Source organism: Arvicanthis niloticus, chromosome 1, assembly GCF_011762505.2.
Source record: "Arvicanthis niloticus isolate mArvNil1 chromosome 1, mArvNil1.pat.X, whole genome shotgun sequence".
NCBI lineage: Eukaryota > Metazoa > Chordata > Mammalia > Rodentia > Muridae > Arvicanthis > Arvicanthis niloticus.
Genome location: NC_047658.1, coordinates 7016915 through 7157628, shown reverse-complemented (window position 1 = coordinate 7157628; position 140714 = coordinate 7016915). Strand labels below are relative to the sequence as shown.

At 49.7% G+C, this 140714-nt stretch overlaps 5 protein-coding genes and 1 pseudogene across 8 annotated transcripts; 3 read left to right on the top strand and 3 right to left on the bottom strand.

Annotated features, from left to right (window-relative positions):
• Positions 1-30114: 30114 nt before the first annotated feature.
• On the top strand, positions 30115-58338 carry Acp7 (acid phosphatase 7, tartrate resistant (putative)). 2 transcript variants are annotated; one of them, XM_034512383.2, is made up of 13 exons: positions 30115-30154; positions 30883-31162; positions 43912-44112; positions 44517-44699; positions 45863-45986; positions 46216-46278; positions 46374-46488; positions 46562-46669; positions 46756-46813; positions 46888-46955; positions 47064-47135; positions 50762-50899; positions 54678-58338. In XM_034512383.2, the coding sequence occupies exons 2-13, from the start codon at positions 31042-31044 to the stop codon at positions 54741-54743; spliced, it is 1317 nt and encodes a 438-aa protein (XP_034368274.1). In that variant the 5' UTR covers positions 30115-30154; positions 30883-31041; the 3' UTR covers positions 54744-58338. The 2 variants fall into 2 exon arrangements, with proteins under 2 accessions (XP_034368274.1, XP_076786859.1); XM_076930744.1 differs by lacking the exon at positions 54678-58338 and having other exon boundaries at positions 47064-47143; positions 50762-50879.
• LOC117715530 (eukaryotic initiation factor 4A-I pseudogene) lies at positions 36314-37387 on the bottom strand (annotated as a pseudogene).
• Positions 58339-64664: 6326 nt separating the features above from the next.
• Positions 64665-103214, top strand: Pak4 (p21 (RAC1) activated kinase 4). 3 transcript variants are annotated; one of them, XM_076930729.1, is made up of 11 exons: positions 64693-64827; positions 77556-77723; positions 92622-92695; positions 94182-94444; positions 97078-97536; positions 97700-98131; positions 99224-99357; positions 99636-99762; positions 101254-101379; positions 101832-101966; positions 102301-103214. In XM_076930729.1, exons 4-11 carry the CDS (start codon positions 94241-94243, stop codon positions 102454-102456), a joined length of 1773 nt encoding a protein of 590 aa, XP_076786844.1. In that variant the 5' UTR covers positions 64693-64827; positions 77556-77723; positions 92622-92695; positions 94182-94240; the 3' UTR covers positions 102457-103214. The 3 variants fall into 3 exon arrangements, with proteins under 3 accessions (XP_034375765.1, XP_076786844.1, XP_076786848.1); XM_034519874.2 differs by lacking the exon at positions 77556-77723 and having other exon boundaries at positions 64665-64827; XM_076930733.1 differs by lacking the exons at positions 64693-64827; positions 77556-77723 and adding an exon at positions 85444-85551.
• Positions 103215-114418: 11204 nt separating this feature from the next.
• Nccrp1 (NCCRP1, F-box associated domain containing) lies at positions 114419-117565 on the top strand. Its single transcript, XM_034515325.2, has 6 exons — positions 114419-114777; positions 115148-115210; positions 115297-115348; positions 116204-116299; positions 116988-117126; positions 117256-117565. The coding sequence occupies exons 1-6, from the start codon at positions 114468-114470 to the stop codon at positions 117394-117396; spliced, it is 801 nt and encodes a 266-aa protein (XP_034371216.1). The 5' UTR covers positions 114419-114467; the 3' UTR covers positions 117397-117565.
• A 2130-nt stretch (positions 117566-119695) lies between these two features.
• Positions 119696-120984, bottom strand: Sycn (syncollin). The gene is made up of 2 exons (XM_034490545.2): positions 120559-120984; positions 119696-119854 (listed from the first exon to the last, which is right to left on the bottom strand). Exons 1-2 carry the CDS (start codon positions 120951-120953, stop codon positions 119845-119847), a joined length of 405 nt encoding a protein of 134 aa, XP_034346436.1. The 5' UTR covers positions 120954-120984; the 3' UTR covers positions 119696-119844.
• A 16026-nt stretch (positions 120985-137010) lies between these two features.
• Positions 137011-138688, bottom strand: Ifnl3 (interferon lambda 3). Its single transcript, XM_034486448.1, has 5 exons — positions 138521-138688; positions 137955-138032; positions 137549-137692; positions 137197-137280; positions 137011-137109 (listed from the first exon to the last, which is right to left on the bottom strand). The coding sequence occupies exons 1-5, from the start codon at positions 138686-138688 to the stop codon at positions 137011-137013; spliced, it is 573 nt and encodes a 190-aa protein (XP_034342339.1).
• Between the last annotated feature and the right edge of the window lie 2026 nt (positions 138689-140714).

The following is a 140714-nucleotide window of genomic DNA, read 5'->3' as shown; positions in this document are numbered from 1 at the left end:
TGGGAGTTATTTTTCTCTCCTGTGTGGATTCAGAGGATGTAATTCAGGTCTCAGACTTTTGAGGCAAGCTCTTTATTGGCTGTCTTGACAATCCTAAAAATAAATTTTGCAAGAAAAGATCTATGTGAAATTAGATCAACATCGATCAATATGTTATTTATTAGAACTCTTTGGAGATATTTACAGTTGCAGGATATTTGATCCCACTGTGAACCCCAAGATCGTGTTATTTACTGAACATACCTGTTTATAGTTGTGGTGCGGCTCAGCCTTGAGTACACAGTTTTAATCCTCTGGTTGGAATACAGACACACCCTCAGTACACATCTTTAATCCCAAACAATGAAGTAAGGTTAGTTGGTAGAAGGAAGCGCCCATGTTTGAAAGTGATGTCTGATTCAGTGGCAAAGTGACGAATCAGAGAAAGATTTGACAGAACAGGATCTGCCCAGCTCTCACAAGCAGAGAGGGGAAAGGGAAGCTACTCAAGAGAGCAGTGCAGAGATGGAGAGAGAGAGAGGAAGGAGGCAGTCTGACTGGGACAGTTGTGCAGGGGCAGGCTGCAGGGAGAGAACAAGCATGAGCCAGACAATGAAAAGAAGCAAGTCAGTAAGAAGCTGAGAAAAGTCAGATTGAATCAATCAGCTGAGAGAGGAGTTTGAGCAGAATGGCTGAGTTGAGCCAGCCAGCCAGAGATCGGAAAGAACTAGAAAGGGTGAGCTTATTCAACATTTAAGTCTCAGGGGCTGAAACCATTCTAGGCCTAGATAAGATTGTACAGAGGCTGGAAGCTTCCGGGACTAGGCCTGCGTTAGCAGACAGAGCCAGTAAACCTGGGAGATGAGAAGTACTTTTACAATTTACATTTTTTACATTTATTTACTATGTGAGTGTTTGAGAGTGCCCCCACACCTGAAGATATACAAAATTACATTTTTCCAGATCATCAATACCCCTATGGCCTCTTCTATTTTGTTTGTTCTGAGAAAGCCTCTTACGTAGAACTCAGAGATCTGTGGACCCTTGCCCCCTGTTTGCTGGGATTAAAGTTGTGTGCCTGCCACCATGTCCGATTTGCTTTCTTGTTTGAGACAAGGTTCATGTATCCCGTGCTGGCACAGGACATCCTGTGTAGTTAAGGACGACCTGAACTCTGGTCCTCTTACCTTCACCTCCCAAGTGTGGGAATTTACAGATGGGCTCCACCATACCCTGCATATTCTGATATGACTGGGAAATGGTTGTGACTAGGAGAGAGGGAAATGGGGTGGGGTGTAGAACAATTGGGGGGTTGGGGGTGGATGTGGTTAGGGTGATAGGGAATAGGGAGTGGGGGATGGGAGGAGTGGGGGAATGGGGGTAGGAGGAAGAGGGGTTGGAGTGTAGGGCGTTAGGGGTTAGGGGGAGTGGGGGTTAGGGGAGTGGGAGATGGCGTGGGGGTGGGTGGGTGTCTTCTCCCATGATCTCAGTGTTACAGCTCTTTAATGTTTCAGCTCTTTCAGACAACATTCAGTGAAGCCGCTTTCTCACACAGTACTCAAGGAAACAGCTGTGTATATACACTTTGTTCAAGGTGAACAAGGACTACATAAACCTTGGGAAGTGGGAAGGGGTTCTTCTTAGGGTGAAGTTTCATTAGCTGAGGTTTAAGGTTCTGGCAATACCTCATTTGCATAGATAGAGAGGCATATGAGGAAGTTGAACTTGCTGTGCTATTTCTCAGGTAGACTGTGGGAGTTGGGCTCCCCAGAGAAGGTAGAGAAGAGGAAGCCCTTCTGGGAAAGGGCATCCTCCACTTTGGCTGAGCTCAGGGGAGCTACCAGACACTGACTTCTACCTTACTTAGCAGGGTTTCACAACAGGGCTGTGGTGAGATGGGCCTGCCTCAGGCTCCTGCACCATGGTGGGACAGTATTCTCCTTGTCAGGACACTTCATTACAGAGACAGAGGGAACGCAGATGCAGCCTGCGGAGGACTCTGCTTTCAGGAAGGCCGTCATGGCCTGGTGCTCAGTGGTTAAGAGTGGTTGCTGTTCTTCCAAGAGATGTGCTTTGGTTCCCAGCACCCACACCAGGCAGCTCACACCTGCCTGTAACTCTGCTGCAAGAGATCTAACACCCTCTTCTGTTTACACATGATGCACACACAGAGACATACACAAACACACAGAGACACAAACACACACAGACGCACACAAATGAACACGCACACAATTTTTTTTTAAAAGGTCATCAGCAGATATAGGCTAACATTTCTAGAATTTTGAGCCAAAATAAAGTTGTTTTGCCTGCATGCTTTTTGGTCTTATTTTTCTCTTTGAGACAGAGTCTCACATATCCCAGGATGGCCTTCAACTTGCTGTGTACTCAAAGATGATCTCGATCCTACCTTGAGATTACAAGTGTGTGTTACCACACCTGGCTTATGCTGTGTTGGGATGGGACCCAGAGCCTCGGGCACTCTAGGTAAATTGTCAACTGACTAGATCCTTAAACCTAATGTGTGTGTGCATGCCTGTATACATCACGTGTCTGTGTGTTGACATATGAGTGTGTGCACATGTGTACCATGACACATGGGGAGGTCAGAAGATAACCATGGGTGTTGGTCCTCACCTGCCACCTTGTTTGACACATGATCTCTCTGTTGTTACCACTTCTGTGTACCCTGGACTAGCTGACTAGCTTTCTGGGGATTTCCTGTCTCTGCCTTCCATCTCATCACAAGAACACTGGGGTTACAGAGTTGCAACCCTACATTTATCTTTACCTGAGTCCTGGAGCTTTGAACTGAGGTCCTCATACTTGGGATTTACTTGCTGAGCCTCAGACCCATTTTCTCTATATGACGAGTATTTTCAGGTATTCCTTATAACAACACAAAACAGGCTAATACAGGAAAGGAGCCAAAAATTCTGTCCCCATGATGAAGCCCTGTGTTTTCTTCACTGTGGGCCAGTGCTGTTATCCAAGACCCTGCGATCAAAGGTCATAGTGAGCCTGCCTGTGATCCAAGCCCTTGGGAGACTGAGGTGGAAGAGTGAGTTCAAGACCTGCATAGGTGACTTTGAAGAGAGCCTTAGCTACATAGTTATGAGGAAAAACAAAACAAGTTGGAGACAATGACACACACCTGAAATCCCAGCATGTGGGAAGCAGAGGCGGGCGGATCACTAAAGTTTGAGGCCAGCCTGGGTGTAGATTGATACTTTGTCTCAAAAGATTAAAAAAAAAAAATTGGTGGGAGGGGTGGCACATGTCTTTAATCCCAGCACTGGAGAGGACAAAGGCAGGTGGATCTCTGTGAGTTCAAGGCCAGCTTGATCTAGGGATTTCCAGGTAACCAGCTACAGTGAGATCCCATCTCCAAAAACCAAAACAAAAGATAAACAAATAGGGGCTGGAGAAGTTAAGCTGGGACCAAGACTGGGACCAAGAGGACCCGAATTCACGTGTGGCACAGACCACACACACACACATATGAAACTATATATATATAAATAAATGAAAATTAAAAATTCAGGCCATGCGATTAAAACCCTCAGATAGTGCTGCAGAGGGCAGCCAGGCTTAGCAGGCTGGTGGCCTGCAGCCCTGGGTATTTCCCAATAAGAGATGCTATCACGGCCAGCTGCCCATTGTCTTATTGTCTCTTCCATCAGTTAAGGCCATCAATCAATCCACAGATCCCAAGGAATGAGGGTGTGGCAGGTGTCTCGACAGCAGGTGTCCCGTCTTGCCCTTTCCTTCTGTGTGCTGCTAACTAGACGCACTCCAAGCCATACACCTTCTTCTGCTCCACGCACTGCCCAGATCCTGCAGAATGGGTCCTGATGGATCCCTTTGGCTAGAATGGGGCCGGTTGCCTGTTCCTGAGCCGTTCATGCTCAAGTGAGAAAATAGCTGAAGGGATGTGGGACATCCTCCAGTCTCTGCTCCAAACTGGGGACTGGGAGTCATCGGAGGTCATTTCTATGGCTTTCTCACAAGGCTTTCTGTAACACTGGATCCCTATTGAAATTGACTCCTCAATACTCAATTTACTGATAGCATGTATAGACCCTGGGAGTGTTTGCTCCCTGCTTGGAGAACCTCTTGCATTGACAGAGAGCCTCAGGACCACATGTGTTAGCCTATGCCTGTAATTTCCAACATTTGGCAAGCTGAGGCAAGTGGATTGCGACAAGTTCAAGGATAGCCTGAGCTATGCAGCAACCTCCCTCCAAAAGAGACGAGAGAGAGAGAGAGAGAGAGAGAGAGAGAGAGAGAGAGAGAGAGCACTAGTAACAATAACACTAGTAACAATGAAACTATGGGATAAGGCACATACCTAGAATCCCCCCCTGGGGGCGTGGCTCAGTGGTAGGTGGATCCACTGCCTAGAATCCCCCAGTGAGGGGCTGGGGGCGTGGCTCAGTGGTAGAGCCCCTGCTTAGCATGCAGGAGGCCCCAGCCTCCAATTCCAGCAGGACACACTCACGCACACACAAAACAACGCTTACAGAATGTAACTGACAGGTAAGCACGATGTCAACTGTACTGTGCAGGCTGTGGCCGCTTAGTGCCTCATGTGCCATGGTGTACATGTGCCGATGTAGAGGACAACTTGCAAGAGCCGGTTCTCTCCTTTCACCTTGTGGGCCCTGGGGTTCAGACTTGGGTTGCCAGGCTGAACCCACTCACAAACACCTGTCTGGGATGATTTTAGATCTAGATTTTATTCTGTAGTCCAGGCTGACTTTAAACTTGTGGTCCTCCCTGTATCGTATTAGGATTCTCTAGAGGAGGAGAACTGGTAGGATGTGTCTGTCTCCTGTCTGTGTCTGTCTGATCTGTCTGTCCATGTATGTATGTATGTATGTATGTATGTATGTATGTATCTTATCTATCTATCTATCTATCTATCTATCTATCTATCTTACTTGTCAGAGGAGGCCATTGGGGGCAAAAGATCTCAAGTTCCAAGCCAGCCTGGGATACATAATGAGATCCTGTCTAAAAAGACAAAAGAGCTGGGCAGTGGTGGCGCACACCTTTAATCACAGCACTTGGGAGGCAGAGGCAGATGGATTTCTGAGTTCGAGGCCAGCCTGGTCTACAGAAAGTTCCAGGACAGCCAGGGCTACACAGAGAAACCCTGTCTTGAAAAAAAAAAAAGAAGAAAGAAAGAAAGAAAGAAAGAAAGAAAGAAAGAAAAAGAAAAAGAGATTAATCCCAGCATTTGGGAGGCATAGGCAGTCCAATCTCTGAGTTCACCACCAACCTGCTCTACAGAGTGAGTTCCAGGTCAGCCAAGGCTACATAGTGAGATTTTTGTTACAAAACAACAAATAAATAAAATTTAAATCAGAGAGCAATTAAGAGCACTGGTTACTCTTGCAATGGACCTAGGTTTGGTTCCCAGCACCCACACGGTGGCTTACAACCACTGGTTACTCCAGCTCCAGGGGATCTGATGCCTCTTCTGGATTTCTCCCACACCTGTATGCATGTGGTACACTTACATACAAGCAGACAAAACATCCATATGCTTAAAATAAAAGTCAATGATTTTTTTTGTTTTGAGACAGAATTTCTCTGTGTAACCCTGGCCATCCTGGAATGCACTCCATAGACCAGGCTGGCCTTGAATCCACAGAGCTCTACCTGCCTGTTTCCCACCGAGTGCTGGGATTAAAGGTGTGCTTCACTACGGCCAGGCATGGATGAATCTTAAAAAACTAACCAAACAAAACCAACCAAACAAAAAACCAACCAAGCAACCAAGCAACCAACCAAAAAACCAAAAAAGTAAATCTTTTTTAAAAAATAGTTATTTAGTATTTATTTTATGTATATGAGTACATTGTTGCTGTCTTCAGACACACCAGAAGAGGGCATGGGATCCCATTACAGATGGTTGTAAGCCACCATGTGGTTGCTGGGAATTGAACTCAGGATCTCTGGAAGAGCAGACAGTGTTCTTAACTGCTGAGCCGTCTCTCCAGCCCTGAAATGAATCTTTAAAAGAGAAAAAGCAGATAGATGGTAATACTGAAAGCAGTGGTTTGGGAAAGTCTGATGAAGAGGTGGTTTTTTTGTTTTTTGTTTTTTTAAAAAAAAAAAAAACAGATCTGTGCTGGTTTATTTTTTGGTTTTTGTCAACTTGACACAAACTGGAGTCATTGGAGAATTGTTTTTATCAGGCTAGCCGGTAGGTAGGTAGGTCTGTGGGAGCATTTTCTTGATTGGTGATCGTGCCCAGCCCTCTGTGGGTGGTTCCAGCCCTGGACAGGTGGTCCTAGGTTATGAAGAAGGTAGGCTGAGGACACCTGTGAGAGCCAGCCAGTAAGCAGTGCTGCTCCATCAGCTCCCGCCTTCAAGTGCCTGCACAGAGCTCCTGCCTTGGCTTTCTTCAATGATGGACTATGATCAGGACATATAAGTGAAATAAATACCATCCTCCACAAGTTGCTTTTGGTCCTGGTGTCTATCTCAGCAATAGGAAGCCAATACGGACAGCATGTCACAGCATGTCAGGTGTGCAGGCAGTCTGAACTCACGGAGGAGCTGAGGACGGCCTTGTGCTCCTGAAGCCCTGTCCTGACCTCACTTCTGTTCTGGGATCCCAGGAGTGTACCACCACTCCTGACTTATGAGGTTTATGGGGAACAAACCCAGAGCATGCTAGGCAAACAGTCTATCAAATGAGTTACATCCCCAGGCCAGAAGGTGACATTTGAGCAATGACTTGGGGGGGGGGGGTGCGGGGAAGGCAGAGTACTGAGATCTAAGGTGAGTGTTTCCTCACATGAGGAGGGCTAGAGCAAAGGTCTTGTGGTGCCAATGCAATATACCTTAGGCCAGTGTTTCTCAACATGTGGATGGTGACCTCCGAAGGGGTCGCATACCAGATATCCGGCATATCAGATATTTACATTATGATTCATAACAGTAGCAAAATTACAGTTATGAAGTAACAACAAAAACAGTCTTATGGTTGGGGTCACCACAGCATGAAGAACTGTATTGAAGAGTCACAGCACTAGGAAGGGTGAGAACCACTCATTGCCTGAGGCTGTCACAAGATTGGTGACTAATGAGGTAGGCCACTGGGTCAGAGAGGTGACAGGGTAGATCATGAGGGATCTTGTGGACCACAGCTAGAGCGTCACGTTTTGCTCAGAGCCAGATGTTCAGACCATGGGGGCTCTAGCTAGTTGCCCCATGCAGATGTTCCCAAGTTCTTGATGGATGGGTGGGGTAGAACTCCCTGGTCCAGGCTGGGATGAGGGTGAGCAGGCTCAGGGGCATCACAATGGAAGGAGAAGCAGCAGGTGCCAAGTAGGTCGGCTCTGGGCTGGAAGTGAGTGTGACAAAGACTTGACCTGACAACCTGGCCGGACCAGGTGGGGTCCAGTCCATAATGGGGTTTCCCAAACCAACCGTGCAGAGGACTATGCAGCTCCCAGGTCTCTGAATCATAGGGTTGCCATGGGGTGGCAGGCACCTGAAGGTGACTGGTTCTAGGTGTGCCCCCAAACCAAGGCGGCAGTTTCTTTTGGCCTTTGCATAGGTCTGTGGAGGATGACGGCACCTAGGCTAGGCGTGGGTATAGAGAGCTAATTGAAGCAAGGCAAACAGACAGGATGAAGCCCCCAGGTCTCAGTGCCCTCAAAGCAGAAGGTTCTGTGAGCACACTGGTGGCTGATGACCAGTGTTGCCTGAAACAATAAAGTAGGATCCCCACCCAGAACTTGCAGGTGGTATGGAGGTGGGGATGCTGCACTGGGGACCACAGGCTTCCTTAGCTTCTTCCGCTTGTGCCCCTTTCCACTGCACCTCCTATCCCCACCGCATCCCTCCATGCTCCCACCCCATACTCAAGTCCAGCGGTCCATCATTTAAGGGTGGGACACTCCCCTAACCTTCAATAGCACGGAGAACAGACTGTTCTGTAAAGCAACATTTTGGGGATATCTTATAGACCCATCCCTGGAGCGGGCACTGCCTCCTGCCTTCTCTCTCCATCTGGTCTGTTAAAGGGTTCCTTCTGTGGTTGGCTGTGACTTGCCCATTAAGAGTTTGAAGGCTGCAGGCTTACACCAATGTGATAATGTTGTGGGAGGTGTTTGTGAATCCCATCCCATCTTCTGGCTTTCTGTATTTAAATGCACTTCTCTCTTGCACAAGTAGCTGCTATCATGATACAGTCTTCTGCAGGCTGTCTCACCAGAGGACTACGCTGTTTGGATTGTTCATGCCTCTCTTCTTTGAACAGCCTTGGGGATTTCATTATAGTAACTGAGAGTGTCCACATTCTGTCCCACTCAACCCCTGTGCAGAGAAAGTACTCGTTGGTAATAACCTGAGCCCATTCTGACCCATCTTACTCAAACACATTTAAAAATTTACAGTGAGGTGGGAGGGTGAGATGGCTCGTCAGGTGGGGATACTTGTCACAGAGCTTGATGGCCTGAGCTGGCCTAAGTTCAGTCCCTTAGCCCCACTGTGGAAGGAGAGAACCAACTCCCACAAGTTATCCTCTGACCTCCATGTGTACATTGAGTATACACACACACACACACACACACACACACACACACACACACCATGGTAAAACACATACACACACATACTCTATTGTATACATAAATAATTGTACATACAAACACACATATGTACACACACATCCCATTGTGTACATACATAAGTGTACATATACACACACCATCATAAATACACACACAAACACACACCATTGTATACACATACATAACCATGTCCCATCGTGTACATACATAATTGTACACATACATACACACATACTCATTCATGCTCCATTGTGTACATACATAATTATACGCATACGTATACAGATACCATTATACACACATATGCTCCATCATGTATAGACATAATTGTACACACACACACACACACATCATACACACATACAAACACTCCATTGTATACATACATGACCTATTGTGTATTGAACATAATTGTTCACACACACACAAACATACAACCCCCGTCGTGTTTATACATAATTGTGCACATACACACACACCATCACACACACAGATGTTACATAAATGTAATAGTAGTCTTTTTCCAGTGAAGCAACTCATTTACTGGACTCAAGGACTGGAGAGATGGTTCAGTGGTTAAGAGCACTGACTGCTCTTCCAGAGATCATGAGTTCAAATCCCAGCAACCACATGGTGGCTCACAACCATCTGTAATGAGATCTGATGCCCTCTTATGGGATGTCTGAAGACAGCTACAGTGTACTTACATATAATAAATAAATAAAAACCTTTGGGCCAGAGCGAGCGGGACATGAGCAAGAGAGAGAAGGGAAAAAACAAAAACAAAAAACCAAAGGCAATCTGTTCACTGCTCGCCTGAGTCACAAAGAAATCATGCTGTTTCTGTATCTTTGTTTTTGACTGCCTTCACAGTGTTCAGGAAAAGTTGCCCTAGCAGATTCTGAAGCCCTTAGAATCTTATAGCTTAATTAACATTTTCATTAAAAACCCTTCCAGTTGATTCTAAGAGCTGGGGAAGAAATAATTTTTAAACCTTTTTTTCTAAAGATTTATTACTTTTATTTTACATGTATGAATGAGTCTTGCTTGCATGTATGTGAATCTCATGCATGTAGTACTCAAGGAGGACAGAAGAGGGCAGCCTAGAAACCGGAGTTACAGATGGTTGTCACCATACAGGTGCTAGGAATAGAACCTAGGTCCTCGGGAAAAGCAGCAAGTGTTCTTAACTACTGAACCACCTCTTCAGCTGTATTTATGTTTATTTATGTGTGTGTGTGTGTGTGTGTGTGTGTGTGTGTGCTTGTTAGTTAGGACGTGTGCTATGTGAATGCAGGTCTCCAAAGAGGCTAGAAAAGACATCAACTCTCCTGGAACTGGGGGGTCCACTTCTTGGTGGTTTTTGAGCCCTAAGATGTGGGTGCTGGGAGCTGAATCTGGGTCCTTTGCAACGACAGTAAGCACTCTAAAGCACTGAGTCAGCTCTCCATTCCTCACTACATAAAACTTTAAATTTTATTTATCAGTGTAACTGTGTGTGTGTGTGTGTGCTGCACACACACACCTGCACACACACTTTCATGGGTATGGAATTCAGAAAACAATTTTGTCTTCATTTCTCCTCTTCCATTGTATTCTTCTTGTGCTGGAGGCGTGACTCGGTGGCACGGTGCTTGCCCAGCCTGTGTGAGGCCCCACAACCCCGGCTCCCCCCAAACCCCTCACCTTTTCTCATTTCTTCTTCATTACAGAAGGACATTATTTTGATCTAAAAGCAATTCACATGTGGGTATATTATATTATCCATAAATCTCACTTCAATATAATGAAAGAATATAAAAAACATTTATTATGACATAAATCCATGATGATAAAAATCAAAACAGCAGTTACCCCAGGAGTTAAGAAGTGGGTGGTGAGAAGACTGTCTATAAAGGGCTCAAAGGAACTTTCTGGAATGCTGGAAACATTCTCTCCCTGAAATGGGGTGGTGTTCAGTTGTCAAAGCCCATCAATTGGCACAGTTAAGGTAGGCGGGTTTTATTGCAATTCAACAGTAAATTATACCTTACACAGGTGGAATCAAACACACGTTTAAAAATATCTGTACTAAAACTTAAAACCGTATTTGTCCATTTAATCTCTAATCTTGGCGCTTGGGAGGTGGAGGCAGGAAGATCAGAGGTTAAATGTCAAGGTCATTATCAGTGAATTTGAGGCTAGCCTGAGCTACATGAGACCCTATCTCAAACAAAACCAAATTACAGGTTTAAGTTTGGATCTGTTAAGGCCTTGAAATGGACACAGTAGAATCAGACTGGCATTTAAACAAAGCTGAGGTCCAGTAAGATGGCTCAGAGGGAGAGGTGCTTCCTACCATGACTAATGTCCTGAGCTTGATCCCCAGGACCCAAAGGAGGAAGGACAGAACAGTCTTCCATAAGTCTTCGACAGAAGGTGGGGTAGGGAGGGAAGGCTGGGCACGGTGGCACACTTCTTTAATTGCAGCACTTGGGAGGTAGAGGAAGGAGTATTTCTGTGCATTCAAAGTCAGCCTGGTCTATTTAGAATAACCCTGTCTCAAAAAGAGAAGAAGATGAAGATGAAGAAGGAGGAGGAGGAAAAGGAAGAGGAGGAAGAGGGGAGGGGAGGGGAGGGGGCGAGGAGGATGAGAGAGAGAGAGGGAGAGAGAGAAGGGAGAGGAGGGCGTTGGATGGAAGGGAGGGATGGAGGGAAGGAGAAGAGAGATGAAGGGAAGGGAAAAGAGTATCACCATGAACTTGTATAAATTACACAAAAATCTAATTCTGTGATGGATGCACACATGTACAGGCATGACATGTGTGTATGTGCATGTGCTGGCTTTTGATGTAAATTTGAAATGTGGGTGACCATATCCAAATGCTGTGAACAGATTTTCAGACATGCTCTGCCTCCAGCATGGTATCCAGAAGCAAAGGGTTGGCACTAGTAGTAGAGAAAGGCTTTCGTAATTGTTTTATCGTGTATACATGTGTGTTTGTATGTGTGTGCATGTGCACATGGATGTGTGAATATGAGGAGGCCTGAGGTTGATGTTGGGTACCTTCTGAATCATGCTTCACCTTATATCTTGAGGCAATGTCTCTTACTTAAACCCACAATCAGCAATTGGGCTAGCCCAGTCAGCTTGCTCCAGTGATCCTCCACCTCTGCACCAGCTTAGTAGGACTGCAGCTGCCACGCCAACCCAGCTTCCTCTGTGGTTGCTAAGGATCGAAACTCTGGTCCTCATGCTGTGTGACAAGAACTTTCCCATCAAAACATTTTCCCAGGAACAAGTTTGTGAGTGTGCACACACACATCCAAGTGCACGCGCGCACGTGTGAGCACGCGTGTGGAAGCCAGAAGCCAATGTTTACTATTTTAGACCATTCTCCACCTTATTCTTGTTTGAGACCTAGTCTCTCACTGAAACTTACTGATGTGGCTAGACTGGCTGGCCACTGAGCTCCAGGGGTCCAACTCTCTCTGTACCCATGGTTTAATTGCACACGTGTGTGCCAGGCCCAGCCTTTTTGTGGGTGCTGGAAACGGAGAAACGGTCCCCAAGCTTGCATAGCAAGCACGTCACTGACTGAGCCATTCATTCATTCATTCATTCATCCTTTTTTTTTTCTTTTAAAGATTTATTTATTTTATGCGAGTGCACTGTTGCTGTCTTCAGACACACCAGAAGAGGGCATCAGATCTCATTACAGATGGTTGTGAGCCGTCATGTGGTTGCTGGGAATTGAACTCAGGACCTCTTGGAAGAGCAAGCAGTCAGTGCTCTTAACCGCTGAGCCATCTCTCCAGCCCTGTCCTCCCCCCCCCCCCTTTTTTTTTTAAATAGCAGTAGCAGATGGGATTGGATTGTCATGGTTTACACCTGAAAAGCTTGCCCATCAGGAGCTCGTGTGTGCAAGAGGATTAAGTGTGTGGTGCAGGGATTTCTAGTGACAGCAGTGACAGGTGGGGTGAAGGGAATTAAGTCTTCACCATTCATACTGAGGAGGTCAGAGGTATTTTTAAAATCTGATTCATCCCGGAATTAACTCTAACAAACATAAGTTAAAATACAAACTACATCAGGCGTGCTGTGCGGTGCTGTGCATATAATCCTACTGTGGAGAGGCCAAAGTAGGAGGATTGCAGGTAATTCAAAGCTAGCCTGAGCTATAAGGTGAGACGTGCCACATAGAGCATGAAATACAAATCACATTATATACATGGACTATATAGAGTATATATGTGTCTACATAGAATACAAACACATGTGTTTCCCACGACCCTCCAAGAGGAATGATCCCATAAGGAACAGAAGGCACCTAGAATATGAACAGGTAGGTCATGAGAAAGGAAATGCTAACGTTTCTTGGGGCTGGAGAGATGGTTTCTTCTCTCCATGGTTTCATGGTTAAGAACACTGACTGCTCTACCAGAGGACCTGGGTTCAGTTTCCGGCACTCATATGGCAGCTCCCAAGCTCCTGAACTCAAGTTTCAGGGGATCTGACTCCTCTGGCTTCTCAGGGCTTCCATACCTACCTGATGTACCAAGCCATGCGGGCACACACATATCCATATTAAAACACAAAACAAAACCAAAACAGAAAGCCCAGCATGGTGGTGTACACCTTGAATACCAGCACTCAGGAGGCAGAGGCAGGTGTATCTCTGTGAGTTTGAGGCCAGCCTGGTCTACAGAGTTAGTTCTAGGCTATTTAGGACTACACATTGAGACTTTGTTTCAAATAGATAAGTAAATAACTCTTTTGTTTTGTTTTAATGGATCTAGGCAGCTGGGCAATAGTGGTCGAAGTCTTTAATCCCAGGTCTGTCTGTGAGTTCGAGGTCAGTCTAGTCTAACAAAGCAAGTTTCAGGACAGCCAAGGCTACACAGAGAAACTCTGCCTCAAAAAAAAAAAAAAAAAAAAAAAAAAAAAAAAAAAAATCTTGGAATGTGGAGCTGTTAAAACTTGGGGGCCTGAATTCAAATCCCCAGCACCCAGTAAAAATCTGGGCTGATGATATGTGTTTAATCCCCACCGCAGTGGGGACGGGAAGTGTGCGTGACAGACATACTTAATGGACAGTCAGCCTAGTGGACATGGTGAGAGACCCTATCTTAGAGGATTAGAGCGCACCGATGCCCTCTCCTGACCCCTGAATGTGCACACACATGTGCACACACACACACAAAGATCCCAGAGTGCATGGGAAGATAATGGGGGCACGACAGACAGTAAAGCAAACACGGGTTAGAGTCACAGAAGCAGACGCGGTGCTCACACTGGAGGCGGAGGCGACAGAAGCAGACATGGTGTTCACACCGGAGGCGACAGAAGCAGACATGGTGTTCACACCGGAGGCAACAGAAGCAGACGCGGTGCTCACACCGGAGGCGACAGAAGCAGACATGATGCTCACACCGGAGGCGACAGGGTGCGAGGCTTACGGCTGCCTGTGCAATTTGCCAAGACCCTGCTGCAGAATATTTGATCACATTGTGAACCCCAAGCGTGTGAACTGGACAAACCCTGTTGTGGTAGACTCAGCCTTAGCACACACCTTTAATCGAAAGCGCTTTCTGTAAACAGGATTAAATAAACTCAACCCTAGGTCAAGAGGCTCAACAAGCAGCCAACTGACAAAGTGAACCTAAGAAAACAGAAGGGAGGGGCTTGATTTGGAAAGTATTTAAGACAGCGGAGAAAGGGCTTTTTCCTGTAGGAACAGCGGTGGAGAAGGAAGATCAGCTGGATGCTTTCTTCGACTCTGAACTCGCAGGTTTCACCCCAGTGTCTGACTCCTGAGTCTTCATTGGTAAAATCAAATGACTGGGATTTTTTAGTTTTTTTTTTTTTTTAAAAAAAAACAACAAGATCCTCTCTCAAAATAAAATTAGCTTAGTGGTTGAGCATGTACTGAGTTTGCAAGACCCTAGGTCCTGTCTCTGGCAGCATCCATGAGTGTACACACCACACACACACACACACACACACACACACACACACATTTTACAGTAAACCTAGTTGGTAAAAAAAAAAAAACAAAAAGATTGGCGATGATTTCATGCCGGCTCAGACCTCAGGGCATGCATTGTGGTGATACAAATGGGGGTGATCTCTATGGGGGACAGTTTGCAACACCCGCCAGCTGTAGTATCTGTGTCAGAAAAGCATCCAATTGACTGGCCCAGGACTTCACACCTAGGACAGGGACGCCTGTGTGCAGTAACCTGTGTGCAGTTACAAAAGATTGTGTCACAAGGCTCTTCAGAGCCACATGGTGTGTGTGACACAGCAAATGACAGTGAGCAAACAAGGACCATCAGTAGGGGGGCTTGTTACATAAGGTGAGGACAGAGGACAGACAAGATGGTTCAGCTAGTAAAGGTGCTTGCGGCCAAGCCTAATGACCGAGGTCAATCCCCGGGACCCAGATAGTAGAAGGAGAGAGCTAACTCACTCCCAAAAGTTTTCCTCTGGTCTCCACATGTGTGCCACAGTACACACCTGGCCCCCAATGCATGCACATAAAATACATTTTAAAAATTATAGTAGCCGGGCAGTGGTGGCGCCCGCCTTTAATCCCAGCACTTGGGAGGCAGAGGCAGGCGGATTTCTGAGTTCGAGGCCAGCCTGGTCTACAGAGTGAGTTCTAGGACAACCAGGGCTACACAGAGAAACCCTGTCTCAAAAAAAACCAAAAAAAAAAAACAAAAAAAAAAAACAAAAAACAACAAAACAAAACAAAACAAAAAACAAAACAAAACAAAACAAAAACAAACAAACAAAAAAACCCCAAAAAACAAAACAAAACAAAAAACAAAACAAAACAAAAAAATGTAGTAGACATAAAAGAGAGGGATGGCTGGGGTATAAGGTGACTCAGTGGCATATATTTGCCTAGACTCCACCACTGTGAGGCTGGGGGTGTGACTCAGCAGTAGAATGTTTGCCCAGAATTCCGAAGTAAAGGCTTGCGGTAGGGAATGAGGTAGCAAGTACAAGATCCTGGATTTAATCCCCAGTACAATGAAATAAAATAAATAACCTCCCAACATCAACACAAAACCCACATGGTATTTCTAATACAGTTTATTGTACGGTCTGAAAACAAACCCTTCAACAGCCTCAGGCATTTAACCACAGCAACCAGAAGTGACTAACACAAGCCTTTTGGTCCTACAAACCAATAACCTGCCAGGCTCAAACCAGGTGTGGTGGCACACACCTTTAATCCCGGCACTTGGGAGGGAGAGGCAGATATGGATCCCTGTGAGTTTGAGGCCAGCCTGGTCTACGAAGCAAGTTCCAGGACAGCCAGAGCTACACAGAGTATGCAAACACTGTACCACACTGGCTACTTCCCAGCTCCATGGAAGAGCCTTTAATCGGTATGACTTACTGTTAGGGAATTTGTCTGTCCTCAACAGGGATTACTGAGGTCCTCATGGGAGCCCGGTTCGTTCCAAGAATAAATCATTATAACTTGTTCTATAATAGTGAGCTTTACCTCTGAACCCCTCCTGGATTTCTCTTTCACCCTGTACAAACTACCCCACCATACCATTTCTTTTCTTCTTTGCAGTTTGAAACAGGTTTTACCAAATAGGCCAGGCTAATCTTGAACACACAACTCTCCTTCCTGCCCCAGGTTCTGAGTGCTTAGATTATGGCATAAGTCGATTTATGCACACACACTCCCACTGTGTGCACACACACTATCACCATGGAAAATAGTGCAAAGAAGACATGGTGGCACATGTCTGTCACCACAGCATTTGTAGACTCACGCTGAAGCAGGAAGGTGTGCTAACCGAGCTGCCCAGTAAGCCCCTGTCTCAAGAACACAAACAACAAAGACTGAAGCATGGTGGGCACACACCTGCGATGGTGGCACACACCCACCATCTTCTTTGAGATGTGGAAGCTGAGGGTCATCCTGAACTTAAATAGCAGGTTGAATGCCAGCCTGGGCTCTATCGGACCTGCCCGGAAAACTAACCACACACAGAATGGACACGTCCAGATCAGAATTTCTCGGGCGGGAGAGATGGCTGAGTAGTTTAAAGGCATCTCCATCTCTTGGGGAGCACTGTCGTTTCTGTCCCAGCACACACACGGGCATACCTCCAGCTCCTGGGGACCCCACACCTCTGATCTCCGAGGGCACGCACACTCATGCACATACCCTCAAAGAGCACATGTAATTAGAAATAATAAAGCGGGGGGCCAGAGAGACGGCTCTGTGGGTAAAGTGCTCGCTCGCTCCTGCAGAGGCCCTGACTCTGTTCCCAGCACCCACAGCGGCTCATCTCAGTCCTTAACTACAGGATTCACACGTGCACAGACCTACATCCCAGCAAAACACTTAGACACACGAAATAAATGAGTCTGAAAAATAAGCATAAATCCTTTAAAAGGATGTGTATGTCTATTTAAAAACTAACCACACCGTCACTCAGTTGATTGACTTAACTAGTGCATGTGTATTGGCACACACATGTTATGGTGCCCATGTAGAAGTCACAGGAGTCAGTCAGTTCTCTCTGCCCACCTTGTGAATCCTGGCCATCAAACTCAGGTTGTCAGCCATGACAGTTAGTGAGTCACTGCACTAGTGCCCCCACCCCTGCCCCCACAAAAGAAACATATATATATGTTTTTTTTGAGACAGGGTTTCTCTGTGTAGCCTTGGCTGTCCTGGAACTCACTCTGTAGACCAGGCTGGCCTCGAACTAAGAAATCCACCTGCCTCTGCCTCCCAAAGGTATGCGCCACCACTGCCTGGCCAAAACAGGTTTTTTTGTTTTTGTTTTTTTTTTTTCGAAACAAGGTTTCTCTGTATAGCCTTGGCTGTCCTGGAACTCACTCTGTAGACCAGGCTGGCCTCGACATAATTTTAAATTAAAAGAAAGAATTCAAACTATGGCTGAGAAGACGGCTCAATGGTTAAGAGCACAGGCTGCTCTTCCAGAGGACCAGCTTCCATCCCCAGAGCCCACGTAGTGTCTCAAAAGCATCTCTAACTCCAGTTTGAGACACCTGACACCCTCTTCTGGCCTCCTCAGACATGTCACACACATGGTACACAGACATACATGCAGGAAAAACACAAATAAATAATAATAATATTTTGTTTGTTTTTTAAACAGGATTTCTCTGTGTAGCCTGGCTGTTCTGGAACTTGCTCCGTAGGCCAGGGTTGCCTTGAACTCAGAGAACTGCCTGCCTGCCTCTGCCTCCCAAGTACTAGGACCTAGGACTAAAAGTATGTACCACCACTGCCCAGCTTCAATCAATCAATCAAATCAAATCAAATCAATCAATCAATCAGTCGGTTAGTCATTCAATCAATCAATCAATCAATCAATCAATAAAATAGAATCCCAATTGTCCTACCCCAACACAAAGCATCTCTTTCTTACAGTGGCTCAGCTTGTCCTGTTTTCTAACATCTGGGACCCATCTGACATCAGATTCCCTCAGCCATCTGTCTGCCTTCACCGTTAATCTGACATATGTGAATCTCTCCTCACCTCCCATCAGGTCGACTCTCTCACTCTCCCTTGGATTCCAGAGACCCATCTGATTGGTAGAAGGAGAGAACTAATTCCTGCACGTTGTCCTCTGACTTCCACATGTGTTGTATGTCAGTGCTCTGCCTCCCCACACTAAACAAATCAATAAATGTATTTTTTAAAGAGAAAACAAGTTTAGAGATTTTAGAACAGAAGAGCATTAACTTTTAGGGGATGTATTAGCTACTTGTTGTTGCTGTGCTAAAACACTATAACCAAGGCAACTTATAAAAGAGCATTGAATTAATTGAGCTTATGGTTTCAGAAGGTTAAAGTCCCTGATGGCAGAAAAAAGACATGGTGACAAGAAACAGCTCATAACTCACATCCTGCTCTGCAATCAAGAGGCAGAAAGACCACACTGAGGATGCAGGAGACTTTTGAAACCTCCAAAGCCCACCCACACACCCCCAATAAGGCCCCGCCCCCTGATCCTTCCCAAACTGTTCCACCAACTGGGGACCTAGCATTCGTGTGTGTGTGTGTGTGTGTGTGTGTGTGTGTGTGTGTGTGTCTGTGTGTCTGTGTGTCTGTGTGTGTGTGTATAAGCCATGGAGGCCAGTCTCACTCAGACCACTGTGGGCGAAGAGACAAACGAAAACAACAACAACAACAACAACAACAACAACAATAATAATAATAAGCAAAGGACCCAGAAGCAAAATGGTCATCTAGGTGTAGTGCTGTACCTGCAATCTTACCTTGAAAGACCAGAGGTGGGAGAACTGCATTTCAGGCCACCTGGCTCTACACAGCAAGACACCATAAAAAACAACAGAAGCAGAATGTTTTGCATTTCTCAAGAACAATATTGCAAATGAGAAAGGCAGGTGCTGTATCATGGCCCAGCCCCTCACTGGGGGATTCTAGGCAGGGGCTCTACCACTGAGCCACGCCCCCAGGACCTCACTGGGGGATTCTAGGCAAGGGCTCTACCACTGAGCCACGCCCTCAGCCCCTCACTGGGGATTCTAGGCATCTGTCAAAATTCTCTAACAAAACTGATTTCTGTCAACAAAAAGGATAGTATGGAAGCCTTTTCAAGTGTGCAAGAACTCCCCTGAAGAAACAGGATCCAAGCAACAGGATGAGCCGGGCTCAGACCACAGGAGCATAGGAGGAGATGTGAGAGGAATTTCCAGGATGAGGTAAAGGCAGATTCCTGCATGGTAGCTGGGCATCAAGGTCATGGGGCAAGAGATCTAAATAAGATCACATGACACATGAGATAACTGTGAGTTATATGGACTATAGTCACCGATATGCTAACTTTCAAATTCAGGGCCGTAGGCTAGCCCAGCAAGTGTGTCTTACCTGTTGAGCCATCTCCCTGGCCCTAAAGAGATTTATTTAATTTTTAAAATTAATGCTGAGCATAGTAACACACACCCTTAGTCCCTGTACTCATAAGATCTCTGTGACTTCGAGGCCAGCCTGGGCTACATAGTGACAGCCAGAGTTCCATAGTAAAAACTTATCTCAGAAATATTTTTATGTGTCTCATCAGTGTTTCATTGGCATGTATGTCATGCACCACACGCATGCCTGCCTGTTGGCCGCAGAAGCCGGAAGACCATATCAGATGCCCCTTCAGGTGGAGTTGCAAGTGGTGCTAGAAGTTGAATCTAAAGTGGAGTTACTATGTAGGTGCTAGGAATTGAACCCCAGGTTGGTGCTCCCAACTGCTGAGTCATCTCTTCAGCCCCTAAAAGCTTTTGTTCCAAAGATCATTTTTGCTGTTCACCTTTGCCTCTCCATCCATTGACTTTAAAACCCTCTCCCACCCTCTGGCCTCACTCCAGTGGGAAATGTGGCCAGTGTTAGTTACAACAAGCATCTGGACTCGGAAGACAACGCTGGACTTGAGGCCTGAATTCCAGTGTGCAGCAGCAGCAGATGCGTGGACAGCATTTAATATTGGTTTAAAATTTATTCGTGTGTTAGCGAGTTTTGTGCAGCATGTACACATCAGGGAACAGGGTACTAGAAACGCTCACTTATCCTGTGTCTCAGTTTCCTCTTCTGAAAAATAGAGGTATTAGGACAGACAAGGCCCATGCACCATCACGCATAGTGAGCCCTTAGTGTGAAGAGGCCGGTGACCTCCTCAGTGGGGCTATTCGGAGTTGGGGGCTGCACTGGGTCCACTCCAGGAGCTCCCGCAGTTAAGTGAGTGACTCAGGCTTCCTTTCAGCTGTAATTGAGGCAGGTGACGTGCTTCTGGAGGTGAGCTGTGTCCTGGGCACGCCCCTCACTTCCGCTGGCTCACCGGGTCCCTTGATGCGTGATAACACGCACAGCCGTGATGAAATCAAACCCTGTTTAGGAAGAGGGGAAGTGGGTCTCCATCTTCTTCCTGCTCCCGGTCTTTGATTCTTGTCCCTGGGGCCCTTCTGAAGATGAGCTGGCACTTGGGTGTGGGCGTTGGCTGTGCTGACCAGTGTCGAGGAGGGTGACATCAAGAGAGAGCAGGTAGAGAGTAGGCTCATTGTGGCAGGAGAGATTAGGTGACATGCACCTGTGTAGTCATTTCGCAAATTCCTGATGTGTGCACCCTGTGTGCCAGACAGACAAAAATCCCAGCCTTCCTTCACGTGACAGTCAGTGGGGGAGCCCATCAATAGATGAACAAGCAAGAATGACCATCCCACAGAAGTGATGGAGGCCATAAGAAATGTCAGACACAGCAAGCCTATGGCAGAAGTCAGTGAGCGGTGGCCCGTGGGCCAAACCCACGTCTTTCTACATGGTCCGTCATGGACTATGACATTACATTTTGGCTGTTGCTGAGACAGTGTCTCAGGAAGCCCAGGGTGGCCTCAACCTTGCTCTGGAGCCGGCGATGACCTTGAGCTTCCGATTCTCCTGCCTCTACCTTCTATGTGCTGAGATCACAGGCATGTGCCAACATTCCCGGTTGTTAAAGTGGAAATTTCTAAACTTAAATTTGTGTAAGTGTCTACAGTGTGGTGGAATGTCCAGTTGGGATTAACTCAAGATTCCTTATAGTCTCTCCCAGCTGGAGGGCCAGGTCCGTGGCTGACTCTGGGTATTGTAATCGGAAAGAATGCTGCCATCTTCCAGCTGCTTTCAGGCAAAGACACCTTTGCTGAATCAAGAGCTCACATCCTCTCGGGTATTACCCGGTCTCATAAGTGTTTACACTTTGATCTGCTCCTGGATGTGATGAAGCCACAAACCTCCAATCACATTTTGCTACACGAGCACCACGGGAAATCTGATCAGATAAAAGCTGGAGGATCAGGAATCCCTAGCCAAACTCCACAGCGCTGCAAGTTTGTGGCTGGCCTAGGCTACCTGAGATTACATCTCAGAACAAACAGGGGTTGGAGAGAGGGCTCAGCACTAAGAGCACTTGCTGCTCAATTATAGGATGAAAGAGTTTAAGGCCTGGTGTTCACATCAGGCAGCTTGCAAACTCCCATAACCGCATCGCCAAGGGAGCTGACACGTGCTTCTAGTCTACGTGAGCACCCACACACACATGTGGAGCATACACATATACACATGTGCATAAATAAAAGTTGAACACTGCGTTCAGTGCAACTATTTTGTACAGAGAACGGCCAGCATGGAGAAATCTTTTTCTATGCTGGATTTGCTGTGACTGTCACCACACAGTCACAGAGATACCAAGTGTTTTCCTCAATAGTCTGTAAAGAACATTTCAAACAAGAGAAAAAACACAAAGGGCTTTTTGCAAGAAACACACACTCCACTTGGATTCTACAGTCTGTGGCTTATTCCCACTTTGTCTCATACCAACTGATACTCTGAGCATCCAACAGTCCATCTTATTTGCTTATGATGAATTATAAAACCCTGGGAAACTTCTGACAGGATCTTCAAGGAGTTGGGCATAGTAGCTCATACCTATAACCCCAGAACTAGAAGGCCAAGGCAGGAAGACGGTCAGCTCAAGGCCAGCTTGGGCTACATAGAGAGATCCTATTTCAAACAAAGCAAAATAAACTAGCTGAGCGGTGGTAGCTCATGCCTTTAATGCCAGCACTTGGGAAGCAAAGGTGGTGGATTTCCCGGTTGGAGACCAGCCTAGTCTACAGAGCGAGTTCCAGAACAGCCAGGGCTACACAGAGAAACCCTGTCTCAAAAAAAAAAAAAAAAAAAAAAAGAATAACAATAACAAAAAGCCAAACAAAAAATAAATTAACCAACAAAATCCAATACTAGATCTGGCAGCCCTGTCATCCTAGCTACAGGGGGTAAGCTGGGCAATTTAGTGACACTTCTCAAAACTAAAACATAAAAATGAGGATAGAGTGATATGTCTCCATGGTAAAGCCCCTGCCTAGAATCCCCCAGTGAAGGGCTGGGGGCTTGGCTCAGTAGTAGAGCAGTTGCCTAATATGTTCAAGGGCCTGGTCTCCATGCCCAGAACCCCAACAAAGAATTTTGAAGCCTCATTTTCATGCCAAGCACAAATTTTAGCTGGTTTTTCTTGATTCATTCACTCATCCATCCTCCCTTCAATTCTCTAAAATACGTCAAGTCCAAAGTATGGCTGAGCAAGTATCCCTAATTTTACAGGTCAGGAAACTGAGGCACAGACAGGCAAAGGAACTGCTAAATGTTTGGAGTTGGACTTGAACCTGGACTGTTCACCTCCGAAGCCCCGACTTTCCGACTGTGTGTGCTACCTTCTCTGAGTAGGAAGAGCGAGCCGTGCAGTGGGCTTTGGAGCCAGACTAGAAGGCTTAGAAGAGTCCAACATAAACAAACAACAACAACAATGCCACCGCACCATCACATACATGATCAAGGACTAACCCAAAGTTTGTCTGTGTTACTGATGAATGCAGAGGGATTAAATGAAATTTGGGGATAATTACAGCTATTATTTACCAAGCTCGTTCTTCGTGCCCCACCCATGTTAGCTACACGGGAAGTATGTTCTGAGTCCTATGCAGGGAGGCCCTGCTCTCCCCAGGCGGGATACCAGAGCACGGAGCCTTAGAGAAGGCAGGTTACCCAGCCAGGGGACAGCAAAGCAAGGTCTAGACTCAGAGCTGCCAGTTTGCCTGAGCCATCAACCTTCCCGGCTTCTTTCTATTTCTTCTAGGTTGAAACAATACTATGTTCATAATGGAAAAATGTTTGTTTTAAAAAAGGAAGTCTTAGGAGATGGTTCGTTCAGTGGGGAAAGGGTTTGCACAGGAAACCCTATGACCTGAGTTATCTGTCCCTGGAATCTTGTCAAAAGCCTGATGTGATGTTCTGGAATCTGTAATGCCAGCACTCCCAGGGAGAGGTGGAAGGTGGAGCCAGGAAAACTACCCAGAAGCTCCAGGGACAGCTGGCTGGAGTTTACAGTGTAAACAGGGTGTCAGGCAGGACAGGTCTCAGAAACCTCAGACTGTGAGAGGTGGCAGGACCCTAGATGCAATACATGCAAATGAATACAATTTAAAAGGAAGCTGATTTAAAAAGTGTTTCGTGTATTATCACTTTATTAGTTACACGAATCTCACTCTGTCACTCTTGATAAAACTAAAATCTATCTCACATGCCACCCACAGATCAACTCTGGACAGATGGCCTGAACAAGACCCAAGACGCTAACGCTGTCAGTAAACAACTTAAAAGAGCATGCTTCAGAAACACAGGCCTCCCCCCCATACCCCCCCCACCTCTCTCCTCCTTCCTACTGATCAAACCTAGGACCTTGTGTATGCTAAGGAATCCATCTATCATTGAACTATAATCCACAGCCTTTTAATTTAAATGTAATTCACTTAATTTTTATTTAATTTCTATAATCCCCACCTTTTCATTGATTCTGAGGTTTTGCTAAGATGCCCAGACTGGCTGTAGACACTCTGTAGTCCACTTAGGCATGGAATTTTTGACCTTGTCACAGCCTGCCAAGTAACTGGGACCTGAACCACCAGATCTAACTCAGCAAAAAGAGTCTGAAAGTTTTATGACAGGGTTTCACTATGTATACCAGGCTGGCCCAGAACTCACTGGGTAGACCAGGTTGGCTTTGAACTCACAGAGATCCACCTGTTTCTGCCTCTGGAGTGCTGAAATCAAAGGCATGTACTATACCCATTCAGAAATAATCTATCTCTCTCTCTCTCTCTCTCTCTCTCTCTCTCTCTCTCTCTCTCTCTCAATAAGGTTTTACTATGTAGCCCTGGCTGGGCTGGAATTCATTATGTAGACTGGATTGACCTCACAGAGATCCATCTGCCTTCTGAGTGCTGAGATTAAAGGTGTGCACCACCATGCCTGGGCAGAAATAGTTCTGAAATAATATTGTTGGCCAGGCATGGTGGTACACACCTGTAATACCAACACTTGGGAGGTGGAGGCCATTTGAGGGTGTGGAGGTGTCACACACCTTTAGTCCTTCTTAGCCCTTGGGAAGCATAGACAGACAGATCTCTGAGTTCGAGGCCAGCCTGGTCTATAGAGTTCCGGGACAGCCAGGGATACACAGAGGAACCCTGTCTCAAATAAATAAATAAATAAATAAATAAATAAATAAATAAATAAAGCTACATATAAAGTTTGAGGCTAGCCTAAACTATGAGGATTCTTTCCTCCAAAAAAAAATGATTGTTGTTTTTAAAAGAAAACATTCATTATTCATAATGGAAAAAAATGACTGCATTAAACTAAAGACTTTTTGTCACTAATAAAGATTTCATTAAGGATGAATGAGATGGCTCAGTGGGTATGGATGCTTGTCACCCAGTTTGATGATCCAAGTTCGATCCCCAGAAATCATATAGTAAAGGAGAGAACTGGCTTCTACAAACTGTACTGTAATTTCTATATACACTCCATGTCACTTGAGTACACTCACAAATGTACACACACACACACACACACACACACAAATACAAGTATCAAGAGTGTGCAAAACAAACCATAGATCAGGAGGAGTTTTCCGTTTGTTTGTTTGTTTGTTTGTTTGGTGGGTTTTTGTTTTTTGTGGCTGTCCTGGAACTCACTCTGTAGATCAGGCTGGCCATGAACTCACGGAGATCCACCTGCCTCTGTCTCTGGAGTGCTGGGATTAAAGGTGTAAGCCACCAATACCCAGCTGAGCAGGTTTATAGTACATAAAACTAACAAATGGCTCTGTTCAGGTTGTCAGAAAAGCAAATCAATTTTAAAATGAATAACCTGATAGAAAACAGGATAAGATACTTGAACAGGTACATTGCAAAAAGGACAACCGAAGGGCCAGGTACAGCGAAAAGGTCTCTAATTGGATTGCTCATGGGGAAATGCAAATTAAAGCTACAATGAGCTACTACTACACACCCAACAGAATGACTAAAAACAAGTTGCCTGACAATGCCAAGTGTCGGCAAGGATCTGGAGCAATGGAAATGTTCCGGCATGAATGGTCGGAAGTGAAGAGGTGACTACAACTGCTTTGGGAAAACTTCTGTTAGTACTGATGTAACGTAAAGACACACACATGTACATATACACACACACATACATCTGCATCATATACATCATACATATACACACATATGTACACACATACATATATATCATATATAGTATACATATATACATATGCATACACACATATCACATGCATTATACATATACACATACACATGCACACACATACATATATATCATATACATTATATATACATATATGCATACATACACATACACACATACATATACATATGCATCACATACATTATACATATACACACGCACATGCACACATGTACATATATATCATACATTAAATACATACATATATACATACACATACATACATCTATATCATATGCATTATACATATACACATACACATGCACATATATCATATACATTATACACATGCATATATACATACACATATACACAACACATACATATACATCACATACATTATACATATACAAATTCACATGCATATATACATATATATCATATATGTCATATATTATACATACATATACATCATATACATCATACATTTACATACACATAGACATTTACACATCATATGCATATATCATATACATTATACACATACATATAGACATATATAGTATACATATACATACATGCCATATGATCCAACCATTCTACTCTTTGCACTACACCTAAAAGAAATTTGTATATATGTTCACCTACAAAATGTAAACAAGAATGTTCAAAGCAGTCCTACTTGTAAGAGCCAAAGTCCTGAGTGTATAAACTCCCATTGTCATTGTCAGCAGGCAGCTGAATCGTGGTGTGCTCTTACAATGGGATACTCCTTGGCAATGGGAAGGAATGGATTGCATCTATCTGCCCAGCCCAGATAAATTTCACAACAATCACACCAAGAGAGAGATCAGGCATAGGAGTTCATACAACATTCCTCTACTAGTGTCACATGCACGGAGAAGCAAAATGAAACCATTGTGTCCAAGGAGGTAGCCTCAGGTAGTAATGTCAAGGACAGGTCAAAGTCAGTACAGTGACTTTCTTTATGCACAGAAAGATAGTGGTGCCGGGGAGGGCAGGTGGAGGAGGAAGGTGATAAGACCGTACTCCCACCCCGCCCCCCACAATGGGTAGAGTGCACAGGTATGACCCACGGTTGTTAAGTCAAGCCTTCTGTGTTTTTCATGTGCTTTTCTATTTGTGTGAAACAGTACATCAGGATTTTAAAACGATTTAGGAGAGTAGATTCATCATTACCTCTTCCAAACTGTGCTGACTACATATCTTGGGTATCACGATAATTGGACAGGACTTTATGTAGGACACATGCTCTCCGCTAGGCAGGGTTCTAAGTAGTTCCCATCTGATCAAATTTGATCCTCTGCAACAACCCCAGGTACTTATTATTGTCATCCCCTTTAACAAATGGGGAAACTGAGGCACCGTGAGGCCAAATGACTTGCCTATGGTTGACACACTAAGTAGATTTCCACACGGGTCAGCTGGGCCCACAGCAGATGCTCTGTGCTCAACCTAAAGATTTCAGCTGCACAAGAGCTCTGAGTCCTCGCTCACCACAGCAGTCCTCCTCCTCCTCCCCTTTCCCTCTCTTCTTTCTTCTTTTCTTTTCTTTCTTTCTTTCTTTCTTTCTTTCTTTCTTTCTTTCTTTCTTTCTTTCTTTCTTTTTCTTTCCAGGGCCTCATGGAGCCCAGTCTTTTCTCAAGCCCAGTGTACAGCTGAGATTATTTTGAACTAATCTTCCTCTTTCCACTTCCCAAGTGCTGGGATTACAAGGGTGTACCACCACACCCAGCTTCCTTCCTTCTTCCTTCCTTCCTTCTTCCTTCCTTCCTTCCTTCCTTCCTTCCTTCCTTCCTTCCTTCCTTCCAGACTCTAGCTTAGATTGACCTGGACCTCACTATGTTGCCAAACCTGACCTTGAGCTATTAATAGCAGCAGTCCTCCTGCCTCAGACTTCTAAATGCTGGGATTATACCAGGCCTATCTCCACATATGTGGTTTCTCTTTATGTTTTTTTTTTTTTTAAGCCACGGTTATTTGTTTGTTTATGTATTTACTTATTTGGTGGGGCTGGGGTGTGACTGTGGGTGTGTGAGTGCCACAGTGTGTACCCATGAGGCCAGGGGAGTCAGCTCTCTCCTTCCACTGCGAGGTCTTGGGATGGAGCTCAGTTCGGCAGCAAGTGAGTTCTGGGCAGGGCTTGAGTGGAGCTTTGGAGGATGGACACAGCACTTGGAATTCAGCACATCCTTCTACCCCAAGGAGGGTAGCAAGAGGTCATTGCCTGACCTGGGCCTGGTCCCAGGAGACCACGCAGCATGCTTCTGAATCTCATTACAGTCCTGTTGGGAACCCAAAGCACTCAACACTTCTAGACCAGGAGAAGCCTAGGACCCTGTTACCTGTCAGCCATCTCTCCTAATGAAGCTGCTGCTTAGAACTGAAAGGTCTGCTTCCCCCTTCAAGGCCACCGCCCCTGCCTGTGCCTCTGAGGTGCCAGAACTTTCCTAATAAGGCTTTCCTCTGAGGGAAAAAACAACAAACCACATAATAGACAAAGCTTCTAGGTTACCTGTTCCTTTGGATCCCCTGCTAGACTGGATGTTTAATAAACTAAGGAGTTAGCACTGCCTGATGTGACGGTGCATGCAACGCCAGCACACAGGAGTAGACTGCAGAAAAGGCTGGGGCTAGCCTGGGAGACACAGTAAATTTCAGTCCAGCCTGGACTACATTTCAAGATTCCCTCAACTTGAAAAAAAAATAACCCCACACATGTGGACCCGCCAAAATACAAACAAATCCACATGTATACCAATAAATAGATGTAATAAAGAATTTAAAGCAAACAAACCAACAAGCCAGGCATTGTGGCTTGTGCCTGTAATCCTGGCATTTGATAGGCTGAGTCAGGAAGTTCAGGAGTTCCAGGCTATCCTCAGCTACTGAACGGGTTCCAGGGTAGTCCGGATTACATAAAACCCTGTTTCCAAATAAACAACTGAAAAAGCACACGTGTTCTCGTAATGACACACTTGGTTTAAAAATATCTGGCTGTCTGCAACTTGTCAATCTCTGTATTTATCATATACATGTAAAAACAGGGTCAGCCAGGAACTTCTGTGGCTTGCAGTAGGCACCCTTTGCATAAACCGGGCTGAGAAGCTTCCATTCTGGAAGGCCACCAGGAAAAATAACAAGGAGAGGTTTTGACTGTGGCTGCCGGAGTAGCGCTGAGCCAGAGGTTGAAATTGATAAAGAGAGTTGTTTGTGGTGTTTTGCTTTAAGATAGAGTCTTGTTAGGGAGCCTACCTGGCCTCAGACTTCTGGCCTGCTGGTGCAGCCTCCTACAGATTGGGATCAAGGGGGTGTACCACTACGACCAAGTGATTTATTCACTTTATTTTTGAGACAGGCTCTCACCCATCACTATGTAGCCCTGGAACTCACCGCAGAACAGGCTAGCTGGCTTTGAACTCACAAGAACCCTCTGCCTCCGGTGTGCAGGAGATAAAGGGTGTGCAACACTAGTCCCAGACCCCAGTGATTTGTTATTTGTTATTATTGCATTTTAAGCTGTAATGAAGATTCTGGAAGGGGTAGGGAGTTCAAAAGTACTAAAGACTGGGAACTACCCACCCCCACACCCCCAGTCCGGCTCCACACCCTCCACCTCCAAAGACCCAGGCACTATTTACAAAGCTAAGCCATAGCACAGAAAATGGGTGAAAGACAGACCTCCCCCACCCCCTTCCACCAAGAACGTGTCTGCGGTGGATCTGGGGAACCCTAAGCATACTTCGCTGAAGGGCTCCTCAGCGCCCAGACAGCTCAAATTCCACTTGTTCCCACCTAGACTCCGGGGGGCGGGTTCTGGACTTGAACTTGGTTCTTAGGGCAGCACACGGGGTATGCGCAAGCCATCTCCTCCTTTTTACAGGTGAGAAAACAGGCTGTAGCGAGATTGAGCAACCCCGCCTAGGGCGCCGGGCTCACAAACGCCATTGTCACCAGGGCCTTTGGAGTTTGTGTTTTCCAGGATGCCCAGCGGGGGTCTGAGGGGGAGTCCGGGCTTTGGGAAGCAGGAGGGAGATGAAAGATGCTGAGGGCTCGACGGAGATGGAAGGGAACCCCGAGGTCGCGGCCTCCCGTGGGACCGAGGGTGGGTTTCTGTCACCAGGGGGGCTCCGCAGCTGGGGCGGTGGGACGCCTAGGGACAAGGCAGCCTTACCTGTCCCGGCGCTAACCTGCTGTCTGGTTCGGAGGTGGCGGCGTCCCATGCTTTTCTGGGTCCCCTCTTTCTGCGCCCCACCCTGAGGGGGACGTGAGGGTGGGCGTGGGGCGCCAGGGACCGGCCGGACCTGTGTGACCCGGGGCTCGGGCTGTCTGGGGAGCCCGTCACCTGAAGCAGCCGGCTCTTCCGGGGCTGGGACACCTGTGGGCGGCAGGAGCCTGTGTCCCTGCAAGCTCATAAATACTGCAGCGCATCGGTGGCCGAAAGGACCGTGAGGGCGGCTGGCGCGCCCCTGAGGGTGAGCCTGGGTCCCCTTCCCTATTGCGCCCCCCACCCCATGCCCCAGCTCTCAGCCTTCGGTGGACGGTTCCTTCAGATCCGAGGCACCTGTCCAGGTCCCGGGGGCAGGTGGACCGATCTTCAGAACCTCAGTCGGCCAGAGAGCTGAGGAGAAACCGGGGTTCAGGCACATGCAGGTTCAGGGCTGCGGAGGCAGCTGGGATGAGGATGGAGCCCGGGGAAGAGAGAGACCTGTAGGCAAGGTGGGATGCTGGGGACAGGAATGAGAAGATGCTGGTCCAGGCAGGTGGAGCTCATGAGGAATCTGGGAGTAGAGTTGGGGTTATCGGGTCCTGAGGAATATGTGGAAATTTGAGGATGAACTAGAGACTGGGCTCAGGGGACAGTGGGATGCTAAGAATTTGGGGAATAGATCGATAAGAGAAGGCAGAGATGTAGAGATGTAGTTGTCAAAGGCATCGCCGGCCTCAGCCACCCAGCCCCCTCCCAAAACAGGAGCCTGGGCCGGAAGGGTTCAAACTCAGCTGCATCTCATCCTAGCCGTGCCATTGAGTCACCGGTTGCTCAGTTTCCTATATGTGACTGGGTTGGTGATGTCTGTCGCCACCACCTCACAGGAATGCTGTGAGGCCTCCTGGCATTAATCTATGCAAAGTGCTGAGCAGCGAGGCTCGAGAACCTCATTAATTATTCTCTCACCAGCATCTCCTTCACCACTCCCCTTAGAGACCTTTCAGCCATTCAGTCTTCCTCCCCCACGGACACCCTGACAGACGGACAGACGGCCCTGCCTGGCATCGGTCCACTCTCCATCCTCTGTGGGACCCACCAACGGAATTTGAGCACATCCCTGCATTCCACTCTGCTTCCCACCATCCCCCTACCATGAGCCCCTTTCTTGGAGGCTGGCTCTTCTTCTGTCTGCTCCTGCTTTTCTCCCTGGGAGTCCAGGGGGCCACAGAGTATCCTCGTGCCACACCAGAGCAAGTCCATCTGTCCTACCCAGGTAAGTATCTTGACCCTTCACCTCATTCTGCTACTCCTTCTTCAGCCCTGAGGTCTTCTGTTGAGTGAAGGGCTCAGGAGAAGGCCAGGCTGGTGACTTAGCCTTCCAGCCTCAGTGGTGTGCCTCTGTGAAATGGGATTTCAGCAGGCTTGTGTCCCATTGTGTGTGGAAGGATATCAGCTCATCACAAGCTGCTGTGCTCCTGCTCTGAAGGACCATTCTCGATAGCCTTGCTATCTTATCTCAGGGCCTGGCACGTTATCACACTGACTTCTGAAACCAATTGTGGAAGAAACCAGTAAAAGATGGTGGGGATTGAGAGAAAGGGGCCACCTCTTTCTCCATCTCTCTTTTCTTCTTTCTGGCAGAAGGGCCCCTTCCATCTCCTCTGGGTTTTGGAAATAGGTTCATGTAGCCTAGGCTAGCCTCAAATTTGCTTTGTAACCCAGGCTGACCTGAATCTCCTGCTTCTACCTCCCAAGTGTTTTTATTCTTTTGGGAGTTTCTCATACTTGTAGCCCAGGATATCCTGAAAGTCTCCTGTACCTTCTGTCTTAGCCTTTCAGGTGCTGGGGTTGCAGAAGTGAACTACTATCATCATCTTCTTCCTCTTCCTCCTCCTCCTCCTCCTCCTCCTCCTCCTCCTCCTCCTCCTCCTCCTCCTCCTCCTCTTCTTCTTCTTCTTCTTCTTCTTCTTCTTCTTCTTCTTTTCCTCTTCCTCCTCTTCTTCCTCTCTCTCTCCTCTCTCTCCACCAAACTGAACTACCCTCAGGCCATTTTTTTTTTAAACATCTCGTCTTTTCCATCTCTAGCCCAGGTTAGCCGTGAATTCTCACTCCTCCTGCCTCAGCCTTCCAAATTTTGGGATTTCAGGCATGAACCACTGCTTCAGGCTGGGAAGATATTTTATTTATTAAGAGGGGATGGGAACAGGGTGAGGCGACTCTAATCCCAGGACTCAGAATATGAAGGCAATCGAATCAGGAGTTCAAGACCAGCTTTGACCAATGAGAACATCTGAAGCCAGCCTGGGCTACAGGAGACCCTGCCTCAAAATGAATGGACGAAGGTGGATTGATTCAAAGCCACCCTCGACTACCTAGTGAGTTTCAGGCTAGCCTGGACTATATGAGACTCTGTCAAAAAAGAAAAGGAGGTCATAGGGCATATGGGCTCTCTGTGTCCAGACTGCCTGGGTTCAGATCCCAGGTTTGTTACTTCATCTGGCAAGGTACACGGGCACTGAGGGCCAGTGGGGTAATAGGACCTTGTGCTGAGCATTATGGGTTGCCGGTTGCTTTCTGTGGAGTCACAGGACTGAGCTCCAGGTGTAGAAGGGACACTCTCACCCACGTTTGTGTTAGAAGTGAGTTATGCCACTGGATATAACTGCCAGCCTTAGGGAACTTCCACTTATGTGTGGGGCTTTGTTTATGTGTGTGTTGATTTGTTTTGACTCAAAAAAATTCAAGGTAGTGAGTTTCACAATATTTTCTTTAGAGGTTTTTTTTTTATTACATGCATTCATTTGTGTGTGTGTGTGTGTGTGTGTGTGCTATGTGAGTGAGCGTGTGTGTCTGTGTGTGAGTGTAGGTCAGAGGGCAGCTCTCAGGGGTCAGGTCTGTCCTTCCACAGGGGGAGTCCCAGGGTTGAACTCAGGTCACCAGGCTTGGGTAGCAAGCACCTCTACCCACTGAGCCATCTGGCCAGTACCACAACATTTGCATATGTTTATATCCTGTCACCCTTGCCCTGTCCTTCCTCTCCCATCCCTCCTCCCTCTCTCTCACTGGTCCTCTTCCTCCTCAGACCATCTCCCTCTGCCCGCATATGGGCATGCATATGTGTGTGTGTGATTGGCCAGATCTAGGTTCCCCATGTGAGAAAGGACATTGTCTATTTGCTGTTCTTCATTTCAAGCATCCTTTCTCTCCCCCTTCCTTTTACACTGCTTCCTCTTCTTCATAGTCTCTCTTCTACTTATGTGTTTTAAGATTTTATATATACGATATATGATGATATATATGATATAATTATTATATAGAATATAAGATATAGAACATTCATATATAGAATATTTTATATACAATAATATATAAATGTATATTACACAATATGTATAGTCTCTCTTCTACTTATGTGTTTTAAGATTTTATATACATGATATATGTATATGATATAACAGCTATTATATCATATATAAGATATTTATATATAGAATATATAAACAGTAATATATAATAATAACATTATATATGATTAACATATATTTAACTCTGGATCCTACATATGAGAGAAAGTGTGATATCCACCCCCATCTTTCTCTCTATCCCTCCCTGTCTCTCTCTCTCTCTGGTTTTACCATGTAGCTCAGGCTTGCTCTATCTGGTTTTACCATGTAGCTCAGGCTTGCTCTATCTGGTTTTACCATGTAGCTCAGGCTTGCTCTATCTGGTTTCACCATGTAGCTCAGGCTTGCTTTGAACTCACAATCTTCTTCCCTCAGCATCCTAAGAGCTGCACTCAAGGTGTGCTCAAGCATGTCTGGCTATGTGATGTGTGTGTCCATGTGCGTGTGTGATGTGTATATATAATCTCACATCTCCATACTTATCATGATAAAAATGAAAACCTAGGCTAAGTATAGTGGCATATACTTTTAATCCCAACACTCAAGAGGCAGAGGAACCCAGATCTCTGAGTTTGAGGCCAGCCTGGTCTACATAGGAGGTTCCAAGCCATCCAGGGCTACATAGTGAGACTCTGTCTTAAAAAAAGAAAGAGAAGCTGAAGAGAAGGCTCAATGGTTAAGAGCACTGACTGCTCTTCCAGAGGTCCTGAGTTCAATTCCCTGCAACCACATGGTGGCTCACAACCATCTGTAATGGGATCTGATGCCCTCTTCTTGTGTGTCTGAAGACAGCTACAGTGTACTCATAAATAAAATAAAACTTAACAAAAAGGAAGAGGAGGAGGAGGAAAAGAGAAGAGAAAAAAGAAAAGAAAAGGAAAGGAGAGGAGAGGAGAGGAGAGGAGAGGAGAGGAGAGAAGAGAAGAGAAGAGAAGAGAAGAGAAGAGAAGAGAAGAGAAGAGAAAAGAAAAGCAGCTAGATATAGCTCTGTAATCCCAGGACTCGGGAAGAGGAGGAGGCAGGATCAGGAGCACCTGTGTTACCCACTGAGCTGAAGGCTGGGCTGGGCAACATGAGATCCTGTCCAGGAAGAGAAAGGGATGGTGGTGGGGGCGGGGCCGGGGCCCGGGAGGAAGCAGTACACTGACAGCTTGGGTTGAAGTTGAGCAGTGGAGGCCCTGATTGGCAAATGTGACTGCCTGGGGTTCATCTCAGCACTGGCAAAAACCAACTCCACAAAGAAGAAAACAGAAGCAAAACTCCCATAAATGTCATTTTTATTGAGTGAGAAATATTTCTACCAAAGAAGAAAGTTAATGAAGAATGCCATTGTTTAATGTTTTTATTATTATTATTATTATTATTATTATTATTATTATTATTATTATTATTGGAGGACAGAGGACAACTTGAATCAGTTCTCAGTTCTCTCCTTTCACCATGTGGATCCTGGAGACTAGACTCTGGTCGTCAGGCTTGGTGGCAGGTACCTTTATCCACTGAGCCATCTCACCAGACCGTATTTTTAAATCTCCCTAAGTTTTTAAAGAATTTATTGCTGAGTGTGTAGTGCGTGTGTGTGTGTGTGTGTGTGTGCGTGCACATACAATGATGTATGTGTGGCGGTCTGTGAAGAGAATCTTAATGACTTGCATGCTTTCAAATCTCCTTGAACATTTTGTACTTACTGCTGTGAGTGCAGGTGGAGGTCTGAGCACAGCTTTTAGGAGCTGGCTCCCTCCTTCCACCACGTGGGTTCTGCAGCTTCACCTTGGTAGTCAGCTTGGTTGGTGGCAGGTGACTTTAGTCACTGGGCTAGCTCTTTAATGTCAGCCAGGGTTTCTGCCGGGTTTGCCCCCTGTTCGGTCTGTCTGGATCCACTGCTGTGGGTGTGTCGGAGAAGGACATACTGTAGTCTGTGATTGCTGTGGCTCCTTCTTCTCGAAACTACACCAAAATGTAAACATATGCTTGTTTCTCATCGTGGAAAAAGGCAAAGCTTTTAACTTTGAAATAATTTGAGACTTCTGGAGGAATTCCTGTGGTGGTAAAGCCACCTGGACCTGCTTGCACACGCTTACAATCACAGTACTCTGAAGGCTGAGGCAGGAGGACACTGAGTTCAAGATCAGCCTAGACCTTGTCTCAAAAATAATAAAAGTATTTAATCCCAGCACGTGGGAGGCGGAGGTAGGTGGATCTATGAGTCTGAGGTCAGCCTGGTCTATGTAGTATGTTCCAGGCTACCCATGGCTATATAGTGAGACCCTGTGTCAATATATATAATTTATAACAACAATAATATAAAATACATATAATTAATAATAATAATATATGGAGACTCACTCTATTGAGGTAGAGTCGAGCCATAGGTCATATAAACTGGAATGATGTTAATATTAACAGAGTACACTATCTTTATTTAAAGTTAGTTAGTTAGTTAGTTAGTTAGTTAGTTTTTGTTTTATTTTTCGAGACAGGGTCTCTTTGTGTAGCCCTGGCTGTCCTGGAACTCACTCTGTAGACCAGGCTGGCCTCAAACTCAAAAATCTGCCTGCCTCTGCCTCCCAAGTGCTGGAATTAAAGGTGTGCGCCACCACTGCCCAGCAATTAATTTATTTTTTATATTAGTTTTTTTCTTTCAAAAATTTGGGCTTGCTATATTTTGGATTCCCTATTTATTTATTGTTTTGAAACAGTCTCACTATGCAGCCCCAGCTGATCTGCAAGTCACTGTGTAGACCAGTTTGTCCTCAAACTCATAGAGATCTGCCTGCTTCTGTGCTGGGATCAAAGGTGTGTGCATCAAACCTGGTTGAATTTCTTATTTTTTTAATTAATTAATTAATTAATTAATTTTACTGTTATCTATATGAATTTATTTCTTTGGCCACAAAAAGTGACATTTATTCAGAGAGAGAGAGAGAGAGAGAGAGACTGAAACAAAACAAAAACAAGATGTCCATCCCTTGGCTCCCTTCCCTCCCCCTCCAGCTGTTCCTCAGTCCACCCCTCAGGACTGAACCCTGGGCTAGGGCCAGGTAGCAGCACAGCCCCTCAAATGAGGTCAGCAACGTTGAGGGGCATCTCTTCAATGGAGGTGTTGTAGAAAGCCTCAATGTCTCGAAGAGTCCTCTCGTCTTCTTCAGTCACCATGTTAATAGCCACACCCTTCCGGCCAAACCGACCACCTCGACCGATTCCGTGGATGTAGTTTTCCTGTTGGTGGGAAGGTCGTAACTGATGACTAAGGAGACCTGCTGCACGTCAGTGCCTCTGGCCAACAGGTCAGTGGTAATTAATACTCTGCTAGAGCCAGATGGGAACTCCCTCATGATTACATCTCGTTCCTTTCGGCTCACATCGCCATGCGTGGCGGAAACAGTGAAATCCCGGGCATGCATCTTCTCAGTGAGCCAGTCCACCTTCCTTCTGGTATTGATAAAGATGACTGCCTGGGTGATGGTCAGTGTTTCATACAAGTCACACCATGTGTCAAGCTTCCTCTCCTCTCGTTCCACATTGGTGTAGAATTGGCGGTTACCCTCCAGGGTCAACTCTTCCTTCTTGACAAGAATCCGAATAGGGCCTCTCATGAACTTCTTGGTCACCTCAAGGACATCAGAAGACATCGTAGCAGACGACAAAACTACCTGTGTGTGACTGTTGAGCTTTTGGAATATACATAGATCTGATCCTTAAACCCACGGCTTAACGTCTCATCCGCTTCCTCCAGTACGAACATCTTGATGCATTTGGGGGACGGTATCTCCAGTTAAGCATATCAAACACCCGGCCAGGGGTGCCCACGATGATATGGGGAGCTTCCATTTGCAGCTTCTGCACCTCAGCACGCTCGTTGGTGCCCTCAATACAGGCATGACAAGAGGCACCCATGTAGTCTCCTAATGCCATAACCACCTTTTGTATCTGCTGAGCCAGTTCACGAGTGGGTGCCAGAACCAAAGCCTGAGTGACCTTTAGATCTAATTCAGTCTGCTGCAGAACTGACATGGCAAATGTAGCTGTTTTCCCAGTCCCAGACTGGGCTTGAGCAATCACATCATAACCCTTGATACAAGGAAGAATAGCTCGCTGCTGGGTGGAAGAGGGCTTCTTAAATACCATGGAGGACAGATTCTGAGAGATTCATGTCATCCAAGCTATCCACAATCTCATTCCAGTTACTCTCGATGACGCCTTCCGGCTCCATCCCATCGGGGCCGTTCTCTCTGGATCAAGAATCCTGACTCACAGAAATGATCCTTAGAATCTTATATGGATTTCTTACTTGTGTGTCTGTACGCCATGTATATACCCGTGGAAGCCAGAAGAGGACATCTGACCCCCCTTGAATCGACATGTGGGTGCTGCAAACTGAACCCAGGTCCTCTGGAAGAACAGCCGGTTCTCTTAACCATTGAGCCAGTGCTCCAGGCCTCTGACATCTTTTTACTGTTGTTGGTTTGGAGACAGCATCTCATGCAGTTCAGATTGGCCTTTTAACTCCCTATGCAGCCAAGAAAGGTAACATTTAAGCAACAGTGGTAGGATTATTTAAAACTTGAGCTGGGTGGAGAGATGGTTTAGCAGCTAAGAGCACTGGCTGTTCTTTCAGAGGACCTGGGTTCAGTTCTCAAGACCCACATGCTGGCTCACAACCATCTGTAACTCCAGGTCCAGGGGCTCCAGTGCCCTCTTCTGACCTTTGCAGGGTATCAGGCATGCATGTATAACACAGACATACATACACTGATACATATACACAAGGTAAACTTTAAAAAAATTGTTAATTGAAAATTAACAGCTAAGCTATAGCCCATTGGTGGAATATTTGCTTGGTCTATGCAGAGCCTAGGGCCAAACAAAGAAAAGAAAAAAAATGAAGCCAGGCACAGTCATGCGCACCCAAGTAATCCCAGCTACTCCGAGGCTGAGGCAGGAGACTTGTTAAATTCAGGAGCATGAAATCAGATTAGCTTCAAAGAAACCCATGTAAAAACAAAAGGGAAACCGGGTATGGTAATAACACTGTGAGTTCCAGACCATCCAAGGCTACTGAGTAAGACCCTAACCCTAACAAAACAAGGCACACTTGGGACAATTCTGGTTAAACCTCAGGCCTCACTCAAATGTCCCCACGGTCCCCATGAATTTTTGTCACAGCCCAGGATCTCATCTTGTGTTTAGGGATGGTACCTTCTTCATTTCCTGCTGCTGCTTTGATGAGATCCATAGGCGAGGCTAACCTCAAACTAGAAATCCTCCTGCCTCAGTGTCCTGAGTTCTGGGGCTGCAAGGCCATGCACCATCACACTCTGCACTTGAGATTTTTTTTTTTCTTTTGTGACCTCTGTATTTTCTGAGTACTGTCAGTTATTTCGTAAAATATCATTATTTTAGGTCTTTCTGCTATTGTTTCAAGGTTAGTACTAAGGTTGTATTTGGGGCAAGAAGATTGTGGTTGTGACTTTGTGTCCCTCCCTCCCTCTCTGCATGTGGTATCAGAGGGTCTGTGGTGTAGACCCTGATTGGTTGGCTGCTGGATCGATCCACTGTAAAGCCTTTATTCCTTCCTTTGTAGCTAATGAATAGCTTGGGGAAAGATGACTCAAGAAGATGCAAGTCCTGTTTCTCCACAGATTTTTCACTCACTAGTTTTAGCATCCATCGGCAGCTTCTGCCTGAAGTAATTCTTAGTGTTGTGCCTAATTGGGACTTTTTAATTTTTTATTTCCTCTTTCCATATACACGTATGATTTTATTCCTTCTTTTGATTAAAGAAGAAACTCCACCTCTTACATGTTAGCCAAAGGCTGTGCTGTTGAAGCCACACCCCACCCCCCACCCGCTCTTGGGGGGGGATTCTAGGCAGGGGCTCTACCACTGAGCCATTACCCCCAGCCCCTCACTGGGGGATCCTAGGCAGAGGAGCTCTACCACTGAGCCACGCCCCCAGCCCCTCACTGGGGGATTCTAGGCAGGGGCTCTACCACTGAGCCACGCCCCCAGCCCCTCACTGGGGATTCTAGGCAGGGGCTCTACCACTGAGCCACGCCCCCTTCTGTTCCTTTCCATCTCATTGAAATTTTAGTGTTAGGAAGAGCCTTCCCTCCCTCCTGCCTACTTCATTCATTCCTTTAGCCAATGATGTCTTTCTACCACAGATTTGTGAATATTTCTTTTATTCTCCTGGTGAAAATTCAGTGCTATCATTGCTGATTGCTGTTCACAATGTCCCAGATTTGGGCTCTTGTAATTTGTTTGCATTGGCTTGGTGTGTGTGTGTGTGTGTGCTGCAGATATCAGTGGTAGAACATTTGCTTAGTATGTCAGATGCCGTGAGTTCCCCTGTGCCTGAAAAGAAAACCCCTTCTTCCTGTATTACTTTGAGGAGTAGGATTGCCTAGTTTTGTCCTCAGCCTCACGAATCCACTAGGACACTGTTTTCCATGCAATTTTCTTCCCCACTCTCTTCAATGTGTTGATGCTATTTGTTTTGCAATATAGCCATATGCTTATGTTCTCTTAAGTTTTATTGTATTTAGGAGTGTGCATGCGTGTGTGTGTGTGTGTGTGTGTGTGTGTGTGTGTGAAAGAGAGGGAGAGAAAGAGAGAGAGAGAGAGAGAGAGAGAGAGAGAGAGAGAGAGAGAGAGAGAGAATAATATACCTGGAAATTCAACCTGGAGATGGAGATGTGTCAACTCTCACTGTTGTGCTGAATCCCATTCCCCATCCTCATCCACCCACTCACCTTCCTGTAATCCATCTTTTTAGCTCCTGAGGTGTCCTTTCTGTATTCCCTTTGTACGTGTGAGCAGTGCCTTCATAGTTCTGCATCCTCATAGTTCTGCATCCTCATAGTTCTGCATCCTCATATGACTATGTTTATGTCTGACACTCGCCTCGGAGTCCAGGCTCATCTCAGCCTCCTGTGGATGGGCTTACACGTGTGCACCACCATGCCCCACTCATATATCTCTCTCTTCCTTCCCTCCACCTCTCTCCCTTCTCTCCATCCCTTTCTTCTTTCCTCCTTCCCCTTCCCTCTCCTTCCCCCTCTCTCCTTCCCTCATTTCCTCCCTCTCTCCTCTCCCCCTTCCCTCTCCCCTCCCCCCTTCCCTTCCTCCCTCCCCACTGCCACCTCCTTCCTCTTTCTTTTTTATCAGGTTCTCCCTCCTTTGCTTGGGCTGTCCTCGAACCTGCCATCCTCCCTGGCTTACAAGATGTGCTCCACCTCATTTGGTCCTGGTAAAGGAATCCATGTCCTTGTTTTGTTTGCTTGTTTGTTTGTTTTTCAAGACAGGGTTTCTCTGTGTAGCCCTGGCTGTCCTGGAACTCACTCTGTAGACCAGGCTGGCCTCAAACTCAGAAATCCGCCTGCCTCTGCCTCCCAAGTGCTGGGATTAAAGGCATGCACAACCACCGTCGTCCATAATGTTGTATCACTTGGTGTTTTTGCTTCTTGTTGTTCTATTTGGTGTTTGGAGATCGTTGACCTGGAGCTCACCGTGTGGCCTGGCCTGCCTGGCTTTGAACTTTGGAATTACTAGGCCTCCTCCTGCCCCTACCTCTTGCGTGGTATTTTGTTTATTACTTGTGTGGGCCCAGGGGGATATGCGCATGTGCAGAGATCAGAGGACCGCTTGCAGGAGTTGATCTCTCTCCCTCCACCGCGGTTCCAGGATTGAACTCAAGTGCTCAGGATTCGCAGCAACTGTTTGACCAACTGAGCTTTACGGGGTTTCTCTGTGAAGCCCTGGCTGTCCTGGAACTGACGCTGTAGACCAGACTGGCCTCGAACTCACAGATATCCTTCCACCCCTGCCTCGGGAGTGCTGGGATTAAAGGCATGCACCACCATGGCCCAGCCCTCGTGGGCTTTTTAAAGCCTTGATTGTGTTCCTTGACTCTTGATTTGAGAATCTGAATTGCATATTCTTCTTCTGAAGCCCCTCTTAGTCTTGGGAGTTCTTTTACTTTTTAATAAAATCTATGTTTGTCTTGCAAAAGGAAGGAAGGAGAGAGGAGAGAGAGAGAGAGAGAGAGAGAGAGAGAGAGAGAGAGAGAGAGAGAGAGAGAGAACCTGGTCTGGCCTGTGCTATAAAAAGCCACTGTGGAAAAAATTACTCTAGAGTCAGGCATGGTAACTGACTGCTGTTATCTCAGTGGAAGCAGCCTGAATGGAAGTTCAAGGCCATTCTGGACAACACAACAATTCCCAAGCTAACCTGGGGTACAGTAGGAGACCCTGTCCTTCCTTGCAGACAGAGTGAGTTCACAGTTTCCTCCTGCCCTACAGCTGGCCTTTGCCCTCCAGTGTTTACCTGGATGACCTCCAGATAGTCTGGGGCTCTCAGATGATATCATGAGTGTGCGATGTTGGCTGCAGGCTAGCACACAGAGAAGATATGGGGACATTGACTCAGCCCATAAACCTCATTGTGTCAGACATTGTTGCAAGTTCTTTGCCTAAGGTTGTCCCTCCGAGTCACCAAAGATGACTGCCAGGGCATTCTCAAGATGCCAAACCTAGGAAGCTCCAGCCACTCCATACAAAGGCACAAGACCGTAATGGTGTTTGCATAGAACCTCGGGCACACTGTAAGTCACCTCTTGATGACTCAATGTACAACATAGTAGACTGGAAAGTAGCTATTACATCACGATGCTTCCTTGTTTTGTCTTAATTTTTATTAGTTTATATTTATCATACGTCACGAGCTTCATAATGACACTTTATTTTTTCTTTCCCTTTCTTTTTATTTATTTATCTATTTTGGTGTGTGAGTGTTTAAGACTTATTTCTTTATTTTATGTATATAAATGCACTGTAGCTACTTCAGACAGACCAGAATAGGGCATCAGATCCCATTACAGACGGTTGTGAGCCACCATGTGGTTGCTAGGAATTGAACTCGGGTCCTCTGGAAGAGCAGTCAATGCTCTTAACCACTGAGCCGTTTCTCCAGCTCCCTACTTTGGTTTTTTGAAACCTGGTTTCCCTGTATAACCCTGGCTGTTCTGGAACTCAATCATAGACCAGATTAGCCTTAAACTCTGAGATCCATCCACCTATGCCTCCTGAGTGCTGGAACTAAAGGTGTGTGTGCACCACCACCACCTGGCTCACACTGCCATTCCATGCATGTATGTAATGTATTTCTTCACATTCACTCACCACTCACCCTCTCCTCTTCTGTTTCCACCTCCACTGGTCCCCTTCTTCTTCTAACTAGTCTTTCTCCTATCTTTATGTCTTTTGGGCATTTGTGTGTGTGTGTACCTATGTGTGTATGTGTGCATGCATATGTGTATATGCACGAGCATGTGCATATATGTATGTGAGCATATTATGCACATGTGTGTACATGCGTGTCTTTTCATGTACACACGTGTGCACATGCAAGTGTGTGCATATGTGTGTGTGTGCACACATGTGTGTACATGTGTGCTATTGTGTGTGTCTGTGTGTCTGACCCCATGAGTTTCTTTAGGGTTGTTCACAGAAGCATGGGTGAAGAGTGATTTGCAGGAGCATGTGAAGAATATAGATCCTTGGGGATGGGCTCTGCCTGAGTGTGCCTCCCTCTCCTCCATGTTTGATTTTTTAAATTTTAAACAGAGTCTTGCTATGAATTTAGCTCAGAATTTCTTATAAAGTCAAGGCTGGCCTAGAAATTCCAGTTCTCCTGCCTCAGGGTCCTGAGTACTGTTATATGATGCTGGGTTTGGACCAAGAGCTTTATGCACGCCGGGCAGGCACTCGACACACGGAGACACAGTCCCAGGCCCTCTCCTGAAATTTTATTTTTATTATTTTCTGCATGTGTATGAGTGTTTTGCCTGCATATATGTCTATGAACTATGTACATGTCAGGTGCCCTCAGAGACCAGAAAAGGGCAGGAGATCCCCAGGAACTGGAATTACAGACAGTTGTGAGCTGCCATGTTGGTTCTGGGAATTGAACTCAGGTCCTCTGGAAGAACAGTCAGTGCTCTTAACCACCAAGCTGTCTCTCCAGCTCTGCAAATATTTTTATAAATTCATTTATTATTTTGTTCGTGTGGGAGGGAGGCATACCCATGCCACAGTACACAAATGGAGGTCAAAGGCCTTTGTTTTTAGACAAGGTCTCACTTTGTAGCCCTGGAGGGTCTGCAGTTCCCTTTGTAGATCAGGCTGGCATCAAGCCACAGAAATCTGCCTTCTTCTTTCAGGATTAAAAATCGCCCAGCTGAAAGGACGATTTTGGAAGCCGTGTAGATCTTGGGGATGGAACTCAGGTCATAAGGGTTGAGCCATTTTGATACCTGTTTCTCTCCTGAGGATTTTCAACTCATAGTTGGTTGAATTCCAAGACCTGGAACCCAGGATCCAACCTGCCAATTGTATTTGTATGCACCCATGCTTCTGCACAACCTTGCAGGATAAATAACCTTATTCCATTTCACAAACGGGGAAACTGAGGCTGGGGGGGGGAGGGGCGCAAAGCCACCCCCAAGGGCCTCAGCTTGGAAATAGCTGAGGGGCTAGTCTGAACAGCAGTTTCTAAGTGTCATCCCATTCCTGCTTGGTAACCTGTTTAGGCTCTTCTCTGATTCCTCTTTCCTCAGGTGAGCCAGGCACCATGACTGTGACCTGGACCACGTGGGCTCCAGCTCCGTCTGAGGTGCAGTTCGGCACGCAGCTGTCTGGTCCTCTCCCATTGCGTGCCCATGGCACCGCCAGCGCTTTCGTGGATGGAGGAATTCTGCGGCGCAAGCTCTACATCCACCGTGTGACACTGCGGAAGCTGCTGCCAGGGGCCCAGTATGGTGAGAGGACTAGGGGTGGGCAGGAGGGAGGAATGTTCTAGAAGCTATTGAGACCTGTGGTGGAGGCTGGGCTGGTGGCTCGTCTGTGTGGGACAAGGGATATGAGTCCCTTGACTAGGTGTAATGACACAGGCCTGTGATCCCAGCACTTGGGAGGAGGCAGGAAGATTCGAAATTCCTGGTTATCCTGTGCTACATAGAAAGTCAGGGATAAGCCTGGGCTACCCGAAATGTTTCTAATAATAATAGTGATGATGGTGACGATGATGATGATGACGACCACGATGATGCCCCTTATGTTTCCTCCCCCTCCAGCGGCCTGAGTGTAGGGCCTTGTGGGAAGGTCCTGGTCCCTGCCTCCCCACCTGACAGAGGTCTGTTTTTTTCTTCTCTTCTTCCCTCAGTTTACCGTTGTGGCAGCTCTCAGGGCTGGAGCCGGCGGTTTCGCTTCACGGCCTTGAAGAATGGGGTTCACTGGAGCCCCCGCCTGGCTGTGTTTGGGGACATGGGGGCTGACAACCCGAAGGCCCTGCCCAGGCTACGGAGGGACACCCAGCAGGGCATGTTTGATGCAGTGCTCCATGTGGGTGAGGCACCGGCGAGGGTGCGCCTGGAGGCTGGCGGACTGGGTGCCCATCAGTCCTGTGCTAGAATGGGCTGGGCTAGTTCTGAAGGGACAGGGCTAGGGGCTGAGCGTGGGATCCGAGGCTAGTCCCAGATGTGAGGTCCCTATACGTTCCAGCATTGACTTTCTATTTTTTGTTATTGTTTTTAGAGGCGAGGCTCATTCAGAGTACACAGAAATGTTATAATAAATTAAGATGAGTGGGCATGCTAACATGTGTCTGTGATCCCGGCAGTGGATAGGCTGAGGCAGGAGAGTTGTCCAGAATTCGATACCAGCCTGAACAGCTTAGTGGGAGCTTTAAAATAAAACAAAACAAAACAAAACAATGACAACAACAAGGGCTATGAGTGTGGCTCAGTGGTACAGCCCCTGCCTAGAATCCCCCAGTGAGGGGCTGGGGGCGTGGCTCAGTGGTAGAGCCCCTGCCTAGAATCCCCCAGTGAGGGGCTGGGGGCGTGGCTCAGTGGTAGAGCCCCTGCCTAGAATCCCCCAGTGAGGGGCTGGGGGTGTGGCTCAGTGGTAGAGCCCCTGCCTAGAATCCCCCAGTGAGAGGCTGGGGGCGTGGCTCAGTGGTAGAGCACCTGCCTAGAATCCCCCAGTGAGGGGCTGGGGGCGTGGCTCAGTGGTAGAGCCCCTGCCTAGAATCCCCCAGTGAGAGGCTGGGGGCGTGGCTCAGTGGTAGAGCACCTGCCTAGAATCCCCCAGTGAGGGGCTGGGGGCGTGGCTCAGTGGTAGAGCCCCTGTCTAGAATCCCCCAGTGAGGGGCTGGGGGTGTGGCTCAGTGGTAGAGCCTCTGCCTAGAATCCCCAGTGAGGGAGGGGCTGGGGCGTGGCTCAGTGGTAGAGCCTCTGCCTAGAATCCCCCAGTGAGGGGCTGGGGGTGTGGCTCAGAAGTCTAACATTCAGAATATCCTGGGTTCAATATCTAGCTACAACAACAACAACAACAAAAAGCCTAACAAAATCATCATCAAACTAGACCTAGCTGTGTTGTTCTGGAAGCAAAGAAGATGTAGAGACAGGCTCCTAGAAGGTCTGAGGTAGGGATCAGGACCCACTAGGTCTTGATCCTAGATGAAGCAGGGCCTGGCCCTCACTCTCTCCCATCCCTACTACCCTCCAGGAGACTTTGCCTACAACATGGACCAGGACAATGCTCGAGTTGGGGACAGATTCATGAGGCTCATTGAACCCCTTGCTGCCAACCTGCCATACATGACGTGCCCTGGGAATCATGAACAGCGCTAGTGAGTATGGAGGGCTGCAGGGGTGGGCGAGGACCAGATTAGTGAAAAAATCGGGTCCTTGTTGGAGTCTCACTTAAGTCTCTCATGCTGCAGTGCCTCGTCTGTGGTAGAAAACGGAGAGATAGTGTGTGGGCTGGGAGCCAGGCTGTGGCCTGAAAATTGAGAGATAGGAAAAGGCGGCTGCATCCAGCTCCTTTACTCCTTGCTGTTTATATTTCACCCTTTCCAGCAATTTCTCTAACTACAAGGCTCGCTTCAGCATGCCAGGGGACAATGAAGGCTTGTGGTACAGGTAATGTGGAAGGTGCTGGGAGGCTGGACGGACTCCCCTGATGGACAGATGATGCAGTCTTCTGATCTCTGACATTTGCCCTTTGACCCCTGTAGCTGGGACCTGGGTCCTGCCCATATCATCTCGTTCTCCACTGAGGTATATTTCTTTCTCCACTATGGCCGTCACCTGGTTGAGAAGCAGTTCCGTTGGCTGGAGAATGACCTCCAGGTAGGCCCAGGTGTGAGCCCCGCTCCGGTCTCTCAGCCCCCGTTACCCCCCTCACTCTGGTCTTTTTCTCTAGAAAGCCAATAAGAATCGGGTGGCCCGACCATGGATCATCACGATGGGCCATCGGCCTATGTACTGTTCCAATGCGGATCTGGATGACTGCACCAGGCACGAAAGCAGGGTGAGGCCCCTTTCCTGGGCGGCAGTGAGACTTGGTGGGAGGATGGGTTCAGGTTTCTCCTCACCTCCCCCTCCTCATCCCACCAGGTCCGCAAAGGCCTCCAGGGCAAGTTGTTTGGGCTAGAAGACCTTTTCCATAAATACGGTGAGTGATCCTGAGGGGTCCCCTGCCCCACCTCTCTCCACCCAGGAGCCTGCTCATCTCTCTCTCTGCCTTAGGTGTGGATCTGGAGTTCTGGGCTCACGAACATTCCTACGAACGACTATGGCCAATTTACAACTACCAGGTGAGGGCCAAGGAAGACTCAGGACCAAGAATGGTGGATGTTCATGCTGTCAGACCCTCCCCAGGGCTGACCCGCTGTGACCCACCACCACTCGGCCTTTTTCTCTAGGTACTTAACGGCAGCCAGGAGAGGCCCTACACCAACCCTCGAGGCCCAGTTCACATCATCACAGGATCTGCGGTGAGCAGGTGGGAAGGGACTAGGTATGCAAGGCATGATGGTGACAACCACCATTGCATGCTGAGCTGGGAGACTGGGTGTTGCTGATGGGCACCAAGGCTAGGTTAGGAAACATGATGGGAAGACAACAGTGGTTGGAAGCCTTGTGTGGTGGTACATGCTTGTAACGCCAGTATTCAGGAAGACAGGAAGACAGAAGACTGCCCTGAGTTCAAGGCCACAGGGTGAATTCTGGGCCAGCCTGGGCTACCCAGGTGTAATAAGCTGTGAGACCTTCCTTATCTCAAAAAACTAAACTGTACCAGAAAGATGTCTCAGTGAGTAATTGTACTCGGTGCCATGCCTGGTGACCTGAGTTCAATTCCCAGGACTCAAATGTGGAAAGACACACACACACACACACACACACACACACACACACACAATCATAATCATTACTCTTGGCACTTGGGAAGTGGAAGCAGGAGGGTCAGGAATTCAAGGTCATCCTTGGCTACATAGCAGATTTGAGACCCTGGGACTTACATGAGACTCAGGATGAACAATGAGCTGGAGAGAGGCTGGGGGTTAAGAGTGCCTGTGCTCTGCAGAGGACCAGGCTTCAGTTCCCAGCACCTACTTCAGGTAGTTGTGAGCTGACTAGGATATACACATATGAGGGAGAGAGAGAGAGAGACAGACAGACAGACAGACAGACAGACAGACAGACAGACACAAACAGATAGGCAGGGTACAAGCAAGCAAACAATTATGTTTTGGGGTTCATTCACTGTAAAGTTTTCTTTTTTTTCTCATAATACATGGTCTCTCCATGTAGCCCAAGATAGCCTCAACCTCTGTCTCATCCTCCCAAGTTCTAGCATTACAGATGTGTACCCAGCTTGCCTGGTTGGGAACTACTTTTGTAAATTGACTTTTTGTTCATTTTTTGAGACAGATAGGGTCTCACTATGCAGCCCTGGCTGGCCTGGAACTCACTATGTAGACCAGGCTGGCCTCAAACAAAGAGATCTACTTGCCTCAGCTTCCACAGTGCTGGGATTAAAGGCGTATACCACTAGGCTCGGCTTTAAGCTGATTTTTACAAATAATTAAAACTACAGTTAAAATCATACAGATCAAAAACAAAGCAGCACAGAGGGCAGTAGAAGCGCAGCTGTGCCCACGCCCCTCCTCTGTCTTGCTTTCAGTCTTATGCCCCCCTTTTTTGCCCCCTTTAAGGAAATGTTTTGTATCAATGTGTTTATTGTCATATATATATACTATATATATAATATATATTATATATATATGACATATGATTGATACCCCTGTGTCAGGGACCACTCTGCCAAATGTTGGAACCCGCACTGCCAAAAGCTTGGGGGCCAAAATTGTTAGAGCCCACACTGCCCCAAGCTTTGGGGGCTAAATTGTCCCAGCTCGTACTGCTGCTTCAGCCCGGGGATCAGGGTTCAGCAAGAGAGAGAGTGAGGGCAGACTCGAAGAATGGAGACCAGACAGAGTGCGATTCAGTCCCGTTTATACTCAAGTCTCTCTTCTTCTCTCTTTCCAAGTCCCTCGTTCCTAGTCCAAGTCCCAAGTCTGGAGTTCCTAGTCCCTACTGCCTCCAAGTTCCAAGTTTCCAGTCCCAAGTTTCCTATCTCCCCTTCTGTCTGCCTCTTGCCTTTTATAAGTCTCACTTATTAAGTCACACCTTTAAGTCACGACTTTAAGTCACACACACCCAAGGGAAAATCCTGGGTATATAAAACAAGATGTTATCAGACTGTGCTCAGCTGCTGTAGGCTGTTGTAAACAAGTCTCTTGTCAGGGTATATGGCTCAAGATGGCTGCAAGGATGATAGCCGCCTTCTGTCGGCTCCGCACACACCCACACACATGTAACAGCATGTGTGTAGCAGTTGGAGGACAGTTTGCAGGAATCAGTTCTCTCCTTCTACCATGCAGTCTGGACTCGGGATCCTTAGGCTTGGTGACAAATATCTTTATCCACAAAGCCACCTCACCAGCCCATCCTTCTTAAATCCTTTGTATGCCCTTTAAGATTGTTCCCTACACACACAAGAGTAATTGTCTAGACAGAGACATTATTGAATCACCCACTTAATAAAAATGGCTTAAGTCGCCCTTCACAGCCCACCGGGTTTTAACATCGGCCTGCATCAGCATTACTTTGAAAACTTTCATTTTATTTGATCAGTTTTGCTATTATTTTTGCTTTGGGTTGTCCTGAGGCTCACTGAGCAACACTGAGGCAAAGTGTTGCTATGTAGCCAAGGCTGGCCTCAGGTTCACCAGGAAGTGGGTAATCCCACTCGTGTCAGTAAATTACTCCTCCTAATGCAGGCTGGAAATTGGGAATTTTTTTTAGGTGCCTCATTTTCTCTGGCATTTCTTGCCTTGTTACCCTAACTACCCTAGGCACTGGTTTTTATTTAATTCACTAACTAATCCTGAGACCTACTTATGTGCTCTACGCTGGTCTCAAACTTGATGTCTAGTTACTATATAGTTCAAATTGACACTTTTGACTTGAGATTCTTAATTAAAGTTTTATTTATCATTTTATTTTATATGTGTGGGTGTTTTGCCTATGTGTGTGTATGCATGCCCTGAGCATTCAACACTTGAGGAGTTCAGAATAGGGTATTGGAACCTCTAAAACTGGAGTTATAGACTGCTGTGAGCTGCCGTGTGTGTGTGTGTGTGTGTGTGTGTGTGTGTGTGTGTGTGTGTGTGTGTGTGTTGGAAACAAAGCCCAGGTCCTCTTAACCACAAGCCCCTGACTTTGAACTTCTGATCCTTCTGCCTCCACCTCTGAGGGGTTGCTATTGAAAGACATGTGTTACCGTGCAGGGTTTTGTGTTGTGCTGGGGTTGAACTTAGGGTGCTGTGCTTGCTGGATGAGCATTTTATCAACTGAGCTACAATCCCTGCCCAGGGATTTTTTTTTTTTGTCTCTGTTTTCTTTCTTTCTTTCCTTCTTCCTTCCTTCCTTTCTTTTTCTTTTTTTCTTTTTTCTTTGTTTTATTGTGTTTGTTTCTTTGTTTGTTTGGTTGGGTTTTTTGTTTGTTTGTGGCTGGAGAGACAACTGTGGGTGCTGGGAACCAAACTCTTATATTTTTGGTTGTGAGCCTAGCCTTTAATGGCTGAGCCATCTCTCCAGCCCAGGTCTCTGTTTTTTCACTTATTTGTTTATTTTTGTGTGTGGGTGCACATGTGCCAGGGTTGGTACGTGGACACACATGCCGGGGTTGGTACGTGGACATCAGAGGACACCATGCTAGAATGGTTCTGTACTTTCACCATTTGGCTTCTGGGGAGCAAACTTGTGTTGTTAGGCTTGGAAGTAAGTACCTTTATCTGCTGGGCCCTCTTATCAGTTCCCAGTTTATTTTCAAGACAGGGTCTCACTCTGTAACTCAGGTTGGTCAGGACCTGACTGTGTAGACCAAGCTGGCCTTGAACTTGGTGATCCTCTTGTAACAACCTCCCAACTTCTGGGATTGAAGGTTTGCAGCCGTGTTGTAACCGGCATTTTCTTAGAGGTCACAGGGGCCTGGCCTGAAATGTGTTCTTTTTGCTGTGTGTCCCGCATTTGTCTGACTATCTGTCTTCCACAGGGCTGTGAAGAGCTGCTGACTCCCTTTGTCAGGAAGCCCAGACCGTGGAGCGCCGTGCGTGTGAAGGAGTATGGCTACACTCGGTTGCACATCCTCAATGGTACCCACTTGCACATCCAGCAGGTGTCTGATGACCAGGTCTGTTGAGGGCTTACGGGGTTACAAACTGCACAGCTTAGTTCAGGGTATGTGGGAACTGAGTGGTCAAAATCTTGGACTCGAAAGTACATCATGCTGGTCATGAGAGCATGACCTTTAATCCCAGAACTTGAGAGGCAAAGGCACGCAGATCTGTGAGTCAGCCTGGTCTACAAAGCAAGGTCCATGAGAGCCAGGATTAAGCAGAGAAACAAAACAAACAAAAAATGGTGTGGTGGTGCATAGCTAAATCCCCATCACTTGAGAAACTGAGGTGGAGGAACTAGGGTCATAGCTCAGGGGTAGAGCCCCTGCCTAGAATCCCCCAGTGAGGGACTGGGGGCGTGGCTCAGTGGTAGAGCCCCTGCCTAGAATCCCCCAGTGAGGAGCTGGGGGCGTGGCTCAGGGGTAGAGTCCCTGCCTAGAATCCCCCAGTGAGGGGCTGGGGGCGTGGCTCAGGGGTAGAGCCCCTGCCTAGAATCCCCCAGTGAGGGACTGGGGGCGTGGCTCAGTGGTAGAGCCCCTGCCTAGAATCCCCCAGTGAGGAGCTGGGGGCGTGGCTCAGGGGTAGAGTCCCTGCCTAGAATCCCCCAGTGAGGGTCTGGGGGCATGGCTCAGTGGTAGAGCCCCTGTCTAGAATCCCCCAGTGAGGGGCTGGGGGTGTGGCTCAGTGGTAGAGCCCCTGCCTAGAATCCCCCAGTGAGGAGCTGGGGGCGTGGCTCAGTGGTAGAGCCCCTGGGTAGAATCCCCCAGTCAGGGACTGGGGGCGTGGCTCAGTGGTAGAGCCCCTGCCTAGAATCCCCCAGTGAGGGGCTGGAGGTGTGGCTCAGTGGTAGAGCCCCTGCCTAGAATCCCCCAGTGAGGGGCTGGGGGCGTGGCTCAGTGGTAGAGCCCCTGCCTAGAATCCCCCAGTGAGGGGCTGGGGGCGTGGCTCAGTGGTAGAGCCCCTGCCTAGAATCCCCCAGTGAGGGACTGGGGGCGTGGCTCAGTGGTAGAGCCCCTGCCTAGAATCCCCCAGTGAGGAGCTGGGGGCGTGGCTCAGGGGTAGAGTCCCTGCCTAGAATCCCCCAGTGAGGGGCTGGGGGCGTGGCTCAGGGGTAGAGCCCCTGCCTAGAATCCCCCAGTGAGGGACTGGGGGCGTGGCTCAGTGGTAGAGCCCCTGCCTAGAATCCCCCAGTGAGGAGCTGGGGGCGTGGCTCAGGGGTAGAGTCCCTGCCTAGAATCCCCCAGTGAGGGGCTGGGGGCATGGCTCAGTGGTAGAGCCCCTGCCTAGAATCCCCCAGTGAGGGGCTGGGGGTGTGGCTCAGTGGTAGAGCCCCTGCCTAGAATCCCCCAGTGAGGAGCTGGGGGCGTGGCTCAGTGGTAGAGCCCCTGGGTAGAATCCCCCAGTAAGGGACTGGGGGCGTGGCTCAGTGGTAGAGCCCCTGCCTAGAATCCCCCAGTGAGGGGCTGGAGGTGTGGCTCAGTGGTAGAGCCCCTGCCTAGAATCCCCCAGTGAGGGGCTGGGGGCGTGGCTCAGTGGTAGAGCCCTGCCTAGAATCCCCCAGTGAGGGCTGAGAGCATGCCTAACATGTGTGAGGCCCTAGGTCTGAAAAAGAACAACACAACAAACAAAATAAAGAGTCAGGAGGTTGAGGCCATAGGGCCTAGACTTCAAGGCCAGCTTGGCTACATAGGGTGACCATGAGTTCAAAAGAAAAAAAAATTCACTTTAAAATTGGAAGCCTGGGTTCAAATCCTGCCTGTGCTTGTTCTTCAGTGTTCATATCTGTGAAACGGGGTCAACCATGGCTTCTAATACACAGGGTGACATGGTCATGTAACAACAGCCATAAAGGACAGAGAACAGAACCTGGCAGTAGAAAGCCAGATAAGCAGAGGCAGGCGGATTTCTGAGTTCGAGGCCAGCCTGGTCTACAGAGTGAGTTCCAGGACAGCCAAGGCTATACAGAGAAACCCTGTCTCGAAAAACGGGGGGAAAAAAAAGGAAGCCAGATAAGTGTTTGTCACTTTGAAGCAAGAGAAAGATCAGCTGGCTCATGGGAGTGAGGCAGATGCATGTACCGTGGACCCGAAGAATAACAGTCCAGTTTGTGTGTATGTCTCTGTGCATATGGAGACCAAAAGAGGGTACTTGATTGATTCTCTCTGTCACTCTTGCCGAACATGAGGCTAAGCTGCCAGTCAGCAAACCCCAGTGTCCCCAGTGTCCTCCTGTCTCTCTTGGAGACCACATTACAGACACTCACAGGAAAACAGGCTTTTCACTTGGGTGCTGAGACCCCAAATCTAAACTTCATGATGACGGAGCAAATGCTCCTAACCCTTGAGCCACCTCTCTAGTCCCAAGCCTGGCTTTTGTGTGGCGCTGGGGATCTGAACTCAGGCCCTTGTGCTTGACCAGAAAGATCTTTATGTACAGAACCTTTCTCCAGCTCCTCACTGTGCTTATTGTTGTTGTTATTATTATTATCATTATTATTATTATTATAGCAAGCTAGGACCAAGCTAGGTGTGGTAGTGTACTTACTTACAAGGCAGGAGGATCAGAATATAAATTCAAGATCAGCCTGGACTTCACAGCTAGACATTGTCTCAAAAACAACAAAATAAAATAAAAGTTAGAGTTTAGTAACACTACTGTGTGTGCTCCAGGCACGGGTTGGGTTGCCTTGTACTGTGTAAGCCGTTTACCCTCAGTGTGATCCCCACAGGGACGGGTTTCTTTCTGTTTCATAGATGAAACAGAGAGGGGAGTGATTTTTCCCAGGGTCACACAGGTTCCAGACAGCAGAGCTGTAATCTGACCCACAGACCACACTCTCGACACATGCAATCATCATTTCTGAGCAGCGTGTGTGCACATACGTGCTTGCAGGTTTCCGTTACCCTTGTCTCTGTGGTCACAGTGGCCCCAAAGCTAGCTCACTGTTCCTCTAATCTACATAACAAGGCAGCTGAGCAGAAGGTCATGAGCATAAGGCAGGACAGATGCTGAGTGCGCTGGAGTGCAGGCTCTTGAGGGCACATTCCGGATGAGGCAGTGTGCCTCTCCATGTGTCGGGCGATTGCCCATCAAACATGGTGTTCCCGACTCGCTCCTCAGCAACACATAAATGGGGGCTCGCACCCGTAAGCCCAACGCCTAAGCAAGTAGAGGGGGTATCCCAAGTCATCTGGGGTACATACTGAATTCAAGGGCAGCCATAGTACGTGAAACTCTGTCTTAAAACTAAAACCAAAACCAACCAATCAAACAAAAAAAACCCATCCCTTAGAAATAGCAGGTTATTACTGTCTCGGGCGGGAAGTTAAGATTCATATTCTTACAAAGCCCAGGCTGAGCCCTAAGTGCTGGCAGGCATTACAGGTATGTGCTTGTACTATATATACCACGGACACCACGACTCCTGGCTTTGTCTTGGCTTTTCTTTTCTCTTTTGTTGGAGGCGGGGGTGGGGGGGAAGTGGTAGGTCTGAGACAGGGTCTCTCTATGTAGCCCTGGCTATCCTGGAACTTTCTCTGTAGCACAGACTAGCTTCAAACTCACAAGAGAGCCACCTGCCCCTGCCTCCTGAGTACTAGAATGAAAGGTGTGACCCTCCACACAGGGTCCTCATCTGCACTTTTCAAATAAGGAAAACTGAGGCCCAGAGAGATGTGAGAACTCATCCAAGGTCATCCACCCTCAGAGGCAGCAATGGGATTTGAATTGGGCCTGCTGGCCCCACAGGCCAGGCTTTCCTTTCTCACTGCTTCCCACTTCTGACCTTCACAGGATGGGAAGATTGTGGATGACGTCTGGGTGGTTAGACCTCTGCTTGGCCGGATGATGTACCACTAAGACCGGGGTGTCCCTCATGAAGACACTTTGCTGCTGTGACCAGGCAGTACCTTGGCCTGGGGAGAGAGTCAGGGCAGGATCCCACTCCCTCACCATCCAGAAGCCTGAGGGTACAGCCTTGAGAGAGGCCAGACGGTTCTTGCCTCCTGGAGAGGTGGGAGCCCGGGCTGGCTGGAGAGGGAGGGCAGGTATGTGGGCACCAGCAGGGCTGACTGCCAGCATAGCCACGCCCTCCGGCATCACTCTGACAGGGCCAAGGACTCAAAAGCCTCAGAATAAAGAGGCTTACAGCTGTGGCTCCCTTGACACAAACTTCCACTCAGGCCATCTGTCCCTTTGTCCCCTCCTGAAGGGTGTCCTGCTGAGATCAGCAAGGTGGGTACAGCCTTCACGACCGACCGACCAACCAGGCTTGCCAGCAAGTTACTCCTCGTTCTCTCTGCCTTTGCATCTAGTCCCTTGCCTGGCGTCTGTGCTGATAGCCCACAGTGTGCTGTTCAGTGTCCCTTTATGCCTCTACTTCCCAGCCTGCACCATCTTCTCCAGGAGGAGAGGGTAGAGCAAAGCTGACACAGATATGCTACGCTCTCCCCTCAAGGTACCTCTCTTCTTCTTCCTTTTACATATCCTACCATGATTTGTTGAGCAACTATTATGGGCTGGGCTAGACCAAGACCTCTCTCCTTGTAGTGTGGATGTGGAATCGAGAACTTGAATGGCAACATGCTTACAGGGAGAAGGGCTCAGGGATAAAGAAGGAAGAACAGTGACAGTTTTGCCAGGAGACAGCTGACACTTGACACAGGTGACACAGGAAAGGCGTCCCAGAGCTCAACCAGAGCAAAGGCCCTGAGGCAGAGCTGCACTTTCCCCATTGGCTAAGGCAGCTGCTGTGGCTGTCACAGAAAAACAATGAAGGGGAAAGGGAAGAGGACAGAGCAGCTTACTGGAGCCTTCTAGGCTACCAGGAAGACTTCAGATGGAGCCATGCGATGCCTGACCCCAGCAGACTCTTGGCCCCTTGGGTCACCTCACAGCTGTTCTCCCATTGTGCCGATTACTGCGTTTTTCAGCCTCCTCAGGTCTAAGTCTCACTTGCCTGTCACTAAATCCAAGGCTCATGGACTTTGTGGAAGTTTCTGGAACTCATCACGTACTTTACCTGTGCAAAACCATTGCCCATGCTGACCTTTCTGATTCACTCTCTGCAGCGCCTCCAGGTTGGAAGCTCCCTGCCTCCTCTACTGTAGACAGGTCTTCATGTAGTCCAGCCCGGCCTTCGACTCCCTGTGTGTCTGAGGATGTCTTCCCTTCACCTCCCAGTTGCTAGGATTCCAGGCGTTCACTCCCGTGCCTGACTTGGGGCTGACACCTTTTATACCTATGTTTCCTTCCCATTGTTCCCTCCTCATAGCCTTCCCCGATAAGTCCTGTTGTGATCCAGGTCTCTGGGGCTTCATCTACTACAGCCCCCAAAGCCATCACTGTCTACCTTATTCACCAGTCATTGTGTCCTTCCTGGGCTCAGGATTCTGTGATGGTGACCAGTGGCATTTTGTTTCCACTTGAGTCTATCACTCCATCTAATCCTCCTGGGGTCCTTGGTGTTTCCTCTCCCCAGCTCCACACATTCTAGGTCATTGTTACTCTGGGATGGGTGTCTCTCAGTCTCCTATCAGTGCTAAGGAGGACAGGGCCTAAAGTAACCCAGAACAGCAGAGGCCCTAGGAAGGTTATCACATGCCAAGCTCTGACTTGGCCATGTCAGGGACAGCGATGAATCAGAAAGAGAAACCAGGTCACCCAACCCAAATGATGCATAAGAATAGAATGCTGACTGGCGAAGTCATGTTGAGGAGGGCCAACTCAAGCCTGTGGACCCACAGAACTGATGAGGTACCACAGGGTGAGGGACCACAGGATGAGGGAACCACAGGATGAGGGACCACAGGGTGAGGGACCACAGGGTGAGGGACCACAGGATGAGGGACCACAGGGTGAGGGACCACAGAATAAGGTATCACGGGATGAGGGACCACAGGATGAGGGACCACAGGGTGAGAGAACCACAGGAAGAGGAACCACAGGATGAGGGACCACAGGGTGAGGGACCACAGGGTGAGAGACCACAGGATGAGGTACCACAGAATAAGGTATCACAGAATAAGGTATCACAGGATGAGGGAGACCACAGGATGAGGGACCCCACAGGGTGAGGGACCACAGGATGCCACTGTGCAGGCTGTGGACCTGCCTGGCAGGGAGAGTCCACAGAGGGCAAGCAGGCAGCACCACTTCCTGTGTGACAACGACTGCAAGTCATGGTCCTCCGTGAACCTGTTTCTTCATCTGTATGTAGAGGAGGAGCCTGTGGGAGGCAGCCTCGAACAGAATTAAAAGCTCATCCCCAAACTGAATTTTTCTCCTCTCTTCTCCCTTCTCCCCTCCCCTCTCCTTGTTTTACTTCCTTCTTTTCAATGCCAAATCCTGTTTCTTCTCCTAGACCAAATCACTGACAAACCTCCAATTTCCATTTTTTTTTTCTTTTGTCACGACAAGTGACATATTTGCTACCTTCCCCACAGGCTGGCCTTGATCTAGTGACCTTCTTGTCCCAGCCTCTCCCGTGATAGAATTACAAGCATATGCCATTATTCCTGGCTGCCCTTTTTTGTTGTTAAGTTTTTATTTATTTTTATTTTATGTGTACGAGTGTTTTTCTTACATGTCTATCTACGCATTTTCTTACATATATATCTTACATGTGCAGTATGAACCTGCCTGGTGCTCATGGAGGCCAGGAAAGGGTGTCAGATTCCCCTGGGACTGGAGGTACAGATTGTTGTGAACCACCCCGTCCGTGGGTGCTGGGAACTGAACCTGGGTCCTCTCTCCAGCCCACTATCTGCCTTTTTTATTTATTTTTGTTTTGTATTATTTCAGTTTGCGGATACAGGGTCTCACTGTGTATCCCAAGGTAACCACAATCAAGCACTGGTGTGACAGGCCACGCACCACACCACCATACCTGTCTCAGGACACATACATGCTTACCATGTACACATATTCTTATCTGTTCTATGTCAGCTTTAGAGTGGGAACTCCAGGAACCACAAGGATTTCTTGGATTCTGTTGCTTCCCCATCCCTGGTCACTGTTGCGTAGTTAGGAGCCCAGTGCATACTGCTGGGTATCTGAATAAGGAAACCAGAAGGGACGCTTCCATGTTTAGCCCAGCCTGTCACTCCAGAGTCTCATACAGAACAGGCTTGTGCTCCAGGTGACTCACAGAAAAGCCAGCTATGGGACCACAGCCTGGTGAGAGGGAGACCCACACCCAGGAGGTCACGCTGCCATATCTGGTCTATGTGTCCTGCACGGGAGACCCTGAGGTTTTGGAAGGAATCGCTGAGCATGGAAATGTTATCGAGAGCCTCAGGAGAGTGTGTGACCTGTTTTTCCTGCTCGCCGAAGTGAACATGGCTGCGTTACCATCTCTATTGTGCTTTCCTTTCATTTTTAAAAATAAGCTTTAACTTGGGGAATGGTTCTCACAGAAAACTGGAAAGATAAAAGAGTTCCCACAGGAATCTCATGCCCGGCTTTCTTTTATGATTAAAATCTCATATGATAGTACATTTGTTTGTGGTTTCATTGTTTGGTGGTTTGGGAGCCTCTTTAAAAAGATTTGTTTTTTATCTTCTGTGTATGAGGGTTTGGCCTGCATGTATGTCTGTGTACCACATACAAGCAGATCCCCTGGAACTTGACTCATAGACAGTTTGAAAGTGCCAAGTGGGTGCTGGGACTCGAACCTAGGGCCTCTGGAGGAGCAGCAATTCTCTTAACCACTGAGCCAACTCTTCAGTGCAGGATTGTTATTTCTTTCTTTATCTCCATGAAGAATATCACGGGAATTTTTATGGGGATTGCACTGAGTCTGTAGATTACCTTCTGTAATATGTGCATTTTCTGCATTTCCGCAATGGGCCAATCCGTGCACTCGGACGTCCCTCCGCCTCCTCACCCCATTGTTTTCCTCCTTCAGTGTCTTCAAAGGTTTCTTTGTAAATAATTTTCACACATTTATTCCTGGTTATTATTTTTTTTCTTGAGGCCATTGTGAATAGGATTGTTTGCCTGATTTCTTTGTCAAAAATGTTCAATATTAGGGCCAGAGATGGAACAGATGACCTGAGTTCAGTTCCCAGAACTCACATGATGGCTCACAACCTCCTGTAACTCAAACTTTAGGGCATCCAGTGCCCTCTTTTGGCCACTAGGGACTCCTGCACTTGCACGCATGCATACACTTATTAGACTGTCTAGTTACATCTCCATAGTAACATTAAGAAGGATTTGTAATTGAAAAAAGATACACCTATGAATGTGTCTATGTGTGTAAGTGCTCTTAACCACTGAGCCAGCTCTCCAGCACCTGCCCCTCTCCCTGCTCCCTGCCCACGCTTATTTGCTTTATTTTTATGTTTGTCTGTGTGAGTGAGTGCCAACTGTGTGAGCAGGTGCCAGAGGTCAGAACAGGGAGTCAAATTCCCCCTGAGCAGGAGTTACAGGAGTCGCAAGATGCTGGAAAGACAACTGGAATCCTCTACGAGAACAGTGCATGCTCACAACTGCCAGGCCACTCTTATCCAGAAACAGCATTTGTATCTCCTCCCCTCAAAAGCAAGAAGCTGCAGCTGACAAAACACCATCCGTTACATTTCAGGGTCTAACAGTATAGATTTCACACTCCCCTTCCTCTCTTGGACCGCCTTCCCTGCAAGGCTGTGACATAAAGAGGTGAGGGGCATTGGCCCACTTGCACTCCACACTCCAACAGTTGACCTGATCACTAACACGGCACCTAAATGACCAACTTGAGCAACTGCCGTGGATAGAAGCACTGGATGGAGGGATGAGTCCCATACTATTGATTAGTGTATATAAATAGAAAAAAATGAAGCAGGGTGTGGTGACTTATGACTGCAATCCCAGCACTCCTGAGATGGAGGCAGGGGGATCATTATGTTCTAGGCTGAGACTATAGGGAGATTCACCGTTTTGTTTCTCATGTAGCTCAGGCTGGCCACGAGTTCACAATATAGCTGAGGATGAACTTGAACTTATGATCCCCATGCCTCCACTTCTTGGATGCTGGGATAACACTCAGGTGGCCCCATGCCCTTGCTTGTGAGAGAATATTTCTATCGCCCAGATTTCCCTGCAGCAACCCCCAGCCCCCATCAGCCTCTAGCATCAAGTAATCTAATTTTGTCAGTATAGGTTAGATTTGCCTTTTCTTACAAAACTGTGAATGGAGCTATGCGGTACTGACCTTTACAAAATGACTTCTTTCAACCAGCCCAGTCCATTTGCTCCACAGGTTAGCCAGAGTACCAGCCCCTCCCTCACTGGGGGACTCTAGGCAGGGGCTCTACCACTGAGCCACGCCCCCAGCCTTCACTGGGGGAGTCTAGGCAGGGGCTCTACCATTGAGCCACGCCCCCAGCCCCTCACTGGGGGATTCTAGGCAGGAGCTCTACCACTGAGCCACACCCCCAGCCTCTCACTGGGAGATTCTAGGCAGGGGCTCTACCACTGAGCCCCAGCCCCAGGCCTCTTACTTGGAGGCTCCAGGCAAACGCCCTCCAGATAAGTTGTATCTTCATCTCTACATGTTCTTTTTATGGCCTTGTAGGATTATTTGACAGCGCAGAACTTTCTAGTGCTCATCATTTTATTTTATGTTTTAAATTTTTATTCATGTTATTTCTCCTGGGGCAGGGGCAGAAGTGGTTTGGAGTCAGACTGCCTGTGTGGTTTTGGGATTACTCACCTTCTCTGTGCCTTTATTTGCATGCCTTTTGAATGGGAATGTCAATAGTGCATGTGGATTTTTGTGAGGACTTCACTGATAACAGCCCTCAAAATCTTAGCTGGAATAACCTTGTCTTGCAAGCCACCACGTAGCAGTTCTCCATGACAGAACTGCAGCAAGACAAGCCAAACTTTCTAGGCTCAAACAGCTTTGGCTGACACCAACAGGACCCTTTCTTTTTTGTTTGTTTTGTTTTTTTGAGACAGGGTTTCTCTGTGTATCTCTGGCTGTCCTGGAACTCACTCTGTAGACTAGGCTGGCCTCGAATTCAGAAATCTGCCTGCCTCTGGCTTCCAAGTGCTAGTGGTATCAAATGCGTGCTCCACCACCGCCTACAGGACCCTTTCTTAAGGACCAAGAAGTAAACAAAATTTTCCTAGAGTTTGGTCGTTCCAGGCCCTGAAGTTTGCTGTTCTAACACTAGGTGGCGGTCTAAGCCCTCGTTTGTACCATCTGAGGAGTAACTGAACAGGATGGGGAGGGGTTCCTGGGAGGGGGTGCAGTCATTTGTAGCTCTCCACTGCCCCATAAATAACCCCTAATAAACGTGCGTGAGTCATTCCATTGGCTGTTGGCACGCACCACCCCTGCGTGGAGACAGATGTTAATTTTACATCTTCCTAGGAGAACCCTACTGCAAAATTCAAGGGGGAGTGTATGTTACATGGCCTGCCGCATAGCATACTCTGTCAATGTTGGCATTATCATTATTCAATGCGATTGGCTCACAGCGAGTGCTCAGTGTATTATATTTATTGAGTCAGCATAGGCTTTGAAATCAGACCTCAGTTTAAAATCTATTAAGAGGGCTGGGGAAATAGTTCAGCGTGTAAAGGTTCTTGCTACTAAGCTCGATGGCCTGAATTCAATCACAGGAATCACAGAGCGGAAGGAGAGAACATTCTCTTCATCCTCCTCGCCCTGCTCCACAGTCATACACAGGCAAAACAAACAACTATAAAGAAAGAGGAAAAACAACAAGAGTGTTTTAAACACTGGTGAAGGCGGGCAGAAACACTTTGAAGGCGGGCAGAAATACGAGCTTGCAATGTGTGTCCCCGACCATAGGGGGGCAGCAGAGGGCAGCTGGTGAGTGAATGAGCTACTAGCATTCTCCCAACTTAGGTCTCCAGAGTGAACTAGAAACCAATAATTTCACTTTAGCATAAAACTCCCAGGGGATAAAAGTGTTCGGCATAGCTAGGCATGGTGGGGCACACCTTTAGTTCCAGCACTCGGGAGTCAGAGACAGGTGAATCTCTGAGTTTGAGGCCAAACTGGTCTACAGAGCAAGTTCCAGAAAAGCCCTACCTAAACAGAGAAACCCTGTCTTGAAAAAAACTAGGAAGGGAGGAAGGAAGGAAGGAAGGAAGGAAGGAAGGAAGGAAGGAAGGAAGGAAGGAAGGAAGGAAGGAAGGGCAAACAGACAGACAGTGTAGAGCACCCGCTGTCTCTTGCAGCCCAATTGCTACACCAGCTTTGTGTACAAGGTGTCAATGGTGGTCACACCTGTATTCCCAACACTGGGGATGTGGGAGCAGAAAGATCAGCAGTTTAAGGTCATCTTTGGCTACATAGTGAGTTCCAGGCAGCGTGATCCCGGGCCACATGAGACTTTGTCAAAAAAATAAAACAAAACAAACTCCCAAAACAAAACCCCACCAACCCAAGCAAACATATTCAAATTTCCTTTGGCCCATCCGTCTGTGGCAGTATACTCAAGGGAAGCAATTACTAGCTGCTCGGATTTAGCTACACAAATATCTAGCTGCTTGGATTTCTATTTTTATTTATTTATTTATTTTTGGTTTTTTGAGACAGAGTTTCTCTGTGTAGCCCTGGCTGTCCTGGAACTCACTCTGTAGAGCAGGCTGGCCTCGAACTCAGAAATCCACCTGCCTCTGGCTCCCAAGTGCTGGGATTAAAGGCGTGGGCCACCACCGCCGCCGCAGGGCGAATGATGGTTTCTAAAAGCAAAATAAGTACGTACCACAGTATAGAAACTCAACAAGAAAAATGTGGCTAAGCAAATTAGAGTAAACTAGCAGGATGGTTTCTTAGGCAGCCCCAAAACTAATCTTGAAGAATATTTATTGACATTAAGAGTCACTGATGATATATATACTCTTAGTTTTAAAAGGTATTTTCTGGGGTTGGAAAAATGGCACTTGCTGCTCTTTCAGAGGCCCTCTTCTGAACTCTGAGGACACCACACTCACATACATATACACACACACACACGCATAGGGATGAGAAATATTTTTTAAATTTACTTATTTTTCTGGTTTTGGGGAATAATTTTTTTTAATTTATTTATTCTTCTTTCATACATTACACCCCAACTGCAGTGTCCCCTCCTTCCACTCTTCCCTGTTCTCCTCAGAAATTTTTTTTTTTTAGATATACTATTCAGACCATTCTTCTAGCCATGGACATGTGACATAAACCTGTAAATCCAGTGGTAAAAGATTCTTTTAGTGCATCAGAGTCCCTGAGTTCAACTGGAAATAAGATGAAGAGAGAGATGAGGATGGTGGGGGGGTGGAGAAAAGAAGGCAAGCAGAGACCTGAACAGCAGCCCTTCTTTCATCCATGGTTTGCACATGTTAACAAAACGCCTGCTATGTGCCTGGCAGTGAGCAGGTGCAGAGCACAGGCAAGAAGCATTTAAGTGAATCTCTAGAGGGTGGAATTACCCTTTATTCAGCCATCCCTTTTATAAATATGTACTGAGCACTTACATACCAATAATATCAAGGCCCTGGCCATGAGCAAAGCCAAGAGTTCAAGGTCAGCCTGGGCTACATAGTGAGACCCTGTCTCATGAAACCAAAACCAGCCAGCAAACACAAAACCACAGTCAGCAAAGGAAAAGAAGAATCTGGCAAAGGATTTAGTGGCACAAGGTCGGATGCTTTGTCTCTGAGAGAACATAATGTTTGAGAAAAACCCAAAGGAACACTGGGAGTCAGGAGGATGCTTAAAGAAGAGAATCTTCCAGACAGAAGAAAAAGCCAATGAAAAGAACCAGAGAAAGCCTGTTTGGGACAAACCTGTAATTTCAGTCTCCCAAAGGGCTCAGCCGGGGAAAGCATTTGCCTAGAATTCCCCAGGGCTGGGGACTTACCTAGTACTGCTTTCCTGTCCTGTATAAAGCCCTAAATTTAGTGTCCAATACCCAAATAAACAAATAAAACCCTCAAAAACCTCAAGATAAGAAAGCATTTAAAATTTTTTTCAGTAAGACCTAATAAAACCATAGATGTAAGGGTGTATTAGTTTATGGGTTTCGTTTCCCCTGTATTTTCCATTTTGATTAATTTAAAAATATTTACTTACATTTATTTATTTATTTATTTTTTATTTTATGTCTATGGCTCTCTTGTGGAGGCTAGAGATCAACTTGTGGGAATCAGTTCTACCGTGAGGGTCCAGGAGATGGAACTTGCCAGTCTAGGCAGGAAGCGCCTTTTACCCACTGATACATCTCACACAGCCGTGATTGACTTAAAAACAAACAAACTTATTTCAAAGATTAAGATCAAGTAGTGTCAGATTCCAGATTCGGGCAGAGCTTCATTCAAAACTGGTTACTTGCTTCCAGTAGTCATAAACCAAGCAGCGTTCTATTAGCGTGTTTCTTTACCTGTAAAATAGGTGTTACAACAAGAGGGTTGTGGTACCCAGTTTATATTAGAACTAGTTGCGTGCTAACAAAAGCATGATAGGTGCTTGAGAACAGTTTCTGGCCTTTATGTTCTCGTTTTCCACTTTCTTACTTCTTTGGGAGCCCGTGGGGAATGTGTGCCACGGGCTCCCAAAGAAGCCGTTATTTCCCCTTTAAGAGGCGGAGTGGGCGGGGAGTCAACGTCCCCGCACCTTTTCCAAACTTCCCAATCTCTGCTCGTCATTCTCCTTCTAGAGGTCTCCGATTGGACAACCCGCACCAATCAGTGATTTCAGGGAACCCTGCCCGACTCATCGCCCCGCCCCCAATGGGCCCCGCCCACCGCCCGGTCAGCTCCGTTGCCATGGGGACTAGTGGGCGGCGAGGAGTAGGGGAGGCCCCGGATGTTCGTTGGGTATTCAACATGGCGGCGGCAGTAGCCGCGGTGGCGGCGGCGCGAGACAGCTGAAGGCGGTGCGCGGGCGCAGAGTTCTGGGTCGGGCAGCTAGGCTGCGAGCGACCGCGGCGCCAAGCCGGTAGGTTAGGGGATTATGGTGCAAGGGGCTTGTGATTCGGGGCGGGTGGATCTGGGGACGCGCTGTGAGAGAGCGGTTATTCGGAAGGGGGCGGGGCCGGTGGGGTCAAAGTTCACTCTTGGAGGAAAGGGTCGCGTGGAAAAGGGTCGCGGGTCAAAATGAGGAAAGGGGAGGGGACTGTCGCGATCCGAGGTTAGACCCGCGGAGGGGGCGTGGCCGGGTTTGAAATTTGTACAAAGTTTGAAATACTAAGTGGGGGCACGTAGGAGGGTTTCGGAAGGGGTCTCATAAAAGGGGGCGCTCAAAGTAACTTAAGAAGAGGGTGTGTCTGTAAGGGTCGGAGGTCACAACCAAAAGAAGTGGGCGGCGGCCTGGTTGAAGATTTAAGAGCCTCAACCCAAGGAGGAGGTGAATGAGTTTTACGTTTGGGTGTGTCTGAGACAGCGCGTAGGTAGAGGGTACAAAGATAAAAATCTGACGGGTGTAGATGTTCCGGGAGGGTCAAAAACTAAAAACCCAAGCGGGGCACGTGCAGTGGGGAGGGGGACCAGGGACATTTAACAGCCTTCAAAAGTGCGTAGAAAAAAAAGTGGGAGTAGAAAGGGGAGCCCCTTCCACAAGTAATGAAGGCCACACACTGATAACACACTGATGATAGGCTGAGCTTCCCTCTCCACGTTAAAGCCCTGCGTACGTACTCATTTAGCACTCAGCACAACATCACCGGAGCCAAAGCTGTTGTTAAGACGCTAAGTGATTTGCCCCGGGTCAGCTAATGAGTAAGGTGAGCAGCTAGGATTCCAGCTCCGGAGCTCTGTCCCAGAGTGCTTCTGTAGCCTGCTGCCTTTCAAAAAATCTTGGTGCTGGTTAATGTTTAACGAGAGATCGAACCGTGTGTGCCTGGTCTTGTTTCATCCCTTATCTTGTGAGATGGGTGAGTTGGGTGTTAGAGAACACCCCTGTTTTCCAGATAGAAAAAGTAACGCCACGAAAGCTTTGTTAAGGGGCAGGAGCTTTGGTTAGCCACCTGCCACAGTGTCCACTTCCCAGGAGGTCTGTTCCTGGAAGCCACTCCCTAGGTGGGGACAGACTGTCTGTTTTGCCTCCTTAGAAGGGTGTGACCTGGGTGGGGAGGTTCCACTGGGCCTATGGGAGTGGCATGTTGGTGGGTGGCCCAGAGTCCAGTGGGCCTCTGATTGGTTGGGTGTGACCTTAGTAGTTCTCTATTCCTGACGCTACAAGCTCTCCCTGTGGTCTTCAATGGCTCCCAAATGCTTCAGTTTGAGGCTTGGTTCTCCTTCCAGGGCTTTGACCTGTCAGCCATCTTTTGGCCACTCATGCTTAGCCAGCCCTGGGCAACTCATGGCTTTGCCTTCCTTCTCCCTCTATGGGAGAGCCTGTTCTGCCTTTTCCAGGCTCTTGAGGCCATGCACACTCCTGCTGGTTTCTGGGTGCTTCTGGAGCACCAGTTGGTTGTAGAGTGTCTGTTGGGGGCTGTTAAGCATTGTCCTGGGTCCTTGGATACTGTAGCAAGAGGCAAGTAGGCACAGGGCCCTACCCTCAATACCTGCTTAGTCTCTCCTATAGGAGCAAGCTGAGACCAGGTCTCAGCCATCAACACTGAGCTAAATGGAGCTGGGACAGGGAGAGTGCCCATATGCTGGTTCTGTCCTGAGGTTCCTGTCTTTGGAAAGTCCCTCAAGGAAGCTCTGAAAGATGAGTAAGAGGGACAGGAAGGGACACAAGATCAAAAAGAGCATAGGTCCTGGCCTACTAGTGGTTCGGCCTGGGAAGGGCCACTTAAATAATAAGTGCCTCAGTTTCCTTCTTTGTAAAGTGGATCTAATAAGAGTGCTGGATATAGAGGGCTTGGCTTGAAACCTGGCATACAGTAGGCACTGGGCAGCCTGGCATGCTGTGGAAGCACTCGACTTATCGCTGGCTCCCAACTTTCCCCACCCCCACCCGCCTGCCCCTGACAGTGTCAGAGAGCTGGCATGCTGCCAGCACCAGATCTGTGAGGTCACCCAAATTCCCAGCCTTGTGGTGCCAGCTTGGCACAGATAAGGAGAGGTGGGGGCTGTACCATTGGAGACCCAGATTCAGGCCCCTGCCTTGTCTTTGGGTCCTGAGCAAGTGTTTTTATATTGACGTATTTTGTTCTTTATGTGCTATGGTAGGCTAGTGAGAAAAGCAGAGCTTTCAGTGTTGGGGAATGTCTAGCCAGGGATGCAATCCACCCAGCACATTGTCCCTTCATCCTAGCTTCCCTGAGGAACTAGATCAGCAAAGCCACCTTCACCACCTAGACAGCAGGCTAGTAGATGACCCACCCATCCAGATCTGGTCTCTGTCCTTTGAATGCCCCTGTTTGGCTCATGTCCACTGCTGTTTCACAGTGCACAGATAAAGTGTCACCTGAACACGTCAGTGTTCTGCACCCTCGAGGCCTTGGATGCTCACTTGTTTTTCATGCTATTCAGTATTTCTTTTTCATGACTGGTCGGTCACATAGGAGTCATCATGCTTTGATGTGGCCACGTGGTCAGTTTCTTGTTGAGCTGTCACTGTGCTATGAAGAATATTCTAGGCCATAGCCACAGTGTGTCTTGACTTACACCTTGTGGTGAACTCACTGGGCCCTGGTGCTGTGTGCTTCCCGGCAGTGCCCAGAGGTGCTTTCACTGCCCCACCTGCTCTGACTGTTGTGGCTCTGGCTGCAATAATTCCCTGTGCCTGGACATGATGGGCTGCCCCACTACTCCAGGCAGGGGACACCTGCGGAGATGGCTTTTGTGACTGCTTTGTCCTGATGCCCCAACTATCAGGCTTTGGGGCTTTGGCTATTACTCTCTAGGACATGTATAACATTGACCACTGTCTTGTTAGGAACACCTTCCAGGGTAGACATTTGAGAAAAGGCCTGACTTGGTAGGGGGTGGGCCTACTTACACTCTGCTTGTGTGGTTGTTGGTTGCATAGCTAACTAACAGAGGCTGTCAGATTTGTCCCTGGACAGTGGCAACCAGATAGGTCAGAGGAGGAGGTTCAGGCAGTGGGGAGAGGGCTTTCTTGAAAAAGAGACATCTGATTGAGAAAGAATGAGCCAGGCCTTCAAAGAGTGGGAAAATAAAACAGGTGGTGAAGGCCCTGGGGCTGAGCAAGCTTGGGACAGCCACAGGCTGCTGGAGTAGCTGGTGGGGCGGAGCAGATGGTGGTGTTGGGGACCAGGAGAGCATGGCGAGCTCTGCCAGGCTAGGACAGGCTAGGGGTTTGGCTCAGTTTGTAGACTGTTTGCCTTGTACCCAGGGTTCCATCCTAGTAGCACATAAAACCAGACCTGATGGTGCATGCCTATAACCTAGCAGGTGGGATCAGAGGGACCAAAAGCATGAGACTCTGTCTCAAAACAATGCCTCCCCAAAGCCAAGACAGCCCAGCTGCTATCAAAGAGGTAGATTGTAGGGCGGCAGCTAGGATGCTATGAGGGGAGGGCCTGTGTCAATTATTTCCCCATATTAGCTCACATGATCCTTCAACTGTCTTCAGTCATGAGAAAACAAACCCAGAGAGATAGACTTGTCTAAGGTACCTAGCATGCCAGTAACGGGGGAGGCAGGATTTGAACCCTGGCTTAGGGCTCTAAAATCACTGTTCCTATTGACAGCCTCCAGTGATTTTAACATAGCTTTGATTGGGCAGTGTTCGTTTCCATCCCCATAGGTTTCACCCAGGTCCCCTTTCAGACAAGTTCTCTGGGGACCTGTTGGACATGAGGAGTGATGGATGTCCCCGCCAGTTCATGTCCCCGCCAGTGCTCCCATGACCCCGCCCTTCCTTATACATCATGTGCACTGCTTCTTGGCCTGTGGCTTATGATGAGGTAGATTTCCTGGCCAGACGCTGGTCAGGGGTGTCCCCAGCAGCTGTTTCTTACATCTCCCTATCAGACTGGTGGCCACAGATGCCGCCAGTAGGAAGCTGTCCCTTTCCAAGTCCCGGCCAGGGAAATGGATTGCCCCCCCTTGCTCATCCGGGGCCGAAGCTTATTGTTTGCTGGACAACTTGACTCACAGAAAAGTTTGGTGGGGGTGGGGAGGTCTGAGGAAGGTCAGAAGGGGAATTCCCTAGATCCCAAGGGAGCACACAATGACAGTAGGACAGAAGCCACAGCTCATTACAGCCTGTCTCCTGGGACTGCTGGTGTCCTGCTCTTTCCCAGCAATCCAAGGGACAATGGGGACTTCCCTGACTAATGTACAGTACTGGCATATCTCTTGGCCAGTCCCCCTTACTAGAAGCCTCTGGGGAAGAGACAGCCTCCTCCCTGGTGAGATGGGAGTGGTTTCAGTTCCCTGCCCACCAAGCCCAAGGCAGATGTGAGGGACTACTGCATGCAAAGTGCTCCTCAGCTCAGAGCCTGATGAGTCCTCCATAATCTCAAACTTGATGGCTTTCACAGGTGGGTCTTCTGGCGGGCGTCCTGACCCCGGCTTTCCCTAAAGCATAGCTGCAGTGCTCCATCTCCTGCACGTGTACCAGGGCTGTGTGCAAGGACCCTGAAGACCATCTGTCACTGACCTCATTTCTCTTCCTGCATTGTCATATGAAGGCACATTGTTCTGCATGTGCATGGGTTACCTAGTCTCTATGCAATCACTGGAAACCACATACAGTCAGGAGGGAGAGTGACCAGGATGCTGCCCTTTCTCAGCACAGTCCTCTGTCCCCGGGTTCAGAGATTCTTCTCACCACATTTGTTCCTGCAAGCACTCCCTTCCTTCTGTTTCCACACAAGTGTGTCCTTCTATTCCCTCAGCCCACTGTGAAACAGAGTATCCTCAGGCAGTGCCCAGGCAGCCTCAAACTCTCCATGATCCTCCTGCCTTGGCCTCCCAAATGCTGGGACTACAGATAGTACCATCACACCTGGCTTGCATTTTTCACTTTGCTAAAGCTCTGAGCGCATCTTAGAGTGCCCCATGGCCCATGCCCTTGTCCATTCCATGCTGCAGACAGCTGAATAACAAACATGGTTGCTGGTGTAGGTGCCTAGAACTGAGCGTGAGGATTGGCGCTGTGCACCTGGAGTTCTGCAGTGTGTTCCACCTGCCACATAGGTGCTGCCTGCCTACTGTGCCCCCACCCCCAGGATCTCAGGACCACGCACTCTGCTACTTCAGGCAGGATGTTATCTGGCACTCTGACTGTGGAGCCCGGGTTGGTGACCTAGGTCCTCACTGTTCTGTGTCCTTCAAGAGTGTTTTGTGGAAAGGTACTTCAGCATCCTTTGGTGCCTCCTGGCTGGGTGTGGTGCCATGTGCCTGTGATCCCAGCATTCAGGAGGGAAGCAGAGGGACTGAGTTCAGGGCCAGCCTGGGCTAATTAGACTTTATCTTCATAGAGATAATAGCAGTGCTACTTTCCCAGAGGGTTGTTTGCGGGGCATAACTGTATTCAATAGGCAAATGACGTGGTAGAGGTTGTTGACTTCTGGGTTTAATATTCAGTGCTTCTTTCTTTGTTTCATGTTTTTGTGTTTTCTGTTTGTATATTTGTAGCTCAGGTTGGCTTGGAGCTCACTGTGTAGCTCATGCTGACCTTGAACTAGTTAGTGGTCTTTTTGTCATCCCTAGTGTTGGGTTTACAGGTGTGAGCCACCAGGCCCTTTTCTGAGTATGTCCCAAACTTACTGGTCCTTGAACTTACTGTCATCAAGCCAGGTGTCACATATCTCCATTGGTAGGGTAGGAAATGACATCCTGGAATGGTGTTCAGAACAACTGGCCACTGTAAACAGGACTGGGTTTTAGACCCAGGAGGGCTGCTGAGAACTGTGGCTAGCACTCCGGCCCCTCCCAACACTAAGAAGGCTCATCTTTCCTGGTGTTTTCATTCCAGGCTGCCTGGCAGCTCCAAAGGGACCAAGACAGGTGGGGCCTCTCACACAGAGGATGTTCCGCCCCTCCCAGCCCCAGGAACTCTGATAAAGCCCCATTGTGCAGGTTTCCAGATTTCTAGTCCGGTTTCACCACTCTCACAGGGCAGAGTAGCCAACCGAGACTCCAAGGCTTGCCCCTCTTGTCTGTCCCCCACAGTTAACAGTCAAATAGGCCAGGGGAAGAAAATAGAACACCAAAGACTTCTCCACAGATTCACCCCCAACCAGGGACTCCTCCTTTAGGCAGTTTTGTTCCTCCCTTGAGGGATCTCCCACTCCCTGTCTCCACAGCCCTTGCCTTTTGTTTCCCCACAGATCTCCACAGCAGCCCACTCAGAGATTATTCAACCAAAATGCTGTGCCCACATACAGCATTTGTGATTGTACTACTTAGTGTATGTGCGTAGTGCGAGGGGTTAAGGCCAGGGCCTTTGTGCATGAGAGACAAGAACTCATTACTGAGCCAGGTACCCAGTCCCTCCCTGGAAGGTCTAGTGACTAGCAGAATTACAGAACTACCATTGAGCCGTACCCCAGCCCTCATGGCTGGAGTCTAGGTAATGACTCCACCCAAGAGCCATGCCCTTCAGCTCAACCCCACTGCTTTTTTGTGCGCCCAGTATGTGCAGAAACCACAGCAGGACCTCGGGTGCTATTGAGTTCTGCTCTTGCTTTGTGACAGGATCTCTCACAGGATAGAATCTTGCCTTTTTTGCCAGAAGGTTCCCAGGAGCCTCCTGTCTGTACCATAGGGTTACAGGTCTATACCTGTAACCATGTGCAGCCTGGCCTAGTTTTTTACTTGCATGCTAGAGACTTGAACTTGAGTTCTTGTGCTTGCTGAACAAGTTCTCTGTCCATTGAGCTATTTCCTCAAGTCTCAATTCTATTCCTTTTAAAAGGCTTGTTATTGTCAAATGTAGAACAATGCATAAAATACAGTTATCTGAACCAGGAATTGTAAGGTGGTCCTGCATGCTCAGCCTCAGCTCAGAGGAGACAGACAGAAGACACAGCACCCTAGAGCCCACTCATCTCCCTCAAATCGGGCCCGCCATGGGGCTGTCCCATCCTTGGTGGCCATGGTGTGTGTGCTCCTGGACCCCAGTGCCACCGTGGCTGCTTTCAGACTCACACACATGGAATCTTCCAGTCTTTGTACCTCAGTCCTTTCCCCTGAGCTCCGTGAGATCGATCTACTTGACTGTACAGTAATACTTCCTTCATCTCATTGCTGTAGCACATCTGTTTCTGAGTCCCCTGCCATGCTGGGGTGTGTGTGTCCCCTCTACCCAGGGTCTCTCATGTCCCTTGCCCTGCCAGCCTTTTCCCCCAGGCCACTCCCAGAGTGGAGGGCAGGGTGTCCTCACCATCAGGAGACAACTTGATCATGGTGAGAGTTTGCTTTGCCCACAGCCTCATGCCCAGCAGCACTTGGTACGGTCAGACTTCTTAGTCGACTTTGGACCAGTTTTATTTGTTTTATTTATTGTTTTGTGTGTTTTGAGACAGTATCTGACAGCGTAGCCTAGACTAGCCACATGTTCATAGCAATTCTTTTGTCTCAACCTCCGTAAAGCTGAGACAGCACTTCTATGAGTTTGAACTCTAAGCTTGTGGTGGTAGTGGTGGTTGTGGGAGGAGCTAGGTGGAGGCCCATGGGGGAGGGGCCAAGAGTCAGGGATCCCATGCTAGTCTCTGTCTAGTTTAGGGACGTAGACCTTGACTAAAGAATCACACCATGACAAGTCACCAGAACCAGGCTGTCGCCTCTCACTGCCTTTTCCTGGGGGCAGGTTTGAGTAACAGTCTTCCTTGGTTGTACACTTTGGTCCTCCCCCATTAGTACTGTCCTCTTTCCCAGTATAACCGGGTACCTGGTATATTTTTTTTCTTGTCACTTCCTTGTTCAAGCTGCTCCCGCCGTTCTCCCAGCCCATGCCTTGGACCCTCTTAGCTCCCCTTCCTACAGCCCCCAGCACAACCAGAAGAAGTCCTTGGAGGAGTCTCCTTCAAGGCTGGACACCCAGCCCTCACCCCATTGTTCTTTACTATTCTCTGCCAAGGGATCCCTGGAACATTCCAGGCTAAGTCCTACTTCAGAGCAAAGGTTCTTTTGAGAGCTCTGGCCATCCTGTCAAGTCTCTATCCCCTTTTAGGGGACTCCTAACCGCAAGTCTACAGTAGCACCCCACTGGTGATCCACACACTACCACGCAGCTGGCAACCCAGCTTGCTTGTCTCTGTACTTCCACCATAGTTGCTCAGATCCTTTTGGCGGAGTCCCTGAAGGTTTATGTTAGCTGGGGTGGAGGATCCACGCTTGACCCTTACTCTGTTCTCACTGGTTTGTGTACAGTGGATCTAAATGTTGGTGGACTGACAAGGTAAGTTACACTCACTGGAGGTCACTGTCAGAGTGTGCACTGAGACCCAAGTTTCGACATGCCACCTAGAGAGTCATCTGACCCTAGCAGAGCCTAGCAGGGCCTTTGAGGAATTGAAGACTGGGATCGGGTCTTGAGTTGGGCAGGATTCAATGTGACTGGTAATAGTGAGCAGGGATTGACCAGCCGGCCACACTGCAGCCGGGACTTCCTAGAATCCCAGGGGTGCCACACCATCTGACCCATTTCCAGATGAGAATATGAGCCTGGCACCTGTGGGGAATCCTTGGCACAGCCACAGCCCAGTGCCAAGATGATCCTGGTGTCTCCTCCCTTGTGATTGGCATCTCCCTGGCAGCCGTCAGGCAGGACAGCTTCTTACTGGCCTTCAAAGGCCCAGTCAAGTTACCTGCTCATTCTGCCCTCAGGGTTTTCATTTTCATTTCTCATTTCTGAACAAGAGCCTTTGTTTCTAAGGTGGTGCGGTGTATTTTCTCCTTTCTTTTGGCTTTCTTTTTTTTTTCTTGGTTTTTTTTCGAGACAGGGTTTCTCTGTGTAGCCCTGGCTGTCCTGGAACTCACTCTGTAGACCAGGCTGGCCTCGAACTCAGATCTGCCTGCCTCTGCCTCCCAAGTGCTGGGGTTAAAGGCGTGGCCACCACTGCCCGGCTCGTTTGGCTTTTTTTAGACGTTCATTACTATCATGAGTATGTGTGCATAGTGCTTGTGTATGAGTGTGTGCACAAGTGTGTTTCAGTGTGCTTGTGGGAGCCAGAGGACATCATTGTGAACTGGCTTTCTATTTCCATCTTTATGTGGGTTCTGGGGCTTGGACTTGGATTGGTATTCGTGATGTGGTATGTCTTTTTATTTATGTCTCTTGTGGCCCTCAGAACAGTGTCATGCTTTCCCAGCAGGGCCCTTGCCTGCCCACTGTGGGTTTATTTCAGCTACTTTATTATGGGGTCTTCACCCTTCACTCCCATAAGGTGCCTGGCTCTCCAAATTTGACCTTGTTGGATAAAGACCTCCCCAGTCCCCCGCTTTTTCTGTGGCACCATCCTGGGCCTTGCAGAGGATAGGTAGGGTGCCCAGAGAAGCTGTAATTTTCCTGAACAATTTCAGGGGCTAATTAAAGGTTTTCCTTGACTAATCAGGTTACTGTTTAATTATCATGGAACAGGCGGAGAAATGTGGAAGACTCTGCTGGGGTCTCCCAGAGTGTAGCAGGAGGAAACCGGGGTGGCCCTTGGTAGGCTTAGCAGGATTTGGGGATACCCTGCATCTCCCATAGGCCAGCTGGAGTCACTGTCCCTGTGTCCCCTCCTCCAGTTAGTGTCGACCTAGTCTTCTCACCTTACTTCTTCTGGGATCCTGACTTAGAGGTTAGCACCCCCTAGAAAGCCTTTGCAGGTGCTGGCCCATGCAGCTGGAGATCAGCCCTGCAGCCTCCTGTAACATGGTTGGTCATAGCTGCCCACCATCCATCCCGAGTAGGATGGGGAATGCTTGCCTGGGCCCAGTAGCTGCTGGTCCTGAGGGGACAAGGGCTTGGGGAGTGGAACTCTGAGGGGAGGGCTGGTAGTGGGGGAGGTGCAGACAGGTCACTGAGTGATTGATGGCCCAGGCTTTCTCTCAGGGAGAGGCTGCTGGCTGGACCCCATGGGTCCTGAAAGTATCTGGAGGGGGAGGGACCCAGAGATGGCTGCACCAGGCATGATTTCATTCCTTGCATTCCTAAGCAAGCCCCAGACTTCTGGTGACTCTAAGTGGGGGAGGGTGGCCTGGAGAAAGACCTCTGGACACTGGCCCTGCCCCTTCTTCTGTCCCACTCTGAGGCAGCCTCACTGTCTGCCTTCCCCTGAGGTCTCAGAACCTGCCGAGTTCTTGGCTTTTCCCCATTTCATCAGCAGAAAGACTCACCAGGTTTAGGGGTTGCAGGGACCCAGACCATGCTATTGGACACACCATTCCTCACTATAGAGGCTTTCAAAGTGCCACTGGTGGCCTGAGGGAGAGAATGGCAGGCACACTTGTATTAGCTTTCAGGATGTGTCAGGACCTTCCTGCACTTCAGCACACTCTGGGGAGGCAGGACTGTTGCTTGCATTCACAGACAGGGCGGTGGAGGCCGCAGTAGATTTCTGTGCCTGGTAGCCACCTCTGCTCCAGGCTTCTATCCCTAAACCATCCAGGGGACTGGGCAATACTCTGCACATACTCACATACTCACACACTCACACACTCACACACTCACACACTCACACACACACACACACACACACACACACACATACATACACACACAGGCACGCACACACGCACGCACGCACGCACGCACATGTGTATTTCTGTGGTGCACCCCCTATCTTGCCCATGTGTGCCTTCCCTATCCCTGGCAGAAATTTCTCCTGGGAGGCTGGAGGGAATATGTCTGCAGGCCTAAGACATTGTTCCCATGGGAAGGATGCTGACATCACTGGGCCTGCTTCCCACCCTGCCCTCACTCCTGGGGCTGAGGGATGCAGTGCTGTGAGGTTGCTGTGTCACCTGCAGCCTCCAGCCATTCTGTGGGTTCACGTCTGGTCACCACTGCCAGCTACAATTTTAGCTGTTTGGGCTTGCACTATCTGCTGATCCTAGTTTGGTACCAGCAAGGGCTTGTGTTAAAGATGTGAATATCACATTGTAAGAGCGTGTGTTATTTGAATCCCCAACAGCTCTGGCTGTGCCTCCTCCACCTCCTCCAGGCCCCTCCAGGACTGCTTCCTCTCTTTCTCTGGGTAAGGCCTGGCCTCAGATGTCCTAATTCCCACATGGGGCACTGGGGTGATGACTGGCTCCCTGCCAGGGTGGCTGGGGAATTGAGTGAGTCAGCGTGTGGATGTGCAGCCTGGAATGGCTGTTGCTGTGTCATTAGGGGTCATTAGTGTCCCCGTTGCTGTTGTTACATTGTGGCAGGGGAGGGCCATGCTCCCACAGATTTACTGTAATCTGGGCATCTTCCTTCATAAACATGGGGCACATGAGAGAACTGCTTCCTAGCCACCCAGGTCCTTGTCGCCCTGACAACAGCTACTGTGTGTGCCCCATCCCAGAAGATCCTAAAACAAACTCTAAGCATTATGTACTTTAGCCAGGACATTTTCAGATTTGTCTCTTGACACGAATCCCATAGCCTCACACTACCCAACTGAGGTCCATTTGTCATTCTGTCCAATTTGGTCCAGACTCTTGAGCCACCTTCCATCTCTACCTTTGTGCTCTCTCTCTCTCTCTCTCTCTCTCTCTCTCTCTCTCTCTCTCTCTCTCTCTCTCTTTCATGTGTGTATGTGTACATGTGCACAGTTTTGAAGCTGTTGCTGTGGGTGAACATCTGGGTTTAATAATTTAATGAATGACTTGGTGTTTGCACAACTGTCAAGTTAACTTTGAGGATAAACATTTTAAAGGGGGGGGGGGGGGGGAAGAAAGCCATGATGTTGTACACCTGAGTTTCCAGCAACTTTGGAAAGTTCCAGCCCAGGCTGGGAAGATAGGGAGACTGTCTTATAAACAGACAAACATTGTTGAGCAATAAAACAGAGGAGTGATGAGATGCACTGAGTGCCTCCTGGTCCTCTGAACAACAGAGCCTCAACGGCCCCCTCCTCCATACCTTGCACAATGATAGAATGGGGCCACACATAACATCTTTATGGCTGGCCTCACTGCTGTCCCATGTCTCCAGCATGGGGCACAGAAGAGCCACCAGGGGTTGTCCTCAGGACAGTTTATTTGATGTAAAATAATAATTTCTTCTACCTTGTGAAACTAGCTACAGTGCACTTGGATACTTCGGACCAGGATGTTCCATGTCACAGGAGTAGAACCTGGGAGTGCCTAAGTATATGCAGAGGCCTGGTGTTTATGGCCTGGGCTCTGAGGGTTCCAAGGCTCTGTCTCCCAGCTTTTGTCCCCCACTGCAGCAGGGTGTGAAGGGCCTGCTGTGTTTATAGAAGAGGCAGGGGGTGGGCAGGAGAATGGGCTAGAGGCAGAGGGACTGGGCCAACACAGCACACATGCAGAAGCTTGGGGGCTCAGCTTATTTTGCAGTGCAAAGTCTAACCCTATACAAAGTGTGGAAACTTCTGGGTTCACTTCAGTGCCTAGGTATCAAGCAAACATCCCATGTGCCACCCAGAACAGGGGACAAGTGCTGGCAGCTGCCAAAAAATTTCTTTCCAGAAGTGAGTTCTTAGTAGAACTAGCTCATTCTTTCAGCCCTCCTTTCTTCCCTTTCACTGCCCAAAGGAGAACAGAGAGTCTGTCACCTGCTGGGCTGGGTCCCTTGCCCAACCAAAAGACAGGCCATAGGGACTGCACCTTGTGGTTGCTGCAGCACTCCATGTCTTTCCCTAGGTGAGAATGGCATGAGAGTAGCATCTCCTGGCCACAGCTTGCTTTCTGGTATTTTGATCTGGAGAGCTCTCCAGCCAGTGAAGGAAACAGCAGCAGGAGTGTTCTCCAGCCTGGACCAGGAGGAACTGGGCCTGTCTCTGGGCTCCTCCTGCCCACCCAGCTCAGCAGGTGAGAACTTGGGAGATCCCTGGTCACCAAATGGGGGTCAGTTTCAGTCCTATGCTCTGTAAAGGGGCTGTGATGTCTCCTGGAGGGACCATAGGCCAGGCAGGAAGTCTCTCTTTTCTGACCCTGTGCCACCCTGATTCACAAACCCTACAGGGAAGCCACTTTAGTGATTACTACCAAGGGTCCGAGTGACAGGACTCTATCACAGAGCTCTGCTACTGAGTTGGTGTCTGAAGACAAGTGCACACCCTGCCACCACCTCAGTGAACCTGACTTTCCCATGTTAGCATCTGTGTAAGCGTTAGTGCAGCATAGTGAGGCACTTGAGCTGGCACCTTAGTGTCCTCAGTGGTACTTGTGTTAGTTAAATCTCTGCTTGTTATCCTAAACACCTGACAGAAGCAGCTGAGGGAGGGAGGGCTCTGTCTGGACTCCGGCTTGAGGATACAGTTTATCATGGCAGGAAAGGCACAGAGCAGAAGAGTAAGGCAGCTGGTCATATGATATCTGCTGTCAGGAAGCAGAGAGAGGTGGGTGCCGGCACTCGGCCGGGGAGCGGGGAGGGAGTTATCATAGGTATTTGTGAGCCATCGGACCTGAATGCTGGGAACTGATCTCATGACCTCTGGAAGAGCAGCAGTGAGCTTAACCAGTGAGCCATCTCTCCATCCTCTCCCTTTCTCCATGGGCTGGTGCTGCCTACATTTAGGGGGACTCTTCCCTGCTCAGTTAACCAGTTGTGTAAGCACCCTCATAGGCACACCCAGAGATAGATTTCTTTGGTGGTTTTAAATCCAGAGGTTGATAGCCACCACAACAGTATTGTCCTTACTGCCTTTCATTCTCTTGTCCCTTGAGGCTGGGCAAGGCTAAGGACCAGCACTAGTGAGAACTCCTGCTCTAGGGACCCCCCCCCCCCCCCCCCGCAGAGTGAGAGTTGCCATGGTGACGCCCATCTGTGAAACCAGTAGTGACTGCCTGGAGGGGGAGATAGGGAGGCTGAGGTCTAAATAGGGACGAGTTTGTGGAAGAAGAAACTGAGAGAACAGCACATCCAAGGCTAAAAGACCTGAGCATGGCAGTGCCCGCAGTCCTGGCACTCCAGATGGGCAGGTCATGAGTTTGAAGCCAGCCTAGACTACCTAATGAGGCTTTGTCTCAAAACAAAACAAAGGCTAAAAGATGGTAGCAGGCCTATCATTTAAAGACATTACAGATATTCTTTTTTTTTTTTTTTGGTTTTTCAAGACAGGGTTTCTCTGTATAGCCCTGGCTGTCCTGGAACTCACTCTGTAGACCAGGCTGGCCTCGAACTCAGAAATCCGCCTGCCTCTGCCTCCCAAGTGCTGGGATTAAAGGCGTGCGCCACCACCGCCCGGCTCATTACAGATATTCTTAAGTAAACTTACATTTTGAGGTACCTATGTGTTCACGTTGCAATTGTAAGGCATTATGAGCCAGATATATCACATTCTTCCTCCATCTTCCCTCAGTGGTAACAGCTTGCAAAGTCACCCAGGTCCCCAGATGGGATGTGGACTTTGATCTGATCAAGGGCAAACATCCCATCACAATCGTTCCTCCCGCTGAGGTCTGATCCAGCCACACCCTTTCCCACCCTTAACCTTTCCCTAGTTTTACAATTCTCTCATTTTAGGATTGTTATATAAGCAGAATCCTTCCAGAACCTTCTGGAATTGTCTTCATTCATGCAGCCTAGTTCTCAGGAGATGCTCGCAGATGGTTGTGCATGTTGGGAGCCCCTCCCTTGCTGTTGCTGGGTGGCACTCATGGCTACCCCAGGGTGTTGCACCATCCACCCATGGAGGACATCTGCTTGTTTCTAGTTTTTTGACTATTACAAGGAAAACCTCTGTAAACGTTCCCATAGTGGGTTTGTGTGGAGTATAAATTTTTGTTTTTCTGGGACAAATACCCCAACGTGTAATTGCTTGGTGGTATGACAGTTACAGGTGTTAAGGAGGATGCCAGGCTGCTTTTCAGAGTGGCTGCACCATTTCCCATTGCCATCAGCAGCATAGCACAAGCAGGGTGCTGGTTCTCGGCAGGCTCACCAGCACTTGGATTGTCACTATTTTTTATTTTAACTCTTGTAGTAAGTGTGTAGCCCTGTCTCGCAGTCGTGTTAATGCGTGTCTCTCTGGTTAATGGCTAATGCTGTTGAACATTCGATGTGCTTATCTGCCATCTGTGGATCTGCTTTGGTGACAAGTCTTCTGGCTTCTGCTCACTTTATTGAACTGTTTGCTTTTTTACTGTTCAATGCTGTGAGTGCTTTATCTTAGGCACCAGGCTTTTGTCAGCTATGTGGCTTGTAAATGTTTCTCTCAGTCTGTTGCTTGCCTCTTTCCCCCTTCAGTACTAGGGATTGGACCTAGGGCCTCTTGGGTGTGCTAGGCAAGCCCTCTACCACAGAGCCATGTCTCTGGCCTGGGGCTTGTCTTTTCATCCTTTTCACGTGGACTTCTGCAAAGGAAAAGTCTTCTTTAAACAAAACAAAACTTTACTTTTAAGTATTTTATTTATTTGTGTCTGTATGGGTGTTTTGCCTTGCATGTATGAGTGCATGTATGTATATGCACATGTATGTGCCTAGTGCCTGTAATATCCAGAAGAGGGCATTGGATTCCCTGGGACTGGAATTCCAGATGCTTGTGAGCCCCCACGTAGGTACGAGGAACTGAACTTGGGTCCTCTGGTAGAGCAGCCAGTGCTCTTAATGAGGAGTCTTAAGTTTTGGTGAGGTCCTACATTCATTCCTCTTTGTGACTTGTATCTTCGGTGTGCAGTCTGAGAACCCTGAGCTGAGCTCTGGAGGGTTTCTTCATGTGTAGAGCTGGGATGAACTTGGCCCTGCATTTGCTGAGCCCCCATCTCTGGGCCTCTTACTGTCTACCAACCCTGAGTTGCCCTGGCTGGCTGTAAACTCAATCTATAATCCAGGCAAGCCATGAATTTAGAATCCTCCAGCCTCCACTTTGGTTTTCTTTTCTGGAAGTTTTAGGAGCATGATCCAATGTAAGTTGGGTGCAGTGTGGTTTCTGTCAAGGTTCTTTCTTGTACTTAGGGGAAGCCAATTGTTCTAGCACCTTTTATGGAAGATGGTGCCTTCAGTTGACTTTCCCAGTTACCACGGTCTACCATCACCTCATGCTTACCAAGATATCCTTTCCCAGACAAACAGAAGAATAGCTAGGCATGCTGGCTCAGGCCTACAATCCTGGCTCTCAGAAGGTAGAGGCAGGAGGATCTTTGCCAAGCTGGCCTGGGCTGTGAAGTGAGGCCCTGGTGGGGTGCGTGCACTGAGGGGAGTAATGACGGTGCTGGGCAGGTAGAAGGCTTGGACCTTGGTTCATCACAGTCAAGACTGAAATGGCAGCCACCATGAGGATCAGCTTGCCTTCCTCCTATCAGGCTAAACACGGAACATTGACTGTGCATATGACCTTCCACTTCCCTCCCAGGTACACATTCAGAGAAGTGAAAGCAAGCCAGACTTGGTGGCACACACCCTTAATCCCAGCACTTCAGAGGCCAAGGCAGGTGGATCTCTGAGTTCAAGGCCAGCCTGGTCTACATAGTGTGTTCCAGGACAGCCAGGGCTGTTTAGAGAAAAACAAAAAACAAAACAAAACAAAAACAAAGAAAAAAAAAAAAAACTGGGAGCAGGGACTGGAACAGTAGTTGCACATCCAGTTCTGTGCAGTGTTCTTCACAGCAGCCAGAAAGTGGAAACAACCCTGCAGCCCCCCATGAATGGAGAGAAAACCAGCAGGTACACATAATGGCATATTATTCAGCCATAGAAAGGGATGAAGCCTTGACAGATGCTATTGTGTGGCTGGACCTTAAAAGCTTTGCGCTTAGTGGAAAAAAGCCAGGCATAAGGAAAGGTGATTGTGTGATCCCACCTGTGTACAGGGCCTAGAATAGCACAAAGAGGCAGAAGGTAGAGGAGGTTATGGGGGTGGGATGGGGTGAGGGTACAGGGAAGGAGCAATGTCCTTTTGCTGGTTAAAGGCTGGGGTAAAGAGAGCGCTGAAGGTTCTACACTCAGGGTATTTAAAGACACTGGGGTGTTCACTTCTAAGTGAAAATGATAAAAAATTGTGTGTCTTTTACCACACTTTTGTTGTTGTTGTTTTTTGTTTTGTTTTTAAATCTCGTTGGTTTTCTGAGACTCCGTGTGTCCCTGGCAAAACTAGAGCTCAGTGAGTTCACCTGAGATTCCTTGTTCTGCCTCCTGGTGCTATATAAGCACACACCGCCATACAACCATAAAGCCCACTCTGTCGGGGCTGGAGAGCTGGCTCAGAGGTTAAGAGCATTGGCGGCCTGAGTTTTGGTCTTAGCACCCAGCTCACAACTGTCTGCAACTACAGTCCCAGGAGATCCAATGCCCTCTTCTGACTTCTGAGGGCCCTGCGCACACACATGTCCACAGGCATATGTATAGGCAAATAGTCATGCATAAAATAAAAATAAGTCCCTATGAGTGAAAAGAATCATGTCATGTAGGTGGGAGTCTGTTGGTAGTTCTCTGTGCTCCTCCCTCACTGTCTCCGACTCTGTTAAGTGTGTGGCAGGTTTTAATGTCAAGTGGAGAGCTGCCTCCCACTTTTCTGTTTCCCCATGGGCCTTAGCCTGACATTTCTCCATCATTTCCAAGATCCTTGACCTCATCCCCAGTATCCTATTTATCACGGTTGTGTGTGTGTGTGTGCACGTGCATTCATGTGGAGGCCAGTGGTTGATTTCCTCAGCTACTATCTACACTGTTGAAGCTGGATCTCACTGAACCTGTATCTCACCAATTTGGCTAGACCCACTGGCTAGTGAGCTTCAAGTATCAGCTGTCTCCACCTTCCCAGTGCTGGGATCACAGACACATGCTACTGTGCATAGCTTTTCAGATGGGTGCTAGGATCTGAACTCCTCGGGCCTTCATACTTGAATAGCAGGCACTTTACCAACTGAGCTGTCTCCCTAATGTTGCTTTTCTTAGAAGATGAAATTTTGGCTGACCCCATCCATAGCCCCCACTGTCCTGGCTGCCATCCTCAGCTGGCCTATGCTCCATTCTGACTGCTTTTCTCTACAGCCATTCTGGTCTTCTGAATCTGCCTTCCCCAAAGCAAAGTTACAGCCTTAAGTGCATGTCTGTCCCTGGCAGCCTGCCACAGCTCCCCAAGGCCTCTCATGGCCTGCCTCCACTACTTTGTCCTCCCCTCAGGCCCTGCCCTTGCTATCCCCTCCACCTGGCCTGTCAACTGAAATTCCAAGTTTCATTTGTGTGATGTCTGATCAGAAGGCCCATGGGCCGTCTGGTGGACACATGGTGACCTCTTGCTGAGGACCAAGTGCAGGGAAGGAAGTTGCATGTGGCTATGGCAGGCTGCGTACTGGGTCAGAGCTGTGGAAATGAGGGCAGAGGCGGACCGGGAGGGACGTGGCCTGGGAGCGCCTGGTGGGGAGATGGCTGTAGCTTTGCTTTGCGGCCCCAGCTGGTTAACTGAAAGGGACACAGTCAGATTAGCTTTACAAAGGTCTGCCTGACCCAGCAGACAAGCAGCAGAGGGATCCAGTAGACACTTAGTGAAGAGAACATTCATCCTACCAGCTTGTTTAAGCAGGAGAGGATGCGCAGTTTGTTTTGCCACCTTTGACAAAGTCTCAGAGCTGACTCCTTTCCAGACATTTGTGCTTTATCATACTAGGTCCTCAGTTCTGTTACTGAGGCCCACCCCCATGCAGTTCAGGCCATCAGCTCCCAAGCTGTCCTTCTAGGGACCCAGAAGGTCACAGTGAAGGTCCTGTTTCCTGTGTCTGGTGACCCTTCACTTGGGCTCATGGGCTAGCATCTTGCTTGTGTTGTACCCATGAGAGCACTTACCAGGTTCCCAGTGTGTTTCCACCTTACTGGTGACACTCTCCTTCCCAGGTGCCGTGTGGCAGGGGATGCTTCGGAGTAGGACAGGGTGTTGTGTATGTCACATGCTGCATTTTGTAGGGTTCTTTAAAGTGTGCAGGTATATTCGCAGAACACGTGGGTCTCTCCAAAGGAAAAATGCAGGGGGAGTGGATTGGGCATATCCTGCCTCAATTTACCCTTTGTTACCTTTTGGCATTGGTACTGTGTGATTGTATTCTAGAAACTCAAGCTGAGATGGAAAGGAAAGAGACAGACAAGCTCCTGTGTGACGAACCGTGATCAGTGAGTCACCCACTCAGCACGCCTCCTCTTGGACTTGTTTCCTGGAGCTGACCAGAGCTGGTCAGGCTGCACCACCTCCCCCACCAGAGCTCAAACCTGCTGGTCTGGTTTGGGGAGGTGGCCCTATCTGGCTTGTCTCTGGGTGGCTGCTTCCTAGGTACCCTGCCCCCACAGGGGGGTGGTAACCAGAGACCTGGGAATTTGAAATCTCCCAGGCCTTGTTCTGCAGTGGGGAGGGAATGGGACTGGAGGGACACAAGTGGCACTGGCTACTTGGTGGTTGTCCCCACTGTTTGACAGGGACCACAAGCCTGTCGTGGGCCTCACAGCCTGAGCCCTGTGCTCATGGACCAGAGCTTGCTAGGCCCCCTCTCAGACAGGGCTATTTTTGGTCAGATTACCTACCACTAAGTCCTCATGTATGCTAGGAGCTTGGTAGATTGGGAGTTACAGACAATAGGAGACAAGAGATCATAGCTGTCAGGGCCAGGGGATAGCCTGGGCTGGTAGGAAATGCCTCCTGAGCAGGTGCAGGAGGCAGGCTCTGGTTGGACCCTCATACGCTTTTGGTCCCAGAAAGACAAGGCAGTCTAAGAGGCTGCCCGGACAGATCCATATACTGAGAGCTTGCACAAGAGACCTCTGCTCAGAGCTAGCAGCCAGCGGGGCTTTTCATAGCAGATAAGGAGCAGAGGGAGGGAAGACGCCTCTTCCAGAGTGACTGTTGTTCCCAGAGTGACTGTTGTTCAGGACGGAGGCTCTGAGCAACACTGCTTCATTCAGAGCAGTTAGTTAAGGGCACAGGTGTCAGGGGAATCCTTAGGCCAGTTACACAACTTCTCTGGACTTTTTGGCTGCACTGCTGTAACAGAGGCCTGCTAAGGTGGCTGCCCTGTGCTGGGCATGGCTCCTTCTGAGTAAGCCGCTCACCACAGCGAGGTTAGTGTGGCATACATTGGTTCCAGCTCTATACCATCCTCCCTCCCATCATCCATATCTCCACTTTCCATTCCTCTGTTTGTACCACTTGCTATAGTCCAAGCCCAGGAGAGAAAGGGGGATGGGGCCTACACCCCATCTCAGATGACCCACCTAGCCTACCTACCCTGAGGTCTCCTGGTACTATCTTATACCCAGCTCCAACCCACTGGTTCAGAAGCCATCCTCTGGTATACAGTCTAGCTAAGCCCTGGTTTCCTGGGCCTCTGTTATCTCGTGTGTGTGTGTGTGTGTGTGTGTGTGTGTGTGTGTGTAGGGGAGTTACTAAGATGGGTGTGCCTGTTGTAGTGGAGGCAAGTCCTGCTGAGACCAGGCTGTGGCTGGGGTCCCTGCCAACCCTCCCCTCTGTCCCACAGCTATGGGCCTACTGGCTCTAGCCCCACCTCCCGCCTCCCTGCTTCCCACCCTCTGTGGGTGGGAGCCACAGCCCCAGCTGAGCTTGTTACCATGGCTAAGCTGTTAGCCTAGGGTGCACAGCCAGCTGATCAGTCTCAGGGTGCCTGAAGCCTGTCCTTGTCCTCCTCTGCACTGGGAGGTCTGGCTACCAGTTGCCCTTGGAGAGGTGGCCCAGGAAGTCAGAAGAGGATGGTGGAGGTAAGCAGGCTGCCTGTGGCCCTCTAGGAGAGGGCGGGACTGGCCTATGGAGCCAGTGTGAATATGTGGGATGGGCCACACCTTTCTTGAGTCCGGGGTGGAGTGACTCTTGTTCCCACCTGTGAGGTTGCAGGCTCCTGGGGAGTTGGTGTCTGAGTACAAGCCTCTGCCAACATCTTCCTGGTGACCCTTGAGTGGCCTGGTGTTGGTGTTAGGAACTCACTGCTTGCTGTTCGTGGACCTGTGGTTGTGGGGTCTCTAGTCTAACCTTGTAGCTTGGGTTGTAGTACTCAGTACATCCTTCAGGTCTGGCAGTTGTAAGACACAAGGATTGTGCGTGCACGCGTCCCCTTGTGCCTGCAGAGATGCTGGGGCCTGTTATGTATCACAGCTCGTGTAGTATGACTAGAGGTATCTTTAGGGAGTGCTCCCACTGCCTCTTTGGGGTGGGGAGTCATATTTCAGAGGGGCTTATGGTGGGGTGCTCAAGGGTCCACAGCCCTTCCATTTGCTGAGCCTGGGCCTACAAGCTGTTTTCCATGAATTCTCTCTGGTGCCCCCAAGCCTCCTCCACCAGGCTATGCTGGCACCTGGGTTTGAGGGGCAGGAGCTGAGCTCTGAGCTTACCTCACCATGCTGCACAGTAAGCACTGGCCCAACCACCGCCTCCCGGCTCATGTCCCCATGACAGCTGTCATTCACATGCTTAGGATGCTTAAGATAGAGGGTGGGTGACTATGATCTCCAGCTAGACAGGGTAACTGCATGTATGTCATCTGCGTGTACCTCCATCTGTCTGTGGGCTTCTTGGGGTTACTGCTACAGGGTCTGTGATATGACAGTGTATGTACTAACAGTTATCATTGGCTGTATGGCGTGCGGGTCTGTGTGGCCTGCTGTGTGAGGTGCTGAGTACTCTGTGGCAGGGCAGTGGACAGGAGCCTCCTTTCTTTTCTTTTTTTCTTTTTTTATTTTTATTGAATATTTAATTTACATTTCAGATGTTATCTCCTTACCCCACCCCCCCAGGAGCTCCCATCCCATCCCCTCTCCTCCTGCTTCTATGAGGATGTGCCCCCACTTACCCCCCCCCACTCCCACCTCTCCACCCTCGAATTTCCCCCCCACTCGGTGTTCAGCCTTCACGGAACCATGGGCCTCCTCTCCCACCTATGCCCAACAAGGCCATCCTCCTCTACATATACAGATGGAGTCATGGGTCCCTCCCTATGTGCTGGTGGTTTAGACACTGGGAGCTCTGGTTGGAGCTCCCATGGAGCTGCAAACCTTTTCAGCTCCTTCAGTCTTCTCTCTAACTCCTCCATTGGGAACCCTTGATCAGTTCAATGGTTAGCTGTGAGCATCTGCCTCTGAATATGTCAGACTCTGGGGGACCTCTAAGGAGACAAGGAGCCCTCCTTTCTGCCTGTCCTTCCTGTAGGGATTCAGGGGAGGAATGAATGAAGCCTAGAGCGATGTCTCCAGCCCTCACAGCTCACCTTTACTCTTAGGTTTCTGTGGCAGCCATCCCATCCCGAGCTCTAGGTACTATGGGGATGAGCCCAGGCTGCCTGAGCTGGCCAGGTCAGAGGCAATAGCCGCCTGGGCAGCTTCTCCCTCAGCCTTCACTGCAGTTCACTCTTCCTGCCCGCCCATGGTGCACACAGCTGGGTATAAAACATTTCCATCCTAACTCTGGGGAAAGTGTCACTAGCACATGCATGTATACTGGAGGGAACTGTGACCAGGGTCATCATTGGTGAGCTGACTCAGCTTCTCTTTGATGCAGCAGCAGTAGCAGGGATGGAGGCAGCGGCAGCAGCTGTGTGAGCCCCATGGCAGACCTGTTCTACATGCCTTGCTTGTGCTGTCTAAATATTCCCAGCGGGTAGGGACTGTCACAGTCTGTGGTTTGCAGATAGAACACTGAGGTCCAGAGAGGCTAGATGACTTGTCCATGGATGTGCAGCTGGAATGGTTGAGCCAGCACCTGGGTCTGGACAGTCCTTCTGCTCATAGGCCCACAGTGCCCCTGTACTGAGATAGCCCGGTGTTGGGCAGTGGCCAAGAGAGACAGGCCCTGTGCACATGGGGTGTCCTTCTAGCAGGAAGATGTCTGTAGAAGACCACCCAAACAGGATGAGAAAAATAATTGTGATAGACCTTCAAGGAGACACTGTCCTGGCAGCTTAAAGAAAGAGGAAGGGATAAGAGTAAAGGCTGTGAGGTGGGAGGTTCTGGGCCCATCCTGTGCACTGCCCTCTGGGGGAAGACAGCGCTACCTCTGGCCAGGACGAAGAGAGCACAGTTGGAATGGTTTCCACGTGTCTCCAACTTCCCAACACTTTGTGGGACTGTCCCTATTGTGGGGACTTATTGCCAGGGTTTGGGCTCTTACCTGTGGCTACAGTAAAAAGCTGTCCTCGGGTTTCCCTCCAAGGCATGACTTAGATAAGTGTGCCTCCCTGTCGTGTGAGGACCTGTGGCAGCTCTCAGTGAGGTACCCTTGGTCCTGGTTAAGACACACCAAGCTTCTTGTCTAGATTCCCTGGTGTCTCAGCTGATGTCCAGGCAGCTTGAAACCGGCTCTGGGAAATCCTGTTTGCCCCGGTACATCATGGTCTAAACTCATCACTGTGCAAGATTAGTACATATCTCCCCGGATATTCACTTGGTGTCTATGTGTGCCAGACCCTGCTCAAGGTGCTAGGGAACCATTTTGGGGTGGGGCACTCAGAGGAAGGGGCCTACAGTCAAAAGGAATATGGTGCCTGGGGGTGATAAGGGTCACTGGGAAGTAGAAAGCTGTGCCCTAAATTTTGTTAGGTATCAAGGTAGCCTCTCTTGAGTTTGTTTGTTTGCTTGGTTTGGTTTTCGAGACAGGGTTTCTCTGTGTAGCCCTGGCTGTCCTGGAACTCACTCTTCTAGACTAGGCTGGCCTCGAACTCAGAGGTCTATCTGCCTCTGCCTCCTGAGCGCTGGGATTAAGGGCATGTGCTGCCATTGCCTGGCTGCCTCTCAGGGCACTAAGACTTGAATGTTAAGAAGTAAACCGAGGTTCTGAGCAGAAGGCTTTGTAGATACAAAGCTGGGACAAGCGTTGATGTCTCAGTTTGGATGTCAGCTAGATGATTGGCGAGGGTGTTGTGGGGAGGTGAGTGAGATGTGCAGATCTCTAGTAGGTAGGACTGTGTGGTGTCCATTGGAGTCACATGGGTAGCTCATTTAACATTCCCTCCCTATGACAGCTTCTCTGCTCTTAGGTCTGGTCATTGTCAACATTTGTCTCTGCCTCCTGCTCTTCCTATAAAATGGAGGCCTTGGCTGGAGCAAAGGACACTGAGAAGCAGTGCACTGGTGGGGTGTTACAAGACCTTTGTGGGGCAGAGTGGGTATTTTTATGACCTGGCACAAGGTGTCCCTGAGCAGTGAGCTCACTTTTGTGGGCCTCAGTTTCCTGGTTTGGGAAACAGGAAGGAAGAGGACTCTGTACCCACCTAGATGTGTTTGGGGGATCCATGGTAGATCACTGGAGTAAACTATGCCAGGCAAGCCAGGCCTACAGAGTTCACATTCCATGCTTTGGCACCATCTTGCCGCCTTGGTTTTTGGACTGAGCAGAGAACCTGCCTACTCTACCCATGCCACAGCCCCTAGGGAGTCCTGTCCATCTTATCCCCTGCTGGGTTGTCACAGCCATGTCCCAATCCCTGTCCCTCCCCTACCTAGACCTTTCCTGTATCTTCATCTTACTTGGGAAAGACAGAGCCCTTGCTGTGGCCCACAGGTGCCGCCGATCTGTCTCATCACCAGCCCGTGTTGCTTAGACCCTCTCCTCATCTTCTCCATGTGGCCGCCAGGCCTTCTTGGCTACATCCAGCAAGTGCCTGCCTCAGTACCTTCGCCCTGACTTTTCTTACCTCCTGGCTGCCCCTCTTCCAAAGCACAGAGCCTCTTTGGACAAGGCTTCATGCACTGAAGGACTGGATTGACAGTTCCTACCTCTTTTGCCTGAGTTTCTGAGCCCATCTTTATTTCCTCTCAGGACTTAAGTCTGCCCTACAGACATTGGGTGGACTTGGTTTAATGACAGTCATCTTCCCCCAGTATGAACCCCGCAACAACTCTGTAGAGCTGAGAGCCAGGCAGGCTGCACCTCAGTTGTCACTCGAGTGGATAGGAAGTGAAGGCCCAGCAGCTAGGACCCGTCACTTGTGATTGGACAGTGTCTGATGAGGAAGAGTTAGGACTCCCTGGCAGAAGTGGGACCCTGTCCCAGCAGGAGGCCAGAGGACAGTGGGACGTATTTACATGGTGAATGGGTGTGGGCTCAAAAAGGCAGGAGCCAGACCCCTCTGTTGCAGCTCAGTCCTGGAAAACAAGGGGTACACTGAGGCAGAGAGGGCTTTCTTGGAGCTCATTCCTTCAGGAGCATGGGAGATGGGTGTATCTGCCTCTCGTGAAAGATTGAAACCAGAGCAAGGTGCAGGGGTGACTAGAAAATGGAGTATCCCACATTTGAAGAATCAGAGATTAAAAAAACTGAAAGAAGTGTTTTAAAGAATATATTTTTGGTGTGTGTCCTTGGTTGAAGGGAGCTGTCTGCCATACTGCTCCATCTGTCTCTCTTTTCCAGGGGTACCCAGTCACCCCTTTACCTCCAGGGACCAACAAGATTCCCCCAACATTGGCCCAGAGTAGCCCCTGCTCTGAAGTTTCTGGAAGCCAGGGGGCTTATGTTGGTGACTTCCCAGGGCCACAGGTTCCTTCATGGTGAGCATGTGAGTTCTAGAACCCAGTGAAGTACATTTGGTGGCAAGGACAGGTTTTCAGGCATCTTTTCTGTGACCAGCTATCTCACCAGAGGCCCTGGGAAGGGGTCCAGGAAACCCATTTCCCACGAGACTGGGGCAAGCTGAGTAGGAGGTGAAGTCCAGCCCTTGCAGTGCTGGCACAGGAGCAGGACGGTGAGGTCTGTGGCCGGGCAGGTAGAAGCAGCATGGGAGCCCAGACTAGCTGTCCATGGCACAGGCAAGTAAGAGCCCAGCCTGGTGTGCTCACCTTCTTGGGGCAAACCCTGGCAACCTCTGACTGGCTGAGTGCCTGGGCAAGGGCTTTCTTCTCTGGAGTCTCAGTTTCCACACCAGAAAACTGGGATAGGGAGCCTCCATTGTAGGGCTGTGCATATGGCGTGGGGCTGAGCACTGCTGGCAGGATCTGCACCAGAAGCAGAGGCACAGGCCCTGGGAGAAGTGACCTACTCTAATGTCTGCTCTGGTTTTGCCCATGGGCAAGTGAGGGGACCCTCTGTGCTTCATTTCTTTACTTAGGGCATGGGGCTCACAGTGGCCCTCTGCTGGGTCAGGAGCAAAGGATGAGAGAGAGATACTGGGTAAAGTGGTTCAAAGAGAGGTGGCACACAGTAGGTGCACATTTCTGCTGGCTACTGTTGTCATGTGACTAGTTGAGGATTTACTGCCTAAGCTTCAGTAGGAGTTGGCTCTGAGCCAGGCTTCAGTGCCTGCTTGGATTGTATTCTCTGTGACTCCTTGTAAAAGCTGTAGAAGCAGCTACTGTCATCAGCCTCCTAACAAGAGGAAACTGAGGCATAAGAGTGGAGCTCTTTCCCCAGGGTCACACATTGAGCTTCCTGGCATGAGCTGTGGGCTGGGTCTTCACAGTTACAGAAATCAGGGCACTACAGTGTTAGCTAGCTGTCAGCTGCGGTTTGAGGCTTGAGCTGCAGGGCTCTGAAATTCTGAGCTGGCCTGGGAGACCCATCCCAGCCACGAGATGCCTAAAAGGGCTTGGGTGGGGCCTACACCAGGTCATTATAAACATGGCCAGTTCCTCTGTTTGTCCTTCCTTCCATATGCTGCCCAGAGGAAAGGGGTGGCCCTGGCAAATATCCGGAGGTGTGCCCTTCCGTCCCTTCTGCAGGGTCACAAGTGACTGTAGTATGCAAGGTGGCTCGGGGATTATGGGTGGGGTAGGGGTCTGTGTGGGGGAGCATGGGAAGGCACTGCTAAATGCTCACCCACCTTTTCCATCCTGAGCACCTCCCTACTCTTAGTGAGTGATCACATGCACCACCACCCCCTATTTTGCCAAATCTGGGAACTGCCTTGGGGCTCCCTGGGTATGGGAGATGGGAGAGTAGAGCCAAGAGTTTAGGGTGAATAGCAAGCTAGTCCCAGAGGACAGGGGGCCGTGGGTCACAACACCAGGCTCCACGCTGCATCAGGCAGCGCAAGGTGTGGCACTGTTGGAGTTGTAGAGACAGGCCTAGTGCCAAGGAGGACTGGGTAGGCCTGGTGCAGAGGTCGCGGGCTGGGACAGGCCAGGCAGGAAAGGCTAGAAGAAAGGGTGCATGTTGCTGCGCTGGTTCTGAGACAGAGAAGACTGGAAGCCGGAGGTGCCCATTCTGCCCCAGCTGTCCCAACCCTCAGCCAGACCCCTGGACCTGGATCAAGCAAAGAAACCAGACCAGCCGGGAAAGCCCTGTCCAAGCCTGGGGCTGGCCACCTGCTGGCCCCTTGGGACCAGTTGAGACAGGTTGGCTGCTGCATCCCCACCTGCCTCTCATTTGGCTCTGCTGCCAAACCGGTTTCCCTGGCTGGCTGCCCATTAATGTCCTTCTTGTAGGCTGAGCCAGTGACTCCCAAGAAAGAGAGCCATGCCTGGAAAAGAGGAGACCTGGCTGGGGCTCCCTGGACACTTGTCTGTAGCCACTTCCCCAGTAGAGTCTCACTGGGACGGGGTGCTGGTTCTGTGACAGCTCATCACCCTGCCAAGTACTAGACAGTCAGGTGGAACAAAGATGAAAGTCCCCTGGCACTCTGGTCCTTTAGGCCTCCACTCATGAGGCCTCCCCTTAGAGCACCTGCCATGGCTGGGTAGCACTTTATGGGCCCAGTCCCTACCAGTGTACACTGTCACTAACTATCTGCCCCAGGTAGACCTTAGTGGGTCACAGGCTGTCTAGGTTGTCTTCATGTCCCACTATCACCCAGAGTACAGTGGGTGTTAGTGACTGAGTGACTGATGGATCTTTTCTTCTTATCTTTCAGATGAGTAACTCAAAGCCTCAGGAGGAGACGTCACCCACACAAGGGTGTTTCTAGCCCAGCCAGCTTCAGACCAGGTCTGTGTGACTCCAGGCTTTTCCCACAAGGCCAGTCTCCCCAGCATAAGGGGCTAGTCCAAGGCAGGGAGGGGCTCAGCTGCTGCATCACCCAGGACTCAGGTAGAGAGGCAGAAGGAGGGTTGTTGGGAGGCCGACTAGTGTCCGTCATTGCTTGAGCCTCTGTGGGGTGCCACTATCATCCTGTCCTTCACCCGGGATGGACCCCAGGGCCTCTCACCTCCTATATGCTGAGCTGCAGACCCAGGCCTTTTATCATTTATTTTGAGACAATTTCACCACGTTGACCAGAGTAGCCTGAATCTACTCTATCCCCAGGAAAGCGTTGAGCTTGCCACCCTCCTGCCTCTTGAGCAGCTGGGATTGCAGCTTCTCACTTTGTGCCCCTAGCTGGGCTCGTCTTTGATTCTTTGTTGTTGTTTATTTTTAATTTACTTTTTAAAATTATTATTAGTCTTTAAAGTTTGTGTGTCGGGTGTTTGCCTATGTGTATGTCTGTGCATCTCATGTGTTGTAATGTCCTTGAAGGTCAGAAGAGGGTGTCAGCTCCCCTAAAAGTGGAGTTATAGACAGTTGTGAGCTACCACGTGGGAGCTGGGAATTGAACCCTGGTCCTCTGAAAGAGCAGCCCGTGCTCTTACCTGCTGAGCCATCTCTCCAGCTTCCCACTCCCTTTTTGAGGCAGGCTCTCTATGTAGTTCTAACTAGCCTAGAACTCACTTATGTAGACCAGGCTGGCCTTGAACACACAGAAATCTACGTGTCTCTGCCTCTGAGTACTGGGACTAAAGGGGTGCGTGCGTCACTATGCCTGGCTCACCCTTGGACTCCTGACTGGCCTTTACTGGGTATTTATATAAGTGCCCAGCTGAAGACCCAGGCCCTAAAGATAGGAGAGTGTCACAGTTGTAGTGGCTAGATTGGAGGGGAGGACTGTTCACTGGTGCCCAGGGGTGGGACCAGGGAGACTCTATGGATGGGCTGTTTTAGGCACTATTCTCATTACTGGGGTTGGAGGGAGACAAAAGACACTACACACAGCAACAGCAGCAGGTTCCCCATAGGTGAAGGGCACCTGAAGGTGATGTGATGGCCAGCAGGTTGTGTGCTTAGGAAAGCATTCAGTAGTGACCCAGGGAACTGGAAGAGGGGAGGGAGGGAACCCCTGGGCTAATAGGCAAGGGGAACTGCCTGTGCAAAGGTCCTGCAGAATGAAAGCTGGTGTGAAGGAGATGGGCTGTATGAGGTCCCTGGGCCACAAAGAGCTGTGCCTCTGAGGAGGAGATAGCTGGGCCTGACCCTCTAGTTGCTCAAGAGGAACCCACAAAAGTAGCTGCTCAGAGGGCTCCTGGAAGAGGCTGCTGCCCCCTGCTGGTATATGGGAGAGCTGCTGAACCAACCTGAGCAAAAGCAGAGAACTGGGGAACATTTGAGTGACAGATCACCTGCCACTGATCCCACCTACCTTGGTGCTTCCTTCCTGCAGGTGCCTGTAAGAACCCAAGCCACCCCACCTGTCACACTCTGTGCTAAGGCCCTAGAACCATGTTTGGAAAGAAGAAAAAGCGGGTGGAGATCTCAGCCCCATCTAACTTCGAACACCGCGTACACACAGGCTTCGATCAACATGAGCAGAAGTTCACAGGGCTGCCCCGCCAGTGGCAGAGCCTGATTGAGGAGTCAGCGCGCAGACCCAAGCCCCTGATCGACCCTGCCTGCATCACTTCCATCCAGCCTGGTGCCCCCAAGGTAGCCATCACCACACCACTTCTAGCCCACAGCCCATGCTGCCAGAGTGGCCCAGCCCTTTGGTTGCTCCTGGCCTCTTGGCAGAACCCCCCACCTCTGTGGCCCACTGCCAGCCATCCACCCGCCAGTGCAATCCTGGAAGCCCATGCTGACCTCTGACCTCCACTCCATATACTCATCCTTGGTCTCCAGTGCTTCATGACATGGGAGACAACATTAGGTCTTGGCTAGGGGATACCTAAGCTGCATTCCAAGGTCTGGGGAGCAGCTGAGGCAGATGTGAGCAGGGCAGCAGCCACTCAATCTTATCATCCTGAGCAAATTGTCAGAGTTGGAATGGGACCTGAGGTCTAAATCCAAGATCCTCACCCTTCCCCCACCTCCATGTACAATGTGAGAATTGTGGTCTCCCTGCCTAGGCAGAGACTACAGCCATGTGGGCCTAGTGACAAGAGTGCCTCTGCTGAACTCATGCCATGGGTGGTGGGACCCAGAGGAGTGCAGCCAGACTTGTCCCTACTGGGTGGAGTTGGGCATGCCTGTGGTCAGCAGGCCGGGTGCCTGGCACTGCAGCTGACTCCGCCTCCCTCAGTGACCAGCCAGGGCCTGGCGGGAGAGAGGCAGAGTCGTCAGGGCGCCTGCAGCCACAGTGCTTGGGTCTAGGCTGGGGTCTTTCTGGTTTTTTCCTGTGACCCCAAAAGATCATGTGAGAGCCTTGACTTCTCTCCATTGCTTAGAAAGCCCCTCTTGTCATATGAATCAGTATGGGCTTTTCATGACCCAGGCCAGCTGGAAGCTGGGACCGTAGTCCCCAGAAAGCCCACCCTAGACACTTCTATGATGCAATGAGCTTTGGGGTCATTTCTCACAGGTTCTGTATCCCCCAAATCTCACCCCTGTTCTGTGCACCCTTGTGCTTCCACACCTTCCCACAGTTGTGCAAGGGGAAGGACACTTGTCCTAATTCACATGTAGGCACCTTAGCTGGTACTGTGTACATGGCAAGATTCTTGACCATTGACTCCAGGTTCAATACCAAAGTCTGGCAAGTATCCACTGAATGAAAAAACAAAACAAACAGAGAAGGTGCCTGCTCCGAGGATGGTGGAGAAGGTTTATTGTGGATATGAGGGAGAGCATAGCCAGAGGCAGACAAATCTGGGAGAGTCCAGAGTGGACATGACCCTGAGGCGGGCCATGTGAGGGGAGGATGGAGGGGAGAGCCAGGGGACCAAGAGGCCAAGAGAGTAAAAGATAGAAAGGTCAATGCCGCCAAAATGGCTGTATTATATAGGGAAAGACATCTTGGGGAGAGCAGTTGAGGCCCTGAGCTGGAGAAGTTTAGGTAAGGGCAGCAGTGTATGCCAGAAAGAAAGCGCCTGTTTAACAGGTAGGGACTGAGGGAAGCTGGGAGACCCTAGAAGCCTGGTCTGCTTTGACACGTAAATAGGCACCTCAGCTATTTGTCCTGGGGTTGAAACCTAATATCTACCTTTCTTTCTTGGTTCCCTGGACAAGGCCAGGCTTCCAGGCAAACAGCCAAGACCCACAAGAGGCTGGGCCCACAGCATACCATTAGGAGCCTTGTGGACTACAGGTGGTTCCCGGGAGCTCAGTATGTCCTCAGCCTCAGAGGCTATCCAGTCCTGTCTTTGCCTGCCACCTGAAGGCAGTGGTAGGGCAGCTCCTGCCTCTCCTTTCTCCTTCCTCTTCCCTCTCTTCCTTTTGCAAAGTACCTTCTTGGTGTGGACTTTGATCTAGGACCCAAGGCATAGGTAGACAGTAAATGGTAGAACAAGCTCACAGGGGTAAAGCAGCCCACTGCACAGTCGTGTCAGCTGCATGGGGGCCTGGAACACTGGTTCTCAACCTGTGGGTCGTGACCCCTTTGGGAGTCACATATGAGATATTTACATTACAATTCGTATCAAGTCCTCAGAGAAGTATGTTCTGATCAAAGACCTCTGGAGGGGAGTGGGACAGCCTTGGGGACATTTGGAAGATACCGATTGTGGGCGGGGCAAAGACTGACAGACACACATCTGGTGTATTGGAGGAACAGCCTAATGTGCCCAGTGCTCAGGGTATGGAGGAGCCAAAAAGACCACAAGGGGGTGGGTAACGTAGGGAGATGCAGGGGTTGGTGTTCAGGATTTAGTCCAGTTGACGCTTGCCACCGGCTCCCAAGGCCCCGGTTTTAGGCTGTGGGCTTTCTATTCTGCACCACATCCTTTGCCCTAGGGGATCAGAGCTGCGTGGTTTGGGGGTTAATGATGCTGGCAGCCTGCAGGGGAGGAAGTGCTGAGCCAAGCGGCCTGTAATTTGCAGCTCCTGGGGACTGATTACAGGCTGGGTTCTGCTCCCTCACCCTAGTCCACAGGGCAGAGCTTGCTGCCAGGCTGGGAGCCAAGGAAAGTCAAGAGGCACTTGTTGGGGGAGCACCCAGAGTGGGTGGTGGGCATGACAGCAGTACCTGGGGCACTGCAGGTCCCCTGCCACTCCAGCCCATCATCATCAAGCCATCACTTCACCTGTGTCTGTCTTGTTTCTGTGTTGTATTGTCTTTTCTGTGTCGGATGCACGACCCGTGTCCTCTCCTTCCTGGCTCTACCCTGCCATTGCCTGGGCCCCAGACCATCGTGCGGGGCAGCAAAGGTGCCAAGGATGGGGCTCTCACACTGCTGCTTGACGAATTTGAGAACATGTCGGTGACACGCTCCAACTCCCTGCGCAGAGAGAGTCCACCACCACCTGCCCGTGCCCACCAGGAGAATGGAATGCTGGAGGAGCGGGCAGCCCCGTCCAGAACGGCCCCTGACAAAGCTGGAAGCAGAGCCCGGGCCACAGGCCACAGTGAGACAGGCAGTAGCAGTGGTGACAGACGGCGGGTGGGGCCAGAGAAGAGGCCCAAGTCTTCAAGGGAGAGCCCAGGAGGGCCCCAGGAGGCCTCCCGCGATAAACGCCCCCTCTCGGGGCCTGACGTCAGCACTCCTCAGCCTGGCAGTCTGACCAGTGGGACAAAACTAGCAGCGGGCAGGCCCTTTAACACATACCCACGGGCTGACACGGACCACCCACCCCGGGGTGCCCAGGTAACCCATCTTCCACTTTAGCACCTAAGTGTCCACTCCATTGCTTCCTTACCCCCCTCTGTCCCCAGTCCAGACCCTAGCGCATTTCTCATCCTGATCACCCGTCATCTGGATGGGGAGAACTAATGCAGTCTCCACTTACAGCGCCTTTCTTCTGTTGCAGGGGGAGCCACACACCATGGCCCCTAATGGGCCATCAGCCACAGGCCTATCTGCTCCTCAGTCTTCCTCCTCCCGGCCTCCCACCCGAGCCCCGCCCAGCCCAGGAGTGCTGGGCCCCCATGCCTCTGAGCCCCAGTTGGCGCCCCCAGCACGTGCCCTTGCTGCCCCTGCTGTACCCCCTGCCCCTGGGGTCCCTGGGCCTCGCTCACCACAGCGGGAGCCTCAGCGAGTATCCCATGAGCAGTTCCGGGCTGCCCTGCAGCTGGTGGTGGACCCAGGGGACCCTCGTTCCTATCTAGACAACTTCATCAAGATCGGCGAGGGCTCCACAGGTATCGTGTGCATAGCCACTGTGCGCAGCTCAGGCAAACTGGTGGCCGTCAAGAAGATGGACTTGCGCAAGCAGCAGAGACGTGAACTGCTCTTCAATGAGGTGGGTGCTGGCCGGGAAGCCCAGTACTCTGTCCTCCACTCCACAGTTGTCCCAGCCTTGAGACGGTCATCCCAAGTGCCCATGACTTTGTTCCAGCTAGTCCTGGACCTGTGTTCTCCCTCCAGACCTCTTCTCCTCTCAGAGTTCCTGTCTCTGGGATGCTCTGCCATACCTGTCTCCAGACCACAGCCCAGTAGCCCTTCCTCCAGTCCCACTTCTGTGAAGCCTCTTTCTCTCACCCTTGGGCTCCTGCTCCAGCTTTTCTCTCAGGCCTCCCCTGGACACTCCATATATAACATCCAGAGAGGAGTCCTTGGCTTTGCAGCCTTGACAGACACTCCTAGTGTCTCCCGGGTCCTCAAGTGGGAGTCCAGCTCCTTGCCCATCAGATCTATTCCCAGCTAGCTCAGAGCCAGGCACTTGGTTCAACCCAATTTCTGGCTCTGGGTGTCAGCCTTGGCATCCATCACAAAGGCAGTTCTGAAGTGTGTGGGTATGACAGGTACCCCCTGCCCCTACTACAGGAGTCCCCTGCGGTCCTGCTCGGAGGCTGTCGGGCTGCTTGCCTGTTACCTAATACTTCTACCTCACCTGTTCCACAGCCCACATCCCAGGGCTCCTTCCACACCATGAATTCCTCCTCACGCTCAGCCTGCTCCTCTGGTCCCTGTAAGCAGTGTTCCCCGCCACCCTCATCACCCAGACCTCTCCACGTCAGTCAGTCCTCCATCTGAGTGCTCCATTAAGGTGCACCACATGCATACATGCGCACGCGCACACACAGCTTTCCCTTCATACCTGCTTGTCCTCCTGGCCTCTTTACTTCTCCAGATGCCCCCTGATAGTCAGACCACTAAAAGACCGGCCAGGACTGGTCAGAACTAGAGACCCTACATGGTGTAGGAGTCCAGGGTGTACCCCTAGAATGAATTGGTCGCCCTCAGGCCGGCCTCCAGGTCTTCTTGGCTTTGGAGAGGGAACAGCTGGAGTGAGCTAGTTGGCCAGCATACAACCTGCTAGAAGGTGGAGGGGGGCTGGCTGGTGCCAGGGCTGCAGGTACCCACAGTGCCGGCGCTGACTCTGCCCTGCCAGGTGGTGATCATGCGTGACTACCGACATGAGAACGTGGTGGAGATGTACAACAGCTACCTGGTGGGCGACGAGCTCTGGGTGGTCATGGAGTTCCTGGAGGGAGGCGCCCTCACAGACATTGTCACCCACACCAGGTACTGGAGGGCAACCTGCTGCCTCGTGTGCTCCCAGGGGTGGAGCTGGGACCCTTTAGGCTCTGGTGATAGACAGGTGTCCTCCAGAGTGTGGGTGGGGCAGTGAGGACAGACACAGGATGGGGTCATAGCATGTTGGCTCCCCGACCCCTATTGAGGCAGGTGTTTGTGACCTCTGGATGTCCTAAGCAGGGTGGGGCTCTTAGCTCCCCTGTCCCCCAGGGTGGGACACAGGAGGCAGGGCCCTGAGTACTCAGTTGCTCCTTCTGCCCACACAGGATGAACGAGGAGCAGATTGCTGCCGTGTGCCTGGCTGTGCTTCAGGCACTGTCTGTGCTCCACGCCCAGGGTGTCATCCACCGTGACATCAAGAGTGACTCCATCTTGCTGACCCACGATGGCCGGGTGAGTGGGCGGGAGGCTGGATATGTGTGGCTTTCTGTCTGCAGGGACAGCGTGAGGGAGAGAACGGCGCTGTTCCTTAGCTTATCATCGTGGTAGAGCAGAATGGAGCCACACAGCTCCCTTCTCAGTGGCCAGGAGATGGGAGGAGGCATGCTGAGGGCCTGCTCCCCTTCACACCCACATTCGTGACAGCTCCTGTCCCCGTTAGTCCTCTGGAAACCCACAGACAGGCCCCTCTCACCCAGCCTCCTCCAGCTGATTTTCAGGCTAACCTGTCACCCAGTGCTGGGTCCTTGCCTTACCCTCTGCCTCTGTGGCACATGAGCCTCTAGTGACTAGAGGGGCAGCTGGCTGATTTGTCCCTTGCAGAGAAGGGGTCCCATTGGTGGAATGCACTGTCATTGTAGAACTGGAAGCTAGACACCTGACCAGGGCCCAGTGAGGAAGGGCTTGTGCAGCAGCGGCGGCTCTGGGCGACATGCTTCCCAGCCAAGCAGCTGGCCTGCCTCTCCTGTTTTCTTTCATTTTATTTTTGATTTGACAACAGGGTCTCACTGCGTAGCCCCTGGCTGGCCTGGAACTTGGTGTGTAGATAAGGCTGGCCTTGAATTTACAGGGATCCACCTGTTCCACACCTAGGTTTTTTTTGTTTTATTTTTTTGTTTGTTTGTTTTAGTTTTTTTTTTTTTTTTTTTTTTTTTTTTTTTTTTTTTTTTTTTTTTTTTGTAAATGAGACACTGTCTTCTGTGTGTCCATGGCTGGCCTGGTACTTGCTGCATGCCCAGGCTGGCCTCTAACTCCTGTCTTGGACTCCTGAGAGCTGAGACTCTGAGCATGCTCCACTAGCTCTTCCCCTTCCCCTTCCTCCGTCAGGACTCCGAAGGGCCTCATCCCCCTGGCTCTCAGGCATTGGACCAGGCTCGCTGTGGACCCAAGCTTCCCTAGTGGTCCTTGTGCCATTCTGGATGCCGCCTCCCCCACTTTAGCCAGCCAGGTTGGAGCACAGGGTTGACCAGACCTCCGGCAGTTGGGACCCTGTGATGTGAAGCTGGCTATGCTGGCTTCCCCCTTTTAGACTGAGATCTTGACTCTGAATCTAGGGCCATGGGTGAGTCAGCTAGTATCCATAGTCTACGAGGACATGATTTCTGGGGGCCAGAAGAGTCACAGATAACATGAAGAGGGTCCATGGCTCCAAAATGGTGTAAGTCCTGGGTACTAGCTGTAGCAGAGGTCCGTCCTCTTGGACCAGTGACTAGAGCGCTCCTTTCCCCCAGGCCCTGGCTCTCAGAGCGCAGTCTGTCCTGGTCTCTGCTGAGCCTTTGCTGTCTACAAGGCTTGAGCCACATCACCTAAGAACCTCCAGACACCTGAGGGCCCTGCCAGTAGGGAGCAGAGCTGGCCTTACCCCTGCTGCTCAAGGGGAGCCCATGTGTCTGAAGGCAGTCAGGTAGGCGGGCACCTCTGACCTGCAGCCCCTGTCTGCCTCAGGTGAAGCTGTCCGACTTCGGGTTTTGTGCCCAGGTGAGCAAGGAGGTGCCTCGGAGGAAGTCGCTGGTGGGCACCCCGTACTGGATGGCCCCAGAGCTCATCTCCCGCCTTCCCTATGGGCCAGAGGTAAGCCCGGGAGGGGCCCAGCTACCCAATCCCAAGCGGCCTGCAGGAAGGTGGCCAGAGCTTCCATTATCTGTTGGAAACACCAGGCTGACGGCAGGGGAGCCGGTGCTGCTAGGGAAAGAGTGGCATTGTCCTTCTGGCTGTCGTCACCTGAGCCTGCTACTTGACGCTGCAGCTACCTAGCCGTGAGACATTTCGAGTCGGCATACTTGGTCCCCATAAGGCAGGGGCAGACCTGAGCAGGGGTCTTGGGTCTGTCTTAGTAAGGATGACTTGTGAGTGACAGAATGGGGCCTGGACTCACTTAGCAGTCTGTGGCAGCTGCTGTTGCCTACGCCTGAGAAGTCGGGGTAGGCAGGCTCCCACTGTCCACAGGACAGAGGCCACTCCTGGAGCTGGCAGAGGATTGGCTGCCCTCTGCCCTCAGCACTATGGTCCCTTTCCCATCCTAGGTGGATATCTGGTCACTGGGGGTGATGGTGATTGAGATGGTGGATGGGGAACCCCCCTACTTCAACGAGCCACCCCTCAAAGCCATGAAGATGATTCGGGATAACCTGCCACCCCGATTGAAGAACCTGCACAAGGTGAGCAGAGCAAGCTGTACCATTGCTGACTCCTGGTGGCTCCCCAGCCCCAGGGACTGGGTCCCCTGAGCCCATGGCTACCACAGAGCTTGCCTGACTGCAGGGCTGTATATTGGGGAACTTGCATGTGGGAAGAGGCTGCCTTCAGCTTCTTGCCAGTCCAAAAGAGTGGGGAGGAGAGGAGCCATAGGAGATTCTGACGTGAGCTTTACAGCCCAGTGGTAACGCCTAAGACTTCTCTGACCCTCCTTAGATGCCATCAGCCCACAGGACATTATAGGAAAGTGGACCCACAGCAAGTAACCCTGTCCTCCTGAACTGTGCTCCCTCACAGGCATCACCGTCTCTGAAAGGCTTCTTGGATCGCCTGCTGGTGCGTGACCCAGCGCAGCGGGCCACTGCTGCTGAGCTGCTGAAGCACCCATTCCTCACTAAGGCGGGGCCGCCAGCCAGCATCGTGCCCCTTATGCGCCAACACCGAACCAGATGAGCCCGAGCCTAGTCCTGAACCAAAGAGTCCCGGGCCACCCTGCCCGGCAGAGGCCAGTAGAGGGCCAGCCGGCTCCCACAGCCCATGAGATACTCGAGGGCACCGCCGTCACTGTGCTGGGGCCTTCGTGGGGCCCTACTACTGAACTCTGGTTTTGATTCCATGACTTGTTAAGCCACACCAGGACATGTGGGAGCAAGTGAGGGTCCCAGGACAGGCCATGCCCTGGGCGGTGTCTACAGGAGAGAAGACGGCTGCCCCATCACTGGAAATGTGCATCAGGGGCCACTGAGGCAGAGCAGATACTATGAGAAAGGTGTGTGTGTGAGAGAGAGAGTGAGAAGAGAGTGAGAGAGCGTGCACGCACAAACCAAGAAAGTCCAGCTCCTCTGTCCTCAGCCTTCCTGGTGCCAGCCCCTGACCCTGAGCCATTGAAGGGTCAATCATGAATGTTTGAAGAGTGGCCTTTTCCCAGAGCCCCCCACCCTCTTTCCATAGGAGACATGGGGCCTCCCCTTCCCCCAACCTCTGCAGCAAATGACTACTGCACCCGACAGCCTCCGTTTTCTAGAAGTCTATTTATATTGTCATTTTATAACACTAGCTGTGTCTCTGTCTCAGCCTAGAAACAGATGATCCCTGACCTATGGCGTGGCTGGCCCAGGGACAGAGCCACTTTGAAGAATCAGGCTCCTGTCCCCCACCCTGCCACCAATCCCTCAAGTTAGTTTTACAATTAAAGTATTTTCTTGTTTTTTTGGGGGTGTGTGTGTATATATGTGTGGTGTATGGAGGCGACTGCCCAGCTGTGTAGTAAGGTAAGTTTGGGGACTGGGCCTGTGAACCCAGGCATCATGGGAGAGATACTCCGCCCTACTCCCTATGTGGGGCAAGTGGGCCCCAACTCTGGAAGCAGCCTGTTGGCCAGAGTTGTTTTTCAAGTGCTGAAGTTTCCCCATCCCAGTGGCCTGGGATTATTTTTTCCTCTTTTTATTTTTAATTTCTTTGGGACGGGGTTTCACTACATAGTTTAGGCTGGCCTACATTCATTATGTAGCCCAGGTTGGCTTCAAACTTGCCGCACTCCCCTGCCTCTGTCTCCTAACGTACATGGCCTCGTCTGGAAATGTTACACTATTTGATGTTGATCCTGTTGAGCATAGGAACCAGTAAATGAGCCGTTTGTTAAGTTAGTTAATGGGCTTTTTTGAGGCTGAGTTGCCTGGAGCTACCTGCTCAGGACCCTTATTCAAGGAGAGCATCTTCAAGGCCACCCTGGGGAGGAAGGATGTTACAGCAGTGAACACTCCACACACACCCATCGCAGCCTCTGAAATTCCCCAGGGGCAGCTAGCCTGGCAGTGAGGGCCAGTTGAGCACCGGGACTCTGGCTCAGTGCCGTCCAGCCCACCCCATGTTTACTGCCATCCAGCTGTGGCCTCCAGAGGGTCAGGCCTGTTTGTGGTGGGGCCATACTAAGTGCCTGGTGACTTTACAGGTGTAGCTATGGCAGTGTGAGAAGCAGCTGCTGCTGTTAGGAATGGGGGCTTGGCTGGAGTGGGGTCCTCTGTAAAGAAACAGGCCCAAATTGACAGAAGAAAAGAGGAAACCAACATACGTCCAAAGATACGTTTTAGGCCTGACTGCTAATATTGAGGAGATGGACCTTGGGCTGGGGTGTGGCTCGGTTGGTAGAGCACTGGCCCTGAGTCCAGTCTCTAGCACTATATAAGTCAAACCAGACCTGGTGCTGTATGCTTGTCATCTAGAACTCAGCCTGGTGGCAGTTTTCAGAAAGAGGCAGCCAGGGCTGCATGAGATGATGAAGCAAAAAAGCTGAAGGTGGTAGTGTGTGCCTTTAATCCCAGCACTTGGTAGACAGAAGCAAGTGAATCTCTGTGAGTTTGAGGTCAATGTGATCTACAGTCAGGACTGTATAAATGGGGCTTTGTCTCAAGAGAAAAACCAATGAGACATAGCAAACATTAAAGAACTCAAGCTTATTCCAGAGAGCAAGCCCAGAGGAATAACTCACTCTGCTTAGGGGGGCTGGTGAACCAGAGGAGTATTAAGAACATTCCCAAGCCCTGTGGCTGAGAGCCTGAACTCCCTGTGATGCCGCTGGCAGCTGAACCTCTGGGAGGTACCATGCTACAAATGAAGACATGCCCTAGAACAGTCACCTGCCTTACCACATGCCCTACTCCAAGTTGACGGCTGGTTTGGGTGCCTTCACTGTCCTGCATTTGGAAGGGGTGGTTCTTGGTTTCACAATGGGAGCAGCTGCAAGAGGCCCAGTCCTCTCCCAGCTCTGCCTCCTGCTCCTAATCACCTGTGCAGAAGTGTCCCCAAGGATCAGCCACTTGCTGTCAGGAATACCTAACTCCCTGACTCTCAGTCAGGATTTACTGCACAGATGTCAGTCACACATTAGGAGGACTGGAGGGGCCAAAAGGCCAATTACCCAGATGCCCATGGGGGGTGGAGGGGCACTGTCACAAGAGTGCTAGACAGAATAGAGGGGTCTGTGGTATTACCAAACCCTGGACAAGAAGGTCACACCTGTGCCATGGACAGAGCAGAATGGCTTCTCCCAGCTGCCCACTCTGAACTTGAAGAGTCTTCCCAGGTATAGACTTCTTGGTCCACTGTCAAGGATGTTTTTACAGTGTGCTTTCTCGGTACCTCTAGACTGACAGAATCAGGGACCCCAGGCGAACATGGGGGGGGGTCACGTGTGCCACCTGCAGTGGCAGCACAGTCCAAGGATGAAATTGTCAACTTGCTTTGTCCAAATGCAACTGGCCAGACACCACACTCTCCAAGCAATGAATCAACTCAGCTGGGTGGGAAGGTGGTTGACGCATGGGGCCCAAGTGCAGGTGGGTGACAGAGATGTTTATTCTGCCTGCCAGAGGGGCGTGGCCAAGAACCAAAACCAAGTATTCATCCTTGGTCCACCCTGAGAATTTGCAAATGTGATTTCCTGTGTTCCACCCAGGCTGAATCAGAACCTGGGTTGGCCCATCCATCTGTATGTCAACTGGGATTCTGATGTCTACTCCATTATAGAAACCCCAGAAACGAGGCAACCTTTCTGTGCTAAACACGCAACTGGGATTCTTTCTTCAAGTAGCAGGGACTCCAGCCTTCCTCTGCCCTCTCTCCTGGGAGTATAACCCCCCACAAAAAAGGACTGACTCCTTTAAGGATTTGAGCCAGGGATTACACCACCTCTTCATTGGCTAGGTGTTTGGCCACGCCCAGGGGCAAGGCGGGGCTGGAAAATGTAGTCCTTGCTTTGGCGAGGACTCGAGAAGCCCCACCCCGGTGGCTCATTGGATTTCCTGGGTTTGACCCTAGGAACTGAGGTTTACTGACACATCAGAGTTCAGAGACAGATGTGTGCAGGGGTCCCCATACAAGAAAGGTGACCTCTGCAAAGAGGGAAAAGAGATTGTTAAATAACAGTTCTCAGGAATTCTACAAAAGAGAGGGCAGCCTGCTGGCTGTCAAGAACGTTCAGCTGGTAAAGGTGCCTGCTGTCAAGCCTAATGATCTGAGTTCGATCCCCGGCATTCACATGGGAAAAGGAGAGAACCAACTTCTGTAAATTGTCCCCTGACACAGACAAAAACAAATGAATACATTATTAAAGTTTCTTAAAGGCAGCCTGGTTTTGTGCTGCCCAGAACAGGACCCCCAGGCACATGTGTGTGGATATTTAATTTTAACCTAATGTGTAACTCACTCTTTGCCTACCATCCATGAGACCCTGGATGTAATTCTGAGCACCACAAAGCTATACAAAAATTAACATAAAATGAAATTTAGCAGTAGGGTGGCTAAGAGCACTGGCTCCCTTTGCAGAGGACCCATTCAACTTCCAGAGCCACCATGGCAGGCGGCTCACATGTGGTCCCGCGAGCGCGCTAGGAAACTGACTAGTGTGTCCCCATATTAGTGTTTTTAACTGCTGAGCCGGCCCTCCAGCCTCATTTTTTTCTCTCTTTCTCTCATTTTTTTACTCAGTCTAGAATCTCAGCTCTGGAAACGATTCCAACCACTCATGTTCAGGGTGGATCTTCCTCTCAGTTAACTTGATCTAGAAACTTCCACACAGATGTCTGAGGAACAGATGCCTGTCTCCTTGGTGACTTTAAACCCTGTCAGTTTGACAATATTAACCATTTCATTCCCATAAGTCCCCCTCCTCAGGTGTTTGGTCACAGCAATGTGACCAAGAGCTGACAGAAAAAAAGTCCACGACTGCAGAGCCAAAATAAGACATCTGAAATAAAACTATATAAAGAACATAACTGAACAAATAAAATGAACAAAAATAGTTAATAATATAAAAATCAAGATGTTTCACTGACACCAGACATGACAGCAGCACACAGGAGTCTGAAGTAGGAGGAGAGCCTGGGCTACAGAGTGAGACCATGGCTCAAAATGAATTAAGTAATTAAATAATTTGGAATAGTCAAGTTTCAGAATGAGGAAAATATTTGCAAACATTCACACTAATTAGATAACCAAGAAAGAAAAAGAGCCATTTTATCAGGGACACAGACAAAGGTGTGAGCAGTCAGGTTGGAGAAAGAGCCCAGAGGTCATGAGGTCAAGCACAAGGCTCTGACTCATTAGCCAAGAAATGCAAATGCAAAGCAGAGTGCCATTGCACACTACCTATCCAGAAAAAAATAAGTTGGCTGGTGTGCTCCCTCATGATGGATCAGTGACACCAGGGACGTGGGCTGAAAGCTCTAAAACCAGGAGCCAAGTCTTCCATTCAAAAATAATAAATGCTGCGGGGCTAAGTAGATGGCTCGACTGGTAAACGTGCCCTCCCCGTAAGCATGAAGTTCTGAGTTCAAATCCCCAGAACCCAAGTAAGGCTAAGGGATTGTAGCTTGTGTCTGTAAACCCAGGGCTCCTACTGTAAGACAGGAGAGATAAACAGGAGAATCTCTGAAAGCTTGTGGACCTGCTGGTCTGGGGTCTGCAACATCTCAAGCAAAGTGGAAGGCAAAGATTGTCAATTGGGGTTTGCCTATGACCTCATGCACTGTGGTACTCCTGGATCTGCACTTGCACACAAGAACATGCACATGTGCAAGCACATGCAAGCAACACACACACAAACACACACAGTAAGGTGGAGGATGCAGCTCAGTGGTAGAGCCCCTGCCTAGAATGCCCCAGTGAGGGGCTGGGGTCGTGGCTCAGTGGTAGAGCCCCTGCCTAGAATGCCCCAGTGAGGGGCTGGGGTCGTGGCTCAGTGGTAGAGCCTCTGCCTAGAATCCCCCAGTGAGGGGCTGGGGGCGTGGCTCAGTGGTAGAGCCCCTGCCTAGAGTCCCCCAGTGAGGGGCTGGGGGCGTGGCTCAGTGGTAGAGCCCCTGCCTAGAATCCCCCAGTGAGGAGCTGGGGGCGTGGCTCAGTGGTAGAGCCCCTGCCTAGAATCCCCAGTGAGGGGCTGGGGGTGTACATATATTGCTCCCGAGAGCAGATCCGGATCACACTGTTTCCTCCCATCAAACAACATTCAACCCAATCTGTTCTTCTTCCCTACCAATTTCACTGTTGCTTCGCACTCCTGCACCTCTGACCTATGCCCTCGTCCCACCCCTGCGTGCCACCCTCTAGCAGGCAGAAGACCTGGATTCGTGAGGCACATACTGATTTTGCAGCAGAGTAAAGATATGCACTTATGTTGCCTGGGCACGGTTCCTCAGCAGGGCAGCGTCTGGCCTTCATGTACTTCCTGCCCAGCAGGCATGGCTGCAGCCCGTTTTGGGACAAATAGTAAACAGAGTTTGTGGAGGCCATGCCCTAGCAAGGCAACATTCTAGCAGGGTGAGCCAGATGGTGACCTAGAGAGCCACAGATTCAGACACAGTCATAGATCACAGTGAGGGCAAGAAGCAAGGACGAGGTGTGACAGCGTAGAAGAGCAGTGTGGGTACTGCGTGCCCAGGCTCAGCACTATGCTAGGCCTGGGTCTGGAGGCACCAAGCTCGTAGGAAAGATTCAGAAGGCTGTCTACAGCTGAGGAAGTGACAAGCTGGAGACAGCCTCCAGAGCATCAGTAAAGCCTTGCAGGAGGAGCATGTGCAAAGGCCATGGAGTGGGAAAGAAGGTGGAGGCGTGCAGGCTGGGCAGACCGTGAGAGCACAGTCAGAAGTAAGCGTGGAGCTAAGCCAGCTCCAGCAGGGTAAGAGCGGGAACTGTGAGTCCGAGCAGCTCTCTGCTCCTGCACAGTGATTCTTGTGCTCTTGTTCTTGTGGTGTTGGGAACAGAGCTCAGAGTCTGTTCCACAGTGTCCACTATGGGAGGAGTCCCAGACCATAGCAAGAGAAGTTCAGCCTGTTGTGCTGGTGAACTAGGAGTTTAGCCTGAGCTACTCAGTCAGAGTCTGACTCGGAATAAAGTAAAACAGGGGTTGGAATATAGTGGCAGAACACACATAGTGCCTAGAACCCCCAGTGAGGGGCTGGGGGCATGGCTCAGTGGTAGAGCCCCTGCCTAGAATCCCAGAGTGAGGGGCTGAGGACCCCAGAGCAGCTCTACCAGGGAGGGGGCTGTGGAATCTTTACAGGGTCATGTTTTGCTAGCAAGACTTCTGGTTCCTGGACTGATCTTGTTTGTTTGTTTTTCTTTTTTCTTTTTCTTTTTCTTTTTTTCTTTTTCTTTTCTTTTTCTTTTTTTTTTTTTTTTTAAGACAGGGTTTCTCTGTATAGCCTTGGCTGTCCTGGAACTCCCTCGGTAGACCAGGCTGGCCTCGAACTCAGAAATCTGCCTGCCTCTGCCTCCCAAGTGCTGGGATTAAAGGCATGAGCTGCCACCACCCGGCCTCCTGGCCTGATCTTAATTCCCCTTTACTTCCCAGCTGTGGGTGAAGCTCTTCCATCCCCACATGCTCCCCACGTAGTGTCGCTGAATAACAAGGCTAATGATGACCTCTGATGCCTCCAAAACTGTGAGCCAAAATGACCTTTCCTGTTACCAACTTGACTAGTCTCCAGGTTTTTGCCACTATTGTTTTTTCTCTCTCTCTCTCTCTCTCTCTCTCTCTCTCTCTCTCTCTCTCTCTCTCTCTCTCTCTCTATCTCTTTCTTGGGGTTTCATGTGTCCTACGGTTGTTTGTGAACTTTCAATCTTAAACTCTTGCCTCCACCTTCTGGAGGGGAATCCACTAGGTCCCATTTTCTCCCGTGCTGAGGATCAATCCCAGAGTTCTGAGCATGCTAGGCCAGCACCCTGCACCTGCAGACTGGGCTCTGCCGCAGTCCAGTTCTGTTCATCGTAAGCTAACACAGGCCTCCCTGGGGAGAACTAGGGCACATGTTCATCTTATTTTACCTCGTCATGTGACCAGTGGTCCACGAGGCTCACTGCTTCACTTATTTTCCTCTTACTGGCTTTGTAGAAATCTCCATAAGTGGGGTGTAGAGAAAATGACTGGACTGTTTTATTTCCTCTCAAGAGATAATTAACACATGATAAATGCGCTCATTTAAAATACACCTGGATGCATTTTAACAAATGAATGTGTCCATGTAACAACCATAGTTAAAGTAGAACTTTGTAGGCCAGGTGTGGTGGCTCAAGCCTGTAGTCCCAGCACTTGGGAGGCAGAAGCAGGAGGATCTTTGTGAGTTCAAGGCCAGCCTGGTCTACAAAGTGAGAATTTGTATCAGAGAAAGAAAGAAAGAAAGAAAGAAAGAAAGAAAGAAAGAAAGAAAGAAAGAAGGAAGGAAGGAAACAAACTAGCTTCTGGCTGTAATTCCTTTGGTCTCTAAGGGCCACCAACACGATTCCTTCAATGCTGGCTTAATCTCGCCTTACCAGATTTTATATAAATGGAATCACACTGTAGGTACCATTGTTTTAATTGTCCTTTATTATTCTGAGAGAGATGCTTAGACTCAGCCAAACATCTCCATTGTCACGTCTGTGGAGAGCTCGTTTCTTTACGTGTTGAGTAGAAGCCCAGTGTATGAATGTACCAGAGTCAATTGGTTAGCTCTCTGTTGCTACAACAAAGTGCCAGAGACCTTTACTTTAAAAAAGAAGATGAAAATAAATACATAAATAAATAAAGCCCAGCAATGGTGGCGCACACCTTTAGTCCCAGCACTTGGGAGGCAGAGGCAGGTGGATTTCTGAGTTCGAGGCCAGCCTGGTCTACAGAGTGAGTTCCAGGACAGCCAGGGCTACACAGAGAAACCCTGTCTTGAACCCTCCCCTCCCCCAAAAAATAAAAATAAAACAGCAGATGAGGCTGGAGTGATACGGCAGCAGTTAAGAGCAGATGTTGCTTTTCCAGAGAACTGGGATTCAATTCCCAGAACTCACAGGGCGGTTTGCAACCATCTGTGGCTCTGCTTCCTGGGGTCTGTCTGATTTCTTCTTCTGGCCTCTGTGGGCACCAGACATATATGCAGGCAAACAAATACTCATAAAATAATAAAAAGGCAGAGCACTGTGAGTTCTAAGCCAGCCTTATCTACACAAGTCCTAGCAAGAGCTACAGGTAGAGGCCCTATCTAAAATAATATTGTTAAAAAGAGGAAAGGCTGAAATGTAAATAAATAAAATAACCAATAAAAAAAAAGAAATCCTGCTAGAATTCTGCACCAATACTGTTTTAAGTAAAAAAAAAAAAAAAAAAAAAAAAGAGGAAAGGTTTAATTTGGCTCATGGTTTCACGGTCTTGCTTCCCCCATGACCTTGCTGCTTCTGGTCACTGTGGGAACGCACAGTAGAGTCAAGACACTAATTCACGGTGGCCAGCAAATGAAGGAGCTAAATGGAGAAGGACAGGAGTCCCGCTGTCTTCTTCAAGGGGGATACCCTGGGGACCAGAGAATGTCCTACTAGTCCCCATCTCTAAAAGGTTTACTCACTTTCTATTAATACAAAGATGGAGACCATGCCCTTAACACACGAGCTTTTGTGAGCATTCCAGATCTTACTTATATGTTACCTCTCCGGGTGTTAATCCAGGTGTGTGCACTCGGACTCTTCCAGTATGGTGCTGCTGTGACCAGCATGGAGATCCACCCGAATGAACATGTGCTTTAACTGTTCTTGGCTAAACGACACACTGGGGACAGTCTTGATCTTCTAGTGGCAAGAGCAGAAGCTGACAACTTACTGTGGGAATCTACTTGCTTTGCCAGGGCATAAGCCGTACACGCAAATTCCTCATAATCAGGCAAACGTGGTTCTTGGAGGTTCTAGGGCCCATCCCAGACTTCTGTGAGGAAACAAGGACCTCCCCAGTGAATCAGACATGCCCCAGGATTTGTAAACCACTGAGTACAGAGACGCAGGCAAGGAGGGAAAAAAAGCCTAAGATAGGCCTGGGGGTGTGACTCAGTGGTAGAGCCCCTCTGCCTAGAATCCCCCAGTGAGGGGCTGGGGGCGTGGCTCAGTGGTAGAGCCTCTGCCTAGAATCCCCCAGTGAGGGGCTGGGGGCGTGGCTCAGTGGTAGAGCCCCTGCCTAGAATCCCCCAGTGGGGGGCTGGGGGTGTGGCTCAGTGGTAGAGCCCCTGCCTAGAATCCCCCAGTGAGGGGCTGGGGGCGTGGCTCAGTGGTAGAGCCCCCACCTAGAATCCCCCAGTGAGGAGCTGGGGGCGTGGCTCAGTGGTAGAGCCCCTGCCTAGAATCCCCCAGTGAGGGGCTGGGGGCGTGGCTCAGTGGTAGAGCCCCCACCTAGAATCCCCCAGTGAGGAGCTGGGGGCGTGGCTCAGTGGTAGAGCCTCTGCCTAGAATCCCCCAGTGAGGGGCTGGGCACGTGGCTCAGTGGTAGAGCCCCTGCCTAGAATCCCCCAGTGAGGGTCTGGGGGGCGTGGCTTAGTGCTAATGTCCCCGGCCAACATTGTCATCTGGAATTTGAGAGCAGCCTGAATGAACCACACAGGAACATATTTTCAAGCAAAAGAAAACAAACAAGTAAAAGACATCAAAATAGCATAAAGACAAATTAGTTTCGGTCAGAGGGAGGGAGATGGGTAAGGCTATTGGAGAAGATTATGACCAAGGTCCATTTTATAACCATGCCTGTATACACGTGTATGAATTAGGAAAGAATAAATACATTTTAGAAAGAAATGCCTCTCTTGGTTCTTTTGGGGGTGTTCCTCTTTCAGGTCTCTGCAGGCCACAGCCACACCCTGCCCTGGATTCTGGCCTCACTCATGAGTGGCCTCCTCCCACCCACCATGACAGGCCCGAGGTAGGTGGGAGGCAGAGGGGCGTGTTCTGCGGTGGCCCAAGGAGTGTATGTGGTCTTGGGTGTGCCCTGGGGCTCTGCTGGTGTTTTCTGGGAACCTGTTGAGGTGTGGCAGGGTGACACCTGAAAGGTATATTTGTCACCTCAGCCCTCCTAGGGTCCTAGTGAATTCCAGCTCTTTAGTGTACCCCTGTTTCCTGCCTCAGTTCTCTGAGCTATGCATGGAGATGTTATTTGTCATTCGCTGCCACTTCAGCACAGGGCTCTTAGGAAGCTGAATGGGTTTAACTGCCCCACATCACCACGGTCCCATGACTGAGTTTCTTGATTTAAATCTGATCGCTGTTGTGCATACCTGGGACTTCCTGTCTGTCCAACTTGCTTTGTCCTTGCTGTGAAACCTCAAGTGAGTCACTAGACCTCTCTGTGTCTCCGTTTCTTCATTGACAAGATGGGTGTAACAACAGGGTGGACTTTCCAGGGATGTGGATATGAAGATGGGATAGCTTACATCACTTACGGGCTAGGGCATGAGCTCCACTTCCCGGTGTCTGTCTGCGGCCATCTTGTTTTCTGAAGGACAGGCAGCGCAGAAGTGTGCGGGCCTGGCCTGGGAGTGTGGGGATGGGCATGGGGATCGAATGGTAGGACACACAGGGCATGGTGAGGCAAGCTCGTGCACAATCATTTGGCCGATAGAAGCAGCAAGTCTAGCCTGGGCTACATAGCAAGTTCAAAAACCAGCCTGGGCTAAGGTTTTGTCTGGAAACAAAACACAAAAGCAACAAACAACAACAGAAGCCAGTAGTAGCTGGCCCAGGGCTGTTGTCCGAGAGATAGCGATTGGAGAATTCAGGCCTTGTATCTGTATCTGCTTATAAACTACCCACCATCTTTCTGCTCCTCGTCTTCCTTAGTGAAACGTGTTTAAGAGCAACAACGCCGAGGAGCGCTCTGGCAAGCAGAGGCACCAAAGCTCCCACTGCTGATGGTGTCTGCCTAGGGAGAACCAGACCGGGCGGGAAATGGGGCCACAGACAGGAAGTGGCCTTGGGTATCTGGCCCTACAGGTTCCTCACGCCCCAAAGTCCTGCCTGCATTGTGCCCCATCCTCTCTCAGGGAGGAAGCAGGGAGGGACACAGTTACCCAGGAAAAATAGACTGTCGGGGCTACTGCCTCCAGACCCTTCCGGATTCCCCACCTCTGATGCCCCCGTCTATGCTTCCAGCCTCACTCGGATTAACCCATTTCTCTCTCCAGGACCAAAAAAATAAAAAATAAAAATTCTGAGAGCCTCAAGTGTGTCCCAGGAGACAGCCTGAGGCTGGACCCCTGCCCATTCCGGCAGGGGGAAGGGGATGTTGGCCTTAACTGACCTCAGTTTTGCCAGGCCAGCCTTAAGGAGGGGGATACACACCATTAGAGAGCTTGACATTAGCCCCAGGGGTCAGGAGAGATCCTCAGCTGGCCCTGAAGAAACTCTGGCAGAAGAATGAGAAGTTGAGGAGGCTGGGTCTGGACCACGTTTGAAGGAGGAGGCTGGTGGCTGGACCACTGGGTCTGGGGTGGGGGGGGAGGGCTGGGGGCCTGGAACGCTAGGTCAGGAGGAGGAAAGCTGAGCTCCTGGTCTGAGGGAGGAGGGCCCCCGGGGCTCAGATCCTTCCCCTAACACGCCCTCTCTTAAAATGCCTAATGGTTTGCCCCGCCCCTCCGCCCCCAGTTAACCTGGATCTTGGGAACCAGGATCCAGTCGCCCAAACCTTAGGGATGGAGAAGACACCGGACAGAGACGCGCTCAGTGGCAGGATGGAAGCGGAGGGGTCCCAGAACTCCGAGGAACTGCCACCGCATCCTCAGTCCCCGCCACCACCGCCATCCCCAAGGTCTCCCACGTCCCCGGTGACCCCCGAGCTCCCGCAGCCCAATGCACCGACCGAGGTTGAAGCCAGGCAGCTGCTAGTAGAAGAATGGGGACCCCTGAGTGGGAAGCTGGAGCTGCCCCCGAGCGTCAGCTGGCGGCTGCTGTTCCTGGAGCGGCCACTCTACCGCAACCTGCTCAGCTCACCCAACCCAGAAGGTGGGGACGCAGCCTGGAGACTCCTGGCGCGCTGCTCAGATCCTCGGTCTCTTCATCTTTCTTTGCGGCTCCTGTCTATTTCTCTCGGCAGGCATCTCTGCCCCGTCGGTCATTGCACTTCTGTATCTCTCTATCTCGGTCCTACTCTGCATCTTGTCTCTCTGTGTCTGTCTCTGTTTCTCTCCCTCCTCTGCCCCTTTCTCTAGATTTCTTCCAGAGCTCCAGAGACTCACCATAACCGCCCACCAACATCCTTAGCCTCTGCTAGGCTGGTCCAACCCGGTTCCTGCCCTTCCAGTGTAGCCCCAGGGGTAGGAAGACTTGAGGAGGTGGGCACTGGCCTGAGGCGCCATTCCCTTGTGTGATTCAGGCATTAATATCTACCAGCCGGCGCCCCCTACGGGTCCTACCCGGAAACCACTGAAGGAGCTGGGTAAGCACTGGGGGCTCTGCCCTGGAGGGAGGATGGTGCCCTTCAAGGAATGTCCCACCAATCCTTCTATCCTCCTCACTGGCCAGGTAATTTCCGTGGATGGTACATTACTACTGAGAACCTCCAGGGGCCACTCAGGTGAGTTGCCACAGGGCCTGGGGGTGAGAGTGGGGGAGGAAGAATTACTCTCTTCTCCTCTAGCTTTCTTTGTTGAGGCGCCTGCAGAGGGGCCTTTCTTCCTCTAGCGACAGGGTTAGTCATAATTGATTGCCTATGAAACATGCAACATAGGCGCCCAAGATGTCTGGCCAACACACAGTAGGTATTTGATAAACCTTGAGCTCACCCCTTCCCTGGGAGTCACAACTCCAGTTCAGCTCCTAAACGGTGGATGAGAGGGTGTAATTCAGGGGCTCAGAGTCAAATCCCAGCTTTTCTAAATTGTTTTTTGTTTTTAAATGAACTGATTAAAGTATCCCTTAAACTAGATAAAGCTCTAGGTTTTGTGAGGTTTTTTTTTTGTTTTTTTTTGTTTTTTTTTTTTGGACTGAGCCACGCCCCCAGCCCCTCACTGGGAGATTCTGGATAAGTGCTCTCCTGATGAGCCATGCTCCTAGTCTGGTTTTTGTTTTGTTTGTTTTGTTTGTTTGTTTTGTGTGGGTTTTTTTTCTTTTTTTGAGGTAGGGTCTCGCTAAGTTGCCCAAGTAGGCCTTGAATCCTCTAACTCAGCCACTAGAGCAGCTGAGATTCCAGGCCTGGATTCAGTCATCACCTGAAGTGTCAGCTCTGTCCTGGGACAGAGGGTTTGTGTATATTGTTCTCCAGGGTCTCCTGGGAACCAAGACTGTCAGCTCCTCCTGTGCAGGGGGGTAGGGGCTGAAGGGGAGGGGGTCTCCTGCTGTACCTAGAGCTCTGTCACCATGCTTTCTGCTTCCTGGGAGACCTCAGGACTGTGGGATTGCCAGGCCCATCTCCTCTCTTGTTTGTCTGCAGCTGGACCGTGAAGGAACAGTGCGTGAACCTGCTAGCCAAGAAGCTATGGGAGGAGCTGCTGGATGACGAACAGCCTGACATCACCATCATGGACTGGTGTGCCCCACCCTCCCTGACCGCCTGACCATGCCATCCAAGGCTCCCCAGAGCTCAGGCTTCCTTGTTCCCGAGGGCCTGAGCCTCTCCCCCATCAACACACCTTGGCTCTATGGTCTCATCTGGTCCTGCCCTCCTCTAGCCCCAACCTTTCAGGTGTCAGCTGGGTGGGTTCCCTCTGGGCCAGGCTTTTCCTTTATCCCTCACCCAACACCCCTGAAGCCTGTGCCACTCTGATTTTTAAGACTCATTTTTCTCCTATTAAGGAGATAGTTTCTTTCACACAGCTCCAATTGGAAGCCTACCCCTGTCATATGGAGAGGTCATATATGAATTTGCTCCAAAGCCCTACGTTCCCCACCCTACCCCTAAACTCTACCAGCACCCTCTTTCTGCTGTTCTTACCCTCTGCCTGTACCCCATATAACCTCAACTTCTGTCTGTACCCCTCCATCTACAGATGTAGCCGTCACTATTGGTGACATATCTACACTCCCCCCTTCCCCCCTTCCCCCCCCCCCCCCCCCCCCGCCACCCCTCCGACAGTGGGCCTCAGAGTACAGAGCATGGAGTTGTTTTGGTCTCCGCCAGCCTAGATCTGGAGATTGTGTGGCTGGGCCTAGGACCAGGACTAGGGGATGAGATGACGTTGTGGCTGCATGACAGTCACAGCCTGAACCTCCTCCAGGTTCGAGGACAGCCGCCTAGACCAGTGTGTTTATGAGTTGCACGTCTGGCTGCTAGCAGCTGACCGCCGCACGGTCATTGCCCAGCACCACGTGGCCCCTCGAACCAATGGGAGAGGACCCCCTGGCCGCTGGGTTCAGGTAGGATGCGCTGCCAGGTCCAGCCCACACAGGTGTTCTTTCCCAAGACCTTGGGCAGAGGGAAGAAGGGATGTCAGCAGGCTGATGGGACCCTGGTGAGACTTTCTTCCTAACTCTGGGCTGCCACAGGTGTCCCACGTCTTCCGCCAGTACGGCCCCGGAGTGCGCTTTGTCCATTTCCAGCACAAGACTAAGAACCGCATGGAGCCTGGGGGACTGCGGAGGACAAGGGTGACCGACTCCTCCGTGTCGGTGCAGCTCCGGGAGTGACCTCTGACCGGGCTCTCCTGGTCTGATGTGGTCGATCCTTTGGAAGTCCCTAGTGTTTGTCACCTCTGAGCCCTTGGCGTTTCTATGATGCTTCCTGGCTTCTGCCCATCCTGTGTGCTTAGCAACAGTCTGACCCCTCCTCACCCCCACCCTCCCTCCTCACCCCCCGACCCTCCCTCCTCACCCCCCGACCCTCCCTCCTCACCTCCCCACCCTCCCTCCTCACCCCCCACCCACCCTCCTCATCTCTTTGATGCCTCCTTACCTTCTGCCTGACCCCTCTTTACCTCCCTGTGCCCCTCCTTAACCCCCCATCCCTACTCATCCTCCGACCCTCTTCCTCCCTGACCACCTCATCCTTCTGACCTTTCCTCCCCTTCAGGACCTTCAGCGTCCCCCCACCCCCTTCACCTCTGGTGTGTGACTCTGGGCAGGGCCGCCCCTTGCAGACCAACTGCCTGTCTCATGTTGGTGAATAAACCTTCCGAGAGTGGCTCTAAGAAAACACTGGGCTCCAAGAGGCTGGTTGTCGGCCTGCTCTCTGTTCGTTAAACGCCCACAGTCCACATCTCACCCACTCAGCCAATCCTTGAACTTCTGTGACCTCTGGATCTTTTTCATTGACCATGACTTCTGAACTGTTTTTTGCTGTGCTGGTAATCAAACTCAGGTTGTTCTGTGTACACTGGACAAGTTTCCTACCACTGAACTATATCCCCAGAGCTCTATTTATTATTGAAATTCTGTGACTGGGTCTAGTTAAGGGGCCCAGGCTGGCTTTTAATTTTCAGTCTTCTGTCTCAGCCTTTTGAGTAGCTGAGGTTCCATGTCTAGTCTGACCTCTAGTTTTTCCTTCTACTTTGTGGGTCCTGGAGATCTGACTGAGGTTGTAAGAATTGGTTGCAAGCCCCTATATGTGCTAATCCATCTCATAGGCCCCTGACAGCTGATCTTTTTGATCTCCCAGTGTGTGCCCCTGAGGTATTGCCACTTACCTCTTCTTCCTCATCCCTTAACTCTCAGAATCTCCCCAAATCCCAGTCCTATCTGCAGTCTACCCTGGATTTCATTCCTGCAGGGCTCTTCCCATCTTTCTGCCCAGTACATCCCAGACTCACCCAAACCAGGCAGCCACTAAAAACCCCATGCTTGGGGCACCGGTGAAGCAGAGCTCACAACCTGAACAGAAATGTAAATTTAAACTAAAGTGTCTTCTGTATGTCAGGGCAGGGATGTTAAATGTAATTAAAACCCAGTGTCAAGTCTTTAACTCCAGCTCCTAAGAAGGCTGAGGTAAAGGCTCCCAAGTTAAAGGATAGCCTGGGCAACTTAGACAGACCTTGTTCCAGAATAAGTAAAAGAGGGATGTGGGTGTGACTCAGCAGTAGAGCCCCTGCCTAGAATCCCCCAGTGAGGGGCTGGGGGTGTGGCTCAGTGGTAGAGCCCCTGTCTAGAATCCTCCAGTGAGGGGCTGGGGGCGTGGCTCAGTGGTAGAGCCCTGCCTAGAATCCCCCAGTGAGGGGCTGGGGGCGTGGCTCAGTGGTAGAGTCCCTGCCTAGAATCCCCCAGTGAGGGGCTGGGGGTGTGGCTCAGTGGTAGAGCCCCTGCCTAGAATCCCCCAGTGAGGGGCTGGGGGTGTGGCTCAGTGGTAGAGCCCCTGTCTAGAATCCTCCAGTGAGGGGCTGGGGGCGTGGCTCAGTGGTAGAGCCCTGCCTAGAATCCCCCAGTGAGGGGCTGGGGGCGTGGCTCAGTGGTAGAGTCCCTGCCTAGAATCCCCCAGTGAGGGGCTGGGGGTGTGGCTCAGTGGTAGAGCCCCTGCCTAGAATCCCCCAGTGAGGGGCTGGGGGCGTGGCTCAGTGGTAGAGCCCCTGCCTAGAATCCCCCAGTGAGGGGCTGGGGGCGTGGCTCAGTGGTAGAGCCCCTGCCTAGAATCCCCCAGTGAGGGGCTGGGGGCGTGGCTCAGTGGTAGAGCCTCTGCCTAGAATCCAATACACAATGGTTCTAGGCTGGCACGAGGTTCTAGAATGACCCTGATGTTCTAGGCATTAATGTTAAGAGTCTGTAACTCCTCCATAGGAAGAGAAATATTTACCGGAAGTAAACAAGAAGTGTTTAAATACTTAGACAGCAGCCAGCAGTGCTTGCTTTTGCCCCTGGATGTCTTTGTTCACCCTGACCCCAAGTTACAATCTAAGGTTGTGTCCCCAGTATGGCCCTACTCAGATCTGATCTCTCTGCTCTTCCTATTCTATCTGGCCCTGGGTGTTAGGTCTCAAACACACGCAGATGTCACACAGGGTTGTAACTTCGAGAGGGCTGTATTACAGGACAGCTACGATAGCAGGCAGTGGGGTCATCTCGCCTCCTGGCTCTTGGGCCACAGCAATCCCCAAGGACAGGCTGGGTAGGGCTCATCACTGTGCAGAATTAGAGATGACCCTCAAGGCATCAATAGCACCTGTAATAGAAACATGAATTCCCAACAGGGAGTGCCAGGACAGAGATGTCCCATGTGGGAAGGCTTGAGGAGGGGTTCACAGCTCAGGGTCAGGAGCTTGGGGTCCTGGCCTGGAAGGTTTGGGGGGCTGGTGATTTTTTTGAGGGATTCTGCTGGGCTGGTTTAGGATGCTGTTACAGTGAACTAGAAGATTCCTGAGGTCTGTGGGCCTTGGGATGATTGCTGGACCTGGAGACCCCCAGGATTGGGTCTGGGAGATCTACAAATGGTTTCTGGGATTGGGGCTGATCTAGACAGAGTTGGTGGGGGTGGAAGGTTAGACCAGACTGACTCTTCAAGATTTGGGACTAGGGTCGTGAGGTTTTTAAGTCTCAGAGTTGGATCTAGGGGCTTATAAGGCAGGGCTGCTTTAGGGGTCTAAGGGCCCCAGAGGAGCCAGTGATCTTCTCATTCTGAGGCCAGGAACCTCATGCAAGTGCAGAATTAGGGCCATACTGGGTAGAAGATCTTCTAGAATGGAGGCACAAGTTGGATGGGGTGTATATTTCCTAGTATGAGGAGCCTAGAGTTTGTCTAAGAGATTTGAGGTAGGGGGTGAAGGCCATAGTATAGAAGTTAACAGGGTTAGTCTGGAGGGTGTACTCAGAGATGGGACCTCCAGGAACAGTTTTGGGTTTGGGTGGTGGGCCTGGGTAGGGACTCACTTGCAGTAGAGTCCAGAGATGGCGTTGGACCAGTCTCCGAAGATGCCTCTGCGGTATTCTTCCAGGCGAGGGTAGGTACCCGCAGAGAACTTGTGTGTCTTGCCACGCTTACCGGGGAGAGACCACACAGTGAGCTCGCAGCGCTGGGCCACTACCAGAGACGATGCAGTGTTAGACCAGTCCGAGGGCAGGAAGGGCAGGTCAGCGCCTGGCTCCACTGACAGCTCAGGGCCCTGGCAGCAGTTGTCATAGTAGGGGTCACTCTTCTCATAGAGCCTGGCGCAAGTGCGTGTCCCATCTGACTTCTTCAGATCTGCGGGCACCGGGCAAGTGCCATGGGCGCCGGGGACAGCCACCAGGGCTAAAGCCAGCAGCAGCGGGCACAGCAGGTGCATGGTGACAATGGATCATGAGAGATCTGAGGTGCATTTATGTGTCTGACCCATGGGAAGAGAGAAGCTGTGAGATAAAGACTTGGGAGGAACGAGGACACGCCCCCTGCCCTAGGCGCTGGAGACCTCACTGGTCAGCTTGGAAAACCTCACACCATTGAACAGTAAATGCAAGATGGGAATAAGACTCTAACGCCTTGGAGTCTGCCTGGGCAAAGACAGTCAAGGGGTTGGAGATGGGGCTCAGAGTGTTTGCCTAGCGCCCCGGGAAGCCTGGGATTTGATCCTTTGCCATTATTTACAGAGTAGCTGCAGTGGGGAAGGCAATGAGGAGGTAGAGGCACGGGGATCAGGGGGCTCAAAGTTATCCTTGGCTACAAAGCAAATTGGAGGCTACCTTGGGATGTCTTTGGGATCCTGGGTGAATGGGAGATAGATAGATGATAGATAGATAGATAGATAGATAGATAGATAGATAGATAGATGATAGATACATAGATAGATGGATGATAGATAGGAAGGAGATGACTTGGAGGTTCAGACTCTTGAAGAGGACCATAATCCAGGGGATTCGTCACTTTTGGCCTCTATGGACACCTTACAATCACATGTATACACACCCACAGAGACATACATGTGTACACATAATTAAAAAAATAAATCAAGTATTTTAAATAAGTCAGGGCTGGAGAGATGGCTCAGCAGGAAAACCTGAGTTCTGAGTCCCAGCACCCATGGGAATGTGGCCCTGTGCACCTGTAATACCAACACTGCAGAGGGCAGAGGCAGGAGGATGGCCAAGACTTGCTGACTGGCAACCTAGCTCCAGGTTCAGTGAGAGACCCTGTCTCTCAGGGTCAGATCAGAATAGACAGATCAGTCCTCCTGTGGCCTCTGTGTACACATGCACACTAATGCACATATCCCACACATATGTGCATATGCCACACACATGCACATGGGCACGTAAAAAGGGAAGGGAAACATGAAAGGGAAAGGCAGCTAAAAATGTTGACACAGACCTCGAATCCCAGCATTGAGAAACCTGAGGTAGGAGGAGAGAGAGCTGTGGGCCAGCCTAGGCTACAGAGCAAGACTGTTTGTAGAACCCAAAGGGCTAGGGATATTAACTTAATTAAATGAGTAATTTAGTGAATTTAAAAAGGTTCCCAAACTCTAGACATAGCTATCATATAAGAAGTGTTTACAAATTGACCAGAAGAGATGAGCCTCCTCTTCCCCACCCCTCTCTCCACAGGAGAGCACAGGCAGAGGAGAAGACAGGGGGCTCCCACCCTCACCCCTACCTCAAGAGCTGGAGTTACGTTTGTGTGTGGTTCTAGGTATAGAACCCACAGCCTCAGGCAAGCTACACTCCAGCCACGCCTGGAGGCTTTTCCCTCTTCCTCTTCTTCCTCCTCCTCTTCTTTATCTTCTTCCTCTTCTTCCTCATCCTCTTCCTCTTCCTCTTCCTCTTCTTCCTCTTCTTCCTCATCCTCTTCTTCCTCTTCCTCTTCTTTTAGTTTTCTGAGGTAGGATCTCAATATATAGCTGGCCTTAAACTTACAGCCATCTTCCTGTCTTTGCCTCCATAGTGCTGCGTTACAGACATGCACTGCCACACTACTCAGTTTCTTCATCTGGGAAATGGGCAGTGTTTTTTTCCAACACTGTCAGACTGTAACGATGACATCGGATGATTGATAGTGTGTTTTAGTGCCTATGATGGAAGTCAGTGATGGAGGGTGAGCCTAGCGTGTGTGAGAGGTAGTATTTTCATACTACCAAGTACGAAAAGCTTGCAAACATATGGACCAGAGTTCAGATTTAAATAACCAGGTGTTAAAGTCGAGCTGTCAACCACTGGGGAGGCAGAGACAGGCAGGGCCCCTGCTCTCCAGTGGGCACACTAGCTGAACTGGTAACTTCCAGGTTCCTGAAAGACCCTGTCTCAAAGATAAGTGGACGGTGGCTGGAAGAATGGCTCAGCAGTTAAGAGAACTGGCCTCAACTTCCAGAACCCACATGATGGTTTACAGCTGCTTGTAACTCCAATTCCGGTGGATCTAGCGCTCTCTTCTGGCCTTCACAGGTACTAGACACACATGTGGTGTACCCATATATGTAGAGCAAAATGATTGTAAAAATTTTTAAAATAAAAACAAGTTGAGAGCTGAATGGTGGGGTTCACCTTTAATCTCAGCACTGGAGAGGCAGAGGCAAGTGGAGATCTGTGAGTCTGGGGCTAGCCTGGTCTAACAAGTTCTAGGCAGCCATCCAGGGCTGCAAAATGAGACACTTTTTTTTGTTTTGTTTTGTTTTGTTTTTGAGACAGGATTTTTCTGTGGAGCCTTGGCTGTCCTGGAACTCACTCTGTAGACCAGGCTGGCCTTGAACTCAGAAATCCGCCTGCCTCTGCCTCCCAAGTGCTGGGATTAAAGGCATGGGCCACCTCTGCCCGGCAACAAGACACTTTCTTAAAAACAAACAAACAGGGCCGGGCAGTGGTGGCGCACGCCTTTAATCCCAGCACTTGGGAGGCAGAGGCAGGAGGATTTCTGAGTTCGAGGCCAGCCTGGTCTACAAAGTGAGTTCCAGGACAGCCCGGGCTACACAAGAAACCCTGTCTCGAAAAACCAAAAAAACAAAAAAAAACAAAAAACAAAAACAACAACAACAAACAAACAAACAAATAAAAACAAAAACAAAGCATATAAAGTGACTGAGGAAGGCTCTTACTTGATACTGACTTCTGACCTCTACATGTACACACTCACACACACACACTCACACTCACACACACTCACACACACACACTACACATATCCACATAACTTACATGAAGGTGAAAGGAAAAACACCAGTTTCCACAATATTTTCCTGTGTCCTCCTCATGCCTCTCCCCACTTCATGTACATACAAACAGTAATAATAAATATAATTTTAATAAAGCCAAAGATGTAACAGAATTGCCTACAGCACAAGATCACCTGGGGCCAGACCCTGACCCCTTCACGCTCCTGCACCTCACAGTAATAAGGTCAGAGGCTTGCACCATGACCCCTGTCCTCATGCATGCAAGGCAAGCCCTTTACCCACTGAGCCATCTCCCCAGCCCTGGAGCTTAGATCTGGCCTCTGCTGTGTACTTTTTGAGTGACCTTGGGCAAGGGCACTTAATCATTCTGAGTCTCAGTTTCTTCTTGGCCTCTGTGAAATCATAGATGACAATATTAATCAATGATGTCATTTATAATGGTTCTAAACCACTACAAACAGCCCATGTCATATTTATCAATATACTATGAACACCTAATAGAAAATATGGGATAGATTCGAAATTGTATGTATAAATGTGCAGGGGCCTGTGGGTCGGCTGGAGTGTCAGCACCATTCTTAGTGTGAGCTTGAAAGCCTGGCCCTGCCCCAGAGCACACAGTCTCATGATTCATGGAATCTAATCTCCAGCTGTTAACTTCCCAGAGCACTTTCCTGGACTTCAGGGTCATGGAGGCCCCACTCTTGGCTCTATGGGCATGGAGCCAAAGATACCAAAGTGTGGTACAGTCATCTACATCTGCATTCACCCAGAAGGGTCCCAGGAACATAAGACGTGTCGGGTAGGGAGACCCGGAGAGGCACAAGAACATGACTCACACCACACACCATCATAGGAATCACAGAAAAGGCCATGGCATAGCAAGCACACCATCCCTACACACAAGGAGGTAGAGGGACAGATGCTGGTCATTAAGTCTGTGGTGCTTTTCTTATTGCTGTCTTTCTCTTTATGCTGAGCAGGGCCACAGATATGTTAGGCAAGCACTCCACCACCAAGTCATGCCGTAGCCCCTCACTGGGGGATTCTAGGCAGGGGCTCTACCACTGAGCCACACCCCCAGCCCCTCACTGGGGGATTCTAGGCAGGGGCTCTACCACTGAGCCACACCCCCAGCCCCTCCCTGGGGATTCTAAAGGCTGCTTACTCTGAGTGTAGTGTGGTAGACAGGTTTAACATATAGGCCTAGAGAGAAACGGTCACTAACTTCCAGGTCCCAGTGGAATCAGGGCACTATTATCTTACGGCCCACTCCTCGCTCACTCCAGCCCCACACTCCACAAACTCTCATTCATACAACTCCTCACACACACAGCCGACCAACTCATGTGACTACACGCTCAGCATCTCACTAGCAAACAAATCTCCTCACCACATGTTCGCAGACATTAGCCAAAGTGTAGAAAAATCAACGTCTTCTCAGACATCCTTCCCAGGAAGAATGCAAGAACGCCTTGCCCTTGAGGCATCCACGAGCCAGACGCTAAATCGATAATTCAGACACCATGTGAAAGGGGTTCTAACAGGCATGCTGCAAAGGATTCTGGGAATGCAGAGGGAAGAAAAGTTAGCTTTCTTTTTTTCTTTTTAAAATTTCCACTGATACGTTTTGATTAGTAAAAGAAACCCTCTTTTTAGATCTCGCAACCTTGATTCGACTTTTTTTCCAGCAGCCCAGAAAAAAGGAGACACGTGACACCACCCCTGGGAGAAAAAGGAACGTGTCAGTCAGCGCAATCACTATACATGAATGCCATTATGGATGGCACAGGGTTTAAATAACAAACCTGGGGCAGGGAAATGGCTCAGTGCATAAAGGTGGTTGCTAACAATCTAAGTTCGATTCTTGGAACCCACCCACATATGGTGGAAGGAAAGAGTCAGTTTCTAGCCATGCCCTCTGACATCCACATACATGCCATGGCGTGTGCACTCCCATGCACAAACATATACTCACACACACAAATGAATTTTTACAATGTACATATGAAGCCGAGCGTGGTGGCACGTACCTTTAATCTCAACACTCAGGAGGCAGAGTTCTAGGCCAGCCTGGTCTACATAGTGAGTTCTAGGCCAGCCAGGGCTACACAGAGAGACCTGTCTCAAAGTGGGTGGGGCACTAGAGAGATAGTTCAGATGCTAAGAGCACTTGTTGCTGTTCATGACAACCCTGGTTCAATTCCCAGCATCCAAATGGCAGCTGACAGCATCTGTAACTACAGTTCCAGGGGACTCTGTCGACACTGCACATATGTGGGTTACAGACATAGACATACACACATACACACATACACACATACACACATACACACATACACGTAAAACAGAAAGTAAAAGAGAGTTTTTCCTTTTTTTAACAGAAGATTTTATTTGTTTTTATTTTATGTGCATTGGTGTTTTGCCTGCATGTATGTCTGTGTGAGAGTGTCTAAACCCTGGAACTGGAGCTACAGACAGTTGTGAGCTGCCATGTGGGTGCTGGGAATTAAATCTGGGTCCCCCCGAAGAGCAGTCAGTGCTCTTAACCACTGAGCCATCTTTCCAGCCCTAAAAAGTTATGGGTTTTTAAAAAAATTTTATTTTATTTTTTATTTTATTTATTTATTTATTATTATTATTATTATTATTATTATTATTATTATTATTATTATTATGGTTTTTCGAGACAGGATTTCTCTGTATAGCCCGGAACTCACTCTGTAGACCAGGCTGGCCTAGAACTCAGAAATCCGCCTGCCTCTGCCTCCCAAGTGCTGGGATTAAAGGCGTGTGCCACCACTGGGCAGCTGTTTGTTTGTTTGTTTTAGATTTATTTTATGTATGTGAGTACACTGTCACTGTCTTCAGACACACCAGAAGAGGGCATCAGATCCTGTTACAGATGGTTGTGAGCCACCATGTGGTTGCTGGGAATTGAACTCAGGACCTCGGGAAGAGCAGATGGTGCTCTTAACCACTGAGCCATCTTTCCAGCCCCCCGAAAGGTTTTTTTGTTTTTGTTTTGTTTTTGTTTTTGTTTTTTGATGTAAATGAAAATGTTGAATGTGTTTCGTGCACACCGAAAAATATGCAAATCAGCCCTGAGCATGCCAGGCCATGGGCAGCCAGGATTGCTGAAGAATGACAGGTACCCAGGGAATTTGTTTCCTCAGTCACTCATTGCTTAGCCAAGGGGACAGATGCTGAGAACTGTGTCATGGAGTTGTGCTCACACCACTGGATGGTGGTGACTTACTGCATGATGTCATCTGAGGGAACTGTAACACAGATGTAGTCCCTGTAGACAGAAATGTCATTATAGAATACATTGCAGGAATTTCTCAAGAGACTTTTTTCTTTCCTTCCTTCTTTCTTTTTTTTTTCTTCTCTTTAATGTGTGAATGTGTGTGTGTGTGTGTTTGTGTATGAGTTTGTGTGTTAGTGTGTGTGTGTGTGTGTGCCCGGCCTGTGAGTGCTCTCAAAAGGAGAAGAGTGTATTGGAGTCTCTGCAGCTGGAGCAACAAGTGACTGTGAGCCACCTGATGTGGGGCCTGGGGATCCAAACACAGGTTCTCTATAAGAGCAGCAAGTGGGCTGGAGAGATGGCTCAGTGGTTAAGAGCACTGGCTGCTCTTCCACAGGTCCTGAGTTCAATTCCCAGCAACCACATGGTGGCTCACAACCATGATGCCCTCTTCTGGTGTGTCTGAAGACAGCTATAGTGCACTCATATAAATAAAAAATAAATAAATCTTAAAAAAAAAAAGTGCAGCAAGTGTTCTTAACTTCTGAGCCATTGCTTCAGCCTCCCAATTTAGATACAGTATTTATTTACTTTTATTTTCTCCATTTACTTAGAAAGGGATGTGTATGTAAATGTGCCGAAGTGTGTGTATTGTTAGGTCTTTTTGTGGTACTGAGGATGATGTTCAGAGCTTTATAAGTCCTCTACCACTGAGCCCCTCACTGGGGGATTCTAGGCAGGGGCTCTACCACTGAGCCACGCCCCCAGCCCCTCACTGGGGGATTCTAGGCAGAGGTTCTACCACTGAGCCACGCCCCCAGCCCCTCACTGGGGGATTCTAGGCAGGGGCTCTACCACTGAGCCATGCCCCCAGCCCCTCCCTGGGGGATTCTAGGCAGGGGCTCTACCACTGAGCTACTTTACTCCAATTTCATCTAAGTTTTATTGTTTATCTCTCAGTCCTGGGGAAGGACCAGAGTCTTGAGTGCACTAAGCAGCTATGAGCTGCATCCTACTCCAGTTCATCAGAACAGAAACCTTACTGTCCTGCTCCATACTCCCTGGGACCCTAATCTTCCCTGTGACCAGGGCATCCCTGCCCATTGGTCACTTAATAGGCAATGTGGTGTCAGGGCTGGGTATCAAGCTGACTTTATTACTCGAAATCATACTTAATCGTAGCCTCACAGCACACGAGGACCAGTGCTGGCAACTCAGAGCTGCTGAAGAGAAGCCAGAACTGCCCCTCCCTTGCCAGAAAATGGTGAAAGAGAGAAGGGAAAGTCCTCTACTGAGGAGGCTAAGATCTGCAAAGAAAGGAAAAGGAAGGGGGAACTACTTTTGCTGTGATGCCTCAGACTACAGAAGTTAGATGAACAGACAGACAGACAGACAGGCAGACACACGGACACACACACACACAGAGATAGAGAAAGAGAGAGTGAGAGAGAGAAAGAGAGAGAAATAAAACGTAATTAAAACATAAAGTCCAGAGGTGTAAGCCAGCAGTACAATGCCTGCCTGCCTGCAACAGGCCCAGGGTTTAGTCCCCAGCACCAAACACAACGAATTCAAAATCTCGGCCTGATGGTACACATGTAATCTAAACTACTCAGAATCAGAGCTGTAGCAGGATATTTATTCCGCTACATTTTATTTGCAGTGGAGCTCCGTGATTAGGCAGTAGAAGAGGAGGTGGAGCTGGGAGAAGAAGAAAGGAAGAGGAGGAGAAGGAGGCTATCAACCATGGAGGAAGACAGATGGGTGGAAAGCTGCCCTGGGTAGCAACTTCTATCAAAAGGTTAGATACTGGATAACAATTCTAATAGGTTGGGCATCTTGTTAATTTAACATTTTCAAATATATAAATCCATTGGATAATCTTTAAGCATTAAGAGTCTTCATTCTACCGGGTACTGCGAGGATGGCAGATATTGTCTGGGGTTCAGCTGAGCTTTGTGGATGCAGCATGGGGGATTGACAGACCCATCCCCCACGCTGGTGTCTCATAGGTGCCAGGGCCTGCACATCTAGCTAGCCGGAGCCCCGGTCAGAGCTGAGGAGCAGTGGGAACATGGCAGCTGCCCTGGAACAAGCCAGGCTGGGGCTGTTTTCTAAATACCATCCCTACAACAAAGGCAGGAGGATTGTGTGCACATGTGCATGTGCGTGCAGAAGGATTGCATGTGTGTGTGTATGTGTGCATGCATGTGTGCGAGGATTGCATGTGCATGCAAAAGGATTATGTATGTGTATGCATGTAGGAGGATTGCATGTGTGTGTGTTGGTGTGTGTGTGTGTACAGGAGGACTGCATGTGTGTGCATGTGCATGCAACAGGATTGTGTGTGTGTGTGTGTGTGCATGCAGGAGGACTGCATGTGTGTGTGTTGGTGTGTGTGTGTGAACAGGAGGACTACATGTGTGTGCATGTGCATGCAACAGGATTGTGTGTGTGTGTGTGCATGCAGGAGGACTGCATTTGTGTGCATGTGTATGTGCATGCAGAAGGATGTATGTGTGTGGTGTGTGCCTGCACTTGCCCACACATGTGGCTTCAGTGTCTTCCTCCATCACTCCCTATCTTATTTCTTCAGATCGGGTCTCTCACTGAACTTGGAGCTCACCACCGGCTGCATGGCTGGTCAGTGATCTTCAGGGAGCTAGCTGCCTGACTCTGCCCCTTCCTCCTTCCCCAGCACCGAGGTCACAGGGCACTGCCACCACCTAGCTTTATACTTATGCCCTCAAATTTGTGCAGCAAACACTTTACCCGCTAAACCATTTCCCCAGTTCCCACGTTTTATTTTTGAGACAGGATCTCATAGACCAGGCTGGCCTCAAACTCATTGTGTAGTTGAAACTGGCTTCAAAGCCCTGATCCTCCTGCCTCTGCTTCCAACTGCCAAGATTACAGGTGTGAGCTACGAGGCAGGATCTTGGTGCTTCCTACCGAGTAGCGACAGCAGAGGGCGTCCATGTGTGAAGAGACTCAGGCCTTTGCTCCTGTGATAACTAGTTCACTCCCACTCAGCCACCTTCAGCCATTCATGATGGTGACACAGTCATGACGTTGCCACCTCTTACAGGCCTCACCTTTCAATACTGTTGGTGTGACAGATTTCCACAGGAGTTTTGAAACCACTGCAGATGGCAGCTGTTGGGGTAGGGATCTCTCAGGAGAAATATCACAGACTCTGCTGTCATCCCATAGTCGAGTTTGATGGCTCAGGTAGGTTCAAATTCATTTTGATTGGAAGCAATAGAAACCCACTCAGACGAGCTTAAGTGGGGTGTACTATAAGGGGAAAGGATGTGTTAGAGACTCTGACAGAAACATTTTGGCACTGACTTGTAAAGTTGAATATATGCAGGTTCTGGAAGCCAGTAACTACACTCGGGTAGGTCATGAAGAACCCTCACACTGGTACAGGAGCCGAGAAGAATCTTCTTTGAAGCTGAGTGTGGCAACACACACCAGTTAATCCTAGCACTTGGAGCGGAGGCTGGAGGATCCGGGGTTCAAGACCAGCCACAGTGGATTCAGCAGGCAGAGGCAGAGAAGAGGAAAGCAAGGCAGTGCTCACTAACACCAAGCTCCCGGGTTTCCTAACCTCCTAAACTGCGAAACAAACCTGCATTTTGTTTGTGCCTGGGTCTCACTAAATAGCCCAAGCTGGCCTTGAACTCACGGTCTTCTTGGCTCTAGTTTTACTTCTCATCCAATGCTGAGGAGTGGGTGGGACCCAGGGCAGCACAGGTGCATTTTTTGCCAGTTCTACCACTGAGCAACGCCCCAGCCCACACATCTCTATTCTTTGTGAACCACCTAATCACGAATAGTTGGAAGATGGCTTGAGACATTGCTGCAGGCTCAAAACTACAGGAAGTTACTGTGGAAGAACACAGACACACGTCACATGCATCCCCTCGTTCTCCTGACACACACAGCAGCTCAGTAGTGCACAGACTCTGTTAACTGTTGCTGCCATCACAGAGGGGGACAGATCCCATTATGTAGCTGCCAGGATCCCTTATGATATTCTCAGCCATTCTTTCATGTTCAGTCTTTCCCTCTTCCTCATCGTGTGTGTGTGTGTGTGTGTGTCTGTCTGTCTGTCTGTCTGTCTGTCTGTCTCTCATCATTGTTATAGAACAGTCCCCAGAACAGAACAGCTCTTATTGTTTTTATCAGAGCCATTGTGGCTACTCAAAAGAGACCCTCAATGTCAGGCTTGTTGGGCCAGCAAGTTGGCTTTGTGGGCAAAGTGTTTGTCTCCAAGCCTGATGACTGAGCCTGTGTCTGGGACCCACATGGCTGAAGGAGAGACCTGACTCACACAAGTGGTCCTCCAATTATATATATATATTTTAAAAATACAGATCAAGCTAACCATAATAGCCTTTAATCCCAGCATTCAGGAGGTAGAGGCAGGAGGATCACCAAGTACTTCAGGCTAGCCTGGTCCACATAGTGAGTTCCAGATCAGCCAGGGCTACACAGTGAGAACCTGTCTCAAAAATTAATTAATCAATTACATTTGGAAAGAGATCATGTCTGTTAACTGTGGACCTTCCCCCACGGAAGAAGGGTGTGGAGGCAATTAGGCCCCCGCCTGAGATTCCAGCTGCTCCCTCCTCATGCCCCTTCCTCATCAGTATGGAATTTGTCAAGTGTTCTCATGACCTTGTCTCAGGAGGTTTTAGAATACATAGACTATGAAAAGTAGCTAAAGGGGTGGGCCTTTATCTGTGGGAAGATGTTTGTCATCCTTCTATGAGGGGTGACACTCTGTTAAGAAGGCGCTTCAGGATCACCTGTGATCCTTTTAAGCCCAAGAAACATATTGGCTCCCCAAATTGGACTTTGGTCTGTTGTTGGTGTCCCATCTGCAGATGTTGTTTCTATTCTGAGTGAAAAGTTCACTCAAGACACATACACACACATATACACATACACACACACACATATATATACACACACATACACGTATACATATATACAATATACACATACATATACACACACATATATATATACCCATACACACACTAATACACACACATACACACTCATATACAGACATACATTTACACATGTACACACACATATACACATACATACACACATACACACACACACTGAAGCTGAGGAAATTCTTCAGTGTTACATGTGTTTACACAGTCATGGACACAAACAAGCTCAACCTCACTGACAGATACACTCATCACGATCCATTCTCATGAGTCTAAAGTCACAAGAATGAACATCCAGGGAGCTTTACAAGAGGTAGAGACCCGGATCCAGCCACCCTGGGCATGGAGGGGAGCTCCTGGAATAACATTCGAGGGAGTCCAAGATACACACTTCAGGTCACAGTGGGGCAGGTGGAAAAGGTTAAAGGTGACAGAGGCCCCCTAGTCGAGGGTTTCCTTCCAGGACAGGGCTGGCTCAGGGCCTGCTGGGGCGCAGAGCTCCCAGGCACTGCAGACCCCAGTCCCCCGTTCAGACTCACCTTCCTCTGGGCCTCCTGGAGCCTGTGCAGCTAGGAGAAGAGATGGTGGTTCTGGTGCCTGAGGTGTGAGCTGAGTCTGTAGAGGATGAAGGCTGTGAGCCCAAGCTGTGACAGAGGAGAAGCCCTAAGGGGCACTTCTACATCTGCGCAAGGACACAGACACAGGTGAGGGTTCCAGATGAGAACAGTTGTTGGGAAAGAGAAAAAGAAAGCACCCAGCGACCGGTTGGGAGCAGAGGTGAGGGCACCAGCAGGGTCAGGGAGGGAACAGATAAGAGCAAGAACGGGTGTGTGTGTGTGTGTGTGTGTGTGTGTGTGTGTGTGTGTGGCGGGGGGGGGTAGGAGGATGAGAGAAACAGATGTGTGGGGCCAACAGAGGGCAGATTGGGGCTAATTCCAACTCACCCGAAGCTGCCACAGGGCCCCAGGCTCTGGGAAAGGGAAAAGCCAAACACGACAGCTCCCACTCTTGTTGAAGGGCAAGGACACAAATTAGCCCCTAAGAGAGGTGACAGAGGAGAAGGGAAGAAAGTTCACCCTTGCAGAGAAGTGAAAGCACATGCAGGACCCCTCTGGGACCTGCACCAGGACAGGTGCTACAGGTTAGCACCCACGGGGAGCAGGAAGTTAGCTCCAAAATGTCCTGCATCCCCTGGATGGACTCGCCTCCCATTGGAAGCGTCTGGTTTCATACTCCCCTTCAGCTTCAAAGCGTGGAAACAGTCAGCTCCATCTGGAATCTCAGCCTGACCTGGGTTCCACTCTGTCAGGTCAGCCAGGCAGGGGAGCAGAGCCCAGAGAGAGGAGCAAAAGGGTGCGAGGGGTGAGGTTCATACCCGCCGCCAGGGGGAGCCTCAGAGCTACGGAAGGCCACAGCCTGTCGAAGCCGGCTGACGTCAGAGAAAAAGGAAACCTCACTATGGCTTGTGGGAAGGTAGCTTCCACTGTCAGGCCATCCTTGGTTTGAGCCAAGGAGGAGAACGTGGGTGCCGGGATGGGAGAGTCTGTGGTAGGGCTTGGCTTCCTACATCCTGCCAAAAAATGGAGGGGGCTTGTTGGACACCCAGAAAATGTTTCTTGAGAGTAAGGTACTCAAAGAAAGAGATTGCCTGGAGAGGGAAGACCTTCTAGGAATACCATGCTGTTGCCGCATCTGGTTCTATGCCTCAGAACATGGAAGCCAGCCTGTGCTAAGCAGGACGAAACAGCGTGTGACCCCCCACTCCATTTCCCGACTCATGGTCAGGACTTCTACCACTCATATTCCAATCACTTCTCTAAGAAGGCTTTGAGATTTTCGGCTTGTATGAGTTTCTCACGGCTGCTGTAACTACTCACCAGAGACTTGATGGTTTAAAACTCAAGACTTCCTGGCTGGGCAGGCCAGGGGTAGCCAATGCCTTTCATTCCAGCACTCAGAAGCAGAGGCAGGCTGATCTCTTGTGAGTTCGAGGCCAGCCTGGTCTACAGAGTGAGCTCCAGAACAGCCAGGGCTACACAGAGGAACCCTGTTTCGAAAAACAAAACAAAAAACAAAACCAACCAAGCAACCGCTAAGATGCTTCTGAAAAGGCCAGTTTCACTGAGACAGAAGAGCAAGGGACAGCTGCCTGGTGGTGGGGGATGGGGGCAGGTGGGAGGAGGTGGAGGGCGGAAGGAGAGAATTTGGTGTTTAAATAGTAGAACTCAATACAAGATTTGAAAAGACGTTATTTTTTTAAGATTATTTTATGTGTAGGAATGCTGCATGTATATAAATGCACAGTGTGTATTGTAGTGCCTGTTGAGGCCAGAAGGGGGCGTCGGGTCCTCTGCTCCAGACATTTGTGAACCTCCATGAGGATGCTGGGAACTAAACTCAGATCCTGTGCAAGAGCAGCAGCAAGCCCTCTTAACCACCGAGCCATCTCTCCAGCCTATTGTTTTTTTGTCTATAAAGATAGGGAACAATTAGGTATCCGTGTTGGCCTCAAACTCTTGATCCTCCTGCATCTGAAAATTGAAATTATAAGTGTGGACCACCTCACCCAGGAAGATGCAAAGATTTTTGGGAATCCAGACTGTGTTTAACATTGAGTATGGTGAGGCCAGTGAGATGGCTCATCAGGAAAAGGCACTTGCAGGCAAACCTGACAACCTGGTCCCTGAGACCCACGTGATGGAAGAGAAAAGCAACTTTTCAAAGTTACCCTCTGACTCTCATTCCTGTGTCACAGCACATGCATGCCCACCAAATTAAGAGTGAATATAAAAAAAAAATCCAATTAAGATGGTGACATGTGTATTTTCCACAATAAAAATTTTCAGTTGGGCTGGGGAGAAGCACAGTGGTTAAGAGCACTTGCTGCCCTTGAGAGGACCAGAGTTCAGCTCCCAGCACCCACACCAGATGGCCGATAGCCACCTTAACTCCAGCTCCAGGAGCTCCAAGTTCAAGCACACATGGATAGATAGGAAAATTTTAATGTTTTAAGTTAAATAAAACCAACAAGAACAGTGTGCACTTACAGAACAGTTTCCAAAGAGAGAATGTAGCACCAGAGATGGGTGCCAGCCAGGGCTCCCCTCCTTCTGTGGCTGAGGTTGAACCTGCCTGGGCTCTATTCCCTAGCTCACACTCTGTGCTTAGCTCCCAGACTGCACTGCATGCCTCGGAAGCCCTGTGTTTTCCCCGAGGACATCGGGACCAGCAATCACACACGGGGTTACTGCCCCCTGTCCCAGTGACATTCAGAGTAAGACATTCACAGTGCTCAGGCAGAGAGCCACCTGGAAACCACCCTCAGAATCCATGCATGTGTCCAGGATGACAACCCCAGTTTAGTCCTGGAGATATCAGGCTGGATACTTGGGCTGGAAGAAGAAACCCAACTTTCTGATCCTCTGGGCCCAGTGTGCAGAGCCTTGTCCCACAGAGACCATACCTACCTTAAAAACCAAAGTGGAGAGTTGATAGAAGGGGACAACAAATGTCCACTTCCCTCCTCAATGCGCACATGCAGTTATGAACACGGGCAAAAGACACCAGCATGCACCCAAACACACATACAAACGGAAGAAATCACACTTGAGTGACACTCAGGCCTATATCCCAAGGGACACAGGAGAGCAGTTGGGAGACAAGATGGATCTAGGATGCTCCCATCATGGAAGACACTTTCAGATATAACCATTGCTGATGTGAGCAGTGCTTTCAGTACCATTTTGTAGAAAGTACATAACATTGGGGGAACAGGACAGAGTCTCATGTAGCCCAGGCTTGTCCCAAGTTCACCAAGTAGACAAGGATGACCTTGAGCCTCTTGAGGACAGGAGCTGCAGCCATGGACCATCACACCCCACAAGCAGACAAAGGTACATCCCGTCTCAAAGCTCTGGTCTCTCTGGTACTTCAGACACGCCTGCCTGTATTAAAGTTCAGGATGGTTAAGAGCATATTCTGTGAACATCTTTGGATAAAGCTTGTGGTAGGTGAGGATGTGACTGAGGGGCTATTCTTGCCTAGCACACATGAAGCCTTGGGTTCAGTCTCCAGCACTGTATGAAGACAGATGTGGTGGCACACGGCTGCCATCCCAGCAATAGAGAGGTGGGGCAGGTAGATCAGGAGTTCAGAGCATCCACAGTGAACAGTGAGTGTGAAGCCAGCCTGAGGTTCAGGAGACTGTGTGTCATCATGAAACACAGTCCTAGGGAATGGAATGCTGAGGCACCACTGTGGGAAGCACACTCTGTCTTTCCACAGGTTCCAGAAGAGAAGATCACAAAGCACAGGGGCCCTCATTCACCATGGTGCCTTTAGTGAAGCACGGTTGGCAATTGTGAGACCCTGGCTCAGTGGTTATGCCTGCAAGCCCAGCATCCCAGAGGGGCAACAGGAGACATAGGAGTTTGAGACAATCAGACTACATAGAAAATTACAGGGCAGCCTAGGCTACAAGAAGCCCTGTCTCAAAAGCAGAAAAAAGGAGAGAATAAAGAAGCCTGCTGACAACACCTGGAACCACAGGAAAAAGACTTTTCCAGAACACCCTAAGAAGATCCTTCCGACTCCAAAAACACTGATTTGCAATTCATTTAAAGGAAAAAAGTAGTAGCCAAGGCTAGACCACAGAGTTCAGGGCAACCAGGGGTGTACTTGTACAGCTGAAGTTGTGGTCTTTTGCCATGGGGGCAAAAGAACAAGGGTCGATGTCAACACACACACACACACACATGCACACACACATGCACGCACACACACACACAGACAGACACATGGGGGGGAGGAGAGAGACACGTGAGACACCATGAGGTCTTTTATCATTCTGTATTTGAAAAATGTTTACAAAGTAAAAAAATAGACATTTTGTGGGGTCTGAGTCTGGGACACACACATATAAATAAATACTTTAAAAAGGCATGAGTAGCTATAAATTAAGGTGGGGTCTTGATGCATCCACACAGTGAAGAATTCCAGAAGTTGGCAGGAGGGTTCCAGGTCAGACACACTGGTCTCCACTGGCCACACACTTGAGGTCCAGGGTGAGCAGGCGAAAGAGGTTGAGGGTGACAGAGGCCTCCAGGCAGCCAGGAGTCTCCTGAAAGGACAGGGCTGGCTCAGGGGCTGCTATGCCTGAGAGCTCCCAGGCACTGCAGCCCCCAGTCCCCTGCCCTGACAGACTCACCTTCTCAGCCTCCTGGAGCCTGTGCAGCCAGCGGGAGAGGCGGCGGCTCTGGGGCCTGGGCTCTGCTGTGGGCTGAGGCTGTGTCTGTGGACAGAGGATGGGGACTGTGAGGCTGCTGCTGGGACTCAGGGGAAGCCCAGTGGCTGGAGGCACCATGGGGAGGACCCAGGGACCCAGGGACCCAGGGACCCAGGGACCCAGGGACCCAGGGACCCAGGGACCCAGGGACCCAGGGACCCAGGGACCCAGGGACCCAGGGACCCAGGGACCCAGGGACCCAGGGACCCAGGGACCCAGGGACCCAGGGACCCAGGGACCCAGGGACCCAGGGACCCAGGGACCCAGGACTCACACAGGTCTGCAGCTGGGAGTGGATGTGGCTCAGTGTGCGAAGAGGCTGGCCCAGGATGGTGGCCAGGCCTGAGTCAGTCATGTTCCCCAAGACCTTCAGTGTCAGGGCCACCTCAGCCTGCAAGGCCTTGGGGCGCTCCTGGACCTGAGCAAGGAGACAGGGGAGAGAACCCATGAGGGAGCAGGTGGGGAGGTCAAAGGAGACAGGTGAAGGGGACAGGGCAGTGGACAGGACAAGGGACGTCTGAGACATAGAGGACAGGGGACAGCTGAGGAGCCACGGCCAATGGGCTCACACTGTGGACAGGCCATGGGGCTGCTAGTGAGGAAGAGAAGCAGGGAATGGGGGTCCACACAGCAGCCAGATGAACAGGCCTCTGTGGGCAGCTGAGTCCAGCCCCACTCACCTGCAGCTGCTTCAGGTCCCAGGCCCTGGGGAAGAGGCGGGAACTGCACTTCACATCCTTCTGGAGCAGCCTCTCTTCCTGGAGAGCAAAGGCACAGGTTAGCCTACATAGGAGGGTGAAGGTTAGACCACTGCCATGGGGCTGGGGTGGGTCACCACAGCAAAGATGTCCACTGCCAGAAAGACAGAGGTTCCTCCACAGCAGTGGATACTAGATAGCCACTGCACTATGAGTGAGCAGGAGATAGCCCAATTTGGGAAGGGTAGAGAGGGTCTGGGGTTAGCTCACGGAAGAAAGAGTGGAAATTAGCCTCCTGTAGGAATGGTGGGGCTGAGAATATTACAGAACGTGTGTGTTTTCTGTCCTCAGCCAAGGAAGGGTGGAGACTAGCTCACTACAACAAGGATGACTTCAGCCAGAGGGCTGAGATAGCCCACTATAGCAGGAGTGAAGTCAGCCTACTGCAGAACGTGTGGAGACTTCATCCCAGTTAGTTTAAGGGATGAAACCCAGAAAGAGTGGGGTGGAGGAGGCTAGCCCACACAGGAGGGCAGAGGGAGACTCACAATGGCATCCCTGGCCCTTTTGAAGGCCTGCAGCTCTTGTGGGGACAGAGACTTGAACTGGGCAATGTGGCAATCCTTTGCTTCCATTGGGCTCCTGGTGGCCCTGGGGACAGGGTCAGCTTGGGTTCTTGTCAGCACCGCGGCCAGCAGCAGCAGCAGGAGGAGCATGTGGCCCCTGGCTGTTTCTGTGTCACAGAAGGACAGAGTGAGATGTGTATGTAGCAAGGGGGCTCTGGGGACACACACCCACACACCATTCTCGGGACTCACCTGGCTTCATGTTGCTCTCCCAAGTCTGTGAGGAGATGGGGACTCAAGTCTTTCTGGAGGCTGTCCCTGGGTCTTGCTTGGTGTCTCTGGCCTGGATCCTCCCCTGTGGCTCTCAGCTTGTTGCTGTGTGGCGACTGAGGCGTTGAGTTTCTGGTTGCTTCTGGAGTGCACTGCCATCCGTGCTCCATGCTTTTAACCAGGCCTGATGGGCAGCCCCAGCTGATGTAGGAAAAGTGAAAATAAGGTAACAGGTTGATAGCTGCCACTAGGGGAGCCCAGGCTGGGGAAGCCCAGAGCAGGGCGTGGTGAGAGCAGGTGAGACACTGCAGGGAAAGAGAAAGTGACAGAGTTCAGGTCACCTGGGCAAGGTTCGTCAGGAGGTTTCCCACAGGAAGCTCCAGGCTGGGGCAGCTTCGGGGCACTGGCTCAGATCCTTGTTGGGTCCTCTGGCAGATACCTGCCTGGGGCACAGGGAAGACTGGACCTATTGGGCATAATGCTGATAAAATCTCTGTGCTCAGAAGTGTGGCTCTCTACTTTGCTTGACTGAGAGCATGTATTGTAGTTATGGCTGTGGCAAAGTTGACCCCAAATCGCTCCAATTTGTCTTGAGTTAGAATCTAACTCAGAATTGTCTGAGACTTCTCTTCCAGCCTCCATCGTTCTGGCATTATAGGTGAAAGCCTTCTTGGCTGGCTCCCAAATTCCTTAAAGAAACAATGGTGTGTGGCACGAATGTGCTCACCTTTATTCCTTGTGTTTAGGAGCCAGAGGTAGGTGGATCTTTGTGAGTTCAAGGCCAGCCTGGTGTACATAGCAAGTTCCGGGATAGTGAGGGGTATACAGAGAGACCCAGTCTAAAAAAAACAAACAAAACAAAAACCAAACCCCACTTTCTTTCCAGTTATTTCTTGGTGCTTTTCCAAGTTAGAGGATACCTTTTGGAAACCAGCTCTTTCCTTCTGCTGTGGGGATTCCAGGTATCAAACTTCAGCCTGAGAATCCCTTTATATGTTGAACATCTCCAAGTTCCCCAAAGTTCTCTGCTTAGGAGAAGGTTTGGCCAACACCTTCCTGGGAGGTGGACTGGCTTGTGACAAACATCTTCATTTGAGGGCTGCAGAGACTGCTCCCGGGTTAAGAGCAGTGGCTTCTCTCCCAGAGGACCCACGTTCAATTCCCAGCACCCACATGGTGGCTTGCACACACACCCTTAACTCCAGTTCCAGAGGACCAGACTCCCTTGTCTGGCCTCCATGGGTCCTGCACACATACAATGCACAGTTATGCAGGCAAAACACTCATACATATAAAATAAAAATAAATAAATCTTTATAGCAAAACAAAACATCTTCATTTGTTCTATGAGGATCCATTCAGCCCCTACTTGTGGTAGACACTCTCTGTGGTGCCTGGAAAAAGCGTTAGGTTGGAAACAACAAAAGCCTACAACAACAGAAACCACCTCCCCAGGGCTTCTCTCCAGCCTGTAGCTGTGAGTCTGCAGCCTATGTTATGTCTGTGCCAAAGAAAATACAGCAGGTTAGCAGGACATGGGGACTCTCGCCTTTAAGTCCAGCACTGGGGAGGCAAAGGCAGTGAGATCTCTGAGTTCTAGGCCAGCCTAGTCTGTAATGTGAGCCTAGTCCAGGACAGCCAGGGCTACACAAAGAAACTCTGTCTCAGAAAACAAAAACAAATAAACAAACTACAGAAGGACAGATGGACAGACAGACAGACAGACAGACAGACAGACAGACAGAGTGTTGGGATAAAGCAGGCAAAACCACTGGTTCAAGAAGGCATTTTGAAAATGACTTACTTTAGGTATATGATGGCTGTGACTTCATGTCCACCAGGAGAGGGCATCAGATCATATAGATCTCATTGTGGTTGTGAGCCACCATGTGGTTGCTGGGAATTG

What these genes read in the sequence shown, in the direction of transcription:
- Acp7 (XM_034512383.2), top strand. Translation starts at nt 31,042, where the DNA reads ATGAGCCCCTTTCTTGGAGGCTGGCTCTTCTTCTGTCTGCTCCTGCTT. An exon ending in GGCTGGAGAATGACCTCCAG is followed by an intron (nt 46,489 to 46,561) that starts GTAGGCCCAGGT and finishes CTTTTTCTCTAG; the next exon opens with AAAGCCAATAAGAATCGGGT. An exon ending in GCACCAGGCACGAAAGCAGG is followed by an intron (nt 46,670 to 46,755) that starts GTGAGGCCCCTT and finishes TCATCCCACCAG; the next exon opens with GTCCGCAAAGGCCTCCAGGG.
- Pak4 (XM_034519874.2), top strand. Translation starts at nt 94,241, where the DNA reads ATGTTTGGAAAGAAGAAAAAGCGGGTGGAGATCTCAGCCCCATCTAAC. An exon ending in ACCCACCCCGGGGTGCCCAG is followed by an intron (nt 97,537 to 97,699) that starts GTAACCCATCTT and finishes CTTCTGTTGCAG; the next exon opens with GGGGAGCCACACACCATGGC. An exon ending in GCCTTCCCTATGGGCCAGAG is followed by an intron (nt 101,380 to 101,831) that starts GTAAGCCCGGGA and finishes TTCCCATCCTAG; the next exon opens with GTGGATATCTGGTCACTGGG.
- Nccrp1 (XM_034515325.2), top strand. Translation starts at nt 114,468, where the DNA reads ATGGAGAAGACACCGGACAGAGACGCGCTCAGTGGCAGGATGGAAGCG. An exon ending in CAGCTCACCCAACCCAGAAG is followed by an intron (nt 114,778 to 115,147) that starts GTGGGGACGCAG and finishes TGTGTGATTCAG; the next exon opens with GCATTAATATCTACCAGCCG. An exon ending in GAAACCACTGAAGGAGCTGG is followed by an intron (nt 115,211 to 115,296) that starts GTAAGCACTGGG and finishes CTCACTGGCCAG; the next exon opens with GTAATTTCCGTGGATGGTAC.
- Sycn (XM_034490545.2), bottom strand. Translation starts at nt 120,953, where the DNA reads ATGCACCTGCTGTGCCCGCTGCTGCTGGCTTTAGCCCTGGTGGCTGTC.
- Ifnl3 (XM_034486448.1), bottom strand. Translation starts at nt 138,688, where the DNA reads ATGCTCCTCCTGCTGCTGCTGCTGGCCGCGGTGCTGACAAGAACCCAA. An exon ending in ACTCCCAGCTGCAGACCTGT is followed by an intron (nt 137,281 to 137,548) that starts GTGAGTCCTGGG and finishes CTCTGTCCACAG; the next exon opens with ACACAGCCTCAGCCCACAGC. An exon ending in GGCTCCAGGAGGCTGAGAAG is followed by an intron (nt 137,110 to 137,196) that starts GTGAGTCTGTCA and finishes CTGTCCTTTCAG; the next exon opens with GAGACTCCTGGCTGCCTGGA.